Source organism: Pongo pygmaeus, chromosome 10 (assembly GCF_028885625.2).
Source record: "Pongo pygmaeus isolate AG05252 chromosome 10, NHGRI_mPonPyg2-v2.0_pri, whole genome shotgun sequence".
Classification (NCBI taxonomy): Eukaryota; Metazoa; Chordata; class Mammalia; order Primates; family Hominidae; genus Pongo; species Pongo pygmaeus.
The window spans coordinates 23,601,692-23,719,073 of record NC_072383.2 but is presented as its reverse complement, the minus strand read 5'-3'; the positions used below and the strand labels follow the sequence as shown (position 1 = coordinate 23,719,073).

The window sequence follows — 117,382 nt, the reverse complement described above, 5'->3', positions numbered from 1 at the left end:
GATCTACTGGGCTACATTCCCAGGAGGTTAGGCATTCTTAGTCACAGGATGTTAAGAGGTCAGCACAAGATACAGTTCACAAAGACCTTGCGGATAAAACACCAAGCGAAAAGGAAGTGAGCTAAAACCCACCAAAACCAAGATGGCAATAAAAGTGACCTCTGGTCATCCTTACTGCTCATTATACGCTAATTATAATGTATTAGCACGCTAAGAGATATTCCCACCAGTGCCATGACAGTTTACAAATGCCATGGCAATGTCCAGAAGTTATCGCGTATGGTCTAAAAGTAAGAGGAACCCTCAGTTGTGGTAATTGCCCACCTCTTTTCCAGAAAACTCATGAATAATCCACCCCTTGTTAAGCATATGATCGAGAAATAACTATCTGTATACTCAGTGGAGCGGCCTATACCACTGCTCTGCCTGTGAAGTAACCATTCTTTATTCTCTTACTTTCTTAATAAACTTGCTTTCACTTTATAGACTCACCTCAAATTCCTTCCTGTGTGAGGTCCAAGAACCCTCTCTTGGGCTCTGGACTGGGATCCCTTTCTGGTAACATTTTGGTTACCATATCTTAGCATTTTAGAAATAGAAAATACTCTAGAGGTAATCTTATTTAATCTGATCATTTTATAAATGAGAATATGAAGCCCAGAAAACCCATGGTCATTAATGGGACCTCTTGCCACCTGAACAGGGCCTTTCTAATATGTAACACTTTACCTCTACTTTCTGTCTCCAGTGAGATACTCAGGGTTGACAAGGATAAACAAGAGAAAAACTAAACTCCATTCAACATTTACAAAGACTGGTGCAATTAGCAACCCCCCCGCCCCCCCCCCCACCATCCTTCATTTGTATTGCAAAGGTAAATGAGCTGATATTATCAATACAATTACCAGGTAATTTAAGACAAAGAATTCTCCTCCTCTAACCAAGGAAGGAAATTCACTGGCAAATGTGGTCAAATGGTTACATTTTCTTTCTAGTTAATGAATTTTCTGTTTTAGAATATTTCAAAGCTGTAACTCAGAAATATTTTTTAGCAAGATTGCTTTAGGTTCTTGTTAGGGATGTCACCAAGACAGACTTTTACAAGGCACCTACACAGCCTTCTGTTTCCATGTGGAAAAGAAAAAAAGAAAACCTGCAAGAAGCACAATAACATTTTAAATTCTTTCCAAGTGTTACAAAACTAGAAAAAAAAGAGAACAGTTTTAGTTAGCTTCTTGAAATGTGGTGAGAAGATTAAAATGGCAATCCTTATCAACTAATTACCAAATACATATTTTTATAAGTCTAAATAATTTTTCAACTATTAAGATTCATAATATAGTTGAGAAAACCAACTAGAGAAATTGCAGTAGAAACTAGAATGTTTGATTCATGATGTTGTGTTGAGTTAAAATAATACAGTAAAAATACCTGATATGTCAAAGAAGAGTTTTAGGCTGATTCTTCTTATGTGAAAATCTCATTGACAGAAGGGGTCAGAGGAGATAAAGCAATGCAACTGCCAAATCTTAATGACAGCCATTTTTAAAAATAAAGTTTTGGTATCAAAAGTCAATAATGCTTGGCTTGGATTTTATTGACTTTTATGCAATAGTCTGAGAAAAACAATTATAGGCTTTAGCTGAAACTCATCTAGAAAGATAAAATTGTTTAATGCTTGTTTCAATGTTAAGGACACACATTTTTAAGACTATACACTGGTGGGACTTCAAAAGCTGCTGGGATACTAGATTCTAAGAAGACTGAATCCTAGTCACCTCTAGGAAATCAATGGCAGTTTACAAAGTATTTCAATACTTCCCTCAATTCAGGCTCAACTAAATAAATTAAAACCAAACCATGTAGAATATGTGGTTAAAAAAAATGAATACACAACTTCCAAAGTAATGAAGTATAGGTTCTTCAATGCAGCAGATTTGAGAGCATCATATCAACTCAGAAAAAAATTATTCTGGACAATTATTTCCAGTTTTTATCTCTTTCCAAAATCAAATCCTGTCTTGGTGTCTTTGTGGAATGTGTTCCTAGAGCACTGCACTGAGACACGGGATGGGGGCAAAAGAGACAGCTGACGAAGCAGAAGGATGGCTCTCTGAAAGTCTTACCTCCAAAACAGTTTTTAAAAGTTTTAACAGAGTAAGAGTTAACCTGGTCAAGAGGATTAGAAGAAAAGTATGAACAACAAGAAAAATAATGAATTTAATATATATAATTGTAGAGGTAAGAATCAAACAAGGATAGGGAGATTGTTTGACTGTATGGAAATGTTATATGTTCTAACATTCAAAGAATGTTAATTAAATAAAATGGGAGAAAAAAAGAGAGAGAGAGAAGTAGAGTAACATCACCGACTGTTCAATAAATAAGTTGGAGTCAGAGGATAGAATTTAAAACTGACAGGCAAGACAGGAAAAGCTGAATAAGAGAAAAGGCCCCTATAAAAATTATATAAAGAAAACCACTAGAACAAAAATACAAATCTTCCTGAATACAAATAGCAAAATAACAAAAAAGACAAACTAGATACAGAAAAAATAACAAATATCAACAATACATAGTAATTTTAACACAGACTAATATGGCCAGAGTTGAGTCCAAACATATCAGTCATACAAAAAATATGAATGGGTACATTAACATGAAAAGATTTTCAAATTGACTCACAGGGTAAAATTCAATTATATGTTGTATATAAGAGACACATTAAAACAGTAACCCAAAAAAGTTAAAGGGATGAACAAATATAAACCAGGCAATTAGAAATAACAAAGGAGGGTTATGATCCTAATGTCAAAGTAGAATTCAGACCAAAAAGTATTAAATGAGATGAAGAGTGAAACCTTACAATGGTAAAACCCACAATTTACAATGAACATATAACTATTATGTATATTTATGCACCAAATAACACAGCAACAACCTATATGAAGTAGAAACTACAAGAGATACAAGGTGAAATTGACAGAATCACATAACGATCAGGAACTTCAACATATCAAACTTTAACATATCATAGGGACAAAAAAATGAGAATGAAATTTCCCAAATTTCATAGAAGACATAAACTTATAGATTCAAGTGGTTCAAAACCCAAGCAAGATAATAAATATAAAGTAAATTGCACCAAAGCATACCATAATCAAATTACTGAAAACCAAATGAAAAAAGAAAATCTTGAAAGTAGTCACTAAAAAAATAACACACTATATACAGAGTGACATTCATTTGAACGATCAGCTGCTCATCAGAAACAATGGGGGTCAGAATAGTGTTTTTAGAAAATACAAGAATTGAGGAATAAAGGAAATTTATGTGTGCAATTTGCTCTCAAATAATTCACAAAAATATAGATGTAGAGAGAAAATGACAAAACAAAGCAAATACTTATTGGAGGACATGGGAAAAAATAAGAGTTCACTAAATGATTCTTGTGACTTTTCTGTATATTTGAAATGAGTTCAAAATAAAAAGTTACAAACATGGATGAAAAAGTATAGAGGCATGTGTGTGTATATTAGTCTACACATATTTATTTTCTAAATGTCCACTGATGGAATGTAGAAGTAGCAAGAACTCAGACCGGGCATGGTGGCTCATGCCTGTAATCCCAGCACTTTGGGAAGCTGAGGCAAGTGGATCACAAAGTCAGGAGATCGAGACCATCCTGGCCAACAGGATGAAACCCCATCTCTTCTAAAAATACAAAAATTAGCTGGGTATGGTGGCATACGCCTGTACTCCCAGCTACTCAGGAGGCTGAGGCGGGAGAATCGCTTGAACCTGGGAGGTGGGGGATGCAGTGAGCCGAGATCACACCACTGCACTCCAGCCTGGTGACAGAGCAAGACTGCATCTCAAAAAAAAAAAAAAAAAAAAAAGTAGGAAGAACTCAGTAGTAATAAGCACACCTGGCACCCAGTCTTGGTTTCTAAATACCATTCTCTAATAAATAGAAAAAAAAAGAGATCAGAACTCCTTGAAAAAACAGTTGAATTGAGGGTTGGGGCAGGGAAGGTACAAGATGAGCCTGAAACACCTCATGTTGTTAGAAAAAGAAGTGCTCAAAAAATTATGTAGGCTTACACTGCAAGCGCTAGAGGTTAAGAAATAATAAATACATAAAAATAATTATGTAGGTGAAGTGGCTACATTGTCTGGGGTAAATACCTGGGGTTTGTCATCTCCTGCCATAAAAATTTCGGACACAGACACACACAAGGAGGTTAGCAGCAGAGGTTTAATAGGCAAAAGAAAGAGAAAACAGCTGTCTAGTGACAGAGAAGGGACTTTGCAGAGGAAAAGGCCAGCCAGCCACCTATGTCCAGATTTTGTAGACTGGCTTGAGGAGGCAGTGTCTGATTTATGTAGGGCTCACAGATTGGGCTAATAGATTGGTTCCATCATATTGCCTGGGAATGCTGGACGCCCTACCCTAAGCTTATTATGCAAATGAACTTTCCCCTTGGTCTGCACCATCTTATCTGCTGCTTACTGTACACATGGCTGGCAAAGAAGGGAAGACCTGCCGCCATTCTGAACATGATTTGAACATGATTGGCACAACTGCTGGCATCTATGTCTGCAGCTCAATTTTACAGGCTGCTCTTTGTTAGAAGGGAAAATGATTTTGGGCTGCTTTCCTTTTCTTTTCTTTTCTTTTCTTTTTTTTTTTTTTTTTTTTGAGACGCAGTCTTGCTCTGTTGCTTAAGCTGGAGAGCAGTGGCCCGATCTCAGCTCACTGCAACTTCCGCCTCCTGGATTCAAGCAATTATCCTGCCTCAGCCTCCCGAATAGCTGGAACTACAAACACACACCGCCATGCCTGGCTAATTTTTTTGTATTTTAGTAGAAACAGGGTTTCACTGTGTTGCCCAGGCTGGTCTCGAACTCCTGAGCTCAGGCAATCCACCCACCTTGGCCTCCCAAAGTGCTAGGATTACAGGCATGAGCCACCGAGTTAAAAGGAAAACCTTACTGAGGACTTCCACACCCTCACTATCTGCATCAGTAATTTCTTCTCAATTCCTGTACCATAGGCATGTTGAAAGGATACACAAGCCAAGTTGAAAAAGTTCCCAATTGCCAAAACGAAAAACTTGAGCAACAAAATTATTTTTTGGTCAACAACTTGGCCAAAAAAATTATTGTAGTGGATTATAGGCCAGTGAATTAAGTATCTGAGTCCTTACTGATATAGTTAAATAAATAAGTGTAAAAAAAGGTATCACTCCTCATTCCAGCAAAATTCCCATTTCCAAATGTAGAAGAGGGAAATGGAAAATCAATGTTAGACAAACACATAATTGTTGCAAACAAAACCCACCAATGGATGCTAAAATTAATGGCAAAAGATATGCATAGTTTCAAAGTATCCCCCGCAACACACACACACACAGGATATTAATTCAAAGGGAAAAACGGGGGAAAAAGAGGGATGAGGGAGAGGCAGAATTGGGAGGAATCAAGCAGATACCACTTTAATCAAATGATTAAAGTTTACAAAAACTAGTAATTTGTATAGTAACACCTTATACACTCTCATATTGAGAGGTGACAGCGTGCCGGCAGCTCTAGCTCGCTCTGGGCGCCTCCTTGGCCTCAGTGCCCACTCTGGCCGCGCTTGAGGAGCCCTTCAGCCCGCGGCTGCACTGTAGGAGCCCCTCTCTGGGCTGGCCAGAGCCGGCTCCCTCTGCTTGCCGGGAGGTGTGGAAGCAGAGGCACTGGTGGGAACCGAGGCTGTGTGTGGCCCGCGTGGCCCTCACTGGCCAGCGCGAGTTCCGGGTGGGCGTGGGCTCCGCGGCCCCACACTCGGAGCAGACGGCCGGCGCCCACGGCCCCAGGCAGTGAGGAGCTTAGCACCCAGGCCAGCAGCTGCGGAGGGTGTGCTGGGTCCCCTAGCACTGCCGGCCTGCCCATGCCACGCTCAAATTCTCGCCAGGCCTCCAGCCACCTCTCCGCGGGGCAGGGCTCGTGACCTGCACTCCACCATGCCCAAGCCTCCCCCTCTCCCCCCCGCAACCCCGTGGGCTCCCACACAGCCCAAGCCTCCCCTACAGGTGCCGCCCCCTGCTCCAGGGTGTCTGGTCCCATCCACTGCCCAAGGGCTGAGGAGTGTGGGCACGTGCCATAGGACTGGCGGGCAGCTCCATAGGCAGCCCCAGCGCAGGACCCACTAGGCAAAGCCAGCTGGGCTCCTGAGTTGTGTGGGGACTTGGAGAACTTTTATGCCTAGCTCAAGGTTTGTAAATGCACCAATCAGCACTCTGTGTCTAGCTCAAAGTTTGTAAACGCACCAATCAGTGCTGTGTCTAGCTAATCTAGTGGGGACTTGGAGAACTTTTGTGTCTAGCTAAAGGATTGATCAATCAGCACTCTGTGTCTAGCTCAAGGTTTGTAAACACACCAGTCAGCACCCTGTCAAAAGGGACCAATCACCTCTCTGTAAAATGGACCAGTCAGCAGGATGTGGGTTGAGTCAGATAAGGGAATAAAAGCAGGCTGCCTGAGCCAGCAACCACAACCCGCTTGGGTCTCCTTCCACACTGTGGAAGGTTTGTTCTTTCACTCTTTGCAATAAATCTTGCTGCTGCTCACTCTTTGGGTCTGCACTGCATTTATGAGCTGTAACACTCATCAGGAAGGTCTGCTGCTTCACTTCTGAAGCCGGTGAGACCACAAACTCACCAGAAGGAAGAAACTCCAAACACGTCCGAACATCAGAAGGAACAAACTCCGGGCACACCATCTTTAAGAACTGTAACACTCACCGCGAGGGTCCGTGGCTTCATTCTTGAAGTCAGTGAGACCAAGAACCCACCAATTTCGGACACAATGTGACACATTCTAAACAAGCACATCAATTATGTGGAATTCTTAAAAACACACACAAATGTAATCATAGTGGGTAAAGGGAGAAACAAATATGAATGAGAGAGGCAAGGAAAAATTCTGTTAGAAGCTGGAGGTATAACTTGGCCTTTTGGCTAAGATCAAGTGTAGAAATTGGAGGCAACAGTATGAACTCACAATCTCTAAAAAAAGAGATTTGTATATAAATGTGTGTGTGCGCGCTTTCTTGCTCTGCCAGCCAAAAGAACCTAGGATGGATCAGTAATATCTCAGGAGCCAATAAGCACACCAAGTTCTCAGATCTTCGTTTCTAAACACCATTTCTCCTAAATGGAACCTCTAGGTTCTTTGGAGAAATGGCTGATTCCAGGGCTGAGGCAGAAAAGGTACAAGATGAGTCCAGAATGTCTTCTTTTGCCAGAAAGTAAGCGCTCAAAACATGTTGGGAGCATAGCAAAAGGAACCAGATTTGAGGGGCTCCCTCAAGACCAATCTCAGACAATTTTAACAATGACATGAATAAATATAGTATTAATAGCAGACTATAATCCACTGAATAAAACAGAAATCTACAAGTCTATACTTAAAATACAAACAGATGATAGATGATTGGTAGGTAGGTAGGTAGGTAGATGCCAATAAGAGGACAATTCCTTTCAGTAAAATGCTGAGAAAAGGAGAACATAGCAATTTTTTTAAAACACCATTTTACAATCATCATAATAAAGACTCGATTGGGTAAGAATCATCAAGTATTGCTAAATCAGGGGAGGAAAACAGGGGATGTTTGTAAGGGAACAAAATACTCAATCTAAAGCACTTTCCCACAGATTGCCTGTTTGTTGCAAGGGGGAAATATACAGTGAAGACACAGAACAATACTTTAACCAGGTGATCAAAATTAACATCAAGTTCCTCATCTCACACGTGATACGTTAACAAGGACACATCACTTGTGAAGGTATCATATGTGAGATGAGGAACTTGATGTTATCCCCAGTTGGGGATACGTAACTGCAAGCTAATCATCAGAAAGTCTCAGACAAACCCAAACTGGAAAACATTCTACGAAAAACCACACACAGAAACACAAATTAATGACTATTTTTGTTATGGACAACTGATCTTCATGGCAAATAAACATTACCTGAAGGCAGAGATCATCTATCACACTATCTGATAATTTTAAGAGTTTGTTGTTTAAATGGATAATCCCTGCCTAGACCATAAGATGCTAAGTCTCAGACAGTGTCTTTATTCCTCTATGTTTCCCAACTCTGGTTCCAAAGAACAGTGAAGACACAAAGCATAATAGTTAGAAGAATAATGAATTTTTAAACTAGGTAAACAGAAATGTTTATGTTATGTAATATTCCATAGTCTCATCTCAACCAAATTTTTCCAAAAGTAAACATTTTTTCAAAACTTTTTAATGTATATAAAACTAAAAAAACAGAAAACAAACAACTAGAATTTAAAGAATCACTCCACATATACATTTATACACCAACTTTGGAAAGTCTTGTGTTTGCAGATATTCACAAGGAAAACCTCAAAAATAAGTTGAAGTAACAATAAAATTTATGAATACACTGTAGTTAGAACTCAACTTTATTGTTACAACCAATTTTTATTTACAGAATATAAATCTCTTCAAAAAGATACATTCCTTCATTTAATCAATGGTAAAAAGCCTTATTAACAGAAATAAAGCCTAAACATCACTTATATTTGAACTGAAAGACAAACAGCTTCATTAAAAGTTTATGAACACATAGTGAAAATGTATTTTTACTTAACCAGTTACAAGAATGAGGCTGTTTTTATTTTTCTTCACTGCCAACCTCCTTTTATCCACAGAACAAATTTTATTTAAATTAACAGTAGTAAAAATGTAAAACTTAAATTGTGAACATGAAAATATGAAACAAAAAAACAGGAAGTATCTTCATTATCAAACAGATTAACAAATTCTCAGACACTCAGATATTTTCTGAGGCATATCAAAACACCTACATCAAAAGTTGCATTCATTTAAGAGGTATCAATACATTTTCAGTGCTGAGACTATTTGTAGCACTTACATTATATACAAAGCAGCATTATACTATGGTTCACATTTGATAAACACGAATTTAAGCTTTATGCCGCAATTTCCCAATTCAACATCCAGCGAACGCAATGACAGTTACCCAATTTCATTCTTTTTCTTCTGAAACTGAATAAGGAAATTATCATTTAAGCACATGGAATAACGGCCATGTCTTTTTCCTTTTAATAACAGTATATTTTAAAACTCAAATACTTCATATCATGGAGATTTGACCAAGCTGTACAAAGGCTCCTAATTACAGTAGAGTCAAAAAGTTTCCTCTTTGCAGACTCAATTTATAGTCAATTTAGTACAGATAAATACAGGAAACTACTTCAGATTATTGGACAATAAGAATTTCAGTGTGTCACTACCTATAATTAAGTAGCAGCACACCATGACCACAGCAAGTAAACACTAATCTCCTCCACTGCCTTTTTGGGGTCTTTTCCAGTCACAGGAGCTAATTTACAGGGATACCACTGGGTTTCAACCAATCTCTGAAAGTTCCTTTATTATGAGTTTTGAAATGTAACTAATGCATCACCTACAATTCTGTTGGCTAGTTTTTTTCTTACTCTTCACTAATTAGTTTCAAATACAATATGTAATGTTTTCAAATTTTTATAAACATAGGTGTTGTACTAAAATGATTAACGGCATTTGAAATACCACAAATGGGTAAGATGTTAACCAAAACAATGGGATTAAGAGTATTTTAGAAAGCGATTTTTTGTTAACTAGAAAAGCTATAGGACTCACAATGAATACAGATACAATATTTTTAACCCTGCTCTTTTATTACATCAGTAGTATAGTAAGTGCATAAAGTATAGAAGAGAAAGAAAATTTCAGGAGAGAAACTTACAAAAAACTTGAAGTTTGATGTGCCAAACACAAAAGAGTTTAAAAAGAGTTTACAGGCCTTATAAGCACTATCATAATTTTTTCTACCCAAATAATTCAGGTCTTCATTCCATTTCAAATTGCAATCCAGAAATGAAGATTTTCCGTGTAAAAACTGTTCAGAAAAATCTAATTCATTATGTAATACATCTTATTAATTTCAGTTTTCAAGTATTCAAGTAATGCATACCCAAGTATTTTCTGTTACAGCAACACATTTACAGACTAAGCCTCAAACATGGGGAAAAATTCATTTAAAATAATTGATACACTTTTCTGTCCAACGACATCAAACCCAAGACATGACACTGGAATCACAGAAGTGGTATATAAAAGTTAAAAATTTTAAAATAAGGTGGTTCAATATAACTAATAATGTTGTCTTCTTTTCAAAAAGAACTGAAAACAGGTTATCTTAATACATAATTAAATTCCCAGTAAAAGGACATTCTGGAATCTAATGGACTAAAGAAAAACCAGAGCAAATCAATTTTGAAAGATGAAGCTGCTTTACCACATACTTAAAATTATTTTTCCTCTGTGCATAATTACCAGCATTTGTCTTCCGCATAAAGTCGCACAAGTTACTGTCAACAAGTTTCCTAGCATAAAGCATCGCTAACTTTGTCTATCAACTGAATGACTGATTGATTAAAAGCTTAAGTCTGTATCACTTTGGAATGCTTATTAAAAGCAATTTAAAGCAGAAAATCGAAATGACAGTATTTTCACTTACATTATGAAGACAGAAATTCGTAAAATGGTACAGAAGGCTTCTGTGTAATGTAAAAAAGAAATATTTGTATAATTTTAAAAGTGGAGGGTTCTAACTTTTAATTGAGAGTGTTTGGGGGAAACTTTTTTTCTTTAAATCTGGAAGCTGTAGTAACATATATTTATGAAGTTAAATATTTTTAGTTCAGCAGAAATGGAAATAATTGTCATTACAAGATTACGTACGTCTTTTCTGTCTTTTATGATCCTCTCATGATCAACTTTAAATTTAGAGAAGTCATTTGAGATATGCTTAAGTTGAACTAAAGACTTATTATTTGTCTAATTTCTGTATATATGGAACTTAGATTCACATTGGGATATCTAAAATTTCAAGATTTTTTTGTAGAAAAAAATTAACAACCCTAAAAATAGGAAATTATTAAATTACATTTTTAATTTCCCTTAGCTTGGAATCATGACTCAAAGAACGGAGCTCTATTAATATAACAGTGTATAAATTCACTGCTTCCAGGAATCTAACCTCACAAAACCTAACGGCTAACTAAAAAATAAAAGTCTTATTAAGCACTGAGAGGCTAAATAAGTACTGACATTAACCAAAGCCGACAAACCCTATTTCCAGTTTCTGTGATCTCACTGTGTAGCCACCACTGTTGGCTATTTTTACTCTAAAACCAACAAGCTGAATCATTTCCTTACAGAAAAATTTCTACAAAAGGGAAGAGAATGCAAAACAATACACAATCTCATATGCAAGATACAATTCACACTAATTTACAAATTTTTATTTACATTATTTTATATACATTCCAGGCAGACCTACTTGATGAGTTTTGTGCTCATATTGATCTCAGATGATCATGTGTACTGTATGATTTACTACCACATCTCTTTGATTTCCAGAAAATGGTGGTAGCATGGGGTTAGGAGGAAAAGAAATCACTGGTCAGGTGAGATCATACAAGTATGAAGGGGAAAAAAGGAAAAAAAAATTGCGGAATTTTGCTTGTTAAAGCATCCAGGCCACTATGGTCTATTGACTAACATTGAATATACATGAATGCCACTTCTTACAGCCATTTTCATATTTACAAAATGAGCTTACTACTAGTTGAGTTATTAGGTAAGGCATTCAAGTTCCTTAGCTTAACATTAAAAGGCAACAGACATCTCAGCACACCACAGGACAAATTTTAGAGGGATGATTTCAGAGCACTTTGAGATTTACCCTCCTTTAGAATCCCTTACATGGTCGATATAAAAGGGAAGCAATTCTGAACCCTATTACTAGCCTGCACCACGATCCCAAAAACCTATATAGGAAGTAGGAGCATCACAACAACCAAAATCTAGCCAGAATGGGGAAAATAGATTAAGTATCTTATTTTGTTCCCAAGATCCACTGCATTATTCCCAGAGCTAAAGTGAGAGCCTTTATTCCTGGTTACATTCACTTCCCTACGAATCTCTCCAAAAAACCTACAATAGTGTGACAGCTAGTAGCTATGCACAGTCTATCAGCAATGGCTCAGTGAACCTCTATTCAAAATAGTTTGAAGTAAGAATATGGAGTAAGGTAGAAAAATTATCTTCTCTCCTCCCACAGTTCTACAAGATATATACTGTTGCACTTTAGAAGGCAGAAAGCAAAAAAAAAAAAAAAAATCAAGAGTATCACACATTCTTTATCTGTTTTATGAAAATGTTCTAACCATTGACAAAAATTCCACCAAAAACAATTTTTCAAGTTCAAACTAACATTATAAAAAGCTACTAGTTGTTTAATTGGTTCCATTCACTTAATCAACTAGGCAAAGTTCTATTGATCTTACAGTAATATGGTTTATAAAAACAAAAGTGAACATTTATAACATTGGGGAGGTAGAAACCAAATCTGGTCTAACACTGTTATAGATACAAACATATTTTAAGATTCTATTTATGTAACTAGAATTTACCATTTAAAATGGCCTGTGTTTCTATTTACTTTATTAGCTTCAAAAATCTTGAGATAATCCAAGTATTTTAAAGCATTTGTCTGAGAATATTAAGTCATTTGGAATACATTAGACTCCTCAGAAGATTTCTCAGAGGATAAATTTGTAGTTGCATATTTTGAATATGCAGATCCAGTAAGCCAACTTTGTACATGGGCACTTATGTGACCGAAGTGCAAAGCTTGTCAGACTAATTTTCTAAGTAAAGTTAACCATGACTGCTCAACTACACACAGCAGACTTCAAAACCTGAAGCCTATTTATCTATCTGAAAGATCTAACTTCTTTCCATACAATAATTACCTCCCTCTTACCACCAAACAAAATTAAAAATACAGTTAAACAAAAACAAGAGAAATAAACAAAAGCCCTCCTGCCATGACTATTTATGCTTAATTCACATTTTGTCATTTGTCAGATTTTAAGTGTACAAGATCAATGCCCTAAGTGTTCCTTATTTAATTATATAAGTGCCTCAACATATAACGCTGAACTTACATGTATCAAGTAATCATTTGCTATCAGTCTAAAAACATAGAATCAAACTAAAACATGAAACTAAAATGTAAGGAATGAAACATGAAACTGAAATGTAAGGAATGACTCTGGATAGGTAAAAAATAATTAACCTAAACAATATTTTCTTATTTCTACATATGATAAATTTTGTATATTTGTTTCAAAAATTAGCAATACTAGTGACTATTTAATAATCAAAAACATAAAGCATCTCTAGAAGTAAAAGGAAATTTTTGGTTAGAAACAATTTGATACTATAAAATTTTTAAAACTGAAAATAGTAACTTGACCGTATTTAGCATTTGAAAACACTATTTAATACAGATTTTGGTAACATTAACTCATACTTATTCCAAGATTATATGGTAAATATTTATATTTATACTGCCAGACTACATAGAGAAACAGGGATTTAATTCTAAGTTATATTACCCCAAAAAGAAATACTTTCTAATATTGAATTCAACAAGATGTACCACCAACAGAGACAGTGAATGTATTTCACCTTCCTAAACAGATATTTTTATATGAAAATCCTAAATTATCTACATCAGTCAATGACTGGCATTTCAAGAGTAAATGATTCATTTTACTTACAATGCATCAAGATAAAAAGGTTACATTGAACAACTAGAATGTTTACTGAAATTAATCTTATTAAAGTAAAACTTAAAAAAATTTACTTGGGACATTTTCATTGCTTACACTCAACGAACATGAAACAGAGAAAAACAGTCACAGAATCGTGTTAAGTTTATAATAAATAATTCACATACAACATAGGTTAAATTATCAAAGAAATGCTTAAACTGACATCTTTATACCTTTTGCAGATTTAACACATTTCTAATCCACCACATACGGATAGCAGTAGGTATATTTCTTGACATCATTCAGTCTATTTCAAAAATAGATTTGATTGTTTAGAGGCATAATTTATAAAGCAAGATAACCAAATTAAATAACAGAATTTTAACTAATATTGGCTTTTTGGGATTTCTTAAGAAAAGATTCACAAGCATTGCTCAGCTACTGGAGAATAATTAAATCTCTTCTTTACTCAGGCACTTTTAATGCAGTAACCTCAGGCTTCATTTTAAAGTACTGGTTAAAACGAACAATTGCATACCTAGTGAGAAAAGAGAACAACAAAAAAATTAGTCAGAGCTGAAAAACTTGGTCCTTCCCTTATTTTCACTCAGTCCTCTAAGCTGGTTTTCTTAAAGTTTAAGATTTTCAAAGGACATATTTTTAGTTTATTGCACCACCTACTGGACACTTTTCTAATCCTGTGAGCACTTAACAGCTTATAGCAATTTCTTCACAGACCAATTACTAAATGTATACAACTTTTATAATTGATTGCAAATAACTACAATATTCCCTGTGAATTCTAAATGTTAATCCAAACAAAAGCAGAGACAATGTAATCATATAATAAAATTTAACTTACCCAAGGAAATCAAACTCAATAGTGGAGTATTTGGCTTGAATCAAAGCCCACAATCCCCAAAAGAAATGAGAAGCCTTAAAAGAAGGAAAGAAAAATAAAAAATTATGATAATGAATTTCTCTGTAAAACACATATGAATTGCTAATTCTATCCTCTAAATCAACTCCATGCACCACACTTTCTTGCTGTTCTTTTTATATAAAGCGTCTAAAACCTAGAACCAACTGACGTCTACACCTACTAGATGGCTACAGATCACTTTCGTCAACACCAAAGGAGATTATGGTAAATTATAATCACTTGAAAAATAGAGGCCAGTTCCTGTGATGTGCTTTTTTATAAAGCAAAGTTTACCATCAGCACTGATAGATGTTAGTGTTTTTAATGGTTATAATTGCTAACAGGCTTACACATTATTATATCAAAGGCCTTTGTTTCTTGACATAAAAATATAAACACAAAAGAAAATCCAAATCTCACAAGCAATAAATATATTTAAATGTGAAAAATGTTCTAGGGGTGACGAACATCTGAAAATGATCTTATTGGCTTAATTCTGCATAACAGACCACAACATAAAGTAACACAACTTATGTCAGGAAAAATATGGGTTTTGGACTTACAGGGAAATTAGCATGTAATCAGTAACTGTAAAATAATTATGTGTGCTTTACAATCTATTTTCAGTTAAACATGGTAATATTTTAAAATCTGAACAAGATTTCACTTCCCAAGAAATACTGTATTCTAACTAGAAATATTCTAAGTAGAAAAAGTATTAAAGACAAGGTTTTTGTTTCAGCTAAATTCATTACAGCAACAGTAACAAAGGGGCTCTAACAAAAAAGTATTCAAGAACCATGACCTTGGTATTTAAAAATACCAAGCAGCACAGTATACCAAAAAGAATTCTTAATTTGAATTACAAGATGTAGAGGTTCCAGTCCAGGCTCTATCTCTGAGTACCTTTGCAACCTTTAATAAGTCACAAACTTTAGTGTCAGATCTATCATTTACGAGATGGGAATATTAGCCATTCTGTGTTCTACACAGGACTGTTTTAAAAACTAAAGGAAATAATATATGTAAAAAAATTTTTCAACCTAAAGATCTCTATTTAAAAAGCACACTGCACTTTGTTTCTGGCTTCCTCAAAAAAATACCAGTAACTATTCAGCTATTCAGGAAGCTGGTGATCACTAGAGCTCAGGAGTTCAAGGTTGCAGTGAGGAGCATGCCACTGCACTCCAGCTTGGGCAACACAGTGAGACCCTGTCTCTTTAAAAAAAAAAAAAAAAGAACAGGAATATAATTTCTTACCTGATATAGGGATAGAAAAGAATAAACAATGTAGCAAAGACTAAACAACTAAAGTCACTTGCACATGAAGCATAAAAGTTAAAAAAACAAGCTGGGCTCTGGCGTGTGGCTTTAAGCACTTAACGTGGTGCCTTTATTTCCTCATCTGTAAAATGTAGGTCATAATAGTACCTATACCTGGCATATAACAAATATTCAATAGGATGCTAGCTATTCTTACTATATGAAACCAGAATGATTAAAAACGACAAAGATTTTCAAAAATGGGCTTCTATCTAAAAAAGTATAGCAGGTATTGAGAAATGAAATTATGAAATTAGAGGACTTCCTTCTTTTCAAAGTCTACATCAGAGGTTCTTAAAGTGGTCGATGAACCCAGGGGAGGTTTCGGAGGCCCAAAATTACTTTCATAATTACACTGATATGTTACTTGCCTTTTTGACTATGTTAACATTTGCACCAATGGTTCAAAAGCAGTGAGGGTGAAACTACTGTTACCTTACGTCAAGGCAGTGGTAGCAAATCACACTAGTGGAATAGTCTTATTCTTCACCATCACAAAATAACATTAAAAAGCCAATGTCACTAAAGAATATCCTTTGCGAAGCCATTAAAACTATTAATTTTATTAAATCTCTACCCTGGAGTACATGCTCTAGTATTCTGTGGGAGGAAATAGGCAGTACATATAAAGCATGTCTACTGCATATCCAAAGTACAATGGTTGTCTCAGGAAAAACACTTAGGTAACTGACTTTCGAGTTGAATTTGCACATTTTTAATGGGACACAATTTTTACTTGAAAAAAATGACTAATATACAAACGAGTTATCAAACTAGAGTTATCAGACTTGGGTATTTGGCAGACATTTTCTCAACTATAAAAAAGATAACTTGTCATTTCAGTGAAAATAACTGACAGTATTTGTTGCCAATGATAAAATTCAAGTTTTCACCCTAAAATTAGAACATGAGAAAAGTTTTATGTGATTCTGTGAGCTTAACAGCTTCTCAATATAGTACTATAAGTTTTTCTGATGACACTGGTGGTGATATCAACACATGTGATCTTTAGCTATCTTATAATGAGATGTGTCAACATTTGGAAGATCTATACAACTCAATGAATCAATTATTTTCCAAATAACTAATAAGTTAAAATTACAAAATCACATACAGGTAAAATAATCATTCAATCTGCAAGATAAACCGGTAGATTTTAATGTAATAGAGTAAAAAGTTAATTGATACATTCAGATTATTCATGGCAACTAACCTTTAAGAAACTATCACTTGTTGAGTTTTGGTCTAGTATCAAAAAAGAATATCCACAATTATCTGAAAAGGCAAAATACTCCTCTTTTCCAACATGCATGTGTGAAACTTTTTTTCATATACTTGAAATGAAACAATCCATCACAAAAGATGTAATGCAGAAGCAGATACGGGAATCCCACTGTATTCTATTAAACCAGACATTAAAGAAATTTGCAGAAGTGTAAAATAATGCCATTCTTCTCACTAAATTGTTTTTTCTTTTGAAAAATAGTTATTCTATTTATGGTATTTGCATTAATGTAATGAGTTTATTTTAAATATATATATATACTTAAATGTTTGAATTTTGACTTCTAATATGGTAAATACTGTTAATTATTTCATAAAAACAAAAGCTTGTAGAGGTCTTCAAAAACATTTTAAGTATGAAGGGGTCCTAAGATTGAAAAATTTGAGAACCACTAGTCTAAATTGCCTTGCATATTTTACGCTGATATAAAATCACCTATAGATGGTATCCTAATCTCTTCTTCCTACTAAATTTGCTCTGTAGTGGAAAAGACTGAGAAATCAAGAGTCATTCTGCATTTTAAAAACATACCAACTTAGCTCTTCCCACCATTGTCAAGCAGAGATGGTAACTATATTTCTCAATCAGTTTTTATTCATATACTTATATAAATTAACTAAATGATTCTACACTAGAGAAGCATTATCCATAAAACCTCACTGAAATCTCATTTGTGTAGGCAACCATTTTTATAGGGGGAAAAGTGATAAATTAATATATAACAGTAGATTCTAAATGGATGAGAAACAAAGGCAGAAAACAGCCCATTCATCATTTGCATTCCCCCAAAATACAAGTATATCCAAAAAAATAATAAATTCTGTAACTATACTATCTCTTTCACATTTGGAAGTTATGGATATGTAAGTCTCTCTGTTAAAGGGTATTTTAATTTCTAGACTACTTACCCCTGTTGCAAAGAAATATTCAAAGCTTTATATGGTAAATAAATAACTAAAATAAATCCCCAGTGTGCATATAATGGGGAAAAAAAGAAAAGAAAAGCTCCACAAAGCCATTACACATACTCTGTTTGGTTTTATAATGCATATACACCTACTTTTGTTTGCCACCATCTCAACATTAAACAATCAATGACAAGTGAAGTCTTATAACCTTTAGAAGTCTGTATCATGGCCTGAGCAATCAACATTTACTAACCATTTACAATATTTCAAAACATGTATACCCTGATCTTATTATTCAGACCTGCTTTTCTTTTTATCAAAGCAGCTTCATAAACTATCTAAGGAGGAAACGGCACTTAAGACACATCCATAAGGAATAAGAGAAATCTGCCAAGAGATGCAGGGAAAAGGGCATTCCAGGTAGAAGGAATAAGCCTCTAAGCACACAGACATGAAACATCATGGAGTATGCCGGCACAAAATGACTCTGCTAGAGCAGAAGTAGGACGTGCGAAGTAGTGGGAAATAAGAGTTTGCAGATGCTGTCATTTGGATTTCATTCTGTAGGTCACAGGGAGCCATAAAATAGAAAAGTGACACAATCTAATTAATTAAATTGTAATTACCTGAAAGGATCACTTTTTTAATATACAGAATAAATTAAAGATAGAAGAAACAAAACAACAACAACAAAAACTGAAAGCAAAGAGACCAGTAAAGGCTAATGTTGGTAAGAGATTCAGTCCTCAATCAAAGGTCAAAAATAAAAGGAGAAGGGGCTGAAATCAAGAACATTTTAGGAACCAAGAACAGAACTTGGAAGGGGTAGACCCAAATCAGAACACTAGGGAATACTGTTAACATGTAAGAGGGCTGGAAGAAGAGGAGGAAAGAGGAGCCAGATTAAGAGACTGAGCAAGACAGTACAAAAAGAGAATTTGTCACAAAGCTTTAAAATGATGTATTCCCCCACCCTTCAAGAATATGTCCAGGTGAGGTGGCTCACACCTGTAATCCCAACACTTGGGGAGGCTGAGGTGGGTGGATCATTTGAGGTCAGGAGTTCGAAGCCAGCCTAGCCAATATGGTGAAACCCTGTCTTTACCAAAAATACAAAAATTAGCTGGGTGTGGCGGCAAACGCCTGTACTCCTAGCTACTGAGGCCAGAGAACCGCTTGAACCCAGGAGGCAGAGGTTGCAGTGAGCCAAGATTGCACCACTGCACTCAAGGCTGGGCGATAGAGTGAGACTCCATATCAAACAAACAAACAAACAAAAAAACCGAAACCAAAAAACACGCATATGAGAACTATCAGATGGCATATGTAAAATGCAACCACTCCCACTCCCTAGGAGAATGCGAAGTCTTATCAGACCCTATGATGGTTAATATTAGGTGTCAACTTGATTGGATTGAGGGATGCCTAGTTGGCTAGGAAAGTATTGTTTCTGGGTCTGTCTGTGAGGGTGTTGCCAGAGGAGACTGACATTTGAGTCTGTGGACTGGGAGAGGAAGACCCACCCTCAATGTGGGCTGGTATCATCCAATTGGCTGCCAGCATGGCAAAAACAAAGCAGGCAGAAGAAGCTAGGATAACTTTGCTTGCTGGGTTTTCTGGCTTTCTTCTTTTTCCCCAGGTTGGATGCTTCCTCCTGCTCCTCCTGCCCTTGGACATCAGAATCCAAGTTCTTCAGCATTTGGACACTTGGACTTACGCCAGTGGTTTGCCAGGGGGCTCTTGGGCCTTTGGACACAGATTGAAGGCAGCACTGTCGGCTCTTCTGGTTTTGAGACTTTCAAACTTGTACTGAGCCACTACTGGCTTCTTTCTTCCTCAGCGTGCAGATGGCCTATTGTGAGACTTCAACTTGTGATCAGGTGAGCCAATTCTCCCTAATAAACTTCCTTCCACTTAACACATATATCCTATTAGTTCTGTCCCTCTGGAGAACGCCAATACAAACTCCATATGTGAGTACTTGGGGTGCACTCCTTCTCCTCTTGGGAATGTTACATTACACTTTCTCAGACCCCATGTGAGTAACTGACCTTAACTAGTGGACTTCAAAATACATATAAACATAACAGTTTGACACTCTGAACACTTAGCCTGTGACAGGCTGCACTCTGTCAGCTACTTCTCCAAAAGCAGAGTTCAGACCTCTATAGGCCTTGAAGCTTTGAAGTCTCGTCATGACAACACTAACGTCCAACTTCTTGTGTCCAGGAACTTCAAGTGTCTTCAGTGTCTTCATGGATCTCTCCTATGTTGGTCAAGCCCGAGAAACTAACTGTAAAAAGGTACAGCTCAATCCTCTCCTGCTTTCATCCTAATTGGACTAGACTTTTAACAATTTGGAACTCACTCATTATATAGTTAATGTACCTCATCTATTGAGTATATTCCCTGTGAGATTTGTTCAGGTTGTTCTTCCTCTCTTTAAGCATTGTGAACCTAAGGGGAAAAAATTATCTTTGTATGGCAATAAAGTATGTAATTCATGAAACCAGACTTTGATCATTTCCTTATTTTCACCATACATAAAACTATCACAAAAGTCAACAAGAGAACATTTTTTAAATCAATGGTAAATACTGTCAAATGCTACTGACAGATCAAGTAACATAAGGACTGAAAAATTTACATTGGACCTGGCAATTATGTCATGATTGGTAAGCCTTACCTGATTTTCTTTTTATAGCAGTGAGGGAAAAGGCAGATTGCAGTGTCTGAGAAATGCATGAAGGATAAGGGAGTAAGATTGAGGGTTTCCTTTTATTTCCCATTGCAATCACAATTATTGATCCATTCAAATGCTTGAGATGTGAGAGGCACATAATTAATAAACAGTCAGAGGAAATTAAGAGTTGGTAAGAGAGGAAGGTAAACGGCTAGCTAAAAAGAAGCTACAGAAAGTCTTGAAAAAGAAAAGAAGAGATGTCAAAAGAAGATAGCAACAGAGGCCCTGATGCAAGAAAGTTGTGACATCCCAGAAGGGCAGGAAAAGCACACAACAGATGATCAGCAGAATTCTGATAAAATAAGAACAGGAATCAAAACAAAAACTGACTTGATAAATAAAGGGCTTTTCAAAATCTCCTTAAGCTGAAAAGCAACTTCTGCAAAGTCTGAGGAAAAAAAAAATCAATGTACAAAAATCACAAGCATTCCTATACATCAATAACAGACAGAGAGCCAAATCATAAGTGAACTCACATTCACAATTGCTGCAAAGAGAATTAAATGTCCAGGAATACAACGTACAAGGGATGTGAAAGACCTCTTCAAGGAGAACTACAAACCACTGATCAAGGAAATAAGAGGACACACACAAATGGAAAAACATTCCATGCTCATGGATAGGAAGAATAAATATCGTGAAAATGGCAATACTGCCCAAAGTAATTTATAGATTCAATGCTATTCCCATCAAGCTTCCATTGACTTTCTTCACAGAATTACAGAAAACTACTTTAAATTTCATATGGAACCAAAAAAGACCCTGCATAGCCAAGACAACCCCAAGCAAAAAGAACAAAGCTGGAGGCATCATGCTACCTGACTTCAAACTATACTACAAGGCTACAGTAATCAAAACAGCATGGTACTGCTACCAAAACAGATATATAGATCAATGGAACAGAACAGAGGTCTCAGAAATAACACCACACATCTACAACCATCTGATCTTTGACAAACCTGACAAAAACAAGCAATGGGGAAAAAATTCCCTCTTTAATAAATGGTGTTGGGAAAACTGGCTAGCCATATGCAGAAAATTGAAACTGGACCTCTTCCTTACACTTTATACAAAAATTAACTCAAGATGGATTAAAGACTTAAACCTAAGACCTAAAACCATAAAAACCCTAGAAGAAAACCTAGACAATACCATTCAGGACATGGGCATGGACAAAGACTTCATGACTACAAACCCCAAAAGCAATGGCAACCAAAGCCAAAGTACACAAATGGGATCTAATTAAACTAAAGAGCTTCTACACAGCAAAAGAAACTATCATCAGAGTGAACAAGCAACCCACAGAATGGGAGAAAATTTTTGCAATCTATCCATCTGACGAAGGGCTAATATCCAGAATCTACAAAAAACTTAAACAAATTTACAAGAAAAAAACAACCCCATCAAAACGTAGGCAAAGGATATGAACAGACACTTCTCAAAAGAAGACATTTATACAGTCAACAAACATATGAAAAAAAGCTCATCATCACTGGTCATTAGAGAAATGGAAATCAAAACCACAATGAGATAGATACCATTTCACGCCAGTTAGAATGGTGATCATTAAAAAGTCAGGAAACAATAGATGCCGGAGAGGATATGGAGAAACAGAAACGCTTTTACACTGTTGGTGGGAGTGTAAATTAGTTCAACTATTGTGGAAGACAGTGTGGCAATTCCTCAAGAATCCAGAACCAGAAATACCATTTGACCCAGGAATCCCATTACTGGGTATATACCCAAAGGATTATAAATCATTCTACTATAAAGACACATGCACACGTATGTTTACTGAGGCACTATTCACAATAGCAAAGACCTGGAACCAACCCAAATGCCCATCAATAATAGACTGGATAAAGAAAATGTGGCTCATATACACCATGGAATACTAAACAGCCATCAAAAAGAATGAGTTCATGTCCTTTGCAGGAACACGGATGGAGCTGGAAACCATCATTCTCAGCAAACTAACACAGGACAGAAAACCAAACACCACATTTTCTCACTCATAAGTGGGAGTTGAATAATGAGAGCACATGGACACAGGGAGGGGAACATCACACACTGGGGCCTGTCAGTGGGTAGGGGGCTAGGGAAGGGACAGCATTAGAAGAAATACCTAATGTGCATGACAGGTTGATGAGTGCAGCAAACCACCATGGCACATGTATACCTATGTAACAAACCTGCAGGTTCTGCACATGTACCCCAGAACTTAAAGTATAATAATAAAAATGTTTTTAAATTGAAATAAATAAAGGGCTTTTAATGTTTCTTAATGAGGAAGAACTAGAAATTGGTATCAGAATCTCAGAGTATAACACTTACTGTATGCCCTTATGGAAAAACTTAGTATATGTAACTTCAGAGGACATATTAAATTATTCAGAAATGTTATTAAAAAGGTACTGAAGTTTTATGTCTCTATCAATTGTCCTTTATCTTTTTTCAATCAGACCTTCTACTGAATGTATGACATTTATTAATATATCTGTTGTTCATTTCATGAAGATATTCTTTTTCATTTTAAATCAGAGTAAGTAAGTTTTCTTCTAATTCCAATTTACTAATAATTTTCACCAAAATGGGTGTTATGGCTGGGTATAGGGCTCATGCCTGTAGTCCCAATACCCTGGGAGGCTAAGGCTGGAGGACTGCTTGAGGCCAGGAGTTCAAGACCAGCCTGAGCAACATAGCAAGACCTTGTCTCTCCAAAAAGTTTTAAAAAATCAGCAAGGCATGGTGGCATGCGCCTGTAGTCCTAGCTACTTGGGAGGCTGAGTTGGGAGAACCCCTTGTGCTCAGGAGTTTGAGGCTGCAGTGAGCTATGACTGTACCACTGCATTCCAGCCTGCGTGACAGAGCAAGACCTTGTACCTAATAAAAAATAGGTCTGGCATGATGGCTCATACCTATAAATTCCCAGCACTTTGGGAGGCTGAGCCGGGAAGAATCACTTAGGCCCAGGAGTTCAAGACCAGCCTAGGCAATATAGAGAGACCTCATCTCCACAAAAAAATTAAAAAATTAGCCAGGCATCGTGGCGCTTGCTACTCGGAAGGCTCAAGTGGGAGGACTGCTTAAGCCCGGCAGCTTGAGGCTGCAATGAGCTGTGATCACATCACTATACTCCAGGCCTGGATGACAGAGCAAAGACTGTCTCAAAATAAAAATAAAAGTAAATATTAAAATAAAATCAATTTAAAAAGAAATGAGTGTCAACTTTTACCACCAAAAGAGTTATTCTGTACATCTTATTTGGCCTTCTAAATTATAAGCATTTTGAAGGAATGCATTTTTTTTATTCTTCCAATCTACTGACCTAGAATAACAATAAGTACTTAGTATCTGATTGATGAATATTTATAAACAATTGATCAAATCAGAAGCAAAGGTATTTTTCAATGCCATGTACAGATACAGTCACAGTATCCCCCAAAAATGTTAAATGTCATCAAAAGTTTGCAAGGAAATCCAAATCAGCTTTCTAATAGCAAAGAGTGGGATTGATGGTTAAGAATTGATGAGCTATGTGTACTTTACCTGGAAATTAACTAATTCAATGCATAAATGGAATACTAGGTTGATTCTGAAACTCATTAAATCACCTAATGAGAAAGAAAACCCTACATTCTCTAAGATCATGCTTAAATACAATAAATAGAAAAGCAGACATCCTAGGACCAGCTGTAGAGCATGTCATTAATTGAACCAGTAATTGTACCGAAAATAGAAGAACAGCAGGTAAAGGAACATTTCAGGACACCTTCTTACTTGGGATGTGCTCTGAGTAACTCTGGGCATATGGTACTTTTAAGACTATAAAAATGGTATACCTGTATACCACTAGGGTCTATCTGTAGAGACAACACAACAAATATTTCCCATGTCAACTATACAAAATTATATTAAAACTAAAAAGCAGCAGTTAAAATAGCTTTGGCTTATTATTCCATTTAATTATCTAACACCTTAGTTGAAAGATCATTCTAATGTATCATACTATTATCAAAAGATAATGAGCTAATTTTTAAAATATAAATGCATGTAAAGAGAAGTAGGTCTTAATAATAAAGCTTTAAGACACCAATAAAGCTGGAAATAACTGCTTATCAAATGAAGGTCAAGAAGACAAAACACTGGATAAGTCATAAAAAACATAATCCTATACGTTCTTCCAACCTACTTTTATCACATAAGATCTAACCATAAAATGTGTTGTGGAAAAGCTCCTCTCCTGTAAAATTTGACTTTGATGTAAAGAAAGGAATAGACTAAGAAATTGTTTTATGCATCAATCTTAACCCTGATAAGAATCTACTCATTAAACAAATAATTACTGAGTACCTATCACATGGCCAGACATTGTTCTAGGGGATGGGGATATAGCAGGAAATGAAACAAAATTTTTGTCCTTAAAACCAATGCAATGGGGTAATGCATACTGTAAATGGTCATGTATTTTCATTATTTTGAACAAAAATTCACAAAACTTAAAATAGGAAATTGTCTAAGATGACGAAAATTTAGAAGCATTTTAAATTACAGTAAGAACCTTTCATTAATTGTGTACATTTAAACTTACCAATGCAAACTGATTGACTTGAATGAAGAGTATTTCTACCTCCTTTTCAGTAACTTCAGTCCCAAAGCCCTTAAATTCTTTGTAGGCTTCAAGGTAAGCACGCAGCCACTGACTCTGTAGTTCTCTATCTGGATACAGACTATAGTCTACATCACTCACACCTTTAGAAGAAAAAAAATACACTCAAAAATTTTAAAACATAAACTCTTCTGCATACCTTAATAATCCCTAAAACCACCATTTTTTCATAAAAAATGAAAAGTTCCATTTTGGCTGGAATACTGCATGTTAAGTAAATAACATTTATTAAAATAATAAACCAATCATTCTGTATTTCAGCTTAAACGCTAAGGCACATTACTGTTGATCACCAAATCAATTCTCATAGCTTCAATTTTTCCTCAAAGTGTGTAGCTTGAACCAGCTGCATCACAAACCCAAACTATGCATTTTAGGAAGCAACCCAGGAAATTCTTAAGCATGCTGACATTTGGAGCACTACCTCAAAGTGTGGCTATAAAACTTTTTAAACCATGACTCATGGTAAGAATACTTTTATTTTTGGAGACGGAATCTTGTTCAGTCACCCAGGCTGGAGTGCAGTGGCATGATTTCGGCTCACTGCAACCAAGAATACATTTTTTTTGAGACCTTATACATAGAACCAGCTGATACTACATTTCACAAAACAGTATTTATCCCAACAACATTTTCCAACTCTGAGAGTTTGTTTCTCTTTTCCATTCCTTGCAAAAAAAAAAAAGTCATTACCCCACATATTTAATTTCATGATCTATAGTTTGGAAAATACTAACCTAGAAGACAAAGTTCATACTATTTTGCCATCCAAGGTTCTTTAGAAGTTGGTCTAAATCTACCTCACTAGTCCTATAACTTTGTAGTCTCCTTCATGAATTCTATATCCTATAAAAGTAAGTAGTTCATCTTAAAGTTTTTTCCCCTTTCCTTCTCTTTAGTTTGCACATCCAAATTCCACCTAACTCACAAGGTTTAGCTCACTTTTTTTGTCCACAAAATCATTAGAAGATCACTGGAGTTTTCTATTTCATATCCACGGCAGTGGCCGTCTATATTACTAACATGGTAATATTTTATTATATGCACAGCTAGTTCCCCTTCCATAGATGAGATACATCAAAATATGTACAGCTTATATGTATATGATAAGCTTGGTAGTCCAAAATAACTGGAAACATCAAATTAAAATTTTTTCCCAGAGTATTTCCCAGTCTGGTAATCTGAAGTATATAAAAATATATAAATACATAAACTTACACAAATATAAATTCAACAATAAAAAATTCCTACTAGGTATAAACCATTCAGGGCTATGTTCTAATCTTTAGTTTTTAGAGCATTCCGTGTTTCTAAATAAAGAGTGATAAAATGGATTTTAAATTCTTTCCACTTACATTTAAAAAACTAGTAATTTTAATTTAAGTAATTATAAATTAATAGGGGTAAAAATGACCAACTTTTCAATATTCATAGACAAAGTCAAAAAAGGTTATTGAACTTTTTAGTGAACTAATATTCCAAAAGCCCCAGTTTACAATGGAAACAGCAAAGGCTTTTTAAATGCTTAAAAATTAGCTTCAAATCTTAGTTCTCTGTATTTTACTGTGACCTTGGTGAGTTTCTTTCTTGATATGTAAACTGTGAGTATTACCTTGCAGGGCTGCTGTGGAGAAAGAAATGAGGTAAGATTTATGGAGCACCTTATGCTATGTCTGGTCTCAACAGAAGCCACAATCATTTTTCTCCTATCTATTACTTTCCTTTTTTTTTGAGATGGAGTCTCGCTCTATCACCCAGGCTGGAGTGCAGTGGCGCGATCTCGGCTCACTGCAAATGCTGCCTCCCGGGTTCACGCCATTCTCCTACCTCAGTCTCCCAAGTAGCTGGGACTACAGGCGCCCGCCACAACGCTCGGCTATTTTTTTTGTATTTTTAGTAGAAACGGAGTTTCACCGTGTTAGCCAGGATGGTCTCAATCTCCTGACCTCGTGATCCGCCCTCCTCGGCCTCCCAAAGTGCTGCGATTACGGGCGTTGAGCCAACGCACCTGGCCACCTATTACTTTCTGATAGCAATTAAGGAAGAAATTTTGGTCATCTCTGCTTTCCTCCAGTGATAAACAAAAGCAAAGAAAAACGGTCAACAACACGTGGGAAAATGTTGCCCCTGCTCACGGTTTATCTACTTTAAAAAAATAAGAAAATATTCTGAAAATATCGTTTCAAAGCTAAATAAGTTACTCCATTAGTTATACCTGCAAATTCATTGAAATGATTTCCAATATCATATGCCAGGTAGTTGTATCCAGAATATTCATAATCAATGAACTGTACATCACCTATGTGAGACACAAAAACAAAGACATTAAGAAATCACATATAAGATCAGAAAATCCCTATGCTATTTGTAATTAAATAGCTTCCAATATTTTGTCTCATGGTACGTGCTTGATTACATGCACTTCTGAGACAATACAGGGTAAGGGGCTGTGAATTTTATGGCAATGAGCTTTACAAAATTCAAATTATGTCTCTTGGTCAACAGCTTCTTTATAAACACTAATGTCCACTTTTTTAAAGAAAAATGAAAAGACAGTCATTCTCCAAGTTTAAGCAAAAGCAAAATACATCTTTTGCCACATGGGGGCATCAGTTACTTAAAAATTCAAGTTTAATTAGAAACATAATTTTTATCTTTGGAAATTAATAATCTGTGTAATTTTAACAAAAACTTTATCTATGATACTCCAACAGTAAACTGACAAGCTTATCTACATATGGAAATAAAATATAAACTTTTAAAGACCCGAATTCTGTAAATCTTGCAATAATGCTATACTTGCTGAGCAATGTAAGATCACTAACAAGAAGTTAGTTGCTATCATATGCTTACATTTTCCTGTAATACTACCTACCTAAGGTTTCCATATCTGAGCAGCATTAAGGTGCATTAAGGTGGTGGTTTTATCTTATAAAAAGCAAAAGTGTGGTTTCTTTTAACGTTTATAAATGTGAGAAATTTTCACATAAGCTAAATAGATGCCTATTCTAAATTACTGCTACATATATAGGCATGTCATTATAACTCTCCAAAGATAATCTAGTTCTTTCATACTACTACTCAGGAACTTTTAACTTTTGAGTAATGAATATTATAAAGGATTTGCCTTAACAAAGATATAGGTCCTATATTCAAGAGAAAAAGCAAAAAAGAGAGAGAAACCTTAAAAAAAAAAAAATCAATGTGGGTCACTGTCTTCACCAAGGATCACAAACTCAAAGGCTTACAGGGGCGTGGAGTTAAAATGAATATATGAACAGAGATGGCTGTAAGAATATAGAAAATGTTTAACACCCGCAAAGTTACATTGTCTTTTAATCATGAGGCTTAGGTAGAAGAACAAATTCCCGGTCTTTACACATTGTTATTTATTTCCCAAATAAAAACAGCTTTTGAATTATAATATGTTGATATACATTTGTAAGTTTAATTTTGGGAAGTATTTGATCATATTCAAACACAAAGAAAAACAAAATTATATGACAAAAAATGTCATGGCAAATAGTGTTTTACATAAAAGCAAAAATGTTTTTAATATAATTGTATTTAATGTATAATTCTAAACTTATTTAAATAAGTCACATCTAGAATAAAATAAGTGAGAATAATCAATATTATAACCCAGTTATAAAAATGTGATGTGTATTATTATAATAAATATAAGATTTAAAAATATTGGTGACAATAAATCACGGCAATTCAACTACCTCAAGTATTATATATTTTTTTCTCTTTTTGTTTTTTGTAGAGACGGGGTCTTGCTATGTTGCCCAGGCTGGTATTGAACTCCTGGCCTGAAGTGATCCTCCTATCTTGTATACTTGAATTCACAGAACATTATTCCACAAAAAGTCTTAAGAGTTAACCAAATCATTTTACTAAACTGCAGAATGGGAAGTAGAAACATGTTTTAAAGTTTCTTTTCTAGGAATCATTGGGAGTAGGAGAGTGAAGACAACCATCATGATAAAATACTCACAGGCATGAAAATAAAATGAAATAAAACCATGAAGAAATCTCATTTTCAAAAATAATGACCAGGGAAATTACAAATGTCATATGAAAAGGAGATACTAAGTAGTAAACTGTGATCCAAATTAAAATATGCCTACAGAGAAAAAATATATATGTAAATAATGCATGGGGGGAAGGATGAATGGAAATAAATCAAAATGTTTAAACTATTAACAGGTGATAGACAAGTGACTTTTTTTCTTTTTTCTTTTAAAATTTATGTATGATAAGTAATAAATTAGAGGAAAAAAGTTATTTTAAAAGAGAAGATGAATTCCCTATACAAAACTATCAGTAAAAAGACTAAAACACAATGATTTCAGAGATACCTATCCACCAGCCTTCAGAAACTCAGGATAAAAGATTCACTAAGTTGTACAACTGAGCTAACCTAACAGCTTTAATATATAATTTTTTAAATCTGCAGCTGTTGATAGCTTTAGCTCTTTAAAAACAAATTCTTGTAGAGCTCATATTAACTGTTACATGCCAATAAAAATACACAGCCCAGTCCTGAAGCTTACTTTTGCCACATAAACATAAGCTTCAATTTCAATTTTCAAAATTATATTTAGAATTTGGCAAATACAGTTAAAATGGCAGGTAAAACATCCCTGCTTGTAGAGTAAATACAATTTAATTAAAGCATAGCACATTTTAACAAAAGTTAAAATCTGTTTCACTATGAAAGTTTTAGCAACGACTTTTTGTAGTAACATTAATTAATTAAAACTAGCCTTTATTTTTAAACGCTATGTTGAGTTTATAAATAATGAAATTTTAAAAATAAGAAAATGAAGCTAACAAGATACAGATGAGGCTGTTACCAGGCTCCGTGCATGTGAACAAGTGATGCGATAAACCTCCAGTCAGTGCGTTTAAGAAGCACGGGGTGCGCCGCCACATGGCAGCAACAATGGCATACCTAATCTGTAGCAGATGAAGAAAATTTGGCAAACTCACATTGTACAAGACACAAAGCTTAAAAGGAAAAAAATTTAAAAAAAAAATCTGCATTAACTATTCTTTTTCAAACTATTGCAAACAAAGTGGAACTCAACCTTAAATTTAATCTTCTGCAACAAAGTAAAATTTAAAAAGCCAACTTCCCTTAGTTAGGGTGCCAGAAAAATCAAATTACTGGAAAATGCTTTCCTAACAACAGAAAATATACTTTTTCCTTCTATAAATTTAACTTCTGATTTCTAAAATTTCCCTTTATTTAAACGAATATCCACATCAGCATTAATAATTAACTAGCTCATATAGCATGATCATCTTCTCAGTTCTTTAAGACATGAATTTTTAATTGAGGTTTCAAGGATGAAAAGACAATTAGAATATTCCCTAAAATTTTATGTGTATGTGCACTTTCTTAGGAAGAGATTCTCAATTTTTCAGATTCTCAAGGGACTCCTGACCTTTAAAAAGTAAAGAACTACTACTTTAAGGGCTAGGAGTGTTATTTTATTTATCTTTATGTAATTATCACAATGACAAGCACATAATGGGTAAAGTATATGATTAATGGATAAAACTACAATTTGAATTTTCCAAACCTACATTTTGTCTTTTATTACTTTATTTCTTGCATATCTTTATCAGAGTAATCAAATCCCCACACTACTGGTTAAACTGCTCAAATCTTAGTATACTAAAAATAGTCTGCCAATTTTTAAAGTACTTTAAAACTAAAAAATAATAATGTATTACCCAAGGCTATATAATTATCACATGACATGTTTGTCTGAATTCCTTTATTTTGTTGTTAGGAGAAAGGAATAAAAATGAAAAGCAAAATAGTCAATATGAGAACCTGAAAAATCTTTCCAACTCACCCTACTTGCTCTGCATTGTTAGGCAGGTTCAAAGAGAACAATACGAAAAGTAACTATAATCCTACTAATGTTAGCAAAATGTTTTCTATTTTATACAGAAAAAGACAGGGAGTATTCTAGTCTGAAACACCTTCCCTTCAATCCTCACGCTGGTGTCCTGTAGTACTCTGTACCCCTTCACCAGAGCACTCATCATTCTAAATGTAAGTATCTATTCAGTGATTGGACTCTTCCACTACAAGACACACAGCCTCCTGGAGGGGCAGTAGGGTCCCTTTCCCTTTTCATCCTGCAATCCACAGAGCAATCCCTAGGACACGGGAAATATTTAAATGCTAGTAGAAAAAATGAAGTTTGCAGAAAATGCTGACACACAATAACACATTTGCTGGGGGAGGGGAAAAGACAAAAAAGCATGAAAAACTAAAGAAAAAAGTGTGGTGTTTCTGACATTTTTATTCAAGTACAAGACCGAACACAGTGGGCCAGAATGCATAAATGAAAAAACAAACAAACAAACTAGTACCTATATTAGGTCACTCTTTCTTCATAACTTCAGGTTTTTACAGTTCATTTAAGTTTTTTATTATCTGACTTACAGATATTTTATTTTCTGCTAACTAGTGGTTGAGAATACAAATTAAAACAGAGTTAAAGATTAAACTACATTTAAAAACACCACCCTAGAAAACATAGTTTACCAAACACAAAAATCAATTTGTATTTATTTAAATTTTTAAAAAGTACCAATGAAAAAACTCTTCTTAGTCATTAAAACATGAGTAACATGACAACTACAAAGCTTTCTCAGGAGTAATAATAGAGCGGATAAGATTTAGAGCCAAACAAGTGACTATGGGGACTCACCCATTTTCTATTTGTATTGTATAGAACTCTTAAAACAAAGCAAAATAAAACAAAACCTGATTTACTCTTTAATTCCCAGAAAAAGCCTTCCTTTTCTTCCACTCATTTGTATTTCCTTAAACAGCTGTAAATCAGCTTCTTGTATTTTGCTGACAGAGAAAATAAACAGTGATTGCCATTACTGAAATTTAAAGTTAAATATTAGGTATTTACATGAGCTTTTATGAAGAAATGGGGGACAGGAGGAGCAATGAAAGTCACCGAAAGTCATGAGATCAATAAACATTCTGAGAGAGCATCAAGACATGAGATAGAAATCTCAACAGCTTTAGTGATTTCTTGACGTCAGTAGTTAAATGATTAGTTGAAATTAAAATATTAGATTTGAAGTTAGTCATAGGCAATATTACAATTTGTTCTACTTAATATAAAGTCTATTAAATTAATGATTGATTTAAAAGATGACTGATAATTCCTATAGTTCTGGAGCAAGAACCGCTGCTTTTGGTTTCCTTATTATATATCAAATTCTATCACCGTATCATTAAGTATTCTTTTCTTACCTTTTCAGGATGTCATTTCACTGAAGGCAAGGAATGGGCCGCTGCTTACCAATCACCTAATTCCTGGCACTAACTTTTCAAAAATCTTGACAGCTACCATCAACTTCAGAAAGGAAGCTCACTCTTCTCCCATGTCCTGAGTCCTGTCAACTGACATGGTGAGAGCAGGTAGAGGCAAAATTTCTTCCCGTGATGCCTATCAGTTCCAATAACATTCGCATGTAAAAATGCCTACAAACTGCAGGGTGCTCATAGTATGTGTGCCTTGTGTATAAATATGTTATGTATACATATACCCATATATATATATATACACACATTTGTAATTCTAAATTAATCTCTCAAGTTATAGTTAAGATAGAAACTGAAAGTTGCACTTAAAGACAAACTGAATTGTCACATCATATCTATTTGTTAATTAAGTCCTATAACTACCTGCTAGTAGTTATAGGACTTAACTACCTACCATCTAGCCTATAGTAACCATTTTTCATTTTTTCAGAATCAGGTACATTTTGTAAAACAAATGCTATAAACATAATACAGGGTTGGTGAACCATGTACCTTCAGCCCAAATCTAATCCACCACCTATTTTTGGAAATAAAGTTTTATTGGAACACAGCTCACTCATTTAGGTATGTATTGTCTATGGCTGTGTTCACGCCTCAACACACAGCTGAAAATTTGCAATGGAGACTATCCAGCCCACAATGCCTAAAAGTTGTACTACATAGCTCCTTACAGAAAATGTTTGCCAACCCCTATGTTAGTATAATAGCTACAACTAAGAGCTGCTAAGTCCTTGGTCCAGTGCTATATATTTTATATGCATGATCTAAAATCTTGTTAGCATCCATCTGAAGTAGATATTGTCTCTAAGTTACAAATAAAGCAAATTAAAGTTCTAGACTATCAATAGTACAAAAACTGCCTCAGAATCTGTTAAACACAAAATTTCTAAGCCTATCTATAAAAATTACTGTGTAATTGGTCATGGGTGGGGCCAAGAAATCCAAGTTTTTTCCCAAGTACCATAGGTGATTCTGATGTAAACTGTCAAGAACAGTCTGTGTTTACATAAAGACACAAAGAGAAAAAATGATATGTCTAATACTACTTATTTCTGTAAGTAATTGGGTAGGGATCTAAACTCAAATGTGCTTAGTTCCAAAATCTATACTCTTTCTGACTTCTCTTGGTAGTAACTAAGATATAAATATATCTGCTTTTAAGAGTTAAAGATTTTCTAGTACAAAATCTGTTACTAGGGTTTAAACATATATGTAGAGACATCAAGATAATCCAGTATAAATTTAAGAAGTTTGCCTAAAATTTGTACTTCTGAGAAATTAAGGGTCTGAAACATACTGCAGACAAATACTGAGCTTGATGATTTCAAGGCCAGTCCCCTGGCTTTCATCTTACTATGTTTTATCTATTGGTATCTCAAAGTTGGGTACACAATAATGAAACCCGGAGCTCAAGTCATATGAATGACTTAAGAAGTAATAACAAATCAAACATGTTTGTGAATATGCAGCTTAATCATTTATTCCATATGGAAATTATCTTAATCTCAAAAGACTCAACATGGCATTTATATGCTATAATAAGGCAACTAAAGAAGGTAAATAACTGCAGTCTGTATCTTTAATTAACCTTTTCAAAATTGCTGCCGTGTTAATGCTATGCTACAATCTCAAATATATAAAATTTCTTCCTGTGATGCCTATCAGTTCCAATAACATTCACATGTAAAAATGCCTACAAATTGCAGGGTGCTCATAGTATGTGTGCCTTGTGTATAAATATGTTACTTATACATATACCCATATACATACACATTTTAATTCTAAATTAATCTAAATTAATCTCTCAAGTTATAGTTAAGATAGAAACTAAAAGTTCCACTTCTAGTGAACTGAATCATCATGTCATATCTGTTAATTAAGTCCTATATCTATCTACTAGTTAGATGCTTGCATTTAATATGCAAACATATCTGCTAGTTATATTATATGCATATTATATTATTTGCATATTAAATGCAAGCATTTAACTAGTTTGCATATTAAATTTACTCAATATTGACTATTTTTGACTATTAAATTTATTAAATAATATAATTCATACTTTTAAGTATAAGGCATGGCATCTTCTACTTATAGTAAACACTCAAATATGTCATACAGTTAAAGTACCTTAAAACCATTAGCTCCTAATTTGAAACATAACACTAAAGACTAGGTTAAGTAAGCTTCTTGTCATACTTTAGTTTTAGATTTTTATTTGAACATTCTACGCATATTTCTTAATGCTTATGTTTGAACTAATCACATAGAAATTACTTTTTTAAACGGATACCATGGGATCAAAACCAGCCTTCCTAATGAACATTATAAAACCACTGGTAAGGAGAGAGAAAAAAAAAAAAACAACAAAACATCTGTAACTAAGACACATACATAACCACAAAGACAAAGAAAAAACAAATGATACAAACTAGACTTCAATAAAAAAGGCAAATTCTAAAAAATGTATCAAAATAGTTCATCTGTATAGCTGTAAAATTTTTCTGTGAAAGGAAAATTAGACACAAAAGTATGATTCAAGTAACATGGCACAAAAACAAATGACAACCTTGCATTCTTAAAGCCAAACTGAATAAAGATTTTATGTGAAAACAAGGGGACTTTTCACATAACTGATCAATAGTTTAGAGATAAGTGACCATTTAAATAAAAAAGTGAAAATGTATTTTTTAATACCCAAGACAAAGTAATCTGATTTTTTTGGTCCCTTATTTTTTGGTTTTATAAACAAGTTTTGTTCTGTGAAATGAATATGCAAAAGAAACTTACAAAAATAAAAATATGAAAGTTTAAAATTATATCCTAAAGGAAATAACAGATTCTCTTTGATCAACTTGCAGTTAAAAATAAAGCTGAGTGTCCACTTCAAATGTAAGATGAAGTCCCTCACTTGAAATTCCATTATATAAAATGTGTTATTAGGTCCTGCACTGAATTTACAAGCTCATACACTGCTTTAATGCGTAACTAATGCTCTAGTCTCACAAATGGCATTGAGATTTGGTTACCAGTATATAATGTAGTGCATATGTACTATGATAATTATATATAACAGACAATAAGACATTAAAGGACACTGTCAAGTACTTAATGTTTTAGGGTACGTTCGAAATTTTAAAAATGATTCCACACAAGCATTTCAAGATGATTCAAAACAAAAATGTTAGCTCAGTATGTTTTTGAAAAATAGAATCTCTAATCGACATTGAAATATCAAACAAAAAATTCTCAAATACATTTTTGGCAATGTGTGCTTAAGCCTACCACTCTTGACAGTGTACCTTTGGTTTTCTTAAAGTGAAAATCAGCTATATCTATCAACCTTTGTATTTGAATAGTCCCGCCTTACACTCTAAGAAGGGTCATAAACAGTAATTTAATATAATCATGACCATGCTAATGTGAATTCTTAGGCTTTAGTATATTTACAACAGCACAATTTTGATTCAAAATCGGCTCTTCCAACTGTAATAACTATCTTCAAAAACTGGTTTCCAGGCCAGGTACAGTGGCTCATGCCAGTAATCTCAGCACTTTAGGAGGCCAAGGCAGGAGGATCACTTGAGGCCACAAATTCAAAACCAGCCTGGGCAACAGAGCAAGATTCCATCTCCACAAAAACAAATTTTGAAATTAGTCAGGCATGGTGGCATGTACCTGTAGTCCCAGCTACTCAGGGGACTGGGGCAGGAGCACTGCTTGAGCCCAGGAGTTGAAGGCTGCAGTGAGCCACGATTATACCATTGCATTCCAGGCCTGGGTGACATACTGAGATCCAGTCACTTAAAAAAAAAAAAAAAAAAAAGGGAAGGCCGGGCTGGGTGGCTCACGCCTGTAATCCCAGCACTTTGGGAGGCTGAGGTGGGCGGATCACCTGAGGTCAGGAGTTCGAGACCAGCCTGGCCAACATGGTGAAACTCTATCTCTTCTTAAAAAAATAAAATAAAATAAAATAAAATAAAATACAAAAATTAGCAGAGCATGGTGATGTGCACCTGTAATCCCAACTATTCAGGAGGCTGAGGCAGGAGAATCACTTGAACTTGGGAGGCGGAAGTTGCAGTGAGCCGAGATTATGCCATTGCACTCCAGCCTGGTTGACAAGAGTGAAACTCCGTCTCAAAAAAGAAAAAAAAAGGGGGGGGCGGGGAACTAGTTTCCTATAAAATGAAAACACAGTTTCAAAAACATTTTTTAAGTTAGTAAGACTCCTTCAACCAAAATTTTATTTTTAAATTTCAATTTAGCATTGAAGGGCATCTATCATTTAGCAACCAAACCTCAAACCACTTTACCCAGTAATATAATACAACCGAGTGGTTCTTAAATATGAAAACAGAAATTGAATACAGTGTACAAATATGAACACAAAAACATTTCACCAAAAAGTATCAGTCTACCTCAAAAAATGTTGAAATTATTTACCAAAGTTTCTTGATTACTTTAGTAGATATAAATTTGAGCAACTACAAATAATATCTCCTCCATCTGTAGCTCTCTCCTTAGTATCAAAATATCTAACAAATCAGCATAATAACTAGATAATGAGAAACCTGGAGACATATTCGTTTTTAATACTGTTGTTCTTCCCAACACTGTGAGAAAATTTTTCTATTTATAAAGCAGTTTAATGTCAATTTGTTGATTTTCCACATCCCCCGTTACAAGCAGGTACATGTTCAACTCATGAATAACCAATTAAGTTTTGCAATTATATTTATAAACAAATCATTTCATCATTTTATACTTAAAAATCCCATAGAAATCACAAACTGTTTCTAACCAATTCTAAAAAACATATTTTATACAAATATAAAAAGAATATATATCCTAAATTTCACAGTTACCATAACTTGATAAACTAAAAGAAAATCTTTAAAGGTTTCATGCACGATCTTACTCCTTGCACTTGAATTTATTTTGTTGATATAGAGATAAAATGACCATTAAGAACATAAAAGAAACCAATTTTACTTACTGCTAAGGTCAAATACCTACCTTGTTTCTCATTGTAGATTATATTCTTACACAATAGGTCATTATGGCAAAGCACAACAGGTGAGCCCAAGTTGGAAAGAATCTCCTTCATCCAAGTCATCTCTTCCTGGAGAATCTGAGAGCTTGGGATATCACTTAGGAACCTTTTAGTTTTAAAAGAAGAGTTATATCTTGTGTGACTTTTTTTTTCAAGTTTGATTAAGGATTAAAATCTATTTTGAATAAATCCCTTCAATTTAATCGCACATACTTCTGAATTCAAACAACAGACCAATTATTCTATTTCAAAAGTTAGAATAAAGAAAACCTATACAGTAAGTTTAGACATGAATAAAAGAAACTGAGCAGCAATTAAAATGTAGGACAAAAGTTAAAAAACTCACTAAAAACTTGGGTTTCTAAGTAATATATATAGGTAATAGCTAACAATTACTAAGTATTATTCTAAGTAATTTACATTTATGTCAATTTTATAGATGACAAAACTAAGACACAAAGCATTTAATAAACAGAGGTTTAAGTGTATTATTTAAAGTTACAAAAACTATTTTAAAAATTAAAAATACATATTTCAAGGTTGAAAGGGTGAATGCAATATAAATCTAAATTCTCAGAAAAGTCAAAAGACTACTGTCTACAGTTGACAAAAAATAAAGTTATCCTTATATAATCCAGTTATGTTAAAAACAGAACTATTATAGAAATTGCCACAGAGTAGTGAGACTGTGAATGGTGGGAGGCAGCATGGTAAGCTGGACTAGAAATCGCGGCTTTTTGTCCTATCCTCATCTATACTGATTATTATCTATACCTGTATTAATTTGATTAAAAAATCAAAGGAAACAAAATTGGGCTACTACCACTAATTCCTCAATAGCACCAATCAGGCTTACAGAACGGCCATACTCCTTCCCTCCTTCTCTTAATACTTTAAGTCATGACCTCTTGATTCTTTCTCCAAAGTCTCTCAAATTACTCCTTGCTTCTCCATTAACAGTATAATACAGATTCTTTTCACATTACTTAATTTGCCTGTTCAGGTGGTTTCTACCTATATTTTCCCCACTACTGTGTTCTTCTCTACATACAACTTCCACAAGTAATCCTCATAATGCTCTTTTCAAAATGGTATGACTGGTCAAAAACGCGGTTTTTTTTGGTGTTTTTTTTTTAAAGGTAGTGTCGAATGAAAATTGTGGGATTCAAAGGATTATAAAACTTATAATCATGAACAAACAAAATGGAATAAAAGAAATACAAAATGTATTTAACATTTTAATTGCGTTTTATGTTCTAGTTGTATTATTTTCTATTGGGGCAAGGGTTTTCTTCCTATTATTTACCATAGTACAAACCTCCAGCTTTTCCAAAGAATCATTAACCTCAAGGATTTAAAGTATACTTTGGAGAGCCTAGGGAAAAAATATAACTCAAATAACCTTCTTTGAATAGCAATAGTAATTTTTAAAACAGCAGCTACCTCAAAACTTAAGTGATGACCAAGGCACTGTTTTAAAGAACTTTACATATACTATCTCAATCCTCACAAAAGCTCTATATGGTTAATATACTACTATTGTAATTTCCATTTTATAGATAAGAAAACAGTTAGGTTAAGTTCCCTAGTTGAGTAAGTTACACAACAGAAATGTTAACTAGCAGGACTAAGATTTAATCTCAGTTTGGCTCCAGGCTCTTGTGCTCTTATTCTATATAATACTAGACTTGCCTCTCAACTCTGCAGTATCTTAAAAAGTCAAGAAAAATCTTGCTTCACCATTACCACCTACCTCTTTATTTTTAAGTGGTGTTCCCCTACTTCCACCCCTGCCCCTTGCTGTTGTAGGGCATATTTTTTGGGAGGGGACACTGAGGGGGATGGAGAGGCAGTTATTTCTGTAGTGCTATCTGACAGCCAAAGAATCAATGCTTATTTTACTTCAATGCAAAGAAAGAAAACCAGATTTTATACAATGAAACTTTACAATTACCTTTGAAACCCTATCATAGAGCAAAGCAATGTAAAACATAATTTCAAATGTAAAAATAATTTTACCTTTTATTAATGTCTTCATCTGCAAATCCTGTGGGAATGAGAGAGAAATACTTTCCCATCTTTAGCCAAAGATTAGATTTGGGGATCCAGCCATTGTGTGCATGAATAGCATGGATTTTAGCAAGTTGACGAGCTATCAGCCTGTTTAAAACAAAACCGCATAAAAAGAAAAACTTAAGTATCATAAAGGTCATGTCACCTGACAAAGATTCTTGATGAAACTTTAGTCAGTCTCCTGAATCTTCTTGTAGACCTACCTGTGCTCTCTCTTGTAAAAACCAGTTTTAGCAAGAACCCTACTGAGTCAGTTTAGCAAGAGTATCCCCACCCTTGATATCTGATCAGGTTCCTTATCCTTCACCATTCCCCAAATTAATTACTCTGATTACTCTGGCCATCTTTAGCAAGAACCATTAGGTTGTTTTACCCAGAAACCCCTTACTCTGATGTTACTCTTAATTTTCCATCCGCCAACCCCGAGCCTGCTCCTTGGGTATACATTCCCACTTGCCCATGCTGTATTTGGAGTTGGGCCCAGTCTCTCTTCTCCAATTCCAAAATCCCACTGCTGTGGTCCCTATACCTATATCTCAATGATTCTGAAGAAAGTCAGCCTTATCATGCTTTAACAAGTATCACTGAATAATTTTTTCTTTAACAGTTATGGTGTTGTAACTCAGAATCAGATTCATCACTGGACCCAGGACCCTATGTTTGCACCTTTGAATTCACTTCTGACTGATTAATGGGGATCCACTGGTGGGTCAGATTCCTGAACCACTGAACATCCATTGAAGCTGGCAAGAATTCTGACACTTAAGATTTTGAGTGTACTCTCTCAAACTAGATTGGAGTCCCAGGCTTCTTTTGAAAGGTACCTGCTAGGCTGGAGGTCCTTCTTTCTGTCTCTCTTTGAGGCCCCTCTGTTCTCTCCATTAGATCTTGCTTCTACCATGTGAACTTCTCTGTCCCTTGAAATCCCTCTTTTTGAACCTTGACTCTACCAGCTCTGCCTACCTAGTTCTTGTTAGCATGATTTTCCTAAGGAACTTCAAAACAAATTACACAGGCTTAGGTACTAACGAAATTCTGATTTAACTGGCCTGGTGTGCAGCCAGGACACTGAGATATTTAAAACCTTCCCAAGTGATTTTAATATGCAAAAACATTTGAAAACCACTTAAGTAAGGCCCACAGAGAATCTAGTATTGTATCAATCATTAAATAACACATTTTTATTATTACATTTCTATACTATTGTGAATATTGTTTTTATCTCATTCCTAGTAACTAAAGAGTCCTTATTTTCCTTTGGAAAAACTTCTATCCCTCTTACTTTTAGTTCACGTCATTACTACAGAGCTGATCTCAATCCTAACTGCATCCCATGTGCATCATTCACTTCAGTAGTAAGTGAACATATGACCCTGACTTGCTCAGAGCATTCTATCATTCAGACCACAGTGACTGGTTCAGCATATATTACCGAAGCTAAGCCAGAGACTTAATCCTAATTTTGCTGAAGCTATCAACTTTGTTTGAAGCTATTAGAAAATTAGGAAAATTTTCCCCCTGGGGTGGTTAAACCGGTTAGAGAAAACTACTGATTATTATTATGGATAGTCCTAAGGAAAGTTTGTGAGAAAAAAAAAAAAGGTAAAAGAATAAATAGAATAAAGTGATATTCCTAATGACATTGTTACAGTCCCTGGATTTACCCCATGTTTGAACTCAGTATTCTCAATTACAAGTACCAATAAATTCTTTCTCCTTTATGTCACTGTAAATTGTCAAATTATCATCCTCAAGCAACAGTATTAGCCTCATCTTTAATCTAATACATTAAAATATTAAAATCCATAACCTTTTTATATATGTGTACTTTGGTTCATACCTCTCAAACGAGTAAATAAACATTTATTTTTATAAACTAAATCATTTTGAATGACCCTCCCTAAGACCATACACTCATGTCCACAAGAATACAGAAAACAAATCTATTTTTATGTCAGTCTCATATATACACAGAAAGCTAAGCCCAAATGAACTGTGGTACTTAAGCACCAGGCAACTTGATGAAAAGGCCAGGTGGTGATAAAATCAAAACAAAGGAAAGTGCAAATGCATGCATATACACGCATGCACACATAGACACACACACTGTAAGCCAGTTAAAACTGGTTTTAAAACTTCAAAGAGGAGGAAACAAAAAGCTTGAAGAAAGATACAATCTGTGTTACATGAAACACAAGGGGCGATCTATGTCAACAGAATATTATATCTTAGAAATATTTACTGAAATGAAACAGACGATTTAGGAGGGGGTCACAGGTATTTAACTCTAACAGATTTTATTTGCTGTGGTTTTTTAAAATAAGTGAATAATAATATCATTTCTAATAGTTTTACTCCAGGGTTTATAAGAGACCCTGATTTGGGGTCTCTTACAAAACATAATTTTCCCCTTTGCAAAGGGGACACACGTGCTGGAACTGTCAGAACTCCATGACTTCTCGTCTGCTCCATGCTGGATTCAGAACAGGTGTGAAAGAGAGGCAACTGTCTGGGAGAGCAGAAGGCCCATGTCACTGGAGGGCTTGGCACAGTAGTTCTGCTTTCAGTGAATAAGCAAAACTCAGGGAGGTAGTCATCCAAGTGCTGCAGTTATTTGGAAATATTTTCCAAACAGTCTCTTTAGAACTAAGCCGTTTCTGCTCTTCTGATCTGAAACAATCAGTGTAAGCTTACTGAGATCAGGAGACAAGGAGGCCGTTTCTGCTCTTCTGATCTGAAACAATCAGTGTAAGCTTACTGAGATCAGGAGACAAGGAGGCCCTGCACATCACACGGATAAAGTCAGACAACTATAATACTTTTGCTGCCTCAAGTTGTTTTTTAAATAAAGTATTTTGAAGTTCACGAGAATCATGCTGCAATATGGTCATTCCAGAGCAAATATATATTTCAAGATGAATCTAAAGCAGTTTTTAAATTACTTGAATTTTCTGTGTATTAAAAAAATGTAATCTTAGAAGCTGTCCAGTTACTCAGCTTCTAGTAACTGAAATGACAATTCTACTGTAAATACTTAAAAAATGAATAAAACAGTATGGCCACAACTCCCGGGGCATTTACAGGTTAATGAAATTTGTTGAACATCAATAGCTGCTAGAAGAGAAAATATTAACTAATTTTGAAAGTCTTGCCTTTTCTAGCAAGAAGGTAGCTAATGAGCTAAGCTAGGATTTGAACTGATAATGTGATGCAAAGGCCAAGTTGTATCACTATAGAACTACCCCTATAACGCTGCACAAAATTAGTTGGGTTTTCATTGTGACTTTGCCACTGTATTTGCATTGTGAACTTAAACAAATAATTCATCTGGTTTTTGGGTTCCTTACAAGGAAAGCAAAATATTTGGCCTGTTATATAGTTTTGAAGTTATCTTTCAGATCTAATGTCATATGTCCCCAAACACCAGGAAAAAAAATTAACATCTACAAAAAATTTCATCTATTTAAACTTTAAAATTCAATAATGACAATATGAACTTCACATTCAGATTCATATACAAATATCCTATAGGCTGGGCATGGTGGCTCACGCCTGTAATCCCAGCACTTTGGGAGGCCAAGGCAGGCGGATCACCTGAGGTCAGGAGTTCAAGACCAGCCTGGCCAACATGGCGAAACCCTGTCTCTACTAAAAGTACAAAAAGTAGCCTGGTATGGTGATACGTGCCTGTAATCCCAGCTACTCAGGAGGCTGAGGCAGAAGAATTGCTTGAACCCAGGAGGCGGAGGTTGCAGTGAGCTGGTATCACACCACTGCACTCCAGCCTGGGCAACAAGAGCGAAACTCCGTCTCAAAAAAAAAAAAAAAAAAAAAAAAAACCCACAAATACCCTATAGACTAACTTCCCATTTCATACTAACTTCCTACAAGTTGGCCGGGCGTGGTGGCTCACGCCTGTAATCCCAACACTTTGGGAGGCCAAGGTGGGTGAATCACCCGAGGTAAGGAGTTCGAGACCAGCCTGGCCAACATGGTGAAACCCCGTCTCTACTAAAAATAGAAAAAAATTAACTGGATGTGGTGGCAGGCACCTGTAATCCCAGCTACTAGAGAGGCTGAGGCAGGAGAATCGCTTGAACCCAAGGCGGAGGTTCAGTGAGCTGAGATCTCACCATTGTACTCCAACCTGGGCAACAAGAGTGAAACTACGTTTCAAAAACAAAAACTTCCTACAAGTTACAATAGAAAGATTAAATGCACACAAGTCATGGAGTGACAGATGTAAAATTTTTCCAACTATAGTGATTTTTATTAAAAATGTATCAAATACAATTATTCCTTTGAACAAATTTCTAAAATTATAGATAAAATGAGAATTACTTCTATATAATTTTAAAACATCTGCCACATAAGATGATATATTGTTGTTATTTAAAATGTTAGTCAGCATCTTCCTATACAATTCAAAATAGAATAGCAATAATAATAATAAAGACTGCTTTATTAATACAATTGATAAATACAACCACTAAGATATCCTTCAAGGGACAAAGACTATGTCTTATTCTTTGATCTGTTCTTGTGGTCAGAACTTAGAGGAGGTACTTAACAGTATTTTCTAAATTAGAGTCAGTTACCTTAGCAACAGACCTAGAATACATTTAGAAATTCACCATAAGACCAGAGAAGTCTTCCACTATTAGGTTTATTGTCAGGTGGATTAAAATCTATTTTGGATTTTTAATAATCTCATGTACTAATAATTGTAACAAAAGTAATGTTTTCTTATACAAAAACCAAATGAGCATCCATTTAAAATACTGCCTATTCTTTGATAACAAAGCCACATCATCTTCTTCTCACATTCCAGAATTCAAGCCAGTATCTACAGGTCTCAGAATTACTGGTCTTTTTTATCTTTTATCTAACAAAATTAACATGTAAAGTGTCTTAGTCCTTTCAGGCTGCTTTAACAAAAATGCCATAAACAAGGTAGCTTATAAATGACATAAATTTCTTTCTCACAGTTCTGTTCCTTACAGATGGCACCTTCTTGCTGCATTTTCACATGGTAGAAGGGGCAAGCAAATTTCTTTGGGCCTCTTTTATAAGGGCATTAATGCCATTCATGAGAGCTCCACCCCCATGACTAATACTGCCAAAGGGACACATCTCTTAATACTATTTCATTGGAATCAGGTCTGAACAAAAGGTTTTTGAGGGGACACAAATATTCAGATCATAGCAGAAAGGAAGGAACTTGATTTACAACACAAATCTTCTCATGGAAATAAGTATACTTCAATTGTAACCATGGCAGCCACCTATATACTTAAAAACTAGGCTTCGTGAAGAGATTTAAAAAATTAACTATGGCCTAATCACAAGTTCCATACTCATCTAAAATTTTTGATAAATAAGGATTAAACAAAGAATGAAATCTGTAAAGAATTAAGAAAATTTACAGTTTTTACTAAAAATCGAATTCAGCAAAGTTGCAGAACAGAAAATCAACACGCAAAAATCAGTTGCACTTTTACACTAACAATGAACAATCTAGAAAGGAAATTAAGAAAACAATTCCATTTACGACAGCATCGAAAAGAAATAAATACTCAGAAATAACCGTAATTGAGGAGGTGAAAGACTTGTAAACTGAAAATAATAAAACACTGCTGAAAAAAAATAAATACACAAATAAACAGAAAGACACCCCATGTTCACGACTGGAAAACAATATTGTTAATATGTCAATACCACCAAAAGTGATCCACAGATTCAGTGCAATCCCTACCAAAATCCCAAAGGCAATTTTTGCAGAAAAAGAAAAAGCTATCCTAAAATTCATGGACTCTCAAGGGACCCGAGTAGCTAAAATAACACTGAAAAAGAAGAGTAAAGTTGGAAGTCTTTCACTTCCTGATTTCAAAACTTATTACACAAAGCTACTGTAATCAAAACATTGTGGTGCTGTCACAAAGAAAAACATATAGATAAATGGAATAGAGCAGAGAACCTACAAGCCCACTATTATACAAACAGTATTCAACAAGCGTGCTGAGAACCTTAAATGAGGAAAGGACAACAATGGGAAGAGAAGAACAATGAGGAAAGGACAACAAAATATACTGGGAAAACTAAATATCCACATCCAAAAGAATGAAGCTAGACCCTTTCCTTACACCATATATGAAAACTAACTCAAGATCTAAATGTAAGAACTAAAACTATTAAAACTCTCATGAGAAAACATAGGGGGAAAGCTTCATGACACTGAATACTTGGCAATGATTTCTTGGATATGACACCAAAAGCACAGGCAACAAAAGTAAAAATAAACTCTACCACATCAAAATTAAAAACTACGCACCAAAGGACACAACAGACTGAAAAAGCAATGTGCAGAATGAGATATTTGGAAATCATATATTTAACAAGGAGTTAATATTCAGAACATATAACAAACTCCCACAACTCAACAACAAAAAATAACAACCCCATGAGAAAACAGGCAAAGGACTTGAATAGGTGTTTCTCTAGAAAAAGTAAACAAACGGTCAATAAGCATATGTTCAACATTACTACTCATTAGGCAAATGCAAATCAAAAGCACAATGTGATACCACCTCATATCCATTAGAATGGTTACTACAAAAATAAAATAACTGTTGGTAAGAATGTAAAGAAATTGGTGCCCTTGTGCACTGTTGATGGAATATAAAATGGTGCAGCTATTACAGAAAACAGTATGGTAATGCTAGATGACGAGTTAGTGGGTGCAGCGCACCAGCATGGCACATGTATACATATGTAACTTACCTGCACATTGCGCACATGTACCATAAAACCTAAAGTATAATAATAATAATAATAATAATAATAATAAAAAAAGAAAACAGTATGGTGGTTCCTCAAATAATTAAAACCAGAATTACCATTATGATCTAGCAATTCCACTTCTGGGCATTCATCCAAAAGAACTGAAAGCAGGGTATCAAAAACATATTTACATATCCATGTTCACAGCAACATTATTCACAATAGCCAAAAGTGACTATAGCCCAAGTATACATCCATGGATGAATAAACAAAACATAGTATACAAATACAAAGGAATATTATTAAGCCTTGAAAGAAAAAGAAAATTCTGACACATGCTATACAACATAGGTGAACCTTGAAGTGTTCATGCTAAGTGAAATAAGCCAGTCACAAAAAAGACAAACATTACATGATTCTACTAACATGATGTACCTAAGTAGTCAAATTCCTAGGGATAGAAAGTAGATGATGGTTGCCAGGGGCTGGAGGAAGGAAGGAAGATTTGTTGTTTAAAAAGCATAGAATTGGCCAGGTGTGGTGGCTCATGCCTGTAATCCCAGCACTTTGGGAGGCCGAGGTGGGCAGATCACCTGAGGTCTGGAGTTCGAGACCAGCCTGGCCAACATGGCAAAACCCACCTCTACTAAAAAACACAAAAATTGGCAGGGCGAGGTGGTGGGCACCTGTAGTCCCAGCTACTCGAGAGGCTGATGCATGAGAATCGCTTGAACCTGGGAGGCAGAGGTTGCAGTGAGCCGAGATTGCACCACTGCATGCCAGCCTGGGCGACATGGCGAGACTCTATCTCAAAAAAAAAAAAAGGGATAGAATTGTAGTTTTACAAGATAAAAAAAAAAATTTTAGGAAATTAGTTGCACAACCATGTGAATGGAATAACACTATTGAGCTGTACTTTTTAAAAAATGGTTAAGATGGTGACACTGGAGCCAGAAAGAAATTCTTTAGGCAGATAGTGAGGGTAAAGGAGTTCTCGGTAAGGACTCCCTTTTAATAGAAAGCAGCCCCCAAATCACTTCTAACAAAGAGCAGCCTGAAAATTCAAGCTGCAGACATAGATAAGCAAGCTAGAAGCTTGCATGAGTGAATGCTGGCAGCTGTGCCAGTAGAAAAGGGCTACCTGGAAGCCAGGTATGTTCACAACGGAGCCTCCATCTTCCCTTTTCTTTGTCACCATGTGTCCAGTAAAAGAAGCCGGCAACATGGCACTGGCCAAGTAGAGAACCATCTGCATAATAAAAGATTAAAGTGGGGCCACCAGCTTCTACACGCTTTATGCAAAGGCACGCCTGGTCCGACCCATCTTTCGTGCCCTCTGCAAATCAAACACTGCCTCCTCAAGTTAATCTATAAAACCCTGTGCATTTCACCACAGAACTGGCAACCCATTTTCTCTGAGACCCCTCTCTGCACAGAGAGCTCTTCTCTTTCTTTTGCCTATTAAACTTCTGCTCTTAACCTCACTCTGGTTGTCTGCATCCTAGTTTTCTGTAGTTGTGGAACAACCAACCTCAGGTATTACCCCAGATAAAAATGGTGCTTCAATGGTAAATTTTATGTAGTATTTACCATAATCAAATTTTTTCAGAACAACTATAAACAAATCAAATTTTTATTAACTAAATAAAATGCTCATTGAAAAAGAAAAGAGTTCTTAAAAACACTTTAATCAAGTATACCTCAATTGTTTTCTATTAGCAAATATTATATACAACAGAAAATGCTACATTTTTATATTTCCTATTTATTTAAAAGATTATTTTTAAATGTTTATTTTTTATATAATATATTTGCTGACACAAAACATAAGCAAATCAAATCCAACAATATATAAAAAGAAATTATACATTGTGACCAAGTGGGATTATCTCAGGTATACAAGGCTGGTTCAATATTTGAAAATTCATTAATGTAATCCATTACATTAACAGACTAAAAAAGAAAAATCACATGAACCTATCGACATGTGCAGAAAAAGCATTTTGCAAAATCTAGCACTCATCATAAAAACTCAGCAAACTAGGAATAAAGAGAGAATATCTTCAATCTGATAAAGAATATCTACAAAAAAACTACAGCTAACATCCTACTTAATGACAAGTAATTTGAAGATTTCCCACTAAGATCAGGAATAAAGAAAGAACATCACTTTTCACCAATCCTTCTTAACATTGTACTGAAAGTCCTAGCTAACGCATTAAGACAAGAAAAAAAATAAGAGGTAAGAAAAAAATAAAACTGTCTTTGTTCGCAGATAACATGATTTTCTATGGAGAAAATCCAAAAGAATGGACCAAAAAAACCTCCCGGAATAAGCAATTATAGCAAGCTTGCAGGATTAAAAAAGTATGAAAGTCAATTGCTTTCCTACATACCAGTAATGAATAAGTGAAAATTGAAAATAAAATGCACTCCTTTTACAGTAGCACCCCCAAAAATAAAATAACTTAGGTATAAATCTAAGAAACTATGTACAAGATCTATATGAGGAAGACTATAAAACTCTGATAAAAGAAACCAAATAACTAAATAAGAGGTATTCCATGTTCACGGATAAAAAGACTCAATACTGCCAAGATGTCAGTTCTTCCCAGTTTGATATACAGATTCAGTGCAATTCCTACCAAAATCCCAGCAAGTTGTTTTGTGATATTGAAAAACTGATTCTAAAGTTTACATGTATACTGTATACCAAATATACACAATTATTATTTGTCAATTAAAAATAAATTCTTAAAAAGTCAATTTTAAAATGTAAAAAATAAAGTTTATAGGGAGAAGCAAAAGGCCCAGAATAGCCAACACAATAATGAAAGAGAAGAACAAGTTGGAGGACTAACGCTACCTGACTTCAAGACTTACTATAAAGCTATAGTAATTAAGGTAGTGTGGTATCTGCAAAAGAGTAGACAAACAGATAAAGAAACAGAATAGAGAACCCAGAAATAGACCCACATAAATACAGTCAACTGATTTTTTAAAAGGAGCAAAGGAAATATAATGGAGAAAAGATAGACTTTTCAATAAATTGTGCTGAACAACTGGACCTTCACATGCAAAAACATGAATCTAGACATAGACCTTACACCCTTCATTAAAATTCTGTCAAAATGGATTACAGACCTAAATGTAAAATCCAAAACTAAAACTCCGTGAGAAGATAACATAGGAGAAAATGTAGATGACCCTGGATTTGGCAATGACTTTTTAAAAACGACACCAAAGGCATGATCCATGAAAGGAAGAACAGATAAGCTGGACTTTATTAAAATTAAAACTTTCTACGCTGCAAAAGACACTGTAAAGAGAATAAAAAGATAAAGCACAGACTGGAAGAAAATATTTGCAAAACCCATATCCAATAATGATTATCCAAAATACACAAATAGCTCTTAAAATTCAGCAATAAGAACACAAACAACCCAATTTAAAAATGGTCCAAATACATTATCAGACATTTCATCAAAGATACACAGATGGGTAAATAAGCATATGAAAAGATATTCCATATCACATATCAGGGAAATGCAAACAAAAACAATAAGATACCACTATACATCTATTCGAATGGCCAAAATCCAAAACACTTACAACACCAAATGCTGGTGAGGATGTGGAGCAACAGCAACTCTCATTCATTGCTAGTGGAAATGTAAAATGGCACAGCCATTCTGGGAAACAGTTCAGCAGTTTATTACAAAACTAAATATATTCTTACCATACAATCCAGCAATCATGCTCATCAGCATTTACCCAAAGGAGTTAAAAATTTGTATGTCTACATTAAAATCTGCACAGGGATTCTTATAGCAGCTTAATTCATAATTGCTAAAACTTGGAAGCAACCAAAATGTCCTTCAGTAGTTGAATGAACAAAATAGATTTGGTGTATATCCAATGAAGCATTATTCAGCACCCTAAAAAGAAATCCGCCAATAAGCCATAAAAAGACATGGAAGAAACAAATGCATATTACTAAGTCAAAGAAGCCAATCTAATGAGGCTACTTAATTAAATGACTCCAAATATATGACATTCTGAAAAAGGCAAAACTGTGGAAGCAGTAAAAAGATCAGTGGTTGCCACTAGTTAAGGGGAAAAGAGGGATGAATAGGCAGAGCACAGAGGATTTTTTTAGAGCAGTGAAACTCCTCTGTATGATACTACTAACAGTGGATACATGCATTATATATTTGCCCAAACCCACAGAATGAACATCACCAAGAGTGTATGCTAATGTAAACTGTGGACTTTGGGTGATAATGGTGTATCAATATAGGTTTAGGTATTATAACAAAAGTACCATTCTGATATTGATAATTGGGGAGGTTGTCTGTGGAGGAAGGAGGGGATCTGGGAAATCTCTGTACCTTCCCCTCGATTTTGCTGTGAATCAAAAATGCACTAAAAAACTAAAATCTTTAAAAGGAAAATCTCTTCATTCAGATAACTTAGCATTATTTAATAACCATTAATTTATGTTTTGTATATATAAGAAGGTAATTAAAAATCATTTAAAAGATATCTGATTTTCACTATCATATATTGGTCCTTCTCCTGCCTTGTCTCAGTAAGCGAGGTTTTACTACAGTAACATCAAGTCAAACCCTGCTTTAAAATTCCATACTCGTTAAAGCCAAATGTTTCAAACCCTCAAGGCTTCAGAGAATTCCTCAAATATTCACTAACACTAATTGTTACTTCTCTTGAAAGCTTTTAAAAAATTAAATGTATTCTAACAATAACAAAAATATTTTGAAACTGAAAAATAATCTTTAATCTTACCATCCCATAGTATTTCATTTTTATATATCCCCTTTGAGTTTTTGCATGAGCAAATTACTGCCTAATTGTAGCCACAGTTAAGCCATTTTTTAAGCTGATTTTTTCCTGTTGGCCCTGCATCAGCCATTTTGCATGTATTAGACAATAGTCAAAAAGTTACATTTCAACAGTAGCATAATTCTCCTTTGTGTTGAGGTACCTTACTTATATCTGAATATAAGAGACTTCTAATTGTTGCTGCCAGAAATACAGCATATAACTTTCTTTTGAGTTACTATATATTGTCCTTTTGATTTCCAAAAGAAAACACTACCAATTTTACATGCACACAACCAACAAGGTGCCAGTTCCACTACAGTACCCTCAATATGCTCTTTGATAAACTTGCAACAATTGATTTGAAACTGCATTTCTTCCATTATGTCTGTCACTGGGTGGTTTGTCATTAAACTTCAGCCAGGTTCTTGACAAGAGGCAAATTTCTAAGAAATATCTGATAAGAAATTTGAAAAAATTTCTAAACACTTTTGAATTTTAAAAAATTTTCTGAAGGTGTCCGTAATAACTGTTCAAATAAAACAGAGAATGATAAATTTCCATAAGTGGAATTACCCATCAGGCACTATAGCTCATTGTCCTTACCTATGCCATTCCTCACCTCCTACAGGCTATCTTGTCCTTCAAAGTTCAGTTCAAATGTGATCACAGTGAAACATACTAATTTCCTATGTATGCCCAAAATCAACTACCCGTACTTTCTCTGAAAGCCTTTTCTGTTCTTCTTTGTACAATATTTAGGTCATTTTTCCCCTAAGGTTACTGTGTCAAAAACTGTAAATTACTAAGACAGCAAGGACAGTTTAGATTCTTCTTCCTCCCCCAGACTAGCCCAAACATAAACATAAGCCTTTTACATTCAAATGAGATACCTTCGTCATAATCATAATATAAGCATACAGCTATGGTTGAATGAGCCAATTCAAGAAAGTACTGTGGACTTTGATCTAAAGCGCTAATCAACATTTACTGATCAATCAGTCCAGATCACTGCATGCATATTATTAGGCTGACCTAACAATCAATAGTGTCTTAAAAGTTTATGATTATATTCAAACATTAAAGCTCATAAGGATTAATCAAAATGTGACAACTAACCCCAAATTGTCAATAAGTCCCTAATAAATTAACAAATCAAAGATTCTTTTTAACCACAGAATACAAAATTCATTTAAAAGGGGCTAAATAAGCACATCATCCCAAATTTACATCTTTAACCTCTTCTTGGGGCTCCAGACCATCGTCTACTGGTTTGCTTACTTGGTATTTTAGAAGTATTTCACTGTACATATTTGAAAACAATAAAACCACACTCCTATTTAAAATCATGTGTAATTCAGATGTTTTGTTAATCAAAACTTGCCTTTCCCTCAGCTTTTCTTTTCTATTTTCTGTTTTATAGTGACTAAGACCTGCTTAACAATAAGAAATGCCATAGGAATTAGAATACAATCTGAAATAAATTTAACAGCAAAACAAATTAAATAGCAAATGTTACTATTCATAATGCCAACTAACAATATCTTATCATACAGGGTTCTTCAGTGTCATCTTCTTTTGCTTACTTTCTCAGCCTCCACTCTGCTTCTCCTCTGCAAAATTGTGGGGCAATTCAATGTATCACTTATTACAAGCCAGCTGTCAAAGAATTCAGAGTATTGATGTTTGGTTTCTAACACAGTATATTCTTTTTATGAAATGTGTATATGCCTACAGTATCACTTATACATATTCTGAGTAAATCTAGGAAGGGGGGGCGATGAAACGAAGTTGGTTAATGGGTATGAAAGTACAGTTAAATCAAAGGAATAAGTTCTAGCATTCAATAATATAGCAAGGAAATTATAGTTAACAATAATTTATTGTATATTTCAAAATAGAAAAGAAGAACTGTAATGTCCCAACACAAAGAAAAACGTTTAAGATGATAGATACATCAATTACTCTAACTTGATCATTATACAGTGTATACATGTATCAAAACATCACATGTACCACAAAAATATGTACAACTATGATATATCAATAAAAAATATATTTTAAAAAGATCTAAGTAGAGAAAAAATAAACAAAGGCTTTGGCATTTTGGAAAGAAATAATAAGTAGATCTAACCAAAAAGTATACAAAAGGATATTTTTACTGAAAACATGTTTATAACATTGTATCAAATAACAAAGTCAGCCTTGATAAACCTTCACTGTTCTTGATCAAAAACTATAATTATTTTACTTTTTCTATTTGAGGTTACTGAAATAGATCAATCATGTTTTACTCTCTGCTTTAGTTAGAAGGAAACTCATGTGGCCCTTCCCTAGGAACTTCATGAAATATGTTTTTGCATATATACAAAACCAGCTTTGGGGGGATCCAATTTATGCATCTATTAATTTTTAATGCTGTCATATAGGTATTTGTCAACCATTGTGAACAAGATTGAGGATTTATAAATATATGCAAGCCTAAAGACCATGAAACAATTGACACACAGTAAACACAAATGTATTAATCAGAATCTTTTAATACATCTAAAGACCAGACTCATGTAAAAGAAGAAAATATATGTGATGGCTAAAAACTAGGGTTTGAACAGACTTCTACGACAAAATATTTTAACATATTATTTGATATAGGTTTACAATAGGTAAGTGATACATACTGGTGCATTCCATTTTTGTCAGTGTATTAACTTAGCAGTTCTTAACCTACGATCCAGGGAGCCCTTGGCCATCGAAATCCTTTCAGGGGCTTTGTAAAGTTGAAACTATTTTCATAAGACGTTATTTACCTTTCTCACTCTCACTCTCTCACAAGTGTACAGTATACTTTTCAAGAGGTTACATGATATGTGATAATTTCATCACAATGATAGCTAACAGGACATGTACTTGATATTCTTGTATTCTAAAAAATTTGTTTTAATATCTAATATGGTAAATATTGATAAACGTTAATCAAATATTAAAACAAAGCTCTTTGGGCTCTCAGCCTCAAAGAGCTATAAAGAGGTCTTGAGACCAAAATGGTTGCGAACTGCTGGTCTAACCTATGAATGCTGTTTTCAAATCCAGACCATTTTCTAGAGTTTTCAAGAGCAGAAAGAGAATTTTTAAAGTTGGCAATTTTGGAAAAATGACCAAGCATATATGACATTATTCCTTATAGAAAACATAATATATTAAATTAAATAATGAACAACTTAAAGAACAAAGAATTGTTAACCAAATTAATAAAATTGTAATAGGCAAGATCTCTGAAAACATGAACAATTAAGTAATAAGCAATTGGCAGTAAGAAATGTGTAACACTTCAACTCAAATACTAACTAGAAAAAACTAAGCAGAAGCCTTGACTCTCTGCAGCCGGTTAATCCAAAAGCTCTTGTAGTTTTTCCTTTGCAAAGAGTCAACGATGATAAACTGCAAATATAAAGAAATTTACTTCTTTCTTTTTAGGGAAAACAAGAACAAAAACAAAAACCCTAGCTAAAGAAAGTTTCTAAGTTCACCAAATAGTTGCTCAAACAAAGACAAGGCAATTTTAAAAATATTTCCTTAATGCACTTAAATGCCCACATTTTTCAAAAGGAAAAATTCAGAAAAGAAAATGTACCTGAAAATGGCTGGGTTGCAGACATGCTTTGGATCCAATGCTTCTCCTTGTATAAATTCATAGCATAGTCCATTATTGAAGGTACAGTAGAGTTGTGGTGCACACCCATGAGCCTGCAACACTCGAAAACTCTTTACTTCCTCATCTCGATCGACTAATAACTCAGTCTTATTGCCATAAATTCTCACCAGGACTACATCCTCCATGGTGTTTCCCACGTAACAGCCAATAAGTTTATTTGTGATTCCATCTGTGAAGAGCTGCCAAAAATTTTTTTTAAAAATGGGGAAAAAAGTAATTATCTATCTTTAGAGAACAGGAGATAAATTGAAAATCATGAGTTAAATACTAATTAAAGAAAACACCAACTTCACATAAAAGAACCATCTTTGAATACAATTTTATCTAACATCTATAATTTTAATTCTATATTTAAACAGAGGACCACTAATGTTAACATGTTGCCCTTAATTTATATATTTCCTTGATCCAAAGTGTTAATTATTCATTCTGTCTTCAATATTTCAATATAACTTTTTTGATACCTGCCATTTCTCACAGTCTGCCTTGTATCACAATCTTTGCACATTTGTGTGTGTCTATGTGTGTGTGTGTACACATGCAGGGAATATACACATACAGGGAAGCTCTCCTATGTCCAACAGATTGGAAAGTCTCTGAGAATGGGAACACTGCCCTATTCCTAGTATGGTTCATTACTTATAGAAGGCCTTAACAACATTCATAGATGTGTTAATAAATATACAAATATAATCTGCCATAATTTACATTATGGCAAATCTCCAACTTACTAAAAACTCAATTTTATATATTAATTTTAAAGATTATCTAATATAACATGCATTAAACATTGTGTTATACACTCAGAGTATAACAGTTTTGACTATTATAATTTAACCACTATGGCTATAAACAAAAACGCAACCTTACAGGAAGAAAAAAGAGGTAAGTAGAGATTTCTATGGTATTTTTAAAATGAGACTTTTGGGGCTTCTCAAGACCTTTAAGTCAAGTACTTCAAATCCTTTTTTAGATCTAAGCACAGAAGGTGTATTTCAAAAGGAAACAGGTGATTAGCAATACTAGTTATAAAAGTCTAATAAAAATTGTAATGTTCATTTTCCTCTGTATTAATCTGACACTAGAACTAACATAACACTTCACTTCTATTATAATTCAGAACTTTTGAAGGCTCCCAAGTGGAACAAAGGGAGAAAAGAGGAAAGCGAAAGCAAGAATTCAGAACATTTTTTTCATGTCAACACGGCAAGAATAGGAAAAAAGAACAGAAGTTTTAAAAGTATGTATATACATTTAACTAATGCTTAAGAAAGAGGGTAAATATTTCTTTCTCAATTAGATTGATATGATATTAAATGACATATGAAAAAAGATGTGAAAGTATTTACTAAAACTATTAATAATACACAACTAACCAGTGTTTATATAATGGTTTTTATTACATATAGGGCTTAGCTGTTACCTTTATTCACATAATGCAGTAAAACTTCATGAACTAGTATAAAGGGATTTATTTTGAACATCCCCATTTTTTAAAAATGTGCATACTAGTGTTGCCTTCCACCTAGATTTCAAAAAGACTGTGTGAAAGACACTGTCAGAAAGAATATATACTTAAAATGACTATTTTTTATCATAATCATAATTTTATTCAAATCTGCACTGAAAAACATGTTATTTCTTATCACAAGGCCCCTATCAATTCACACATGCTGTTCTGTAACTTCTTCATATGTCATAGATAAAATATTTCAAATACGGTAATAAAGATTGAGAAACCTTTTAACATTCTGAAATGGTTATAATGAAAGAAACTCTAGGCTCCTCAAACTCCAGAAATCATCATCTCCATTTTCTGAATCTTCACAGCAAATAGTAGGTACTTAAACACTAGAACTCGTATAGTTACCAACATTAATGTCTTCATCTAGCTTATAAAAATTGCATTCTCTTATTCTTGCCTATAATGATCAAACATATCCCTAAATTGACCATGCTATATTATTCATTTATTTGTACAAACATAAAAAGATGTGTGCATTTAAGGGCTACAGACAGATATGATTACTCGATACAGATTATCGAACACTAATTAAACATTTATAAAGATGACACAGTGTCACAACTCTCCAATGACCCTAGCCCTAACTTTCTGTGTTGCACAACAGCTACATAATTGGAAATGAAATGACAGGCAAAGAAAACGCTACAATAAAAAGAAATGTGAATAATATAATCCCACATTTATCAAAATACTTTATGTATAAATAAAGATTTATTTGTCTACAAAGATACTAGGTAGTTTAAATCTTGTTTATTTTCTTGTTTCTCTATAAGTAATTTAACCTTTTTTCTTTTGGCTTATGTATGTTTACTAACTTGTATTTTTACAGCAATGAACCTGGTTTACTAGTGGAAAAATTAGTAGCAAAACAATGGCCTGGCACTCACTGGGCCTTGAAGTCATGCTGAACATAAACAGTTTTACACAACATCAACATTCAACATTAGATAAAGTTACTCTGTGATCATAATGGATCAAGAAAACAACAAAACCACTCTGTAATCATGTCTGAAGGTAGAAAAAAATAGGAACTTTGTCCAAATGACAAAAATTACCAAATAACTCCTTATCCTGGCTAATATGAGTGACTGCTGCTCTTTTCCAGTCAAACTTTGGCCCTGCTTCATTTCTTCAGCCTTCTAGGTATGATTAAGATACCCGTCAGTCATAGACTTGTCCCACTTCCTTCCTGACACCATCCAATCCAGAGAATACTGTTACCTCGAACCCTCCCCCAAATCACCAGACAAATCCCCACCATTCTCAATGTAGTTCTCCCTTACTGCAGTGAGTAATAAACCCACCTTCTTCAGCTACAGGTGAGTTTCTACTGGTCTCTGGCTGGAGAACAATGACTTCAGTTTAAAGATGTACAGGTGATACTTCTTACCTTTGCATTGTTCCTACCTCATATATAAACCACAAGTAACTCAATGTGCTGAACCATCTAAAATATGCTATTAAAATACACTATACACACTCTAGCTATGTATACTATATTAAATATATACTAGAAATATAAAATTCCACCTCAGTAGAGTTGAGACAAAATATAAATCTTAGTGAACTCCTTTTAATGGGGTTTATCCTGCACTATTTGTCAAGTATTTCAGACAGTAGTAGTTGAGAGGATGAGCTACAGAGCCAGAGTTTGAGTTTGAATCCCAGCTCTGTTACATACAAACCGAGTAACCTTAGGCAAGTCACTTACCCTCTCTGTGTCTCTATCTCATATATAAAATCAGTATATTAGAATCTACGTCTTGCATTGTTCTGAAGATTAATAAGTTAATATACATAAAAGCACTTAGAACAGTGCTTGGCACACAGTAAGCTCGTAAATGTAGCCAATGATACATTTAAATTTCAATACAAAACAGCAAAGTAATGATGAAATTATAAAATAATAATTAAGACTAAAATATATGTTAAAACAATACTTAAAAACAACAATTTCAATACGTCTCTAAAAGTAGCTTAAATCCAAATAGCTAAATGTTAAATATCATTTCTGGGCAAATTCTCTTTCACATCTTAAAAAAAAAAAAAAAGGCTTTCAGTTTAGTTAGAAATGCCATTCAATGTTACTCTCTCAAGTTAGTACTACTCTATATGCGTTTGGTTTTGCATGACGAATTATATCCTGTTAAACTTTAATCCCTAAAATGTATACTACTAAGCTAGTAAATTTAGCTACTATTCACTTCTACTCTTTAGTTTAAATATTAACAGCTTTTAAATACTAGGGAAATTAATAATGGATTCTCAATTTGTTCTCTGACTTACCTCATCACATAATTTTTAAAAACAGCATCTATATTGGTTAAAAATACAATTTAAACTTACCCTTTAACAAATTCCAACAACCCAAGAGTCTACTTTTTAATGCTTAATATTGATGAAGCTATCACTGCTACTCTGAAAATTGGCAATTAAAATAGAATTAAGCATTTATCCTACATTTTCTACAAACCATATTTCATAATATCCAAACCGCTCTAATTAATGAGAGAAAGTTATCTACCAAAGAATTCCAGTTGACAAATGTGGAGGATACAACAGAAAAAGTATTCAGGAAACAATCTTCAATGAATAAAACCATTAGATGAAAGACTGATAGGTAATTTTATAACGGTAGGAGTCATCTGTCACCTCCTGATTTCACGAAACAACCTGACATGTTATACCTTCTGATGTGATACAATATGAAATACACTGCACTACCCATGATTTGAAATCTAATCAAGCTTCTAGATCTTCCTCTTTTTTTTTTTTTTGACAGAGTCTCACTCTTCTGCCCAGGTTGGAGTGAAGTGGCACGATCTCGGCTCACTGCAACCTCCACCCCCCAGGTTCAAGTGACTCTCCTGCCTCAGCTTCCCAAGTAGCTGGGATTACAGGTGCCTGCCACTGCGCCCGGCTAATTTTTGTATTTTTAGTAGAGACGGGGTTTCGCCATGTTGGCCAGGCTGGTCTAGAACTCCTGATCTCAGGTGATCCACCCGCCTCGGCCTCCCAAAGTGCTAGGATTACATGTGTGAGCCACAGCGCCCAGCCAGATCTTCCTATTCTTAAGAAAATATAGGGATTAAAGAAACACCACATGGCTGGCCACGGTGGCTCATGCCTATAATCTCAACCCTTTGGGAGCCAGGAGGATAACTTGGGGTCAGGAGTTCAAGACAATCCTGGCCAACGTGATGAAACCCCGTTTTTTTAAAAAAAAATTAAATTAAAAATTAAAAAAAAAAACACCACAAAGAACAACAACAAAAAATATACAAATCCAGAATGTAGGTCTTTCTACACAAACGCCCCACCAATAAATAGTCAATAGCATACAGTCTAGTTTAAAGAGGCTTATGAAACATACAAACGCATGGATCTAGTTTGTTTCCTAACTCAAACAAATATGTATAAAAATACTTTTTGAGGTAAAATTTTATTATGAACTGGCTATTAAACAGTACTTAGACATTACTGCTAATTTTGTTCAGTGTTATAATGGTGCTGTGATCATGCAAAAAAAATACTTTTTATGTTTACAAATTTATACTGAAATACACAAAGACAATGACAAGGTCTGACTGAGATTTGCTTTAAAATACTTTAAAGGGGTTAAAAAACAAATGAAGCAAATATGGATTCTGGATAATACATGAATATTTTATTCTCTCAATTTGAGTATGTTACAAAATTATAGTTTTTAACTCGCATGATACAACTAATCAAAGCATAAGTGAGGAACTTTAGAGCTTCCATTAGAGAATTACAAAATATAAAAGCATCAATGAGAAATTCTAGAGCATCTATTAGAGAATTACATAATATAATATAGAACAAGTATGTGAGATTCACTTGCTAGCAGATTCCAAAACAAATAAATGATAAAACTTAAAGACAGGCCGGGCATGATGGCTCATGCCTGTGATCCCAGCACTTTGGGAGGCCGAAGCAGGCGGATCATTTGAGGTCAGGAGTTAGAGACCAGCCTGGTCAATATGGTGAAACACTGTCTCTAATAAAAATACAAAAATTAGCTGGGTGTGGTGTTGCATGCCTGTAATTCCAGGTACTCTGGAGGCTGAGGCAGGAGAATCACTTAAACCCAGGAGGCAAAGGTTGCGGTGAGGCAAGATCGCTCCACCGCACTCTAGCCTGGGAGACAGAGCGAGACTCTATCTCAAAAAAAAAACAAAAAACCCCACCTTAAAGACAGGTTAAAAAGGGGGAAAAAAATTAAAAGGTCCAAGTGTTTTGAGATGGAAAAATAGATTATGTGGCCATGTATCCCACCCACTTCTAGAGGCCAACTTCTTTCTCCTTCCTTTCTCTGCCAAATTTCTTGCAAGAGAATTTTGTATTCAATTATTTCCACTTCCAAACCGACCATCTGCTTTTTTTTGTAATTTTTATTTTTATCAATCAACAGTAGACCTCCCCCTAAACTACTTTTCAACTCTCATGCTATTTAATTCCTTATTTTTAAATACCATTCTTAAACTGCTTTTCTGTAAAGTCTACACATTATCTGAGACTTCTTATAAGACTGAGCTTTCTTATTTCCTTCACACATAAACACTCTCTCTCTCGCTCTCTGTCACTTCTCCTATCTTCCTTTACCCAATATAAGTATATTAGATTTTTTACCAATCTTTAATTACACTATTTTGTACACATCCTTCCAAACCCCAACATGAGATATACTATAAATTTCCTTTCCTGGATAGTTTGTTTCCCCTTTAACTAATTACTGGCTTATTTTCTCATTTGCTTACTTTTTTATATACCTATTTGTACTCTCTATATTAGTGACTTTCAAATGGGGCTATAAAGCCCTCAAGGAATGGGAATAGGAATCCAAGTGAGCAAAAAAGCTCTGCTATATCCCCAACGCATACAAAGGTACATGTGCACATATACTACACTATCACCATCTTGCCCTCATTTATTTCACATATACATGACACTTGGAGATAAGATTTTACTTGAACAAAGAATTCTAACCCTACAGAAAAGGTTGAAAATCACTGACAAAAATCATCTAATGGGCCACTTTCACTCTTGGCCAAGGCAAAGTAATGGGGACACGATTTTACCCTTTTACTTGAAACAACCCCTCCCCCACAAATAAATACCAGAAAAAACATATGAAATGACAATTTTTAAGACAATGGACTTTAGAGAGAACAGTGATTCCTGAGAGATGGGAAACAAACAACATGAACTCTATGACTGCCCCAGCTTAATGTCTTGAGAGAATTCTCAGGTCCCAGCAAAGGGAAAGAGAACCCAGATGGAGCTTGTGTGGACTTCATTGAGATAAACTGAGCATTGAGGATATCAAAACAGCTAGAGTATGCAGGACAGAGTATTAAAGCAGAAAGACAGGGAGACAGAAAGGAGAGAGCACTCTAGAGGATCTGCAAATGGCCCCACTGTATCCCCTTGGTATCCGAGGAGGATTCGGTCCAGGATCCCACCCCCGCAACAATGCCAAAATCTACAAATGCTCAAGCCTGTTATATTTTGTTTTAAATTTTTTTGTTCATATTATTTTACACGTTCTGAAAGCCTGTTATATAGAATGATGTAGTATTTGCACATAACCTATTTATATTCTGCCATATACTTTAAATCATCACTAGATTACTTATAATACCTAATACAATGTAGATGTTATGTAAATAGTTGTTATACTGTATTAAGGAATAATGACAAGAAAAAATATCTGCACGTGTTCAGTACAGAAACAACCATCTTTTCTTTCTCTTAATATTTTCAATCTGCAGTTGCTTGAATTCATGGATGCAGAAGCCATGGATATGAAAGGACAACTCTATATGCTGCTTACAAAAGACGTAGAGAAGAAAGCTGAGGTAGCTATCTCATATCAAATAAAATAGACCTTAATGAAATATTACTAAAGATAAGGAGATAAGGAGGGACATTTTATAATGACTAAGGGATTGATCCACCAAGAAGATATAAAAATTCTAAATGTGCATGCATCCAACAATACAGCTTCAAAAGATATGGAGCAAAAACTTACACAGAATTAAACAAATCCCATAATAAATGTTGGAAATTTGAGCACACCATTCAAGACCTCATTTTTAATTTTTTTAATGCTTATAGATGACACTATTTTTTTCCAAGACCTCATTTTTTTTTAGCAGAGAAAAATCATTATGTAATAAGAGCTCTAAACAACGAAATTAAAAATTCAACTTAACTGACATACACAGAACACTACACTCAACAACAGAATATTCTTTTTCTTACCTTTTTTTGGGAGAGGGTCCCACTCTGTTCACCCAGGCTGCAGTGCAGTGACACAATCACAGCTCACTGCAGCCTCAATCTCCCAGGCTGAAGCAATCCTCCCACCTCAGCCACCCGAGTAGCTGGGACTAAGGCGTGCATCATCACTAATTTTTTGCATTTTTTTGTAGAGACAGGGTTGGCCAGGCTAATCCTGAATTCCTGGAGTCAAACAGTCTGCCCACCTCAGGCTCCCAAAGTGCTGGGCTGTGCCCAGCCAGGAACATACATTCTTTTCAAGACTACACAAAACATTACCAAAATTGACTATGGGCTTCATTATAAAGCAAGCCTCAACAAATATCAAAGGATGAAAATCACTTAGAGCATCATCTCAAACTACAGTGGATATGAGCTAGATATCAATAACACACACACCAAATAAAACCGGTTAAGATAATAAATTTTTATGTTTTTATAACAATTTTTTTAAAAAATTAAATATGCACCAACTCATTGGAAATGAATCAAATACACATGTAAAATGAGTGAGATAAAGAAAAAACCACCACAATGGCAATTAGAAAACATTTTGAACTGAATGATAATAAACACATATTATCAAGCAAGTGGTATCTGTCACCTAATATCAGGAGTAGAAGTCTTAGAACTTCTGTTCATTGTATCTTGGTATCATAGTCACCAAAGAAAACACGATGCACAGTCAAGCACTGCATGGAACAACACTTTACTCACACAGAGAGGAGAAAAAGCAAGATCAGCTTCAGTAACAGGTGTTGGTATCCCATGGTGAGCAAGTTCCTCCCAGCAGTTGATGCCAACAACTGGTCTATACACACCCCTCTTGGGCTACAGCAGACCAACCCCACATCCCTCCATTCCCTCCCCAATGGGGAGATACTGTAGGTGAGCCAGGTGACATATGACACACATGCTGAAGCAGAGCAAAGGAGGACACACAGTGTAAAACGGAAAAATATTTCACACAGAGTGACAGGTCCAGCACAGGCTGTGAGGACTCTATCTCTTGGTAAGAAAGTGTTTCAGGCCCAAGGCCCATTTTTATTTGGTGAGAAGGGGTGGAAAGGCTGTGTGCATGAGATCGCCTTTTCCAACACATGTCAAGACTTGTGGATACTTACAAAGACATGTAATGAATAATAGAAATTTAAAAGGCAAAAAATTAGTGCTTCCAGCTCAAGAAGCTAGAAAAATAACAGCCAATTAACCTTCAAAAAAGAATTAGGAAGGGAATAATGAAGGACAAAACTATCAATAAAATAGGAAAACTCAACACTCAAAAATTGTTATTTGGGCCAGATGTGATGGCTCATGCCTGTAATCCCAACACTTTGGGAGGCCAAGGTGAGCAGATTACTTGAACTCAGGAGTTCAAGACCAGGCTGGGCAACATGATAAAATCCCATCTCTACAAATAAATAAATAAATAAATAAATACAAAAATTAGCTGGGCATGGGGCGAGCACCTGGTCGAGGCTGTAGTGGGCCATGATCGCACCACTGCACTCAATCCTGGGCAACAGAGTGAGACCCTGCCTCAAAACAAAAATTGTTCTTTGAAAAGATTAATACAGTTGATAACTTCTTAGCAAAATGTATGAAGACAATAAAGCGATACAAATGATAAAGAAATGAACTTCACTACAGACCTTAAACATGTATTATTAAAAGCAACTCTTCCAAAAATAGAAAAAGAAGAAACACCTCCGAACTTGGTACCAAAACTTGTCAAGGACATTATAAGAAAGGAATATTACAGACTAATCTCTTTCATAAGCAGAGCTGCAAAAATCCTAATCAAAATATTAGCAATTGATACAGTAATAAAAAAGAGAACATATACAACCAAATAGGGTTTTCTCCAGGAATGCAAAGGTTACTTAGCATTCAAATTTTTTTTCAATCAACTAATTCACCTCAATAAGAGAAAAATTAAGAAAAATCTTATAATCATCATGAAATGCAGAAAAAACATTTGGCCAAATTCATCATTCATGATGAAAATACTTAACAAACTAAGAATAAAAAGAAACTTGCTTAATCTGGTAGAGTCATTAAAGAAAATCTATAGCATATATCATACTTAACAATAAATTATTGAAAATGTTCTCCTTAAGATTGGGAAATAAAGGATGACCACTATTACCTTTTATCTTCTTTTTCAAGTGTGTTAGAGAGGTCCTTACTAGTGCAGTAAGACAAAAAGACAGAAGGAGAGACAGCAATATGTATTATTTTCAGATTATACACAGAGAAAATGCAAAATAATCTACATAAAAACCTTTAGAGTGTGTGAAAAAAATTCAGTATACAACAATTAATTATAATCCTATATACCAACAACAAAGTAATTTTTTAAATGATACCCTTTACAATACTATCAAAAAGCATCAATACCTAGGGATAAATCAAATAAAACACGTGAGATCTCCACAGTGAAAACTTCAAAAGTTTGAGAGAAATTAAAAATTTATTTTAAGATTCAATATTGTTAAAAGAATTCACTTCTCCCCAAATTTATCTACTGATTCCACAAAATATAATCAAAATCCTATCCAGTTTCTTTTGTGGGAATCCCAAAATTGAGTCTACAACTTATATGGCAACTTAAAAAGTCAAGAATAGTCAAGGCAATCTTAAAAACGAACAAAGCTGGAGTCCTACACCAAAGCCTATAATAACTACGTCAAATACCAAGTCCTGTAGCAATGATTGAGAGTAATCCACACAGAGTGGTACTGCTGCAGTAACGGACAAAACAGATCAAAAGAAAAGAACAGGCCGGGCACGGTGGCTCGCGCCTGTAATCCCAGCACTTTGGGAGGCCAAGGCGGGTGGATCGCTTGAGGCCAGGAGTTCAAGACCAGCCTGGCCAACGTGGTGAAAGAAAAAAATACAGACAGACAATAGCAATTATTGGTAAAGATATACCATAACTGAAACTCTCACATAATGCTGTTAGGAATATAAACCGGGACAATCACTTCAGAAAACTGAAAATTTTCTGAAGTTTTTTTTTTGAAGTTGAAAAACAAAGCTGAAAATACACAAACTAGATGACTCAGAAATTCTACTTCTAGGTATCCACTTAACAGAAATTGATATTCGTGTTCAAAAAAAGTATAATTGTAAGAAGCCTAATTTGTGATAGCCAAAACATGAAAACAACCCGTGTCCATTAACAGTAGGAGACAAATAAACTGAGGTATATTCTTAAAATGGAATGCTAGTCAGTCATGGAAAAGAACTACAGCTATATACACATTAATAAATCTCTCAAAATCTGGGCATGTGCCAAACCAAAATTTTAAAAAAACACATATTTCATATGATAACATTAAATAAAATTCAAAAAGAGGCAAAACACTGATACAAGGCACAGTGGCTCACACCTGTAATCCCAGCACTTTTGGAGGCTGAGGCAAGAGGATCACTTGAGGCCAGGAGTTCAAGACCAGCCTGGTAACACAGCAAGACCACATCACTACAAAAAATTTAAAAATTAGGCAGGCATGGTGGCATGTACCTTTAGTCTCAGGTACTCTGGACGCTGATGTAGAAGGGATCGCGTGAGCTCAGGAGTACAAGGCTGCAGTGAGCTATGATAGCATCACTGCACTCTAGCCTGGATGACAGTACGAGACCCCATCTCTCAAAAAAAAAAAGTAAAAATTTAAAAAATAAATAATAACTAAGTCACATTATGTTTAACATGATCACCAAATATTAGGTTTGTGACTATCAAAAATTATAGTCAATACAATTCAAACATGGGAAAATGTTTATAAAGGGCTAGTGAAAAAAGGATATAAAATTATATATATGATTGCAACTATGTAAAATATGTTTAGGAGAAGTAGAAGGTAATAAAAATAAAACGGTTGTGAATAGAATATTGATGATAGGAAATTGATTTTTTTCTCCTATTCAGTTTTAATATAATATTGTGGTACAACCTTTTAGTAAAACTAATTTATTTCATGTTCATATGGTTTCCTGTACAAAGACCTTCATGCACTTATTGTTTTCTCAGAGTACTTACTTTCAAAACAGAACTAATTCAAAACATTCTATTTTGTTAATTAGAAAAAAAAAAAAATCTGCTATTATGATTACCACTAGAGGGAGGGAGAGATCAAGACTGTGAAGGAAAATGAAGACACTTGGTTGCTGGAAATTAATTTTCTTTTCCTGGGTTGTGGTGGGTATATGTTTTACAACAATTTATGATTCATCCATGTTTCTATATGTTTGCTGTTTTTTACAATTTTTAAAAGAATGTTAAAAATGTATTTATAGCCAATCTGGTATCAAAGAGTAAAATAACTCCCTAGAAAACAAAATAAAGAGAAATAGAACCTCTGATTTTTTAAATAAAAGTCTTCTACTACTTCCCTATCTTTGTCATCCACTCCTTCTCCTACAAAAAACACCTTAATCTTCTTTCTTCCCTAACCTGTAATCAATTGACAAGTCCTGCACATTTATTTTCTGAAATGTGAAATCTGTACCTTATTTCCATCTCATCTGTCCTAATCTGGGCCCTAGCACCTCTTGTCTGGACTAACACAACAGTCTCTCTCAAATTATTTTCTCAAACTTTTTAAATGCAATACACAGGAAGAAATATATTTATCATTTGATATAATACGTACATAGACACTTTTATATAAAACTAAAGCACGCTTCACAAAAGAATACTTACCACCGGGCGCAGTGGCTCACACCTGTAATCCCAGCACTTTGGGAGGTCCAGGAAGGTGGATCACCTGAGGTTGGGAGTTTGAGACCAGCCTAACCAACATGAAGAAACCCCGTCTCTACTAAAAATACAAAAATTAGCCGGGCGTGGTGGCAGGCGCCTGTAATCCCAGCTACTCAGGAGGCTGAGGCAGGAGAATCGCTTGAACCTGGGAGGTGGAGGTTGTGCTGAGCCGAGATCACGCCATTGCACTCCAGCCTGGGCAACAAGAGCGAAACTCCATCTCAAAAAAAAAAAAAAAAAAAAACAGTACTTACCTTACTACTTGCAAGGCTCTGTCTGATGTATCCTCTATCATAACTTATTCTAACTCATCTTTTAAACTGTAGTGGTCTCAAGACACTGTATTGATTTGGCATCCTATTAATGTATGGTAACCACTAGTTTCAAAACCAATGTCCTGAGTGATCACTTATTTCCCAATTTAAAACATGTCCCTCAAACAACCCTTCTCTACATCGTTGCCTGTCGCTTCTCTGATACGTGATATAATTTACCTGCTTAAAAATATCCAGGCCAGGTGCGGTGGCTCATGCCCAGCATTTTGGGAGGCCAAGGTGGGTGGATCACTTGAGGTCAGGCTTTCGAGACCAGCCTGGCCAACATGGTGAAACCCCGATTCTACTAAAAATACAAAAATTAGCTGAGCGTCGTGGCGCACATCTGTAATCCAAGCTACTTGGGTGGCTGAGGCACGAGAATCACTTGAACCCAGGAAACGGAGGTTGCAGTGAGCTGAGATCACACCACTGCACTCCAACCTGGGCCACAGCAAGACTCTGTCTCAAAAAAAATAAAATAAAATACAAAAAGAAAAATATCCAGTGGCTTCCCATGATGTCCTAATGATGAGTAAGCTACTCAAAGTCTAGCTTCATTGCCTTTGTGAGATAGTTTTCCTTACTCAGAAATGTTTCCCCTTTCAATCTGATCTCATCTACCCTTCAAAGCTTAGCTCGGGTACCCCTACCTCTATGAAGCCTTCTGTCCTACATTCTTCTATGCCTACCTTGTGCTACAGTTAGTTGTACAAGGACTCTTACTGAAAACTAGCATTACACCAAGTACAAAAAATACATGTCAAAATTACTGAATTTTAGGAGCTCACAATTCTCTCAGTTGGGATGGGAGAATTGTAAATGAGAGGTGGAGGAACATAGTACCAAAACACGCAATGCGTAATTCTAGGTATTTCATTGAATTCTCATGACTATTTTCCAAGGTAATACCATTTTATAGAGACTTTAAAACTTGCCAAAGGTTACAAATGGCTGGAAATAATATTCAAAAACCATCCTCTTTCCACATTATGCTCAGTCCCCAAAAAGACGTGACGCAGTTTGCGTAGTCCAAGCTACATGGCTATTATACATGAAAACAAACTAGCACTTTAGGCTCCTGACTTCATAGTCACATCTTAATAAAATACATGGGAGCCTAACAAACATTTCATGTTTTTGATGGGCATCTATTAAACATTATATACTTTATTATTCTAAAACGCTGAAGACAGGGAGGGAACAGGAAACAGGAAACTGGATATAACCACTAATATTAAAAGTTACACTGAATATAAACTATGACTCCTTATTTGTATCTACAGGACTCAAGATTTCCCATAATCTTAGGGAAAGTAAACTAATATATTGTTTACTTTTTTAATATATTAAAAAATTAGCTGTAACTTAATATATTAGCTTACCTAAGACTTTTCAGAAGCTACTGCTTAAAGGAACAAACTCATCTTTTTAAAAACAGAAAAGAAAATCAATTATTATATTAGAACACTAATGGAGACATAACTTAATACAGCAATTGTATAGATCTGGCTTTTTCTTCTTCCTTTAAGACAAAGACCAATATCAAATATTAACTATCAATACTAAGAAGAGTTACAGGTTTTCAATAGATTATTTAGGTAACTACCTCCAACACTGTTACAAAGAGGGATATGAAAACTGCTGTGTAGCTACACAACCTAACACAAAGATTAATTTCCATGACAGAATACATATGCTTAAAAAAATAATGAATAGATTTTTTAAAACATGCATTCAATAACATGCAAAAACCTGTAGTAAAGCAGAAAGAACAGTACATTTTTTTAACTTCTTGGGTAATCTTTGCATGTGAACTAAATTTGAATGTTCATTCCATAAACATTACATTGTTATAATTTTCTTATTTGTCTTCCCCATCGGACTAGGAATTTTAAAGAGCAAATATTTGTTTTTTGATTCAAGTTATTCAATATATAGTAGGTGCTCAGCAGCAATAATAATTATCATGAAAGATAGCATTCATTTTACCCTCACAATAACCCACTGAGGTAGGGACAACTACTGGATCAATTTTACAGCTCAGGATACTGGGACAGGAAGTTTAATGATTTGACCAGAGTAACAAAGCTAGTAAGTACAGAATCTGGACTCAAAACTAGCACTGTGTTCAAACCCCATGCTCTTGAGCACTGTAACATGCTGTTATTGAAAAGCTAAGTTGCTATAAGGTACCATATAGCAAGCAATCTCATTTAGACCCAATAAAGGAATAAATATATTAGTTTTGTAATGTTAAATAATAATTACGGTATTAATTCCTACCTATGAAGCCTTTGCCATTATCTACTATAAGTCCCAAGTAATGGAAAAATTCATAGTGACAAGTTAGTGAGAAAAACATTGCTTAATACTGCAAACAGAACGACCCTGAGACAACATAACTGGAATATTCCAAACACTAATTCATCAGCTCTTCAGAAAATGAAAAACAATTTTAAGAGTCCGTTGAGAATTATTATGGGCCTGAGATCTGACTTGATTCTTTATTCCTTTATACAATGACTATCCAAAGAAAAGTATAAAAATAAAAAATCCAAATCTTCAAATAAGTTAGAGAGTTGTTACACAACAAAAGTCACTCGTGAAGGAAAGCTGAAGTGATCCCTTTTTCCTAAAATGGTGTCACATATGAAAAAAGTAATGCAAATTTATGTTCAAGGGAACTTTAAAGCAGAATCTTTTTATGAGCCAAAGCTTTTAAGAAATTAATTTTATACAGAAGCACTTTCCCTGCTTAAATCATAATATACAAACAAAACTCTTGGTCAAAGAACAATAATTCATAAGATGGTTTATCATCTCAGATCTGCCATTTGTAAACAGCAAATTCAGTTTCATTAACTATATAATACATATTAACAGTACCGTCTACATCTACCTCACAGGATAGTTGGGAGAATGTATGTGAAAGTGCTTTATAAACAGTAAAGGATTATTAAATACAAAGCACTGTGGCTGTATTGTTGTTTTAGATTTACTCTGCCTATTCTGCTACTATACTCCGAAAACCTCACCATCTCCTTTATAATTTATTCTTTTAATCTAGTAAGAACAGGAATTCTGTCTAAAATGAGATATATTATTCCATGTGCCCACAAGTTCTGAGCAAAGACTGGGCCTTCTATCATTTTGACTCTAGTAAGTCTTTTTTAGCTTGTTTTTTTCTTTTTATTTTCTGATATGCTCTGGATAGTTCAGCTTGCAGGAATAATCAATCACCAGATAAGTATTACTACAGTAAGTTTCTAAAGTATATTTAAACTATATCTTAAACATACAAAAATATTAGAAAAAAACGGAGAAAAAAAGGCTAAATTACTGATACTCGACTGCTCTAAAATTACATTATATTCTGTTGACTATATAATACATACTTCCTCTGAAATGTGAGGTACGATTTTTATCTATTTCAAGGGAAATACAATAAAATCTCAAAAGAAAATATTTCCATTGAGATTTACTAAAGAAATTCTGAACCATTATGAAAGTAGGGTTTGTAATGACCTAGAATGCAAGGAGCCAGATCTACTGAGTTGAAAGGTGAATAACCATCAATTCAGCTTAGCAGATGCTTTTAGGACAGCTTCTAGACCAAAGCTTTGCTTGCACATGGAGGGAATGTATTTCTAACTAATAATCATCTTAGGGAAAAATAAATGGTAGTATTTACCTGCACTTACAAATATTAAAAATTCGGATTATAAACCCAAAGGTCTTTAGGTTAAAAGTTGCTACAAGAAACCAAGATTTAATCACACGTAGTTACTTTCCAACAAGCAAAAACAGTTTAATTACATTTTGCCCTTTTTTATCTACATCCTGGCCTACTTCACTGAGTTTCACCTAAAAAGATAGTGCCTACCTAATATGATTGTTTGGGCGACTAAGATAAAAAAATATAATTTACCTAACCCCACAGTAGCTATCATTACTGTTCTACAGACAAATACATCAAAGGAAATTCCAGTCTTCAAAGCTTTAAACTTTAAAGTCACTGCTTAAAAGTAACTGATCTGCCAACACTAGAGTTTACCAGGAAGTAGCACTTTTTAATTAATAATGTTTTATGTATAAGTGACTGCCAGAAAATAAATCATCTTAATAAATTTTAGAGCCTTATATAATAAAATACAAATAAATGGATAAACTAAACAAGTACTGAATTTCAATTTGGAAGACACATTTCCTTTAAAGGAAATATATTTTTTAAATGACATAAAAATCACTTTGGATTCACTATTTTCTATATACTCAGCTAACAAATACTCCATTAAATTTCAAAATTTGTTGTCTAACAAGTTTCCTTTCCAAAACATACGGGTCCTTTTAATCTGCTTAAAAACTCTTCTAGGTAATAAGAACTGAAACTAACACATGAAAACCCAAGTGTCAGGAACTGTTCTGGGCCCTAGGCACTGCTCATGTTTTATTCATCTTTGTATGGGTGGCTAGCTAGTTTAGCAAAGAATTTAGCAAATAAGGCAACAAATATTGGTGAATAAATTAGTCATCAAAACTAGGCAGATGATTTGGCTAATTCAAATGAATGTTCTTACATTATTGCTCAGATTTAGAACAAATCCCAAATATCCCAATCTTGAAAATTACTGGGTTTTTTTGTTTGCAAGGGAAAAGGAGAAAAAGAGATGTATTTTCGTATCTGGTTCCTGAAACTAAAGCTAAAAACATCAGTATTCAAAAAAAATCACGTAGTGGAAATCATAACTTCCAACTTATTAGAAAACTCCTGGAGTCTCAGGGATTTTTTTCCTCCCAATTTTTTCTCTATCTATCAACACGGTGTCTCATGAAAAGGAAATAGTCACAAGCCACTGCTCCTTCTAGTATCAGGTATTAATTTCACTAAGACGACTTTAATAATTCAGAAATATCGACTCAAACAAAACAATGTGTGTGGTGCTACCTAAGAACCGACCTAGCGGTGCATGGTCGTGGTCATTACTTTGGGAATAGAGTACGCTCGCCAATCCGAGGGTTTGGAAGACAAAACGCAGTGTGAGGCATCAATGAAAGCACATCGCAGGGGGATGGGAGAGGAAGGAAAAGATCAGAGAGGATTAATGACTCCATTACTGGTGGGAGGGGAGGAGGTAGACGAGGACCCCGTGCAAGGGGAGTGGAAAGGTTCATTTTGCAGTGACCGTGGACTGGGGAGTGGGAGGAGGGGCAACTAGCAACAGGAATCTCCCCCCGTGGATGGGTCCGTCACTTACGCAGCCGCTTCTGGAAAAAGAAAATGTGCCCTCAGGTCAATCTCAAAAAGCAACTGCGACGGGAAGGGGGAGTGACCTTCCTAGGTGTGAGGGGAAATACAGGGTCACTTCCCAATAGACTTAAGGTGATGTTGCCCTAGGTCCTCCTCGGTCATCGTGGGACACAGGCGATTGTGGTGAGGACCCCCAGAGCCGCGTGAGGGGTATAAGAGACCCAGAGCTGAGGTGTGGGCGTTACCTGCAGGGTCACCTCCTGGGGGTCCCAGTGAGGCCGCAGGTGTTGCAGGAGGCTCAGGGCCCCCTCCCGGCAGCGATGCTCCTCCTGATCCTGAACGGTGACGTTCAGCTTGGGCACCTCCGGGGAGCCGGGAGGGACGTGGATGTAATTGGCCATGGCCCAGGCGACGGCGGAGACTACCACCACGACGACGGCGACGGCGACCACGAGAACGGCGGGCGCCGACAGACTGGTGGATCCTTCCGTCCCGGGGCGCCCTCGCGGGAGGGCTGGGGGCGCTGGGACGGGCGGGCGAGCGGCAGGAGAACGTCTGGAGGCGGCACTGTCGCCGATCCGGGTCTGGACAGCAGCTGAACTGAGCCCGGCCCGCTCTCGGGGAAAATTCCTGTTGTCGGCGCTGGACCGCGGGCGGCCGCGGAGCATGCCGGGGCTGGCCTGACGCTGGCGTCACGCGCGGGGCGGGGTCTGCCCTGCGTCAGGGGGCCGAGGCGGGGTTTCTTGCCTCCCGTCACAATGGGACGGCTGTACCGCGCTGGGCTTGTTGGCCTGCGATTAGCACACACCCATCCCTGGGAACTGCTAGTCTGGAAAGCGGGGCTGCTTCTCCGGGATGAGCCCGAGCCCTGCCAAGCCCCTCAAGGCATTGAAGCTGTAGCTCACCTTATCTGAATGGTCGTGGGCATCCGGACTCGAGTTAACGACTGAATTTATCTGGGAAGCAAGGGACACGTTCTAAAATAACCCCAGGATCACTCTGCGAACTTGGCCTGAGTCTAGGCAAGCAGTGTGTTACTCGGTCGCCTTGATCTTGGAGCTGCTGTGTACTGGGGACCTCATACTAGTTGGGTTAACTATATTCCCATTAGCAGTACACGGGATCGCGGTACTCGGGACAAGCTGAGTTCAGGTATTTGGGTAAGACAACTGCAACACTTCAGAAGTTATTTGTGGAGTAAGATGTTCGACCATACAGAGAATAATTCGAAGCTAGAGAGAACAGGTTAGAGTCTGGTATGAAGAAGAAAGGGAAGGAAAGGAATAGTTTTGAAGCTCAGCACTAGAACGACTCGATGTCCATGCCAGGGTACCCCGAGTGGGCCTTGAAATCTTGCGTCTCAGTGCCTTACAGGGAATGGTAGAAACTGGAAAATCTACAAGTAAAGTATTGGGGCCTCCTAGTTTTCCTTTTTGATGGAGGAAAACGGGCTGGGATTCCCTGCAGCACTTAGCACATGGTGAATACGTTTGTTAGTAGTAAATAAAACCCTTAACTGGACTGAGTTTAATTCACATTCAAAATGTTTAATTACTTCACTAGCATTAAGTTTACATCCTGATTGTTCAGAAAGAACCTACTTACCTTTGTAATTCACAAAATAATTACTTCACCGATAACGGTAAACTTCCTAAACTAAAAAGAGGGGTGGAAATGGAGCTTTATAATACAGCAAAGAAGTTGATTTAACATTTTTCAAATTTAGTGGGTTTTTTGTTTGTTTTTGTTTTTGTTTTTTGAGACGGAGCCTCACTGTGTCGCCCAGGCTGGAGTGCAATGGCGCGATCTCGGCCCACTGCAACCTCCGCCTCCCGGGTTTAAGGGATTCTCCTGCCTCAGCCTCCCGAGTAGCTGGGATTACCGGCGCGTGCCACCATGCCCAGCAAATTTTTGTATTTTTAGTAGAGATGGGTTTCACCATGTTGGCCAGGCTGGTCTCGAACTCCTGACCTCATGTGATCCACCCACCTCGGCCTCGCAAAGTGCTGGGATTACAGGCGTGAGCCACAGCGCCCTGCCGGATTTAGGCATAATTTTCTACAAGAAACATTAGAGTGTGTGTTCCTTCCGCTTTGGGGAGAAATCATAAATATACTAATACTTTCACATTTCAGATAGTATCTCCTGTATTTTTGTATAAATTGTATTTTTTATTAAGCAGTTGACATTTTAAGAATTTTAAAACTAACTGTAAAATAATTTAATTGAAAATTATGTTGCAAACTGCACTAGTTTGTAATGGTAAATAAGAGTCCATTAACAAGTAGAAGAAAAAAAAAAAAACTATTAGGTACCTGAGAACAAAAGTAACCAAAAATGTACAGGATCCATGGATAAAATTAATGGAGAAATGAGCCATATTCATAAATGAGAAAAGATTAATGTAAAGGCCTCAATTTTCCCTGAACTAATCAGTACATATAATGCAATTCCAGTTAAAATCTCAAAAGGGTTTTTTTTTACTGAACTTGTTAAAATGACATTGAAAGTCATATCAAAACTTAAGGTCCAAGAAAAGTGCTGTTAATTGGGGAGAGGAGGATGGGGACAGGTAAGATTAGGGAATATATTGGGAGGACCAACCCTACCAGGATGTATTATATATTGGTTTAGGTATGGGCAAATAAACTACTAGAACATAATAAAGTCCCAGAACAAAACCCACACACATGAGAACTTTGTATATAACAAAAGTAGCATTAAAAATTAGTGAGAAAGTCCAGACTGATCAATGAACAGTAGTGGTACAGTTGCTTTTTGTATGAGAAAAAAATTTTGATCCCTCCCTCTTGTTATGCATAAAACTTAATTTGGGGAAGATTAGAAACCTGAATGTTAAAAGCAAAACTTTAAAAATGTGCAAGAAATATCAATTCTTATCAACCTGATCTACTGATTCAATTCCAATCACCCCAAGTTATGTTGTGGATATCAGCAAACGAGTTCTAATGTTTACATGCAAAGCCACAAGAGCCAGAATAGCTAATACAATGTTAAAGAAAAACAAAGTGAGAAAATAGACAGACTTGAAGACAGTACAGCTGGGTGCAGTGGCTCATGCCTGTAATCCCAGCACTTTGGGAAGCTGAGGCAGGAGGTTCGCTTGAGCCCAAGAGTTCAAGGCCAGCCTGGGCAACACAGTGAGACCTCATCTCTCCAAAAAAAAAAATTAGCCAGGTGTGGTGGTGCACACCTGTAGTCACAGCTACTCCGAGGCTGAGATAGGAGGATTGCCTGAACCCAAGAGATTGAGGCTGCAGTGAGCCATGATCAAGTTACTGCACTCAAGCCTGGGCAACAGAATGACACCTTGCCTAAAAAAAGAAAAAAAATAGTATATGTTCCAGTAATCAAGACAGTGTAGTATTGAGGCCAAGGCGAGTGAATCACTTGGGGTCAGTAGTTTGAGACCAGCCTGGTCAACATGGTGAAACCCTGTCTCTACTAAAAATATAAAAATTAGCTGGGTGTGGTGGCAGGCACCTGTAATCCCAGCTACTCGGGAGGCTGAGGCCAGAGAATCACTTGAACCTGGGAGGCGGAGGTTGCAATGAACCAAGATCACACTACTGCACTTCAGCCTGGGTAATAGAGTGAGACGCTGTCTCAAAAAAAAAAAAAAACAAAACCAAACAGTGTAGTACAGTGTAGTATTCTCAAAAGAATAGAGAAATAGATCTATGGAACAAAATAGAGTCCAGAAATAGATCCACACAAATATAGTCAACTAATATTTAACAAAGGAAAAAGGCAATTCAAATTTTCAATAAATGGTGCTGGAACAACTGGAGATACACTTGCAAAAAAATAAATAAATAAATAAGAATCCAGATACAGATCTTACACCTTTCACAAAAAGTAATTTAAAATGGATCATAGACATAAATATAAAACACAAAACTATACAATTCCTAGAAAGCAACATAACAGAACATCTAGGTGATTCTGGGTTTGGCAGTTACTTTTTAGATGCAGCACCAAAAGCACAACCCATGAAAGAAAACTGGTAAGTTGTACTTCATTAAAATTAAAAACTTTTGCTCTGCAAAAGATAGTTAAGATAATGTAAAGACAAGCCACAGACTGGAAAAAATGTTTGCAAAACATATTCAATAGAAGACTTCTATTCAAACTATACAAAGAACTATTTAAACTTAACAATAGAAAAACCCAATTTTAAAATGGGCAAAGGATCAGAACAGATATCTCACCAAGAAGATACACAGATGGCACAAAAGCGTGTGAAAACATATTCAACATCTAAACAATGAGATACCATAACATATCTATTGGAATAGCTGAAATCCAAAACACAACCAGCCAAATGCTATGAAGATGTGAGGAGGAACTATCATCACTGGTAAGATGCAAAATGGTACAGCCACTTTGGAAGACAGTCTGGCAGATTCTTACAGAGTTAAATATAGCCTTACCATACAATCTAGCAATCATGTTCCTTGGTATCTACCCAGATGACTTGAAAACTTACATCCACACAGAAAATTGCACACTAATGTTTCTAGCACCTTTTACTGTCAAAAATTGGAAGCAACCAAGAAAATAGGTGAATGTACAATAAAAACTGCTACATCCATAAAATGGAACATTATTGAATGACGAAAAGAAATGAAGGACCAAGTCACAAGAAGGGAAGAATGGAGCATAGGAGATTTTTAGGGCAATGAAACTATTCTGTATGATATTATAATGGTGGATACATGACATTATAAATTGGTCAAAACTCACGGAACTATGCAATACAAAGAGTGAACCTTAATATAAACTATGGACTTTAGTTCATATTTGTATTTTTGTCAATCAACATACTGCCTTGCTGTAGTAGCTAATAAATGTAAATTAATAAAAAAGTCAGAAAATATAGGATCAGATCTCTATGATTGCAAGTTAAAGAAGGATTCCTAAACAGACTCATAAAGCACATACTATGAGGGAAAAGGATTGATAAATTTGAAAACATTAAAATTTGAAACCTCATAACCAAAAATACCATGAAGATAAATGACAAGCCATAAAAAGATAAGATATTTGCAATGTGTATGATCAAAAAGTATTTATATTCAGGATACTACTAATAAATAAGAAAGTTAAACCACCCAGTAGAATAACTGGCAAACAAATAGCAGTTTGAAGAAAAGGAAACCCAAATAGCCAATAAGCTTTTGAAACTATACCTCCCCAATTGTAATGTCTAATAATTAAGATAATATAAATTAAAATAATGAGATACCATTTCACACCCATTAGATTGGAAAAAATTTTGAAGTCTGATAATGCCAAGTGTACATTTCTTGTGGAGAAGTAAATTTATTTGTAAAAACTTTGGAAAACAATTTTGCAGGTTTTTTTCAAGTTAAAGGTAGACATCCTTTACCACCCAGCGGTTTCAATTCCAGGTACATGCAAAAATCCCATACCATGTACATGATAAAGTGTGTACAAGAATGTTCACTGCTGTCTTGCTCCTTGTGTTGCTAAAAACTGGCAGCAACCTAACTGTCCCACAATATGAAAATGATTAGATGGATGGACAGTTAGTTCAATAGATCATTAGGTGTTAGATAGATAGGAATATATTATGACAGAATAAAGATGGAAAATGGAACATATGCATCTACTTATGCATCTATTCAGGAGCCAACAGGGACCCTAGAAGTCAAAATTCAAGCAATAGTTCTGGAAACCCAACAGCCCTTCTGGTTAGTTGAGTTCTCTGTCTCTTCTCTCCACCTATTTTTACCTCTCTTCTGTTTCTGATTGCCTGGTTTTGCTTCCTCATGATTTCTGCCTACTGGCTTCTTTTCATGTGTCTTCCTATTATTTAGATCTTACTAAAAAGTTGTTCCCTGGAGGGGCATTTCCATCCATCACTTTCCTTATCACAACAACCTGTTTTTATTTTTTATATATCATAAAACAATGTGAGTTACCTTGAAATCAATATATTCACTTTTTTTTTCAGCAAAGCAGCAAAAGTTTATTAAACATAGTAACACTCTCAGAGAGGGGTGAGTGCGCTGACCTCTGTGAAATGAGATCAGCTAAAATCAGTGTATTTTTTATTTACCTTTTTAGTGTCCCTCTTATGTATTAGAATGTTAGCGCCAGGAAAGCAGAGACACAGCTTTTCTATTGCCACATTTCCACTGCCTACAACAGTGCCTAGAACATAAAAGATAATAAATAAATGCTTAAGCCCACCTAATTAGTTCTGAAACTCTGCCAGTGTCACATAAGAATAGCCCTCAGCCAGGGGCTGTATCCGCTTAACTCATTATGCTGAAATCACCTGCCTGATCATTTCCTAGGCCACTGGCCAGCCCACTAGTTATCTTTGAGTCTGGAAAAAAATCTTAGCTACAGGGTGTCAGTAAAATATTCCAGCATCTTGCAACACATGTCAAGAGAATATAACATAGCTACGAAGATGTAACATTATTTTGAAGTATCCAACACATTTAATAGTCCCTTTCCCGTACTTCACATGGCATTGGGACCCTCCAATACCTGGAATGTCCTGCCTCCTATGTCTGCTTCTTACACCCTCACTCATCCTTCAAAGCTTAACTCTCCAGCAATCTTCTTCATGGAGCTTATCTGGATTTTCCTAGTCCAAATTTACTTCTCCCTTTTATGTATCTGTTAAAACACCTACAAAATTCTGCCTTATGACACCCACATTGTGTATTTAAGTCATAATGATCATACCACATATAAAAGACTAGAAAAGCTGTTTCTGACTTGTTACATAATGAGCATTTATATGAGGGAATGAAAGGATCACTGAATATAAACCTGGGGGTGCTCTGGTTGTTACATGACAAGGGTCTGAATTCAGACCCCGAGAGAGGGCTCTTGGATCTCATGCAAGAAAGAATTCAGGGCGAGTCTGCAGTGCAAAGTGAAAGGAAGTTTATTAAGAAAGTAAAAGAAAAAAAGAACAGCTACTCCATAGACAGAGCAGCCTGGGGGCTGCAGATTACCTATTTTTATGGTTATTTCTTGATGATATGCTAAACAAGGGGTGGATTATTCATGCCTCCTCTTTTTAGACCACATAGGGTAACTTCCTGACATTGTCATGGAATTTGTAAACTGTCATGGTGCTGGTGGGAGTGTAGCAGTGAGGACAACCAGAGGTCACTCTCATCACCATTTTGGTTTTGCTGGGTTTAGGCTGGCTCCTTTACTGCAACCTGTTTAATCAGCCATCCCTCTTGTTTCTTCTGAGCAGCAGCCAGAGATCACTGGTTGGTTTACAGGAATAAGCAGGGTTGGCCTAAATTGCAGAAGCAAAAACAACTGATGAGACTAGAATTTAATAGCAAGTATATCATAGTTATTGAAACATAATCTCTGTCTCCAGTTTCCCATTTTTACTAAAGACAAATTATGGTAAGACCAATTTGCTTTATTAAACTTGGCCTGATTATTTGTATAAAGTGCAGCAAGAATCATTATTTACCATATAGAATTTTAAACTGGCTTTGATGGAACTTTGTTCCATAAGGAATCTCAGATAAGACTTTTTTAGAGCCAAGTCCTGCCATGGGTTTGTACCCTCAATACGTGAGTTGAGTAAATTTCTTTCCTCTTGGGGTCCCAAGATAACTTGGGGCTTCTGGGCCTGAGAGAAAGTGACATTCTTTACTTACCACAGGTCAGAAACCCTGTACAAGGGACTGTGTAGGCAAGGTATGAGGCCAATTCCCCAAAGGGCTTTTATTGGCTTTACAAGTCAAGTTTGACTCCTTAAAGGAAAGCACACCATTCCAGTTAAAGCCTTGGTAAAATAACCAATTTCTCCAGTTGTGTCCTGTTGCAAAAGAAAACTGATTCTTATTGCACTTATGCAAATAACCACATTGCTATAAGTTAAGAATGCTCACAAATAGTCTCCAAATTCTAGAGAAATCAGGTAGAGAAACAAATATGCTCCAAATGTTATTCACAGCAGTATAGGTTACTCAATTGCTGCAAGCTGTAAATAGCTCAAAAGAAAAGTTTTCTTGACCCTGAAAAACAAAACAAAGGATCAGCAATGTTTTAAGCAAAAAGTCACAAAGATTACTTCTGTTTTTTATTGGTTCTGGTTATTTAGTTAACTCCTGTTTTGCTTGATATTCATGAACACTTTAGCTCTCTGACAGTTCTGAAAGTTGTTTCCTCTATTCTAATGTCACAATTTTCAAAGTTATCAGAAACCTGCATTTAAGAATACCTGTTAGAGTTCTATAGCTGATTATAAACCACCTTCTAAAGAGGGTTAAAACAAGACAAAAATTGTCTGTGGATGACAAAAACGTCTTAGGACAGCCACAGTCAAAAACACGATTGACAAAGAAATTTTGGTTACCTCTGTGGCACACAATGATTTTATGTAACAATATAACTACTCATAACATACACTAAGCCATATTAGAATTATAGAAGTTTCCCATAATTTTGGAACATATACTAATAACACATTTACAGCCCAAAGGAAACCAAACACCATTTCATATTTGATAATGCTTTCTATATAAATTTTATACCAGATAAGCCAAATATCAGTTTCATTAGTGCATTATTGATGTCAAACCAAATTCTTAATGAAACCTTATCAATAAATGTATTTAATTTTAATCAGTTTGACCATAGGTAAAATTTTCATAAACCTGTTACAACCCTTTACAATTTTTGTTAACGAGCAGATCATAAGCAGGTTCTTGCTTTAAGAAAAACCTGTTGGGCCAGGCAGAGTGACTCACGCCTGTAATCCCAGCACTTTGGGAGGCTGAGGTGAGTGGATCACCTGAGGTCAGGAGTTTGAGACCAGCCTGACCTACATGATGAAACCCCATCTCTATTAAAAATACAAAAATTAGCTGGACATGGTGGTATGCGCCTGTAAACCCAGCTACTTGGGAGGCTGACGCAGGAGAATCACTTGAACCCAGGAAGCTAAGGTTGCAGTGAGCCTACATCACACCACTGCACTCCACCCTGGGCAACAGATCGAGACTCTGCCTCAGAAAAAAAAAAAAAAAAAAGGAAACTCTGTTGTGCTTTTATTCCAATGGTTAATTTGCAGAAAAACTGAATAATACCCCTTTAACTTTAGCCAGTGTCCACACAGAATCTTTTTTGCAGGTTAAGTTTTCATAAACCATCAGAATTTTTTTCTTTCTTAAACAATCCTTTAACACTTTGATGTAGGCAGAAAAAAATCCACCTTCCCATGACTTCTTATACTCTTTCACCAAAAACACATTTTACTTTCTTTATACACCTTGCATGCAAAATTGTTTCTTTGTAGTTTTAATTACATGTTATAATGTTAACTTTCAGCAACTTCTATTTTTGGTGAAAACTTGGGTAAATCTGAGATTTTAATTATGTATTAAGTGTGGATCCTAGCCTAAGAGACACCAGGCAGAAGTGCATGTAAGAGCTGACTCTCCAGCATAGCTAGGGGGTGTGGCTGATTCTACATGTCTCCAGGCCTTACCTTACTTAAGCAGACAAGTTGTACAGTAAGAGTCATGGTGGCATTGTATGAAGCATTTAGAAAGCCTAACAACCTTTGAATTGCACATTTCTTGCATAAATTCCTTTCGCAAATCCTTTCATGACTTCCACAGACCATCTGAGACATTCTTGGACTTTCTGACTTGCCCTAAACATCAATAGTCATTTTACTTTAAGATAAGAATTTACCATACAAGATCCTTTCTCATATAAAATCTCTTTTTTTTATAATCTTCTTTGTATAGCTAGGGGGTATGGCGAATTCCACATGTCCCCAGGCCTTATCTAGAATCTAATGGCTTTAAGATAGATAAATTGAACAATTTTCAAGCAGTTTATGACCTTAAAGCATTTAGTAAACTTAATATCTGACTTGCATAACTTAGACCAAATGTCTTTATTTACCAATAATTTTTTAAACTATCTTGGCCAGGCATGGTGGCTCACGCCTGTAATCCCAGCACTTTGGGAGGCTGAGGTGGGTGGATCACGAGGTCTGGAGTTCGAGACCATCCTGGCCAACATGGTGAAACTCCATCTCTACTAAAAATACAAAAAATGAGCTGGGCATGGTGGCACGCACCTGTAGTCCCAGCTACTTGGGAGGCTGAGGCAGGAGAATCACTTGAACCCAGGAGGCGGAGGTTGTAGTGAGCCCAGATTGCACCACTGCACTCCAGCTTGGTGACAGAGCAAGAGTCCATCTTAAAACAAAAACAAAAACAAAAAACGATCTTTAGTTCCCAAAGATTACTTAAGTTGCATGATTAAAACTCATTATACTTTTTTACTTTTCTGATAAAATATTAAGCTCTTATTATTTTTAAACTAATTAAAGCTGTTTCATATGTAAATATCAAACACATAATACATATAAATACATAGACAGAAGATAAAGGATCATCCCCTAGGCCAGGAATTAAACCCTGAACCCAGGCCACCATTGTGAAAAGAGAAAGCATGGCCACATGGTTACAAGGTCAAGTTCCCAAGGGCATAACTGACCAGAGAGAAACTTCATCCAGTTTACACACACACACACACACACACACACACACACACACAAAGAGAGAGAGAGAGAGAGAAGCCAGAAATCTGATTGGTAAGAAATTCTTATCCTTTTGCTGGCATGCCAGGCTTCTGGATTCCTTTTCCCTGAGCAGCCCTAGTGATCCAGCTGGCTGTACACAGCCCTAGGGGCCAAGCCACAACCCAAAGGAAAATTATCTTTTCTGTTCTGGCCAGAGCAAAATACATGTGACAAAATATAGACATTAGCCACTCTGCTTAACACCCACTGTTAAATTCGAAAGGCTTAAACTTGCCCCTGGTTGGGCCCTGTCATAGTTAATCCAACCTCTGACCAGGAGTTTCAACATGTGGTCTCTGGGTAAGATGGTCACCCTGAATAACAGAGAAGATAAGAAAGAGAAAGGAGAGAAAGAAAAGCATTGCCTGTGGCAGGGTGGGGAAGGCAAAATGATCAGGGAGGCCAGAGAAAGACTTACCCATTGCATCGACACTGAAAACTTCAGGCAGCTGCTGTGGGTCAAGCAGGGATCTTTTCCAGCAATCCTATCAGTTTTCAAGTTTTGCCTTTTAGGGAGGAAAATGCTCCACGTGTCACACAATCCTGTACGTGCCTAATCCTATCACCCACAGGCCTCAACGAAGAGTGCAAGGCAGATTGATCCAAAGAGAATAGCCGTTAACAACCCATAGTGCCGAACCTGTTCTTAGCCAAGAGGGACTTTATCAAGAGGGGCCTCTAATCCCCTAAATCTTAGAAGGCCTCTAATCCCCTTCTAAGTCAGGCCTCTAACCCAAGGCCAGTCAAGCATCCTTGCCTTTTATGAGGAGGGGTCTCTAACCCACTGTGTCTTAGGAGAGACTCTAACTCCCCCAAGTTGGGCCTTGAACAAGCCCATTCTTTATCTGGGTACCCCACCACTTACCCAAAATCATCCAAGCAGTGCTGCAGTCTATTTCCTTTGGGTTGGGGGGTTTTTTTTAGTAATGTCCCTTCAAGATTCACCAGAAACATGCTACAGGACCCCAACACTTACCCAAAGGTAGCTGTCGGGTCAGGGATTCTGCGCTATAGTCCCTCCTGTGGTCACCAGAAATATGTTACAGGACAGGCGTCTGGATTCAGGCCCCAAAAGAGGGTTCTTGGATCTTATGCAAGAAAGAATTCAGAGTGAGTCTGCAGTGTAAAGTGAAAGCAAGTTTATTAAGAAAGTAAAGGAATTAAAGAACAGCTACTCCATAGCCAGAGCAGCCCCAAGGGCTGCTGGTTGCCCATTTTTATGGTTATTTCTTGATGATATGCTAAACAAAGGGTGGATTATTCATGCCTCCCCTTTTTAGACCATATAGGGTAACATCCTGATGTTGCCATGGCATTTGTAAACTGCTATGGTGCTGATGGGAGGGTGGCAGTGAGGATGACCAGAGGTCACTCTCGTCACCATTTTGGTTTTGGTGGATTTAGGCTGGCTCCTTTACTGCAACCTGTTTGTCAGCAAGGTCTTTATGATCTGTATTTTGTGCCAACCTCCTATTTCATCCTGTGACTTAGAATGCCTTAAGCATCTGGGAATGCAGCCCAGCAGGTTTCAGCCTCATTTTACCTAGCTCCTATTCAAGATAGAGTTGCTCTGGTTCACAAGCCTCTGACATGGTCATAAATGTTTTAATTATAATGGGATTAGATTTAGTTACCAGAGTGTTGCGGGATGTCAGGGACCCCAAATGGAGGGACCAGCTGGAGCTGCAGCAGAATAACATAAATTGTGAAGATTTCATTTTAATATGGACATTTATCAGTTCCCAAATAATACTTTTATAATTTCTTATGCCTGTCTTTAATCTCTTAATCCTGTTATCTTCATAAGCCGAGGATGTATGTCACCTCAGGACCACTGTGATAATTGTGTTAACTGTACAAATTGATTGTAAAACATGTGTGTTTGAACAATATGAAATCAGTGCACCTTGAAAAAGAACAGAATAACAGCAATTTTTAGGGAACAAGGGAAGACAACCATAAGGTCTGACTGCCTGCGGGGTCAGGCAAAAAGAGCCATATTTTTCTTCTTGCAGAGAGCCTATAAACAGATGTGCAAGTAGGAGAGATATCACTAAATTATTTTCCTAGCAAGGAATATTAATATTAATACCCTGGGAAAGGAATGCATTCCTGGGGGGAGGTCTATAAATGGCTGCTCTGGGAATGTCTGTCTTGTGCAGTTGAGATAAGGACTGAGATACCCCCTGGTCTCCTGCAGAACCCTCAGGCTTACTAGGGTGGGGAAAAACTTGGCCCTGGTAAATTTGTGGTCAGGCTGGTTCTCTGCTCTCAAACCCTGTTTTCTGTTGTTTAAGATGTTTATCAAGACAATATATGCACCGCTGAACATAGACCCTTATCAGTAGTTCTGCTTTTGCCCTTTGCCTTGAGATCTTTGTTGGACCTGTATCAATAGTTCTGCTTATGCCCTTTGTCCTGTTCCCTCAAAAGCATGTGATCTTTGTTAGACCCTTATTAGTAGTTCTGCTTTTTGTCCTTTGAAGCATGTGATCTTTGTACCTACTCCCTGTTCTTACACCCCCTCCCCTTTTGAAACCCTTCATAAAAACTTGCTGGTTTGAGGCTCAGGTGGGCATCACAGTCCTACTGATATGTGAAGTCACTCCTGGTGCCCCAGCTGTAAAATTCCTCTCTTTATACTGTCTCTATTTCTCAGCCGGCCGACACTTATGGAAAATAGAAAGAACCTACATTGAAATATTGGGGCGGGTTCCCCTAATACAGAGTAACAACATAAAGAATTTGCAGAAGAAAATATTCTGTGAAACAAGATCATGTAGGCATGTCTAACAGCTAGATCATCCGCCAAATTGCAGACATGTTTAAAATGAAATCACTCTCGCACACCTCATGGAAAATCAGCTAATTCATGTCATTGTAGAGTGAACTGAATATTAAGGAATTCAAAACATCTGTGATACCAGACTTCAAGGACATGCATGCTCTGACCTACCCCCCATGAAAACAAGGGAAAAAGAAGGCTGCTAAGGGCTGAGATTTTCAGAGATGCTACGTCGAAATGAGGCTGCCACCATTCTGCACTTTTCAAATTTAAGATAGACTAAGGGATCCGGTCATCTATAAAACTGCTGCAGCAACCACATTAATCATCTAAGAAAGGCTTACTACTTATATGTGTGCTCAGTTGTAACACCTAATATTTAACTCTATACAACCTGCCTCTTGGTTCTTGTTCTATCTTGTCTCTTTTTGTATTTCTAGAATCAGAAATTATAAATTATAGAGTTATAAATTATAACTCTATTTCATACATAAGATTATCTCGAGAGCTGGAATTCTATCATTTTCCCCTTTATATCCTTAGCAGTCTTAAGACTGTGTTTACATATTGTAAATTACAACTGTGGGTTTAATTGAACAAATAAACATACCAAACTGTCCCTAATTTTCATCATCTAAAATATATAAGAAGAAAAATTGTAAACATCATTATATGAGTAATGAAAAAGGATGTACCTTACAAATGTTAGATCACATCTTTAAGCCATAAATTGTGAGGTCAGCACAGGAATAAAGAGCTCAACACAAAAAGAAAGATTCAAGGATATATGGGTATGTAGTATGCAAAAAAGGCAATATTTTAAGTCAGTAGGGGAAAGTTATTAAAAAATAATATTGAGGCCGGGCACAGTGGCTCATACCTGTAATCCAAGCACTTTGAAAGGCTGAACAAGGGAGGATCACTTGAGCCCAGGAGTTTGAGACCAGCCTGGGCAACAGAGTAAGACCCCGTCTCTACAAAAAATAAATAAATAAATTAGCTGAATGTGGCCATGGTACAAACCTAGAGTCCCAGCTACACAGGAGGCTGAGCTGGGAGGATTGCTTGAACCCAGGAGGTTGAAGCTGCAGTGAGCCAGCACCATGCCAGCCTGGGTGAGAGAGCAAGACCCTTTTTTAAAATAATAATGATAATGATAGATTACTTTTCACAGATTTTGGTAAAGTTTGTTTAGTAATCAATGTTATTTAAGTTGTAGTAATAAAAAATTCACAAGTGCTGATAAATACTTCATCATAATTATATAAATATCAAATATATGCATATATATTTGCATATACAAATGCAAACATATATAATATTCTAAATATATATTTATACATATTTACATATGATACATACATAATATATAAATATGTGCATATATATTATGTATGTATATAATATATAAATATGTGCATATATAAATGTAGGCATTTATAATATTATAAATATATATTTATGTATATAACAAACATACATGTATCTCAGTAACAAATACATCACTCTGAAGATGAAAAAATAGATACTTAGCTTGCTTAAATTCTGGAGGTTTCTTAATCCATTTTTCCCCAGGGCTTAGGTGATGATTGGCATTTAGTAGCCACTTAATAATTAATTGTTGAATGATAAAACAGGTGACAGACTAAATATGTTCTGCATTAGGGTTTAAAAATTTTTTTTCAGACTCTACACTGAATTGAATAATCAGCCTTTATTGTTTTACTACCATTCCAACTTTCCCCCAAATGAATGTAATTACTTTAACATCAATTCCTAAGTTAAACTTTTAATATCATGATACCTATTTGGTTCTTCATAAGGAATATTTAAACAAATATTTTGATATTTTGAAGAAAGGATTTCAGAACAATTATGTGTATCCACAAACTACAAAAGGCTAATGCCTACTACTTGTGTGACTGCAATATACGAAAGACACACAAGAATCATTTTCTCTCCCTTCAGATTCAACTTGGCTTTGCTCCAAAGGATGCAATGGTTTTAAGATTTTCTTGCTCTTTAGAGATGTAGTGAAGGGGATTAAAAGGAAGAGCTTTGTAGTTAGACAGTCCTGCTGTCGAATTTGAGCAACTTATTTCATCTCTTTTAACCTCAGTTTCCTCATCTCTGTTGTTATCACTGCAAAACAGTTGCAAAATAGTGATAACAACAGCGATGCACAGAAGATTTAAATAAATGATTGTCAAGTCTTTGAAATAATGCCTGGTGCTAATAAGGGCTCAAATATGTTTTGGCCAATATTATTAAATATTTATCTGGATTAAATAAAATGGTACATAATAGCTGTTATTGCATGAGTTATGTTATTATTAATAAGTAGTAGAAGGAGGTAAAAGACATTCTTAACAATCCAGGCAAATTGTTCCAATGTTTAAACCTTAGTTAGTTCAGAACCCAGAACTTCAAAATCTAGAACTGTGTTAAAACTTTGGGGTCTGCCTAATCCAATGATGTTTTTCTTTTCTTTCCTTGGTGTAAGTTTATCAGAGGCTAGAGGGGAATATGCTGGGGAAAAAGTAAAAAGAATATCAAGGACCTACTTTCTCTGGTCCTTTGTTATCTGCTAAGTCTGCTCATGTTACTCTCCTTTTTTTCCCATTGTATATTTTAAAGCTGCTATGAGTAACACGATCTGGAAAGACAGGGCTAGCAAGGAATGAGGAGTGATACAGTGACTGGAGGCTAAGAGATAATGTCTGCAAGTCATCTAAAACCATTGCAGACACCGGGAGATTGATGGATTTGGAGGATTTCCGGTTGTGAAGACTCTGATGATTGCTAAAGAGTTAAGTGAAATACTAGCGTGCTTTTTGTGTGTGTGTTTTTTGTTTGTTTGTTTGTTTTTTTATAAAAACAGGCAGAATGTAGCCCTATTAATTGTAAACTGGCAAGATAAACCAGGATGCCAGTAACCACTAGATGACAGATTGTCAAGAAATCCAGTAATAACCATCCACAAGAGTTTAAAGTACAGTGAGGCGAAATCCTGATGGCTTTAAAAGAATAAAGCCTACTGTACCAATTAATTAACTTTTATGATAGTGTTAGACCATTAGTGATAATGAGGAAACATTGGATTTAATATATTTGAACTGTGGTAAGATGTGATTCTTTCTTTTTGTCAACACATTAAAACCATATGGTCTAGAATCCAGTATTATAAATTAGAAAATTGACTGGAAATCTATCCAACTGGTTCACAGTGCTATTGCTGCTGAAATTTACTAAATGGGTCTATTTAAGGATCAGTCCAAGGGATTTTTAATATACTTATAGGAGACAAGGATGAGACATTTTACAAAAAAAGCAGTAGGAGTTTCTACCCACTCATACACCTCTGAGTCAGTGCTTAGAAACAGTAATTGCCAAACTGAGGTACACCTTCTTGACCCAAAACCGTATGTCTGAAACAAATATGTAAGAGGTGTCCAAACACAGACCTTCAGATAGAAAAAATAAAAAGGAAGGTGGAGGAGAAAAGGGGAAGAGGCAGAGTGGTAGAAAAACCTAAATAATATGAGATGTCCTAATTAACTATAAAAGGAATACAAAACTTATGTATTTAGATAGAAGCAAATTGACTCCTTTAATGTTAGTTATCTCTTGAGTTTATCACAAAATAATAAATGATAAAAGCAGTACACATGACAAATCATAAAAAACCAAAATTATCAACCTGAGGGTGAAAAGAAGGACCAAATATTATGAAGCAAATGAATATTCTTCTAAGTAAAAACTGAGTCAAAAGGAAATTTAAAATATATTGTATTAGGCCATTCTTGCATTACTATAAAGAAATACTTGAGCTTCGGTAATTTATAAATAAATGAGATTTCATTGGCTCACAGTTATGTGGGCTTTACAGAAAGCATGGTGCTGGCATCTGCTCAGCTTCTAGGGAGGCCTCACCAAGCTTACAATCATGGTGGAAGGTGGAGGGGGACGAGGCACATCACATGGTGAAAGCAGGTGAAAGTGAGAGAGTAGAGTGAGGAGGTGTCACACACTTCTAAATGACCAGATCTCATGTGAATTTAGAGCGAGAACTGACCTATCACCAATGGGATGGCCTAAGCTGTTCATGAGGGATTCATTCCCATGGTCCAAACACCTGCCACCAGGCCCCACCTCCAGCACTGGAGATTATATTTCAACATGAGATTTATCTGGGGACAAATATCCAAACTATACATACATTAATACTATTTTCAAATTTATTGATAAGAAAACTATATACAAAATTGGGCTACTGCTAAATCAGAAATTTTTTTATTATCAGAATAGGACAAGAGAAAATAAGCACCGTGCTTAACATTTCAAAAAATATCGGGGCTGGGTGCAGTGGCTCACGCCTATGATCCTAGCATTTTGGGAGGCCGAGGAGGTGAGCAGATGATCTGAGCTCAGGAGTTCGAGACCAGCCTGGGCAATGTGGCAAAACCCCGTCTTCACAAAAAATATAAAAATTAGCCGGATATGGTGGCTTGCGCCTGTAGTCCCAGCTACTTGGGAGACTGAGGTGAGAGGATTGTTTGAGCCTCGTAGGTAGAGGTTGCAGTTTGTTGGGATAGCACCACTGCACTGTGTCTCAAAAACAAAAACAAAAACAAAAACCTGCAGGGAGGGGAAATGGGAAGAGCAGTCTCCAGAAAATCAATCTCTCAGCTTAGCCAAGGCTACCTCAGCTATAATAGAATATGCAAATATAAATGGGATTCTGTTGTGCCACCAATAATCAGTTTGGGTGAAAATATTTTTTCAAAAAAAAAAAAGATTGCATAGGCATATGCAGCATAAAGAGTAAGTTACTCAGGAATAAAGATGTGCAAGAACTTTTTCTTCTTTGGTATATGCTCATTTTTTAAATTATAAAATATTAAAATGTAAAAAGAAACAAATAGTGTCTTTTTGCTACTCAGCAATAATTACAAATAACATTAGCTCCACATGGTTTCGTTAAAAATAATTTAATCCAAACCGTGATTAGTCTAAATGACAAAGTGGTCAAAACACATTCTCAGTAATTAACTTTTACACATGATGCTCCATTTACCAATTTCCCAATCACTATGCATCTTTAATAATTTTTGTCTGGTTTTGGAATTTTTCAGATGGTTTTCCTGTTTTTCTTAAGTATTTTCAGCTAATTCTATAGGTCTGAGCTATATGAACAATGAAATTTAAAAAATAACCTAAATACTAAGTGGGAAACAAGAAATTTGTGTTACCCAGGCTCCATAAACTTAGGCAGTCAATAAATTAAAATGTAGTCACAAAAAGTATCCATTGAAATGAAAAACAAAATAAGGTGATCAAACTGTACATATGTGTTTTCAAGTTAAAAAACTAAAATTAAAAAATACATATATATGCACATATATATCTATATTTATGCCCAGAAAGGGATTTACCAAGGTAGAAGTCATTGTTCGACATAAACAACATAAATCAGTATTTTTATTGTAAATTGACAAATTATCATTGTATATATTTATGAGATACAAAGTGATATTATGTCATATATATATACAATGTGGAATGATTAAATCAGCTAATTAACACATCCATCACCTCAAATACATATCATTTTTTGTGGTGAGAACATTCGCAATTTACTCTCTTAGCAACTTTTAAAATCTTTTTTTATTTATATTTATTTATTTATTTATTTATTTATTTATTATACTTTAAGTTCTGGGATACATGTGCAGAACGTGCAGGTTTGTTACATAGGTATAAACATGCTGTGGTGGTTTGCTGCACCCATCAACCGGTCATCTACATTAGGTATTTCTCCTAATGCTATCCCTCCCCTAGACCCCCACGCCCTCACAGGCAGGCCGTGGTGTGTGATGTTCCCCTCCCTGTGTCCATATGTTGTCATTGTTCGACTCCCACTTATTATTAACTATGGTCATCATGCTGTGCAATAATCTCAAAAAACATATTTCTCCTAACAGAAACTTATTACCTTTTAACCAACATCCCCCCATCCCCAGCCTTTGATAGCCACCATTCTACTCTCTACTTTTATAAGGGTTCAATTGTTTTTTTGTTTGTTTGGTTGGCTTTCTTTTCTTTCTTTCTTTTTTTTTTTTTTTTGAGAAAAGAAGGAAGGAAGGGGAGAGGGAGGGAGGGAAGGAGGGAGGGAGGGAGGGATGGAGGGTGGGAGGAAGTCTTGCTCTGTCACCCAGGCTGGAGTGCAGTGGCATGATCTCAGCTCACTGCAGCTTGTACCTCTTGGGTTCATGCAATTCTTCTGCCTCAGCCTCCCAAGTAGCTGCGACAACAGATTCATGCCACCACGCTTGGCTATATAAGTATTTGATTGTTTTACATTCCACATTAAGCGAGTTCATGTGTTTTTCTGGCCTGGCTTAGTACACGTAGCTTAATGTCCTCCAGGTTCATCCATGTTGTCTCAAATGACAGAATTTCCTCTTTTTTAACGCTGACTACTACTTTACTGTGATTATATACCACATTTTCTTTATCCATTCATCCATTGATGGACACTTAGGTTGATCCCATAACTTGGCTATTGCAAATAATGCCGTAATGAACATGGTAGCACAGACATCTCTTCAACATACTGATTTCATCTCCTTTGCATATATACCAAAAGTGGCATTGCTAGATCATATGGTAATCGTATTTTTAGTTTTTTGCCGAATCTCCATACAGTTTTCCAAAATGGCTATATTAAGTTACATCCCCATCAACAGTGTAAAAGGGTTTACTTTTCTTCAAATCCTCACCAAAATTTATCTTTTATCTTTTTTGATAATAGCCATTCTGACAAGTATGAGGTGATAGTTGTTTGTGGTATTAAACTGCATTTCCCTAACGAGTAGTGATGTTGAGCATTTTTTCATATATCTGTTGGTCATTCGTATGTCTTCTTTTGAGAAATGTCTATTCAGGTTTTTTGCCCGTTTTCTTTTCTTTCTTTTCCTTTTTTTTTTTTTTTGAGACAGAGTCTGATTCTATCGCCCAGGCTGGAGTGCAGTGGCACAATCTCGGCTTACTGCAACCTCCACCTCCCAGGTTCAAGCGATTCTCCTATCTCAGCCTCCTGAGTAGCTAGGATTACAGGCAAGTGCCACCATGCCCGGCTAATTTTTGTATTTTTAGTAGAGATGGGGTTTTGCCATGTTAGCCAGGCTGGTCTTGAACTCCTGACCTCAGGTGATCTGCCTGCCTTGGCCTCCCAGAGTGCTGGGATTACAGGCGTAAGCCACCACGCTTGGCCCACCCATTTTTCAATCAGGTTATTTGTTTTATTCTTAATGAATTTTCTGAGTTCCTTATATATTTTGGGTGTTAATCTCTTATCAGATGTATGTCTTGTTTTTGGCCACTTGTACATCTTCTTTGAGAAGTATTTGTTCATGTCTTTTGCCCATTTTTTGATGAGGTCGTTTGTTTTTTGTTTGTTGAATTGTTTAAGTTTCTTATAGATTCTGAATATTAGACCTACGTGGATGCATAGTTTGTGCATATTTTCTGCCATTCTGTAGGTTGTCTGTTTACTCTATTGTTAGTTTCTTTAGCTATGCAGAAGCTCTTTAATTTAACTAGGTCCCACATCCATTTTTGTTTTTGTTGCAAGTGCTTTTGAGGTCCTAGTCATAAATTCTTTCCAAAGACCAATGTCCAGAATGGTGTTTCCTAGGTTTTCTTCTAGAATTCTTATAGTTTGAGGTCTTATATTTAAATTTTTAATACAAGCCTAGTGTGGTGCAGTGGCTCATGCTTGTAATCCCAGCATTTTGGGAGGCTGACGTAGGTGGATCACTTGAGCCCAGGAGTTCAAGACCAGTGTGGGCACTGTGGTAAAACTCTGTCTCTACCAAAAATTAAAATATTAGCCGGGCCTGTTGGCATGTGCCTGTAGTCCCAGCTACATGGGAGGCTGAGGCAGGAGGATCACCTGAGCCCAGGGAGGTCAAGGCTGCAGTGAGCTATAAACCTGGCACTGCACTCCAGCCTGGATGACAGAGTGACTCTCAGTCTCAAAAAACAAACAAAACAAAACAAAAGTCTTTAATCCACCTTGAGTTAATTTATATATATGTTGAAAGATAGGGGTCTAGTTTCATTCTGCATATGGCTAGCCAGCTATGCCAACACCATTTATTGAATAGGGTGTCATTTCCCCAGTGCTTATTTTTGTCAACTTTGTCAAAGATTAGATGGCTGTAGTGTGCAGCTTTATTTCTGGGTTCTCTATGCTGTTTCATTGATCTATGTGTCTGGTTTGGTACCATGCTGTTTTGGTGACTGTGGCCTTATCATATAGTTTGGAGTCAGGTAATATGATGCCTCCATTTGTGCTCTTTTTACTTAAGGTTGCTTTGGGTATTGGGCTTTTTTTGGTTCCATTTAAATTTCAGAATAGTTTTTATATGTCTGTGAAAAATGATGTTGGTAGTTTGATAGCAATGGCATTAAATCTGTAGATTGCTTTGAGCAGTATGGCCACTTGAACACTATTGATTCTTTCAATCCATGAGCACGGAATGTTTTTCCATTTGTGTCATCTATGATATTGTTTAGCAGTGTTTCATAGGTCTCCTCGTAGAGATCTTCCACTTATTTGGTTAGATGTATCCCTAGGTATTGTTTTGTGTAGCTATCGTAAATGGGAATACATTCTTGATTTGGCTCTCAGTTTTAACATTAATGGTATGCAGAAATGCTACTGATTTTTGTACATTGATTTTGTATCCTGAAACTTTATTGTAGTCCTGGGCTTTTCTTTGATGGGAGACTTTTTATCACTGATTCAATCTCTTTCCTCATTATTGTTCGATGCAGATTTTCTATTTCTTCAAGATTCACTCTTGGTAAGTTGTGTATGTCTAGGAATCTATCCATTTCTTCTAGGTTATCCAGTTTGTTGGCATATAGTTGTTCAAAATAATCTCTTACGATTATTTTTATTTCTGTGGTATCAGTTGTCATGTCTCTTCTTTCATTTCTGATTTTATTTGAGTTTTCTTCTCTTTTTTCTTAGTTTAACTACACGTTTATCAATTTTATGTTTTTAATAAGCCAAGTCTTGGTATTGTTTATATTTTTCTATTTTTTTCTAGTCTCTATTTTACTTATTTCCCCTCTAATCATTGTTATTTCTTTCCTTCTGCTCACCTTGGACTCAGTTTGTTCTTCTTTTTCCTAATTCCTTGTAATATAACATTAGTTTATTTGAGACCTTCCTCTTTTTTGATATAGGCATTTATTGCTATAAATTTGCCTCTTAGAATTGCTTTTGCTACATCCTATAAGTTTTGGTATATTATGTTTCCATTTTCATTTAACTCAATTTTTAATTTCCCATTTGATTTCTTCTTTGACCCATTTGTTGTTCAGGAGCATGTTATTTAATTTCCACATATTTCTGAATTTTCAAAACTTCTCCTGTTATTTATTTTTAGTTTCATACCATCATGGTCAGAGAAGTTACTTGATATGTTTCAATCCTCTTAAATTTGTTCAGACTTGTTTTGTGGTCTAACATACAATTTATCCTAGAGAATGTTACGTGTGTTCTTGAGAAGACTTGTGTATTCTTTTGCTTTTGGATGAAATGCTCTGTATATGTCTGTTAGGCCTATTTGATCTAAAGTGTAGTGCAAGTCCAGTGTTTCCTTATTAATTTTTTATGTGGATGATCTGTTCATTATTGATAGTAGGACTTGAAGGCCCCTATTATTATTATATTGCAATCTATCTCTTCCTTCAGATTTTTAAATGTTTGCTTTATATATTTAGGGACTCCAATGTTGGGTGCATATAGATTTACAATTGTTATATTCTCTTAATGAATTGGCCCCTTTATAATTATATAATGACCTTCTTTGTCTCTTTTTACAGTTTTTTTTATTTAAAGTCTGTTTTATCTGATATAAATATAGCTACCCCTGTTGTCTTTTGGTTTCCATTTGCATGGAATATCTTTTTCCATCTCTTTACTGTCAGTCTATTTGTGTCCTGAAAAGTGAAGTGAGTCTCTTCTAGGCAGTATACAGTTGGGTCCTGTTTTTTTTTAATCCATTCAATTACTCTGTCTTTTATTGGAGAATGTAATCCACTTACATTTGTCTTAGTTTATTTTGCACTGCTATAACAGAATACCACAGACTGTGTAATTTATAATGAACAGAAATGTATTGGCTCCTGGTTCTGGAGGCTGGGAAGTCCAAGATCAAGGGATAGGCATCTGATAAAGGCCTACTTGCATCCTAACACAGTAGAAAGCATCACATGGATGATAGAAAGAGCAAGAGGATGCCAAACTCATCCTTTTATAAGGAACTCACTCCTGTGACAATGGCATTAACTCATTCATTAGGACACAGCCCTATGACCCAAATACCTCCCCATAGGCATGCACCACCCAACACCTCCACATTGGAGGTCAAGTTTCCAACATATGAACTTCAGGTGGCACAGTCAAACCAGGGCAACATTCAAAGTAATTATTGATAGATAAAAGCTTACTAATGCCATTTTATAATTTATTTTCTGGTTGGTTGCAGAGACTGTATTTCTTTCTTCCTCTCTTGCTGTCTTACTTTGTGGTTTCATGATTTTCTGTAGTAGTATGCTTTGAATCCTTTCTGTTTATGTTCAGGGATCCCCATGAGGTGAGACTGAAATGGGCTTCCTGGAAAGCTTCTTGGAATGCTAAGGGAACTGGATATTCACTTCTTAACTCCTTTCAAGACCACAAAAATCAGCATAAGGCTAGCATCATTGTTTAAAACGTATTTAGATATAAAGAAGTTGAGAGAAAAAAAGTCAGATAATCAATACATGAAAACTAATAACCAGGAATATTAAGGTTTGAACAATTTTTTTCAAAATATTTATTTACTTGGCTGTGGTGGCACATACCTGTAATTCCAGATACTCAGGAGGCTGAGGCAGGAGAATCACTTGAACACAGGAGAGGGAAGTTGCAGTGTGCTGAGATTGTGCCACTGCACTCCAGACTGGGCAACAGAGCAAGTCTCCTTCTCAAAAAAGAAAAAAAATCTATATATGTATATATGCATATACACATATTTATTTGCTATATGTAACATACAACCATAAAATACACATGAATTTATGGATTTACTTATATATAATTTTACACACATGTATATCTTACATCATTTTTATCATATTGTATATCAGGTTTTGTATAATGCTTTTTTTCATTCACATTATATGCATTTTTTCATGTCATTAAAATTCACAGAAAGCATGATTTTGTTGGCTACATATTATTGTCATACAACATCTATTTATTTATTTATTTACTTATTTATATAGATTGTGGTTAAAAAGCACAGAACATGAAATTTACCCTTTTAACCAATTTTTAAGTGTATTGTTATCTATACAAACACCATGGATCCAGTCAGCCAATTGGGCTTGCTTAGCTGGCTTTTGAATGGGAGTTTAAGGCTGGCTTAGTAGGTAGGTAAAGTTAAGCTGATGTAATGACCACTCACACTCAGTTTTCACATTGTAAAATATGAATAATATTACTAACTAGCTCATCAGATTATTAACTAGATTAAATACAATGTATAAATCACTTAACACAAAAGCACAGAGTACCTACTCAGTACACATTTCCTTTTATTAATATTATTGGTCAGTTTATGTCAATCTGAACTATTAATACCAGTGGGGACCTTCAGATATTTAGAGAGTTAGATCACTTAAATTAATTTTGCATCAATAAAAATAAAATATTTTGTTTTCACTAACTAGCACCATGTTTTCACCTTTTTAAAATGTGATACATCCAAATGAAATCTATTTGTGTGTGTGTGTGTGCTATCATTTGACTTACATCACACAGTATCTGACACAAAGTAATAAATCTTTCTTGAATGAACAGTATTGTACGATTATAAAGTGGCTACCACATCCTACAAATTGTGAAATGTTATATTCTGAGTTCGCACAAGACATACATCACTGAAAGCCTTGGTTGATAATGGTAGATAAAAGTCTTAATGGTTTCATTGACTTCCCATAAACAAATAATGAAGTTCATAGTCTATAGTTCATTATACCTGTGCTGAAGGAGACTCCACCGTATTTATCTGTCAAGAGCTCTAACTAGGAGTGAAGGAAGGAGTTTCCCTTCCCATTTCAAGTCCCTCGGACCACAAGCTGGCTAACATTGATGGGGAAAGGACACTCGTGCACGGAAGCAGGTAAAACTAGGCACTGGGCACAGTGGCTCATGCCTGTAATCCCAGCACTTTGAGAGGCCAAGATGGGTGGATCACCCGAGGTCAGGAGTTCAAGACCAGCCTGGTCAACATAGTGAAACCTCGTCTCTACTAAAAATACAAAAAATTAGCTGGCATGGTGGTGGGCATCGGTAATCTCAGCTACCCGGGAGGCTGAGGCAGGAGAATCGCTTGAACCTGGGAGGCGGAGGTTGCAGTGAGCCGAGATCGTGCCACTGCACTCCAGCCTGGGCAATAAGAGCAAAACTCTGTCTCAGAAAAAAAAAAAAAAAAAGGTAGGTCAAACTAGGTTGAATTTTAAATAACTGAATATGACTGAAAATCTATGGGATTTTCCTGAGGTATCATTAAGACATGAGTCAGGGGGATTTGATAAAACAGACTTGAAGTCACTTAGAAAAAAGTTTTACCTTTATACCTTAAGGCAGAAAAGTTGCTTATTAAACTCATTATGCATATTTTGCCAGGAGAAAGACTTTTAAAAACTTTTAGAGTCCATGGCCATACCACCTGAGTGTACTCGATCACATCTAGAAAAATTTAGAGCCATTAAAGAGTTTAAGAACCTTAAAACCAAGAAAAAATTAATGTTACTTATGACATATGATACTTAAGAAGAAAATAATTTACAATATATGTAAATCACCTGATATTAACATTAATAACAGTGTAATGAATACATAGTGTAATAAAATTGTTATATTTTCATTAAATTTTATCATGCTAGAAATATCACTTGTGAATTGTGCTTAATAATTTATGACAAAGACAGCAGGACATCTGAAGGATGTCTCTCCTTCAGTTTGCTGCTTGACAAAAACTTATACTTGTATTTCCAGACCAGTACAAATGCCACCTCTAGGAATGTTATAAATAATATACTTCTATATCACATTGTATTATAATTATCTGTTTGTTTTTTTCCATAACTAGATATGTGTTCTTCAAAAATAAGAAGATATCTTATTTGTTTTTGTATTCCGTACCTGGTATAATGCCTGACGTGTAGTAGTCAGTTAATAAGTGACTGAGCTATTTAATGAATAAGTCACATATAGAGTCATGTGTTGCTTAACAATGGGATATATTCTGAGAAATTCACTGGTAGGTGATTTCATAACTGTGCAAACATCATAGACACAAACCTCCATGGTCTGTCCTACTATACACCTAGGCTGTATGGTATAGCTTAATGCTCCTAGGCTACAAACCTGAACAGCATGTTTTTGTACTGGATATGTAGGCAACTGTAACACAATGGCAAGTATTTGTGCATCTAAATATGAAAAAGGTACAATTTTTAAAAAGAATAATAATCTTATGGGACCACTATCATATATGCAATCTGTCATTGACCAAACATTGTTGTGTGGGGCATGGCTGTATTTCTTATCATTAGAGTTGAAATTAAGTTTTGAATAACTAGAATATTTTGGGAAAGTCATTGATGTTCATGAACATGAGGTGCTCAATGTACTAGGTTAGTATGACCTTTTTTCATAAGGTTACAGGAGATTTACTGGCAGAGATGATAATTGACTTTATTGCTCACCAAATTGCTGACTCTGTTAGAGTATTAAAAATCATGAAAAACATCTAAATTGTTGGCTTTTTAAAGATCACTCTGTTTACTTCAGGCTGTGATGCATTCATTACTATGAAGTCAAAGAACAGTTCTAAGAGATCTTAATTTCCCAGTAACATGATAGTGAGCTGGATGGTGGAATATGACCTAAGGCTTGCAATTCTACACGAATGTTTAGCTTCCTCAAGTAACTCATTAACTGTTTGTCTTACTAAGCAAAGTGCAGGATGATTCTGAAGTAACTAAATAGACTAATAAATGTTTTTGCAATAGGGAAATCTTTTACACTTTTATGCTGTTATTAAAATAGATACTCTACTGTGTGTGAGCTGTCTTAATTCACTGAGATACTGCTTCAAATTTTTTGCTTGGTGTGTTTCTTTTTTAACTTCAAATATGGTGCAGACACAGTTGTAAAGTCCTCATTTCAACTTTGCAAGTCTTTCTGCATTATTTCTCAAAACAATGGAATTTTCTACTTAGCACATACTCAAATGCATGCAAGGAAATATTCTTCTAAGAGGTAAATATAGTAATAAAGTGATTAATTCTTTTAAAAGATTATATTTAAAAAGCAAACTTAATATTCTTTTGTTTATATTCTTATATGGAATGATATACCTTTTAAATTCTAAACTAGAGTGACATTGGTATTAATTTGGCTATTATCCTAGTTTTACAAGCCTTGCTACAGGTATTTTCATATCTGTAGACTTGAGTAAAGTATCTGATATAAGGCCAGGTGCCGTGGCTCATGCCTATAATCCCAGCACTTTGGGAGACTGAGGGGGGCTGATCGCCTGAGGTCAGGATTTCGAGACCAGTCTGGCCAACATGGTGAAACCCCGTCTCTACTAAAAATACAAAAAAATTAGCCAGGCGTGGTGGCATGTGCCTGTAATCCCAGGCACATGCTTGGGAGGCTGAGGCAAGAGAACTGCTTGAACCAAGGAGGTGGAAGTTGCAGTGAGCTGAGATCTCACCATTGCACTCCAGCCTAGGCAACAGAGCAAGACTCCGTCTCAAAAAAAAAAAAGTGTCTGATATAAAGATAAAATTTCTTCAAATGAAGATGAAATATTTTCAGAAGTAGTTCTAAGTGAAAACTCAGTTTAGCAACAATCTAGACATTTATGTTTGTCTTGTTCATCTTCTGTTTCCTAGCACGTAAATTAATCTACCAAAAAAGAACCTGGACTAATTGTCTTACAATTACACAGTACTTAAACTAAACAGTAATTAAAGGATTTTATTTTTTTTAACAACATAATGGGTTTATACTTAATATACTACTTCTCATCAGGAGGATGTTACTCAGTTAATATAAAGTTTTTTTTTTTAACATTAAATCTCTTTTCCATGTCAATGTCTTTAAATCTTTTCTGCATTTCAGTATTAGATACACTGAATACATTTTTCTAATTTTTTTCCCCCAGAGATAAAAAGTTCTCCTTTTTGGCTGACTATTTGATATCTAAATACAATATCAACTTGGGAGATAACAAAACAAAAATCTAATAAAAATATGGAGAAAAGACTCTGAAACGATTCAGGAGGCAGTGATTACAAGTGAACAGTGGTGATTTCCTAGAATTTTGGGCAAGAACTTCCTTCTTTCTGTTTTATGTGCTTTGAAATTCTAAAAGTATGAACTATTATGAAAATTTCAGCCATCTTACTTCTTTGACCTCCTTTTTGACCAGCAAATACAAATCATAGGCTTCATTTTTCAGTCCATTATTTGTTGTAAAGAACTTTTCTTTTTCCATATATATACATATATCTGTTTGTTCTCATTTCATGGAAACAATGAAGAATGTAAAACTCCCCTATTTACTGATTCTTGAAAACTTTCAGACACCAAAGCTCAGGGTTAGCCTCAATAGCACAAAGGTTTTCAGGCTGAGGTTTGATTCAGTAGGCCCTTCAAAGTCACATGTGTCCATATCTTTCTAGTGCAAATACCTGCAAGTAAGCACAAATGCCTATAATGCTGAGAACCACACCTGACAAGAGATCGATTACATCACCGGCTTCTTCTGCTTCAACAACAGGCAGCATCAAAACAGTGACATGAGAACTAAGGACAACTATGTTAAAACTGAGGCCACGCTGTTGAAATCTTGAGGGCTGAAGGTTCCAAAGAAATGATATACATAGAATTCTATCAGACTTGAAATTTTCCTTTTCTGGAGCTCCGGATGCTGAGACTAAGAGGTTCCACATGAGGCTGCTTTCCAGGAAGCAGTCATTACAGGAATCAAGGCATTTTCTTTCTTCTTGATACATTACTATCTTTTCTACACACAGATGATAAGAGTACAGAAAAATGTTATTTCTGTTATTTAGTAGTGATTGTAATTTAAAACAAATCCTTAGGTTGCACTAAAAGAAACATCTCGATCAAGAAAAGTAATATTTTCACCGAATTCGGTTCAAATCAAATATTTATAGAATCGTTATTAATTAATTTTTTTTTAATTTTTTTGAGACAGAGTCTCACTCTGTCACCCAGGCTAGAGGGTGGTGGTGTGATCTCAGCTTACTGCAACCTCTGCCTCCTGGGTTAAAGTTATTCTCTCGCGTCAAGCTTCCTGAGTAGCTGGGACCACAGCCACGCGCCACCATGCCTGGCTAATTTTTGTGGTTTTAGAAGAGACAAGGTTTCACCATGTTGGTCAAGCTGGTCTCAAACTCCTGGTCTCAAGTGATTCACCCACCTCAGCCTCCCTAAGTGCTGGGATTACAGGCGTGAGCCACTGTGCCCAGCCTGTTATTAATTTATAATGTCACTAAAATAAATACAACAGAATAAGACTTTTAATGAGGGTGTGGAAGAATATAACCAGAAAATCTAACCTGTATCTGTGCCTCCTGGCCAGTAACCCTTTAGGAATTCTGTATGGAGAACAGGTCAGGTGGGAAAGATGTCTGGGGCTGGCACTTGGTGGGAAGCTGCGGCTAAGAGGAAAGGCTCAGGTTTGGGAGCCCAGAGCCTTTCCTGGCTCTGATCTCTGACTTCTAGAGCCCCAGCTGCTGGCCAATTCTAGAATATCCTACTAGATATGATTAAAAGGCCTAGGAGAGCTCGGGCCCTCAGTGGCAAAACAACAATGTCCAACCCTTGGTCTCCTCTCTTTCCACCTTTGGTTAAACAGCATCCCAGTTGGTTTTTCCCACCAGTGGTGCTGTTGAGATTTTTAAAATATTGCCTCCATTTAGCAAGGAGAGAAATAATAACTAAGAAATATACCCTTAAAAAATATTTATTTCTTTTTCTAAAAATGTAGGAGTCAAGATTCCATTCATGGAAGAAAGACAAGGCCAACCCCTTACCCTCAGAAAGGTCCACCTGGTTTGTCATTGCAATAGTTTTCATTTTTTTTGTTATTATTTCATTTCAATTCCATCCTTCTATTCTTCTTAGTCTATACCCATAGACCAAGGGGCAAACAGATACTCAGATAACTGCCCAAAAAAATTAGTTACTAATATATAATTAACATTTATTGAACATTATACCAGCCAGTGTTTTAGATACTTTATAAATATCATTAATTTTCTTTATTTTTTATTATTTTTTATTTTTTCAAGGTGGGGTTTCACCCTTGTTACCCATGCTGGAGTGCAGTGGCACACTCTCAGCCCACTGCAACCTCTGCCTCCTAGGTTCAAGCGATTCTCCTGCCTCAGCCTCCCAAGTAGCTGGAATTACAGGAATGCACCACTGCACCTAGCTAATTTTTTTTTTTTTTGGAATTTTTAGTAGAGACGGGGTTTCACCATGTTGGCCAGGCTGGTCTCGAACCCTTGGCCTTAGGTGATCCGCCCACCTCAGCCTCCCAAAGTGTTGGAATTACAGGCGTGAGCCACCGCGCCTGGCCTAAATATCATTAATTTTCACAAGCACTCTGTGAAAGAAAACCATGATTCAGTACATAGTTCTCTTCAAGGAGAGAAGAACTGCTTACTAAAATTGAGCAATATTAGGTAATTGTGTGAATCCATTCCTAAAGGGCATTTCCTCCACAATGGACAATTATTTTCAGCTGTAGTTGTACAAATGATATATAATGCCACAGCTGAAATCCTGCTGTTCTGAGAAAGTTAAGAGTGTGTCCAGAGAAACTTGAGCAGGTTAGTGAAGCATTCAAAAATGCTGTTGCTTGTGGAAAGGTTAAAATCACTGTGACACTTTAGCATACAGAAGAGACTACTTAGGCAGCTATCTTCAGATATTTGAAGGGCATTTTGTACAGAACAGATTGGATCTTATTTTTGTATTGCTGCCAGGCACAAATAAGATACATGAAATGGGACAGGGAGACTTTGTGAGTCAATGAGTTCTCTTTGCATTGCTAAAAGTGCTCAAGATTATCATTATCAGGGTAGAGCTTGTTTTTGTTCTTTTTAAATTTATTCCAAAACAAATACAAAACAACTTTACCAAAAAATGAGAGGAAAGAAATAAAGCAGGAAGGTAAAGCAGGAAGATAGGCAGAAAGGAAAGAAGATAGAAAAGAGAGAGAGCTTGGGAAAAACATAAGGGATGATCTGTTAAAGATTTTTTTCAAGAAGTAAATGGAAAGTAAATTTAAGATGAGTCACTGGTTTCCTAAGAGAATAGGAAGGTTTATCCAATGTATGATCTGGTAAATATATCAAACATTAAAAAAAAATTACATAAAAAAGACCGTAAGATACAAAATAGTCAATGTTGATGGTACATATGATGGATATTGTCATATCTTTTTGATAGGATTATGTACGTTGATACATTTCAACAAACAATAATTTGACAAAATAAAACATTTATAACTTCCACATCATAATTCTACTTCTGTGAATCTATCCTAGTGAAAAAAAATCTTAAGAAGCTGTGAGCATAAGTATATTCATCACAGTGTTTTTTAAATAGTAGAAAATTGGAAATAATATAAATCCAATTATAGAGGAATAGTACATTAACTGCAGTACGTTCAATGGATAGAATGTTATGTTGCCATCAAAAAGATGTTGTCAGCTGCGTGCAGTGGCTCACACCTGTAATCCTAGCACTTTGGGAGGCCGAGGTGGGCAGATTGCCTGAGCTCAGGAGTTCGAGATCATCCTGGGCAACACGGTGAAACTCCGTCTCTACTAAAATACAAAAAATTAGCTGGGCGTGGTGATGTGCGCCTGTAGTTCCAGCTACTCAGGACGCTGAGGCAGGAGAATCACTTGACCCTGGGAGGTGAAGGTTACAGTGGGCCAAGATCGCCCCACTGCACTCCGGCCTGGGCAACAGAGCGAGACCGAGACTCCGTCTCCAAAAAACAAAAAACAAAAGGATGTTGTCAAAGAATGTGTATCAGCAGGGGGCTAAGGCAGAAAGATTGCTTGAACCCAGGAGTTGGAAGCTGCAGTGAGCTATGATCACATCACTGAACTCCAGCCTGAGTATACATAGGCAAAACATTTTTAAAAGGACTTGTAATAATTTACTTGGCTCTCTTCTAAAACTGTGAATAAATTCCATTCATATACCTCAGTAACATTTCCCACATTTTCCTCTTCTTTTCAATTCTCTGCAACCCCACATTATTCTGGAGCTTCTTACTTATAAACCACAATCCAATATTCCCTTTTCCCCTTTTCTCAGCTGCTTTCTTTCTCTCTATCCCCCTCTATCAGTTATTTTTTTAAAATCATCTCAGATCAATTTAGCTTTTCTCTCCCCGCCTTCACCCCTTCCCAATTTTGAATTCTGCATCTCAAAAGTCCATCACTACAGCCTGGCAGAAGATGACCCTTCTCTGGGGGAAAGGAGGCAGAGGCTGGAATGAAACACACAAAGTCAGCATTCTCTCTTGTGGTAGAGGGAAGGTCATCTCCACATTAATAATTTTTTATCCTGTTTAGTTATAAACAAGTTAACAAAATTTAAGATACCAAATATTGAAACTTGGTACTCAAGCATTATTGTCAAACTGGTTTTGGTTCAAATATATATACTGCCACCAGAAATACATTAAAATATCCATAATATACACCTTCATCAGCATTGGGCATTTTATTTCTTAGTCTCCTTTTTCAGGTAAAACTAAGAAAAATTATGTTAAAATGCTGATAAATACACAATTATAATACTAGCATAAGTGGTAGTGCTGACATGTAAAGGACTAGAAAGGTCTTCCAGACAGAAGGGCCAGGATTTTACTGTAAAAATGAAACTTACTTGGAACTATGTCTTAGGACCCTGCCAATTTCTTGCTGAGTTGAGATGTATGATTTACATAAATCCTGGTTACACTGAGGGGCAAAAGAGATGAGAAGTAGCCAGTTGTTAATGGGGAATATGTTAAGAGGAAGGAAAACAGAAGTAAGGGCTGTAAGAATACTTAAAATGCTTCCTTGTTTTTGAATTTTTAAAAATTTCCATTTCTAAACATAATTGATTTTACTAGAGTCCTGCTGCTCTCTTTGATTAAATGAGAAAAGATTAATTGCTAGACTCTGCACCCCACTAGATGCTTCCTGTAATATCCTGTTTTCTGTTAACTACTTAATCAATAATTTAATTAAAAATCAGTAGAATTACAAACATGTAGGATAAAGTCCCATGAGGTCCTGGAGGGGCTTTAAAATACTTTAGCAACAAAAAGAAAGAAAATAAGGGTAGCTAAAGCCCATATGACAAAATTCCAATAATTTTCAAATCTGGGTGGTGCATGTATGAGGGTTCATTATGCTAGTCTTTCTATAATACTTTTGTGAATGCTTAACATTTTTCATAATATTTAAATCAGCAATATGATAAAGGCAATTTTGAGCTGTTTTTAAAGACAAAGTTTCTAAAACTAAAGTTTTCTATCAACAAAATTATTTTTATATTACATCTTGATTTATCGATTTATGTAGAATAAATATAGATGAAAAAATATAGATGAATTCCTGACATAAAAAAAGACTAACTATCCAAGGATGAAAAAATATGCATATGATAAAGATCAGATTCAAGAAATTTTAACATTAGACCTTAAGAAGTAACACCAACTTGCACTTCTTATTACAAGCAAAGAATCCAATGTGCCTTTGAATTGTTTCCAAGATTCTTCTCTTGTTCTTTTCCATCTTCTGCCCCACTTTTCTTGGTCTTGTACCTCAGTCTTGGATTTAAGTTTAAACATCCTTTCTCTTCACTCTATTGTTCTCTTGTTGGTTTATTTGAATGGAAAAATGGAAAATAAGCTATGTAGGATTCAAGATAAAACGGCTCTTGGATCAAAAATATTCTTAGAAGAACTGGGACCAATACCAGGAATGGTGGTAACTAAAGAGAGAAGGGAAAAGAACTAACATGTTTTGATTTGTCTACTATGTGCCAAAGCAATATTATGGATATATACAGATAGCAGGGTAAGACATTTTAAAAGATTAAAAGAAGCTTATTATTATTTTCCCTTTTTTTTTTTTGGCAGTGTCTCAATCTATTGCCCAAGCTGGACTGCAGTAGCGCAATCATGGCCCACTGCAGCCACGACTTCCTGGGTTCGAGTGATCATCCCACCTCAGCCTCCTGAGTAGCTGAGACCACAGGCACGCACCACCACACTGACTAATTTTTAAATTTTTTTTGTAGAGACAGGGTCTCACTATGTTGCCCAGGATGGTCTCAAACTCCCGAGCTCCAGCAATCCTCCCACCTTGGCCTTCCAAAGTGTTGGGATTACAGGCATGAGCTACCGTGCCCGGCCTATTATTTATTTCTTGAAGAGTCACTAGAGTGGCCCTATTCTTTACGCAAGTGTAAGACAAGCAGGGTTCTTTGCCCTGTAATGAGGGTATAGCAAATATCTTCTATGACTCCACTGACTCAGTCACTCACTGTGATTCTGGGAATGTGAGGCTGACTACTGGCACAAAGGTAGATCAATTTGCATAAGGAACCCAGGGCCTTCTGGGAGGGGAAAAAAATCCTAAATATTTTCTCTGGGATATACTACTCCCTCTTTCTCTGAGATGTGAAATTAGAGAATACTACTGAGCTAGAGAAGGTAGGCTTTATTCATCCAATGGCCAGTGGTAGGGATAGGCAGCATGTCTCCTGAGATTAATATAGAGAAAGGTGTTATCTGAACTGTTAACCCCAACCCTTGGCACTCAAATAATAAAATAATCCAGAAGCAAGTAGAATAATAAATATACTTTTTTCCACATAAAGAGTTAAATAATAAATATATTTGTACTTTTTTCCACATAAAGAGTTAGTTGAGGCCGGGCATGGTGGCTCATGCCTGTAATCCTTGCACTTTGGGAGGCTGAAGAGGGTAGATTGCTTGAGCCCAGGAGTTCAAGCCCAGCCTGTACAACATAGGAGACCCTGTCTCTATAAAAGAAAAAAAATTTTATCCTTCCCAAGAACAAAACACAATTTTCACCTCACATTGGATTTTCCCCTCCCTAACCTTCCATTTCATGGAAATTTAGCTCTAAATTATTCTCTGTATGCCATACTTCTACTTCTTAGGAAAATTACCTATGTGTAAAATAGTGTTATTTGCACTTAAAAAAATATTAATTTGGAGTCAGTAGAAGTGAATAAAGCAACAGGCATTCAAATCCCATACTGTCACACTGTCTGCTCCATGGCCAGACTTCCTCATCCTAAATCCTGACTTTGTTCACCCTTACCTTTTTTTTTTTTTTTTTTTTTTTTGAGACAGATTCTCACTGTGTCGCCAGGCTGGAGTGCAGTGAGGTGATCTTGGCTCACTGCAACCTCTGCCTCCCGGGTTCAAAGAATTCTCCTGTTTCAGCCTCTCGAGTAGCTGGGACTACAGGTGCGCACCACCACTCCCAGCTAATTTTTGTATTTTTAATACAGGTGGGGTTTCACCACGTTGATCTCTTGACCTGGTGATCTGCCCGCCTTGGCCTCCCAAAGTGCTGGGATTACAGGCGTGCGCCACCGCGCCTGGCCACCTTCTTATCTGAATAGTTCTCACCCTTGATTTCCCACCTCAAGTTCTATTTTCCTCTTGAAATCTCACCAGCCATCTCATTCCACAGAGATGTTTTTCTGCTTCTGAATTCTTGTTATATTTACCACTCATTTTCATACACTCCCCATGGCTATATTTTAAGTATATAAACTAAAATTTGAGTTAGAATTTATTTGAAAGCAGTGACAACATTCTGGATCTTTCTGAACTCTTCCAAGGGGTTAATGTGGTGTTCCACATGTAAGCTGAACATTAGACTGAAATGCTAATAATTTTCTCAGAACATATGAGTTCTTCTCCTACCTCTTTTGGCTCTGTTTAGCTCAGTAACATTCATGGACAACAGCATGCGAATCTTAGAGCTGTTATTGGTCAACCTAGCAACCATGCGGTTCCCAAGGATACAAACTCTGAAGACACACCCTTTTGGTATGGTAATGAATGAAGCTAAAGAGGTAACTGAAAACAAATGTCAATATTAGAACTAGTGTATAATTAACTGTGGCTTTATGGTCTCTGTAGGAGCCACTATTACCCTCTCTAAATCAAACATTTTACTTTAGTCACATGAGACAAACGTCTTAAACTTTTAAAAAATGGAATAATGAGAACGTGTAGAGGAGTATCAAGAATAATATAACAACTAACCATTTACACATAAGTGAGTTTTAACCAATATTATCATTCAGCCATTTTTCCTAAGAAATAAAACATTACAGAACTTGAGCCTTCCAGCGGGCATGGTGGCTCATGCCTGTAATCCCAACATTCTAAGAGGCTGAGACAGGCAGATCACTTGAAGTCAGGAGTTCAAGACCAGCCTGGCTAACATGGTGAAACCCTATCTCTACTGAAAATATAAAAATTAGTCAGGCATGGTGGTGCACACATGTAGTCCCAGCTACTCAGGAGGCTGAGGCACAAGAATGGCTTGAATCCAGGAGGAAAAGGCTGCAGGGAACCGAGATATTGCCACTGCACTCCAGTATGGGTGACAGAGTGAGATTCTTTCTCTCAAAAAAAAAAAAAAAAAAGAATTTGAGCCTTCCCAAATTGTTTTCCTTCCTCTTTCTCCAGCCTAAAGCTGATATGTATAATTTTCCCATTCATGTTTGTGTGTTTTCTTAACCATATATGTATATACTAACACTATGTAGTACTATTTTGCATATTTACAAATGTTACACAATTGTTATATTAAAAATAGTAATTTACAAACTGCTTTTTTATTAACGATTAAAATTTCATTAAAAATTAAATCAGTTTCTTAATTTTTTATTGTCTCCTTTGATCATCTTTCATTATTTTCTATCCTTATTATTTTTCTTCCTATTTTCTTTGGCTTTGCTCTCTTATTTTTTTTTTTTTTGTAAATGTTCTGTTAATATGTGTGATTGAAAAAAATATACATCTTTTCTACATTAGTTTACCTTAAGAAATATATGGAAAGCCTGGTCAACATAGTGAGATCCCATCTCTACAACAAATTTAAAAATTAGCTGTGTGTGATGGTGTGTGCCTGCAGTCTTAGCCACTCAGGAGGCTAAGGCAGGAGGATTGCTTGAGCCCAGAAATAAGAGGCTGCAGTGAAATATGATCATGCCACTGCACTCTAGCCTGGGTGACAGAGACTGTCTCCCTGCACCCCAACAACCCCAGCAAAAAAAAAAAAAAAATAGTAAACCTGTGGACATAGGTTTACTGTTAAATCTAAAATGAGGCCAGGCATTGAGGCTCACACCTGTAGTCCCAACACTTTGGGTGACCGTGGCAGGAGAATTGCTTGAGGCCAGGGGTTTGAGGCCAGCCTGGGAACCCTATCTCTATAGTTGAAAAAACGCATGCGCTCGGGCGAGAGAGAGAGAGAGAGAGAGAGAGAGAAATGATACATTTGCAATTTTGATATCTATGTGATTAAATGGCATGAGAAATAAACAATTGTAGAATTTTAAGGAAAAGATTATCTTAAAGATTATTCTATATTAATATTTAGAGAAAATTTTTTTCAGCTACATTGAATACCTTTTTTACTTTTTTTTTTTTTTTTGAGTTAGAGTTTCGCTCTTGTTGCCCAGGCTGGAGTGCAATGGCGCAACCTCAGCTCACTGCAAACTTCTGCCTCCCAGGGTCAAGGGATTCTCCTGCCTCAGCCTCCCAAGTAGCTGGGATTACAGGCACCCACCACCATGCCCGGCTAATTTTTTGTATTTTCAGTAGAGACAGGGTTTCACTATTTTGGTCAGGCTGGTCTCGAACTCCTGACCTCAGGTGATCCACCCACCTTGGCCTCCCAAAGTGCTGAGATTACAGGTGTAAGCCACTTGGCCTGGCCTTTTTACTTTTAAGATAATCTATTTTTCCTTTCACTATGACTGGTCTAAGTGTAGATTATTTTATTTTAAACTTCAGTGTACACTATGATTTTCAAGATTTATGACATTCTTTAATTCTAGAATATCCTATTTATTATCTGTTCGAATAGTAGATCTCATCATACAATTTCTTCTCTTTTTTCCTTTGTTTTAAAGGATACAAATGAACATCCAGATAAAGAGGTCCTGAACTTCTGCCAATAATGTAGTTATCTTTAGGTATGTGTATGCTTAATAAGCACACTGAGATAATCTAAGAATGGAAAGCAAACTTCTTTTTTTATTTTAATTAAAGAACTTTTCTTAGGCCAGGTACAGTGGCTCATGCCTATAATCCCAGCACTTTGGGAGGCTGAGGTGGATGAATCACTTGAAGCCAGGAGTTCGAGACCAGCCTGGGCAACATGGTGAAACCCTGCCTCTATGAAAAATATAAAAATCAGCCAGGTGTGGTGGTTCGCACCTGTAGTCCCAGCTACTCATGAGACTAAGGTGGGTTGATAGTTGAGCCTAGGAGGCTTTTTTAGAGATAGGATCTCCCTCTGTCACTCAGGCTGGAGTGCAGTGGTGGGATCATAGCTCACTGCAGCCTCAAACCTCTGGGCTCAAGCAATCCTCCTGCCTCAGCCTCCTGATTAGCTAGGGCTACAGGTGCATGCTACCACGCCCAGCTAATTTTCAAATTTTTGGTAGAGACAGGGTATTGCTATGTTGACAAGGCTTCCTGTATATTTCTTAAGGTAAACTGTTGTAGAAAAGATACTCCAGCAAGTTTTCTGGCTGGTTCTGCTCTACATGGTCATTAATTGGCCCTGATTTTTTCCAGCCTGTCTCTTCATCATTGCCTAAGTCAAGAATTCTTAGTCATTTTTGGCCGGGCGCGGTGGCTCACGCCTGTAATCCCAGCACTTTGGGAGGCCAAAGCGGGTGGATCACCTGAGGTCAGGAGTTCGAGACCAGCCTCAACACGGTCTCTACTAAAAATACAAAATTAGCCGGGCGTGGTGGTGCATGCCTGTAATTCCAGCTACTCGGGAGGCTGAGGCAGGAGAATTGCCTGAACCTAGGAAGCGGAGGTTGCGGTGAGCCGAGATCGCGCCATTGCACTCCAGCCTGGGCAACAAGAGCGAAACTCCATCTCAAAAAAAAAAAAAAGAATCCTCAGTCATTTTTGTGCTGTGGACTCTGCTGGCCCTCTAGTTAAGTGTATGGACTCCAAGAATAACTTTTAATGCATAAAATGAAATACATTGGAATCAAAAGAATGATGAATAGTAGCCATTGTGTGATTTGATTACCTTCTATGATTCGCAATCTTTAGTTGTTGTTTAATCTCTACTTTTTGGGAGAGATTGATCTTCTGCAACAGAAAACAGACAGAAATTGCTACTGGGTGTGGAGTTGAGTCATAACAAAAACTTAAAAATACACAGCAATGGCTTTTGGACTAGGCGGTGGACAGAGAATGGAAGGATGCAAGGAGACTGTTGGAGGAGGCTGGAAAAGCAGTGAGGATTTTGTAAATAAAGACTGGAGAAATAGCAAAAACAGCATTAGAGGAGGCTGGAGAAGCAATGAGGCAATTATTGGAAACTAGAAAAGGGGAACCCAGAGTATGCAGTAGCAGAAAAATTATCAAGCTTGTAATCTGTAGAAACTGATTTAAGCACTGATTTATCCAACAGCTAGTTATTGAAAATCTATGATGTGCCAGACACCGTGATAGGCACTAAGAGACAACGTTAGTCTTGCAAGAAAACTTAATTTTACCAGTTAGCAATTTTCATAATATTTTTGTAAATATTGGTAGCTTCTAGTAATTAAATGTAGGTGGGGACCACCTCCCTCCACAAATTTCCAATAGCCTTGATATCAGTGTATTGTAAGTGGTATCTTATAATAAATGTAAGTCATAGACCAAATTCTGACAAATATATTCGCTAGAATATCATTTTAATATACACAGAAATTATAGTCCTTCCATGACAAAATATAGCATAATTCTATTAAGAAATACATAGTAAGGGTCGAGGGCGGTGGCTCAAGCCTGTAATCCCAGCACTTTGGGAGGCCAAGGTGGGCGGATCACGAGATCAAGAGATCTAGACCATCCTGGCCAACATGGTGAAACCTTGTCTCTACTAAAAATACAAAAATTAGCTTCCCGTGGTGGCGTGCACCTATAGTCCCAGCCACTTGGGAGCCTTAGGCAGGAGAATTGTTTGAACCTGGGAGGCAGAGGTTGCAGTGAACTGAGATCACACCACTGCACTCCAGCCCAGTGACACAGTGAGACTCCATCTCAAAAAAAAAAAAAAAAGAAATAGCAAGATGATGAAGCAGACAAAAATCATGGCATATTTTTGCAGTAGGTTTGAGAATAAGTTGTTTGTTGTTGATATATTTTACTGTTTTATGTTTTAAGAAGTTTGGTATGTTTAATATCTTACAGATTACTTTTATGATTCCAATATAAAATGTCTCATTTATTCAGGCTTGCAATTTCAAGTTGAAAGGTATAAGGCAATGTTATTAGTTTTATAAATGGTATTTTAACCCCTAAAATAAGTTGAGATTCAATATTAATATGTATACATATTTAATTTGCCAGATTTGTAAGTCATATACATTCTTGGGAAATTTTGTCAAATGGACAATTTAAACGTTTAACTAAAATTGTAAATGAAACCAAATGTAAATCAATGTCCTCATAAAAGTAACTGTTAAAATTTGTCAGATTCATAAATTAATAATTTGATTCATAACTTAAAAGCTTAAGAAGAAATAGGTTTTTGAATTTGTAACATTAATAAATCAAATATGAATTTAATAACCTCAAGTAATATTTCCCTGAGTCATTCTCAAGAACATCAAAATATTGTCCTTGACAAAAACGAATGAAGCTCATCAGTGTTAAGTAACAGTGTTACCGAAAAGGGATCTCAATCCAGACCCCAAGACAGTGTTCTTGGATCTCACGCAAGAGAGAATTCAGGGCGAGTCCAGAGTAAAGTGAAAGTGAGTTTATTAAGAAATAAAGGAATAGTAAGAATGGTTACTACGTAGACAGAGCAGGGCATTCAAGAGCAGACAAAGCAAGAGGAGGAACACATCCACCTTAGGTAGAGGCTTGTTTATATATAATATAAAAAGAAAAAAATGGGGAACACACCAATGGGGAGATGTGCTGTCCTACAAGGGCGTGTAACAAAGGATTGTTGATCTTTGTGTAACTACTGTCTTCTGCAGTAATATATATTATCTTTTTCTTTTTCTTTTCTTTTTCTTTTCTTTTTTTTTTTGAGTCAGGGTCTTGCTCTGTTGCCCAGAGAGGAGTGTAGTGATGCCATCTTGGCTCACTGCAGCCTCTGCCTCCTGGGCTCTAGTGATCCTCCCACCTGAGCCTCACAAGCAGCTGGGACCACAGGCGTGCGCCACCATGCCGGGCTAATATTTGTGTTTTTGGTAAAGAAAGGGTTTCGTCATGTTGCCCAGGCTGGTCTCTAACTCCTGAACTCAAGTGATCCGCCCTCCTCAGACTCCCAAAGTGTTGGGATTACAGGTGTGAGCCATCACGCCTGGCCTGTATTACCTTTAAAGTGAAACTTATTCTTAAACTACGGATGCTTTTGTTCTTAAGATATGGGACCTCAGGACATTTCCCAAGTTTGTTATTTTCTGTGTCTGTTAAGTCCTGAGTCTGTTCGGTAAACATTATTAACTTGTTTCCTTAACCGTACATATCCTGTTGACTAAGAATGCCTAACCTGGGAATGCTGCCCAGTAGGTCTCAGCCTCATGTTACCCAGCCCTTATTCAAGATGGAGTCACTCTGGTTCAAACGCCTTTGACAACAGCTTTCATTGAAAAGGAATACAATACTATCATGTATGTGTGTGTGTGTGTGTGTGTCTGTGTGTTCTTTGGCCTTGTTTTTCTATTTAATTTAATAGCTAAAATTTACAATTCTAAAATTTAACTTGAGTGTTTAAGCATTTTAAGTAACACATTGCTACAGGGAGAGGGTTTTTTTTTTTTTTTTCATTTTTCAGTATTGCACTTCAAGAATTGTCCAAAAGTGACCCAGAGAACTCACTGTAGGCTTCTCAGACAATTAACAGCTCCCTCTCCCAGTGGATAGGGATGCAATGAACTTAGCTATCCACAAGCTGGTGGTTTCTTATTCCCTAGTAGGAAGGTTACAATTTCCCATGGGCCCCAAGATCTCCAGGAAGGAGTGGATCTAGGATTTTCTGGGGCCTAAAGTTTATATATGTCTCTTTTTGCTGATCCTTCTTTTTTTTTTTTTGAGACAGTCTTGATCTGTTGTCCAGCCTGGAGTACAGTGGTGTGATCTTGGTTCACTGCAACCTCCGCTTCCCAAGCTCAAGTCATTCTCCTTCCTCAGCCTCCCAAGTAACTGGCACTACAGGTGTGCATCACCACGCCCAGCTAACTATTTTTAGTAGAGATGCGGTTTCACCATGTTGGCCAGGCTGGTCTCGAACTCCTGACCTCAAGTGATCTAGCTGCCTTGGCCTCCCAAAATGCTGGGATTACAGGCATGAGCCACCATGCCCAGCCTAACCCTTCATTTTTTATTTCTCAGATAATCGTATTCCTTAATCCATGCCAGGTGACATAGTAGAATTTATCTTTGCCTTCTTCATCTTAAGTGCTACTATTTGTGTGTTGATTCAGTGCTATTACTTTACCTCTGTTTCACATGTAGCTATGGGGGAAATTAATTTGAAATTTTATTCTGGACAAATGCAATGGAACAGTAAGATATAACTCTGTAGTCACAATTATGTGTAAGTGGAATGTAAGAAAGATTAGAAAAATATTTAAAATTAGAAAATTTCATTCCTATCAGCAAATTATGACAGATCTAAAAAATATCTTAGGAATAAAAGTGTCTATTACTACAAATTATGTGTTTTTACATTATATGATCGAGCAACATAGGCTTTAACTTCCCAGGTCCAATTATATGTGGATTTTCTTCCACTTCTGCCACCTCTGAGACAGCAAGATCAACCCCTCCTCTTCCACCTACTCCTCACTCAATGTGAACACAACCAAGTTGAAGACCTTAATGATGATCAACTTCTACTTAATATTATACATAGTAAACATATTTTCTCTTATAATTTTCTTCATTTTTT

General features: G+C 36.0%; 2 protein-coding genes and 1 long non-coding RNA gene across 4 annotated transcripts; all 3 read right to left on the bottom strand.

Annotated features, from left to right (window-relative positions):
- Positions 1–8,463: 8,463 nt before the first annotated feature.
- Positions 8,464–75,092, bottom strand: ETNK1 (ethanolamine kinase 1). 2 transcript variants are annotated; one of them, XM_054445462.2, is made up of 8 exons: positions 73,808–75,092; positions 55,321–55,580; positions 40,014–40,154; positions 37,958–38,100; positions 27,779–27,862; positions 25,486–25,646; positions 14,576–14,649; positions 8,464–14,251 (listed from the first exon to the last, which is right to left on the bottom strand). In XM_054445462.2, exons 1-8 carry the CDS (start codon positions 74,228–74,230, stop codon positions 14,179–14,181), a joined length of 1,359 nt encoding a protein of 452 aa, XP_054301437.1. In that variant the 5' UTR covers positions 74,231–75,092; the 3' UTR covers positions 8,464–14,178. The 2 variants fall into 2 exon arrangements, with proteins under 2 accessions (XP_054301437.1, XP_054301438.1); XM_054445463.2 differs by lacking the exons at positions 8,464–14,251; positions 14,576–14,649; positions 25,486–25,646; ... (1 more) ...; positions 37,958–38,100; positions 40,014–40,154 and adding an exon at positions 54,943–55,127.
- Positions 75,093–83,716: 8,624 nt separating this feature from the next.
- LOC129010875 (uncharacterized) lies at positions 83,717–85,200 on the bottom strand. The gene is made up of 3 exons (XR_008493079.1): positions 85,178–85,200; positions 84,620–84,707; positions 83,717–83,815 (listed from the first exon to the last, which is right to left on the bottom strand). It is a non-coding gene; the product is annotated as an uncharacterized LOC129010875 (long non-coding RNA).
- A 17,590-nt stretch (positions 85,201–102,790) lies between these two features.
- On the bottom strand, positions 102,791–107,971 carry LOC129010679 (small integral membrane protein 30-like). The gene is given in 3 exon segments (XM_054445209.1): positions 102,791–102,924; positions 102,927–102,988; positions 107,895–107,971. Coding segments are annotated over 3 exon segments (273 nt in total).
- Positions 107,972–117,382: the final 9,411 nt, after the last annotated feature.

Coding starts and splice junctions, on each gene's coding strand:
- ETNK1 (XM_054445462.2), bottom strand. CDS start 74,230: ATGCTCCGCGGCCGCCCGCGGTCCAGCGCCGACAACAGGAATTTTCCC. Junction 55,581..73,807: donor CCCAGGAGGTGACCCTGCAG/GTAACGCCCACA, acceptor AATTTTTGGCAG/CTCTTCACAGATGGAATCAC. Junction 27,863..37,957: donor AATCTACAATGAGAAACAAG/GTAGGTATTTGA, acceptor TGTCTCACATAG/GTGATGTACAGTTCATTGAT.